This window comes from Oncorhynchus gorbuscha, linkage group LG26, assembly GCF_021184085.1.
Source record: "Oncorhynchus gorbuscha isolate QuinsamMale2020 ecotype Even-year linkage group LG26, OgorEven_v1.0, whole genome shotgun sequence".
In the NCBI taxonomy this organism is placed as follows: domain Eukaryota; kingdom Metazoa; phylum Chordata; class Actinopteri; order Salmoniformes; family Salmonidae; genus Oncorhynchus; species Oncorhynchus gorbuscha.
Window position 1 is genome coordinate 31,782,604 of NC_060198.1, and position 139,164 is coordinate 31,921,767.

General features: G+C 44.5%; 5 protein-coding genes, 1 long non-coding RNA gene and 1 pseudogene across 12 annotated transcripts in view; 2 read left to right on the top strand and 5 right to left on the bottom strand.

Moving 5' to 3' along the window:
• Positions 1 to 5,199: 5,199 nt before the first annotated feature.
• On the bottom strand, positions 5,200 to 27,318 carry kank2 (KN motif and ankyrin repeat domains 2). 4 transcript variants are annotated; one of them, XM_046330385.1, is made up of 13 exons: positions 27,057 to 27,317; positions 17,069 to 17,177; positions 11,151 to 11,220; positions 9,250 to 10,701; positions 8,728 to 8,940; positions 8,519 to 8,633; positions 7,666 to 8,424; positions 7,451 to 7,538; positions 6,959 to 7,178; positions 6,555 to 6,697; positions 5,971 to 6,171; positions 5,547 to 5,645; positions 5,200 to 5,438 (listed from the first exon to the last, which is right to left on the bottom strand). In XM_046330385.1, exons 3-13 carry the CDS (start codon positions 11,188 to 11,190, stop codon positions 5,382 to 5,384), a joined length of 3,387 nt encoding a protein of 1,128 aa, XP_046186341.1. In that variant the 5' UTR covers positions 11,191 to 11,220; positions 17,069 to 17,177; positions 27,057 to 27,317; the 3' UTR covers positions 5,200 to 5,381. The 4 variants fall into 4 exon arrangements, with proteins under 4 accessions (XP_046186341.1, XP_046186342.1, XP_046186343.1 ...); XM_046330386.1 differs by lacking the exon at positions 27,057 to 27,317 and adding an exon at positions 17,638 to 17,676; XM_046330387.1 differs by lacking the exon at positions 27,057 to 27,317 and adding an exon at positions 17,615 to 17,636.
• A 2,000-nt stretch (positions 27,319 to 29,318) lies between these two features.
• Positions 29,319 to 76,416, bottom strand: LOC124015300 (dedicator of cytokinesis protein 7-like). The gene is given in 48 exon segments (XM_046330455.1): positions 29,319 to 30,941; positions 31,848 to 32,027; positions 32,151 to 32,257; positions 32,381 to 32,524; positions 32,699 to 32,935; positions 33,100 to 33,189; positions 33,325 to 33,450; positions 35,240 to 35,386; positions 35,585 to 35,728; positions 35,822 to 36,014; positions 36,442 to 36,701; positions 37,076 to 37,228; positions 37,429 to 37,660; positions 37,825 to 37,906; positions 38,006 to 38,132; positions 38,730 to 38,912; positions 39,286 to 39,434; positions 39,887 to 40,056; positions 40,135 to 40,274; positions 40,418 to 40,462; positions 40,465 to 40,590; positions 40,884 to 40,997; positions 41,147 to 41,287; positions 41,528 to 41,623; positions 42,225 to 42,311; positions 42,931 to 43,032; positions 45,729 to 45,904; positions 46,128 to 46,292; positions 46,549 to 46,648; positions 46,650 to 46,781; positions 46,949 to 47,035; positions 47,144 to 47,245; positions 47,464 to 47,602; positions 51,065 to 51,135; positions 52,140 to 52,257; positions 56,337 to 56,499; positions 56,688 to 56,781; positions 57,884 to 58,014; positions 61,589 to 61,745; positions 62,052 to 62,132; positions 65,505 to 65,654; positions 65,862 to 65,928; positions 66,127 to 66,212; positions 71,136 to 71,475; positions 71,631 to 71,699; positions 72,044 to 72,219; positions 73,589 to 73,673; positions 76,242 to 76,416. Coding segments are annotated over 48 exon segments (6,357 nt in total). The 5' UTR covers positions 76,292 to 76,416; the 3' UTR covers positions 29,319 to 30,898.
• LOC124015301 lies at positions 44,223 to 44,569 on the bottom strand. The gene is made up of 2 exons (XR_006835130.1): positions 44,521 to 44,569; positions 44,223 to 44,462 (listed from the first exon to the last, which is right to left on the bottom strand). It is a non-coding gene; the product is annotated as an uncharacterized LOC124015301 (long non-coding RNA).
• On the top strand, positions 54,010 to 55,964 carry LOC124015298. The gene is made up of 4 exons (XM_046330454.1): positions 54,010 to 54,525; positions 55,168 to 55,317; positions 55,431 to 55,541; positions 55,651 to 55,964. The coding sequence occupies exons 1-4, from the start codon at positions 54,220 to 54,222 to the stop codon at positions 55,690 to 55,692; spliced, it is 609 nt and encodes a 202-aa protein (XP_046186410.1). The 5' UTR covers positions 54,010 to 54,219; the 3' UTR covers positions 55,693 to 55,964.
• Positions 76,417 to 90,447: 14,031 nt separating the features above from the next.
• On the top strand, positions 90,448 to 112,085 carry LOC124015312 (annotated as a pseudogene). The gene is made up of 7 exons (XR_006835131.1): positions 90,448 to 90,862; positions 97,817 to 98,033; positions 98,208 to 98,312; positions 100,922 to 101,083; positions 104,683 to 104,911; positions 105,571 to 105,609; positions 106,469 to 112,085. The product of XR_006835131.1 is annotated as an ELAV-like protein 3 (transcript).
• On the bottom strand, positions 111,967 to 121,001 carry LOC124015311 (glucosidase 2 subunit beta-like). The gene is given in 19 exon segments (XM_046330471.1): positions 111,967 to 112,524; positions 113,440 to 113,602; positions 113,858 to 113,957; positions 114,076 to 114,150; positions 114,277 to 114,366; positions 114,595 to 114,664; positions 114,869 to 114,959; positions 115,067 to 115,084; positions 115,086 to 115,218; positions 115,385 to 115,479; positions 118,350 to 118,428; positions 118,525 to 118,609; positions 119,085 to 119,214; positions 119,421 to 119,538; positions 119,672 to 119,729; positions 119,821 to 119,916; positions 120,045 to 120,161; positions 120,372 to 120,521; positions 120,924 to 121,001. Coding segments are annotated over 17 exon segments (1,602 nt in total). The 5' UTR covers positions 120,472 to 120,521; positions 120,924 to 121,001; the 3' UTR covers positions 111,967 to 112,524; positions 113,440 to 113,455.
• A 4,573-nt stretch (positions 121,002 to 125,574) lies between these two features.
• The window catches only part of LOC124016139 (cAMP-specific 3',5'-cyclic phosphodiesterase 4C-like), a 102,349-nt gene continuing 88,759 nt past the window's right edge, over positions 125,575 to 139,164 (bottom strand). For 2 of the 3 annotated variants that reach the window (XM_046331672.1, XM_046331673.1), the window contains exons 7-15: positions 132,528 to 132,621; positions 130,957 to 131,129; positions 128,914 to 129,012; positions 128,608 to 128,772; positions 128,318 to 128,417; positions 127,902 to 128,056; positions 127,633 to 127,755; positions 127,354 to 127,536; positions 125,575 to 127,143 (exon numbers count right to left, since the gene is read on the bottom strand). In XM_046331672.1, coding sequence (XP_046187628.1) covers positions 126,562 to 127,143; positions 127,354 to 127,536; positions 127,633 to 127,755; positions 127,902 to 128,056; positions 128,318 to 128,417; positions 128,608 to 128,772; positions 128,914 to 129,012; positions 130,957 to 131,129; positions 132,528 to 132,621 — 1,674 coding nt within the window. In that variant the 3' untranslated portion in view covers positions 125,575 to 126,561. Of the gene's footprint in view, positions 127,144 to 127,353; positions 127,537 to 127,632; positions 127,756 to 127,901; positions 128,057 to 128,317; positions 128,418 to 128,607; positions 128,773 to 128,913; positions 129,013 to 130,956; positions 131,130 to 132,527; positions 132,622 to 138,916 lie in introns of all 3 variants that reach the window. The other variant, XM_046331674.1, reaches the window with a different exon arrangement.

Here is a 139,164-nt window from a genome sequence, read left to right on the forward strand (position 1 = left end):
CCAGCAAAGCAACCCCACACCTCCTCCATGCTTCACGGTGGGAACCACACATTTAGAGATCATCTGTTCACCTAGTCTGCATCTCACAAAGACCAAAGGACAGATTTCCACCAGTCTAATGTCCATTATTCATGCTTCTCGGGAGCAAGCAAGTCTCTTCTTCATGTCCTTTAGTAGTGGTTTCTTTGCAGCACGTCTCCCCTGAACAGTTAATGTTGAGATGTGTCTGTTACTTGAACTCTGTGAAGCATTGTTTTGGGATGCAATTTCTGAGGCTGGTAATTGTAATGAACTTATTTTCTGCAGCAAAGGTAAATCTGGGTCTTCCTTTCCTGCGGCGGTCCTCGTGAGAGTCAGTTTCACCATAGCTCTTGATGGTATTTGCGACTGCACTTTCAGAAACTTTCAAAGTTCTTGAAATGTTCCACATTGACTGACCTTCATGTCTTAAAGTAATGATGGACTGTCATTTCTCTTTGCTTGCTTGAGCTGTTCTTTCCTTAATTTGGACTTGGTCTTTGACCAAATAGGGCTGTCTTCTGTATACCACCCCTACCTTGTCACAACACAACTAATTGACTCAAACACATTAAGAAGGAAAGACATTTCACAAATTCACTTTTAACAAGGCACACTTGTTAATTGAAATGCATTCCGGGTGACAACCACATGAAGCTGATTGAGAGAATGCCAAGAGTGTGCAAAGCTGTCATCAAGGCCAAGGGTGGCTACTTTGAAGAATCTCAAATGAATTTATTTTATTTTATTTGTTTAACACTTTTTTTGGTTACTACATGATTCCATATCTGTTATTTCATAGTTTTAATGTCTTCACCAGTATTCTACAATGTTGAAAGTATTAAAAATAAAGAAAAACCCTTGAATGAGTAGGTGTGTCCAAACTTTTGACTGGTAACGTGTATAGACCTATAAAACGAACACACAATTACAAAGGAATTGAATGTGAATTTCAACTTGTCTAGCAATGAGCTAATTTTTGGACGAGTTGGTGCTCTAACAAGAGGTGGGGTTCACATTGATAAGGGCATCTTTCTCTGTCTCTGCTTATCTCAAAGAAACATGCGTCAGGTTTATTACAGTGTTCTGGTTCCACCCTAGACGCTCAGTTAGCGTGGCACTGGCATTGCACGTATGTACTTCGATTCAGATCATATTTCCGGGATAGTATGCCCTACGACACCAGAGTCACTTTCATTGTTTGACGTCGATTGGCTTTTAAAGCATATATAGGCACATTCTGAACATTTTACCTTTTTGTAAGAAAGTCATGCTGATTGTCATTATCTTGTTCGTACTATGGGCCATACGTGGGGCATTCATTGGCCATACAATCTACATTTCATCAATGCTTTATAGTTTCACTTATTTATTTAACACTTTTGTATCACAATGAAGGTACATTTCGTAATTTCACATAACTCTTTAAAATCGACATATCAGTAGAGCAGCAAATCAATCAAACAATGGGGTCAACTGTGTCAAAATGTAAAACATGATTGATTCTTCTGAGGCAAAATCTATATTCTTCGGTGACATAGCTAAATCAAGAAGAACATGTCAACAACTTACAACTTTAGTTTACAATAGGCCTATGTGTCACATACAATAGGCATACAATTGGAAATCGCAATTGAACATTTGTAATGCACGAGGTAACGATTAATAGACCAGATTCAAGTGTTTATAATGTTGATGGGATTGGCAGCAGGCGATTTGATTTTTAAGGGTTTATAGGCAGTCTAAGCATTGCGTTGCGCAGCGGATTTTGGTTATTTGCCAAAGTGGAAGTCTGCTTTTTTTGATGGTTTTGTTTTTTTTTTTTTTGACGGAAATTGGGGAAACAATATTTTGGTCTCCAACACAAACACAGTTTACCAGCGTCCTCTGCTGGTCTGCTGCAGACATGACAGCTTGCGCAGCGGGCCCAAGAAATCTACGACTACACTAAATGCAACAGCGCGCTCTGTTGGTCAAATCATCCACAATTAGGCTACAGCTGGCTCGAGAAATGCTCTATTCAAACACCTTGCCAAACGTTAATTGCGTGCCAGGTCCTGTTCAATACCCACGGCAGACTAGGCTAATAGCCTACATGTATTATGATGATTATTAGTTTAACGGATTAGTCTAATAGCCTACGTAAGGGCAGAGGAACATTGTCTTGGCATTTATTATAATTACAGTATCATCCACGATGTATTGAAGATTTTAAAAAGGCCTTATTCCGATCAGAGATATTGGTCCAGTTTATACTGTTACTAGAAACACACACAGAGACGATTTACGATGAAAGCTCATTTATGATTTTCTTCCAAAAACCCATAAAAACAAATGGGGAAAAATACAAACTGAGCATTTTACAGAAGGCAAAAAACGAAAACAAATGTGCGAGTAGGTAAACCTATAGTTGTGAACAAGTAATACAAATAGAAATGGATAGAAAAAGAAAGTAAAACAAATATAAAACGTTATAAAATCCAATTGCTCAGGAAATCCTATATTAAAGGGGGGGGGTTAACGTAAAAATATCAATCCAAATTGAGACACCAATGAGCATACAAACGATTAAGAACACCTGCTCTTTGGATGACAGACTGACCAGGTGAATCCTGCTGAAAGCTATGATCCCTTACTGAGGTCACTTGTAAAACCACTTCAGTCAGTGTAGATGAAGGGGAGGACACAGGTTAAAGAAGGATTTTTAGGCCTTGAGACAATGGAGACATGGACTGTGTATGTGTGCCATTCAGAGGGTGAGGCAACTCCACATTAGGAAGGTGTCCCAAATGTTTGGTATACTCAGTGTATTTATGTATTTTGGACTTCAATCCATTTTTAAATTATAATTTTCTGCATCACTACTACTGTAGAATAATGTCAAATATTATTATCATTTTGGTATTCCTATATTACAATGCAAATTCTTCATTAGATCCCATAGTCCATTCTATCACTTTCTAGTTACCAACCAATCCAAAAGTGGGTGACCACTGAACAGGAATTTGAACCTTGCCTACCACCAGTACCCAAACACCCCACGTCACTCCTTCCCTCAGTAAAACCACTCACAAAACCTTTTATTCAAGAAAATAAACAATCTTTCATTTCAGAAATGTAGTACCTTTATTGGAGAGTTAGAGTAGCTACCATTTCTAGTTGCCTTCTCATGAACATTACAACTGTTATTGACCTCGACGATAATGCTGCTGCTGCTACCAAATGTTTTGTTGGGAATTATCTGTCTGGTCAACACATATTATTATCTTCACACTCAGACGGATCACCACAACATACAGTGTAACAAAAGAGTTTGTTATGAGGGGAAGATCTTTGGATAAAAATTCTGGGAAAAAAAAATGGTTAACTGTTACAAAACGACTAAAATGTGGTTGGAAGTTAGCCAGTAAGACCATCATTTAAAACAACAGTATCCCGATAAGGGTGCTGGAGGCCTCGTCACAGCTAGGTGTCTGACATCTAAAGTAGCAATGCTGTGTGTAAAGGTTGTCATCTGTTTAACAGTGTTGGAGATCCATACCGTTACCTATGTGACATTTGAATTGAATAAAAAGACACTATCAAAAATACTCTCGGGTAAATAAAGGTTGTGTAGGAATCTCCATCTATTGTGCTGAATTAAACTGGAGTCCTGTATCAGAATTGTTTTTTTTAGCACCAATCAGCTGACTGATTACAATCGATAAAGGACACTTCAGAGAGCTATGTGTATTTTAGAATGAAATGGGTGATTTTGTCATTTTAGAATGATATGGGTGAATTAGTCATTTCACAGTGATACGGGTGACTTTCGGGCATTTCATAAATGATTGTGAGGAGACAACATATTCCTACTCTGTCCTTGCAACTGGTCGATTATCAATGGTATATAGAATGACATGTCGTGCTCGTACAGTAATAAGTAACAAATGTAGACGAACAACAAAATAAGCTACAACAATGAACTACGGTAAAGTAATACAATCGTGCTTATGGAGCGGCAATAAAAGCACACAAAATGAATGTTAGTGGGACTATTGCTGAGTCGAGTCTGTGTGTTGAGCTGCTACAAGGGGAACGGCTTATTCTGTCATGTGAATATTATCCGAGATTGATTTCAACCAACACTGTAACCAAACAACAAAAAAACAGACTCTTGTGCGTAAAGAACTATATGTGAGTACAGCATCACGATGAATTCCTTTTTGTTTCAAGAAAAGATGCGTTAGGATCGTGTCAAGTGCTGAGTTTCATGCCGACGTGCACATACAGGACATACAGGACATACAGGACATACAGGACATACAGAACATACAGAGAGAACATACAGAGAGAACAGACAGAGAGAACAGACAGAGAGAACATACAGAGAGAACATACAGAGAGAACATACAGAGAGAACATACAGAGAGAACAGACAGAGAGAACAGACAGAGAGAACAGACAGAGAGAACATACAGAGAGAACAGACAGAGAGAACAGACAGAGAGAACATACAGAGAGAACAGACAGAGAGAACATACAGAGAGAACAGACAGAGAGAACAGACAGAGAGAACAGACAGAGAGAACAGACAGAGAGAGAACAGACAGAGAGAACAGACAGAGAGAACAGACAGAGAGAACATACAGAGAGAACAGACAGAGAGAACAGACAGAGAGAACAGACAGAGAGAACAGACAGAGAGAACAGACAGAGAGAACAGACAGAGAGAACAGACAGAGAGAACAGACAGAGAGAACAGACAGAGAGAACAGACAGAGAGAACAGACAGAGAGAACAGACAGAGAGAACAGACAGAGAGAACAACAGACAGAGAGAACAGACAGAGAGAACAGACAGAGAGAACAGACAGAGAGAACAGACAGAGAACAGACAGAGAGAACAGACAGAGAGAACAGACAGAGAGAACAGACAGAGAGAACAGACAGAGAGAACAGACAGAGAGAACAGACAGAGAGAACAGACAGAGAGAACAGACAGAGAGAACAGACAGAGAGAACAGACAGAGAGAACAGACAGAGAGAACAGACAGAGAGAACAGACAGAGAGAACAGACAGAGAGAACAGACAGAGAGAACAGACAGAGAGAACAGACAGAGAGAACAGACAGAGAGAACAGACAGAGAGAACAGACAGAGAGAACAGACAGAGAGAAGAGGAAAAAAGACCATTACAATCACACACACACACACACACACACACACACACACACACACACACACACACACACACACACACACACACACACACACACACACACACATATATATATACACAGATATCAACACTTGTGGTGGAATGGTTGAGGAGCTGGTTGAAGAGGTGCTGCTAAATTCTCCAAAAGGTATCTTACAGTGTGGTCACTTTGTTTCACCAGAGGGGGGAGAGGATCCCAAAAGAGGAGACTTTGGTGATACCTTGAGGGTAAAACAATATTTATAAATCACCACCTGATGCACCCACAAGTGTTGTGTGTTTGCTTTTGTTCAAATGTTAACGTACATTCTCTGTTTGACAACACTTACAGGGGAAGGAGGCTTGGCGAAGTTGAGGTGAGCGTAGAGAAGCACAGCGATGTCATTCTGACTGGCCTCCAGGGCTATGGACAGGGCTGAACTGCCATCCTAGTGGAGAGAGAGAGAGAGATAACCATAGGTTGGGTTGCCAAAGAGAGAGAGGGTGAGAAAGGCAAGAAAAAGTAGGTCAGGCTGAGGGAAGGATGAGAGACAGGGTTGGGAGCTGGTGCACACAGCTGCACCGCCGAGAGCAAAATAGAGAGACAGAGACAGAAGAGAAAGTTAAAAAACAAACAGTCAAAGACACTGTATTGACATGGGAGACAGACTCATAGATGCTGTTAGACAGAGAGTCGGGAAAACGGGGTGGGAAAACAACTCGTAAAATGCTATGTAAAATCCTAGAAGTTTGGGAGTAGGCTTGTTGACTCACGTTGTCAGTGAGGGTGACATCACAGCCTGGCACAGACAGCAGCTGACGCACGATGTCGACGTGGCCGTGCTCACAGGCACACATGAGCGCCGTGGAGCCGTCGTCGTCGCGGATGTTGACCTGTGCCCCGCAGGAGAGCAGCGCCCGTACCATGTCCCCTCGCCCGTGACTCACTGCCAGCATCAACGCCGTCTGACCCGCCTAACAACATACAACAGTTACCCGTTAGGAAGGCCACGAGTTTTACCAGTCTCCTGACCGTGTGACCTTCTGACCTGGAAAAACTCCAGGCAGTAGTTATAAGAGCTGGCATAACACCAACAGTCAGCTTTTCTTACACAAAATTACAAAACCATCAGAGGCAAGAAAAGACATGTCCTGGCCCAACATAACAAATTGAGAATTTTAATTCCATCAGAACATAGATACAATGTGGAGCTATCAGCAACATACATGCAAAGGAGCCATCTAACTGAAGTAGCTGAAATAGCCATTTTGTCAGGGGCTCGGGAGGAACGTCATTGGTCTGCTTGAGTTTGGCTGTGTGCAGGGAGGCCTGCTGTCCAGCAGGGGGCATAGTGTACCTGGCTGGCTTTGGCGTTCACGTCCCCTGTGCGCAGCAGCTGCAGGACAGTGTGAAGGTCACTGTCAGAGTGGAAGGCAGCCAGAGCTGTCAGCATGATGGCTGTGTACCCGGCCTTGTTCTGCTTGTCAGCGTTGCACAGGCCTGACAGGGAGAGAGCGACCAGGACACGTTTATGGGAATTAAATCCCTAAACCATTTCACTAACAGTCATGCAATGCAGTACATGAAGGTTATGCATACAGTCCATTGTATCTATGGCAGACCACAAGTCTGTGTTAGATATACACATTCATACAGTGCTGATCCATGTACTGTACGAACAAACCAAACACTTACTTGTCCACCACAAAAGTAGACCACTATTCTCTTGTCTGTAAACATACACATACCCCAGTCACTCACCAGTGTCCAGCAGCAGCTTGACCACAGGGAAGTTGGAGTGGGAGACGGTGTAGTGCAGGGCCGTGTTGCCGTTGCCGTCGGCCATATTGACCACAAACTTCAGCAGCTGTGGGGAGACGGAGGAGAAGGTATCCATATAGGCCCTGACCATGGCAGTGTCAGCTGCCTTGTGACAGGACACACGAAGCCACTCCTGGAGCACCGTGGTGTAGGCTGTCCTCTGGGGAGGGAAAACACAGAGAGCGGTCTCAGACTAACAACCAGACAGGACTGGTCAAAGTAACTCACACTGTTTATGATACACAGATGGATGTAGGCCTAACAGCTTTAGCTTAATGGGATAACCCAGTATTGTAAAGTGCAGGAGACCTGAGTTCAAATCCCGCTGGTTACATGAACACAATCTTGTAGAAAGTGACTATATGAAATGACAAGTCGCAGATGAAGTCATCTAAACTGGCATGGTGGGCAGAGTAAAAGAGAATTGCATACTGCTGCTTGCTGGCTGAAAGCATTTGGTTCACCCAGGGCTTTCTGCAGGGCATGGAGAGATGCCATCAGGCTCTCACTGAACTCCAGTCTGACAGAGATGAAAGAAAGCACAGCAAATTCAAACACATACATACACAATATTATACTGCACTTGAAATCATTGATGGAATGACACATCTACTGATTAGAGTTTTTAAATGGTTATGCTGGTTTACCTGGTTTCTTGATTGGCTGCTCCAGCAGCACTTGGGGCGTTTCCAGGTGCTGGTGTCGAGGCTGATGATTGGACTATCCTCTGCTGGGAGCTTTGTTCAGTAGCTGACGATTGGGTAGCCCAATGCTGAGGGGCGAGGTCAGTAGTTTGTGATTTGATGGCATCTAGCTGAACGGTGACATCAGTGGTATTTGATTGGGTGACACCCTGCTTTACCTCCGGGTTAGTGGCTTCTGGTTGGCATCTGGGTGGCTTGGGGGGTGCAGAACAGGTAGGTGCTGATTGGATGGTGCACTGCTCAGGTGTAGTGGGTTCAGTGCTAGTATTTATGGAGGTACACTCCTGAGGGATAGGGTCAGGGACCGATGATTGGACAATACTCCCCTGACGGCCACAGTCATTGGCTGGAGATGGGTAGGTAGTCTCAGTGGGGGTAGAGTCAGAGGCACATTGCTGCACGGCAGTGTTCAAGGTTGGTGATAAGGTGGATACATGCTGCAGTCCTGAGCGTATGGTTGCTGATTGGCTGGTGCTCCGCTCAGAGGCAGGTTGACAGGCTGGTGGTTGGACGGTGGTGGTTGGGAGCGGGGTGGCATGCTCTAGCCTTGTGGAGGAGACTGGGACTGCTGCTGCTTGCTGGTGCCGTCCCGCAGCAGACTCTGGTGCTTCTGGGAGTTTCTCTGTGGTCTCATGATATTCACTGGCATCACTCTCCTCTGAACTCTCACTGCTACTGTCGTCTGAGGAGGTGGACTCATACCTGCAGGACAGAACTGATCTATCACACACGTCAACTCACGATCTCTGTAGTGTAACATGAATACACTGTTAGATACTATCAATAACACACGTACCCTCCATTGACTCCAGTGAACTGCAGGTTCTTCTTGGTGGATGGAGAGCCAGGTTCTCCTTCTGCCTTATGTTTCATAATGGACCTCAGGGCGGTCTGGGGAGAGGCTGCTGCAGCTGGAGAGAAGGCCCAATGTTGCCACAACGTTATGTTACGTCAGGGACAGTTAGCGGGAGGGTTAAGGTAAGGAGTCGTACGGTCCATAGCTACCTGGCTTTGATGGGTCTTCTTGATAATGGACAGTGTTTATGGCAGTGTGCTGGGGTGTCTCTCCTTCCTTCAGATGCAGCAAAGCCATCTGATTACCAATGGTATCAATGGCGATGGCAGGATTAGTGACAGGCACAGAGGTGGACAGCTCACTTCTTAGGACCTCTCGAACCTGTTTGGAGGAGATGGCGATGGGCAGCTCAACAGCTGCATCTGGAGGAATGGAAAGGAAGAGGACAAAAGATGGAAGGGATCAACAATCAAAGAAAACACGTGGTTTTTCAACCCAACAACTCATTGTTATAGAAAACATTTGTACATTTTACAGGAGCATATAGAGGCAAATGCCTTGCTCAGGGGCACATCGACATCCTCTTTCACCTAGTTGGCTCAGGGATTTGAACCAGTGACCTTTAGGTTACTGCCCCAACGCTCTTAACCACAAGACTACCTGCCGCCCCATTTAAACCTACTTCATTTCATTTGATATCACTTGTAACTTATCACTGAAGTCAGACCTACCCTCTGGGCCCAGGGCCTGTGCATGTCCTCTGTGGGTTCCCTCCAGGACTGTACCACCTGGAGGGAGGGAGGGGGAGCTGCACCCCTCTGCTCGGAGCAACGTGCCCACCCCCACCACAGTGGCTGGTTGCTCCAGGGTGTACACCTGGATTCCCACAGTTCTCTGCGCCCGGTGATGGGGCTGCTGGGTAAAGCTGACTACTGTTTGCAGGCTGCGTCCCTGCTGCTCCTGCCAGCTCAGACTGGTGGCCCTGACCGAGTGGTTTGCCTGGGGGGCCAGAGCCTGCCTCTCCCTCTGAGCTGCCTGCACCTGCTGCTGGGTAGCCTGCAGCTCCTGCATCGTCCTCTTCAGCTGGCCCTCCAGCTGGCCCACCTGGCTCTTCAGGGCCTCTGTCTCCGGCAACAGCCCTAGGTCCTGCTCTTTCACCCCAATGCCCACATCCACCTGCTGGCTGCCCCTCGCCTCCTCTGGTCCCACCCCAATGGTACGCACTTCCCTCTGCCCAGCCGGCCGCACTCCACCCACGATCACCGTGTCCTCAATCTCACAGCCTGAGTCTGCCTGCGGCCTGGAGCCCTCAGGACTGGTTGGGGTGGTGGGGGACAGAGGCCCTGCTGCAACCCTGGTGGTGACTTCAGCCCCAGAGCTCACCTCCTCCTCTGGGATGTCGATGTAGAGCTCCCCTCGGGGCCGGCCCACTCTGCCAAAGCCAAGGGTGTGTCCCAGAAACTTCTGGCTCTTCAGCTGGACGCTTAGCTGCCTCTTCTCCTCCTGCAGCACAGAGATCTTCACCTGGAGCACAGGGATGGTCTTCACCTGCTCCTCCAGCTCCCGGATCTTCCTGAGAGCCACCGCCATCTGCTCTCTCACGTGCTGCAGGTGGGCCGGGGTGGGCGACACAGGCGTGGACATGCCGGAGCTCATGGGGGTGAAGGAGCCCGTTCCTCCTCCATGGGTGCGGTTGTAGCTGTGGGCGCTGCTCAGGGAGGTGGTGGATCCGGCCATGCTGTTGTGCATGCTACCCAGTGTGCTGGAGAACCTCCTGGGGGCCCCTTCTTTCTCTTCCTCCAACTTCCTGCGGGCGTCCAGCAGGGTCTTCTCCACCCGGGCCGTGCTGAAGCTGGGCCTCTGGGAGTGGGAGTGGGAGCTGTGTGGGTGGTAGCCTGGGGCGCAGTAGGAGAAGGATGATTGGCGACTGTCCTGGCTGGTGTTGGAGCACAGGGACTCTGTGGAGGTCCACCAGGAGCCTGTGTAGCCGTACCCCCGGGGGAGAGACCCGTAGCGGGGCCGGCGCTGACCGGGCACCTTCTTGATGGTGTTGCCCTTCTCAATGTCGTTGACATACTTGAGGAAGTCTAGGTCCAGACGGTAGCCGTAGGGGGTCTCCACCGAGTAGGGCGCCTCCTGCTCCTTCCCATGCAGAGAGGGGGGAGCGGACGGGGTAAGCTTCCCTGCAGGGAACAGGAAATAGAGTTAAAACAAGCGGAAATCTGCCATCTAATCTCAGACTCAGACTTCAGAAAAAAGCATTATCTCTCGGGGATACTGAGTGCTTGGGTATATACTCTAATAGTAGTTACACAAATTAGGTAGAAACAGTTTGATAAATAAAGTAGTTGGTTATAGCCAGACCTTGATTGGTTTAAGATATCTAAAGACCTTAGGTTGATCGAAGTTATTTTGGATGTTAAACACTTTAGGCCAAGGCCGATTAAGTTAAATCCTGGACTGAAAAGCATGCCCAATGGAGAAACACCATTGAAATGACTTTTTAGTCTTAATCTGTGTTTGGGAAACAGTCCCTACATGAGAAATAGATTATGCACTCACATGATAGTTTGTGTGAGAGGATTCAGTATTATGATGTTAAGAAATAGAAAGAGTAGAGTTAGGACCATACCTCCTGGGAAGCTGGGGTCCATGTGCAGCACCTGAGCCATGATGTCACACGTTTACCCACAAAACCTCACCTGGGGGGAGAGAAAGACACAGTCATACAAACCTATCAAACACTTCCACAATACAGTCAGAATAACTACTCCTAATGGAGCAACCCACTGTAAGGTATTTGACAATACACTGTACACAAAGGGGGTGGGGTGGGGGGAGGGATACCATAGATACACCAGCAGGGGAAAGGCCAGTGAAAAAAGGTGGAATCTTCAACCTTAAAGGGTTCATCGGTTGTCCCCATAGGGAAACCCGTTGAAGAACCATTTTTGGCTACAGGTAGAACCCTTTTCATTCCAGGCAGAACCCTTTCCACAGAGGGTTCTACATGGAACCCAAACGGGTTATACCTGGAACCAAAAAGGGTTCTCCTATGTAGATAGCCGAAGAACCCCTTTGGAACCCTTGTTTCTAAGAGTGTAGGGTCACAATGACAACCCTTAAAGTTGAAGAGTCTCTCTTTCTCACGAGGGCAGAGTAACATAAGCTGGGTTTGTATTGGTCAATATACTGCTTCTTTGTTGGGATGGCCTGAGAGTTTAATTGGTCATATTGTAGGATGGTCATATGGTGGGTTGGCTATATCTAACATCTTGTTATATGTCCCTAAGAATCTTTTGTGTAATATATTTAGCCTCAATTAGCCATTTCTCTGTTTTTCTGCCTGCTTACGTTCTTTCTGCTCGATAGTAGATCTTTCTGCTCGATAGTACATCTTTCTGCTCGATAGTACATCTTTCTGCTCGATAGTACATCTTTCTGCTCGATAGTACATCTTTCTGTTCGATAGCACATCTTTCTGTTCGATAGCACATCTTTCTGTTCGATAGCACATCTTTCTGCTCGATAGTACATCTTTCTGCTCAATAGCACATCTTTCTGCTCAATAGCACATCTTACTGCTCGATAGTGCATCTTTCTGCTCGATAGTACATCTTACTGCTCGATAGTACATCTTTCTGCTCGATAGTACATCTTTCTGCTCGATAGTACATCTTACTGCTCGATAGTACATCTTTCTGCTCAATAGCACATCTTTCTGCTCGATAGTACATCTTTCTGCTCGATAGTACATCTTACTGCTCGATAGTACATCTTTCTGCTCAATAGTACATCTTTCTGCTCAATAGTACATCTTTCTGCTCGATAGTACATCTTTCAGCTCGATAGTACATCTTTCTGCTTGATAGTACACAGTTTGTTTCTGGTTATAATATTCAGAGGAGGAGAAGAGTTAGAAGGGGAAAGTTTCCTGGCAGCTTATTCCAGGAGAGAGAGGTTGGAGGCTGCCAGTTACAGCCTTATTAGGAATCGTTTGTGAACACTAACAGAGGTTCTCGATTTAGGGTTTACAGACACTCTCGCCCTTTCTTTCTCTCCCACTCTTTTTCCATTTATTTTCCCCTTTCTGTTCCCTCTCTCTGTATCTCCCTCCATCTCTCCCTCCTCTTTCATTCTTTCTCTCCCCCTCTATTCGTCAGCTGACGATAAAGAGATTTCAGCTGACCACTGTCTCCCCTCATCCCCCTTCCCCCTCCTCTTGCTCCCATACACTCAACCCAAGATAGTACATTCACCACATTAAACACAATCAAAACAATGACCAAATGCACACTGGGATCGACACTGGGAAAACCAATGCATATTTCATGTTGTTGTGAACTTTCTTTCTATTCGCCTACTGGATGTCTTGCTATTGCTGTACTAACATTTCTGTTTGGACTGGATGTCTTGCTATTGGTGTACTAACATTTCTGTTTGGACTGGATGTCTTGCTATTGGTGTACTAACATTTCTGTTTGGACTGGATGTCTTGCTATTGGTGTACTAACATTTCTGTTTGGACTGGATGTCTTGCTATTGGTGTACTAACATTTCTGTTTGGACTGGATGTCTTGCTATTGGTGTACTAACATTTCTGTTTGGACTGGATGTCTTGCTATTGGTGTACTAACATTTCTGTTTGGACTGGATGTCTTGCTATTGGTGTACTAACATTTCTGTTTGGACTGGATGTCTTGCTATTGGTGTACTAACATTTCTGTTTGGACTGGATGTCTTGCTATTGGTGTACTAACATTTCTGTTTGGACTGGATGTCTTGCTATTGGTGTACTAACATTTCTGTTTGGACTGGATGTCTTGCTATTGCTGTACTAACATTTCTGTTTGGACTGGATGTCTTGCTATTGGTGTACTAACATTTCTGTTTGGACTGGATGTCTTGCTATTGGTGTACTAACATTTCTGTTTGGACTGGATGTCTTGCTATTGGTGTACTAACATTTCTGTTTGGACTGGATGTCTTGCTATTGGTGTACTAACATTTCTGTTTGGACTGGATGTCTTGCTATTGGTGTACTAACATTTCTGTTTGGACTGGATGTCTTGCTATTGGTGTACTAACATTTCTGTTTGGACTGGATGTCTTGTTATTGGTGTACTAACATTTCTGTTTGGACTGGATGTCTTGTTATTGGTGTACTAACATTTCTGTTTGGACTGGATGTCTTGCTATTGGTGTACTAACATTTCTGTTTGGACTGGATGTCTTGCTATTGGTGTACTAACATTTCTGTTTGGACTGGATGTCTTGCTATTGCTGTACTAACATTTCTGTTTGGACTGGATGTCTTGTTATTGGTGTACTAACATTTCTGTTTGGACTGGATGTCTTGCTATTGCTGTACTAACATTTCTGTTTGGACTGGATGTCTTGTTATTGCTGTACTAACATTTCTGTTTGGACTGGATGTCTTGCTATTGGTGTACTAACATTTCTGTTTGGAAGTTAATAGTGATGGCTGGGCTATTCTTCTGACACCCTTTGCAGTTTATGTTTGCTTGTGGCAAGAGGAAAGTGACATGCTGCCAGCGATGACATACTGCCCACAATGAGGGGTCTCTGATTCCGTGTGTCTCCCCGGCTGCTAAATATTAACTTTCTAGGTCATTCATTTGTGGGAACTGGGGATTCACTTTTTCAGCATTACATCTCTTGCATTAGCCACTGGAGCCTCACCAGCTGAATCTGTACAACAGACATCAAAAGTCTGGACTTGAATTGATTTTGTTCTCAGGGCATACTTAGTTCATGCCCAGTTTACTGTTCTGTTCCATCAGCAAGAAAGGAGTCTCTCTCTCTGCTCATTTCAATTTCTGTCTCTCCCCTCCCTCGTCCTCTCCCTCCCTCTAATCTCATGACTCTCGTCAGCGCCTGTTTATGCTCTTGCCCATTTCAGGGAAAGTAGGGCACTTGGAAACATTGACTAGATTGACTTGGTATTTTTGAAGCCTGAATTTCTCTGTATACTGTAGCTCTCCCTATCTCTGTCTTTCTCACACTGATATGGCAACACACACAGACATGCACGCCCACGCAAACACATACACGCACAGATACGCACACACCACGTTCCCACACGAACCCCCCCTCCCCCTCCCCACACACACAAACAAAGAAGGCAAACAATTTGATATGATCAAAAAAACGCTGATAAGATCAAATGTGACCTCCGCAAAATGATGGCAGGACATGTAGTGTTGGTATCAAAGTAGTTGCAACAAGGCCGGGCGCAGTGCATGCTGACACGGTCGCCAGGTGTACAGTCTTTCCTCCGACACATTGGTGCGCCTGGCTTCCGGGTTGAATGGGCATTGTATCAGGAAGCAGTGCGGCTAGGTAGGGTTGTGCTGGGCTGTGTTTCGGAAGACGCATGGCTCTCGACCTTCGCCTCGTCCGTACGGGAGTTGCAGCGATGAGACAAGACTGTAACTACCATGAAATCGGGGAGAAAAAAGGGGTGATTCTTTTTCTCCATTAAATAAAAATGTAAACGTTTTTTTTTAAATAATTAAAATAAAATAAAAAGTAGTTTCAACAAATCAAATGACTTCTGAGATGCATCGTTTAATGTGCATTTCCTGGTATGAGTACAGTATAAATGCTTATGTGAGCGTATCTGAAATATGGAATGTGAGTGTGTCAGATGTCTCTGTGTGTCTATGAGAAAGAACAGGAAGGTGGCGTGTGTGTGTCATTGAGAGAGTACAGGAAGGCGGAGGTCTGGTTGACAGGGGCACAGTTGATGAGATATAATTAGAGTGTTCAGTTCAGCTACACAGCGTGACAAACATCCAGGCCCTCAGCAATGACGACGGCCAAAACTCTCCTCTCCTCTCCACACCCTCCTTCTCTCTCTCATTCTCCTTCTCATACTAACTCTCAATTTAGTTTAATATTCCTTTATTTTCCTACTCACGTCAAGTGAACATGTACTCTGTTACGGGCCGCTTTCTTCCCTCTCCCCTCTCTCTCTTTGCCTGGTGCTCCAATTCCTCCCCTCCCCCAAACCTTCTGCATCTGCCTCTACAACAGTGCCTCGTTAGGTGTGTGTGTGTGTGTGTGTGTGTGTGTGTGTGTGTGTGTGTGTGTGTGTGTGTGTGTGTGTGTGTGTGTGTGTGTGTGTGTGTGTGTGTGTGTGTGTGTGTGTGTGTGTGTGTGTGTGTGTGTGTGTGTGTGTGTGTGTGTGTGTGTGTGTGTGAGCGTCCGTGCATGTGTTTGTACGTGCGTGTCCACCCGTAAGTGTGTGTCTGCCGTGTCTTTGTGCTCCACCATGTATGTGGGTGACCTTACTCCCTCTCTCTCTGGGCTGTAAACAGTGTTCCATTGAGATGACAGTGATTAGAGTCCAGTGTACCCCCCTGCTCCTCCTCAGCAGCACCAGCACAGCCAGCCAACCATTCTTCAGTGATACACTCCCAGTCCCAGACTTTAACCTCCTCCTCTCCTCCTCCTCCTCCAGCCATTCTCTACCCTCCTCCAGGAGGAATGAGTTGCCCCAGACTGATGCCCCGCTCCTCCCCACGTTCCAGACCAGCGGAAGTTAACATTGCCCGCCTCCAGGGTCCCCCACTCTGACTATTAAGATTAGAAATCAAGGGGAGAAAAACTCAGATCCTTCAAGCACAAAATAGGATGTGTCTCTGAGACCGCTGATGTTTCTGTTGGATGCCAGAGTGTGCCTGCGTGATTGCTGCTTTGCTACCTTTAATCATTGTGACTTGTTGCAACATTGATACACCGAAGCTGTTTCAGAATGTGCTAATATACCGCTACATTGTGATCACACAGAGTCCCTCAATAAAAGACACAGGTGTCCCTCACCTGTTTCAAAACATACATACCACATTTCTTACAACACATTACACAGATCTTTGTGATCAGAGGAGGGTGACCATCATGGTTAGTAGGTCAGATACAGTAGGTTTAGTTCTGGAAGAAAAAACTCAGGGCTAGTACTTCAGTCAGGTCCAGAATTATTGCCACCCTTGACAAAGATGAGCAAAAACATATATTTTTTTAACGGCTCAGTGTCGTTATCCTCGCAAGGTGAGGTATTGAAAGGTATTGGAAACCGGGGTGCCAAACATTTTGAACCCTATCTTTTAGAGAAAATTGCTTTACTTGCTAAACAAAATCTCTTTCTCTGAGCAATTATATTAGTATAATAATAAAAACAATATAATTTCCCAATTTATTTGAGCATACAACATGTCTCAGTATTTGTATTATTTATTTTATAGTCCGTTTTGCTAATCTTTATCAAGGGTTCCAATCATTTTGGACCTGACTGTATGTCCAACATTGTCTTTATTCAGTCTTACCTCATGTTTTATTGCCACAGGGATTAAGCTGTGCTTATAGCAAAGTAAGAAATGCCTTGAATCCCACAACCCAGAGAAAATCATGGAATTTTCCACCCACGTCTTAAATAACTGCCTTTTGTGTGATTGCTATTCTGCACAAGTTTGGGAATGGGAATGGTTTATGAATTAGGAAAAGAGGGATTTATTTTCTGCTCCATACCAGCTGCTCAGAGTGCTGCAGGGTTTGTCTCTCCTCCTTCCCAATCTCCTCACTCTGGCTTCTCTTCTCTCCTATTTTTCTTCCCTCCCCTCTTTCTCACGGTCAGCACCTGAGCACAGCATGGAGGAAAATAATGGAACGATATTAACATTTATATTAAGAAATCATAACATCCATTTCATAAACCTACTGAGATAGAGATCAGAAAACAGAAAAGCCCAGATCGACCCACAAAATAAACTTGGGATAAATGCAACCAAGTTCCAAATGAAGCACATCATTGAGGTATCCGGTGAATCTTTAACCAGCCATCAAATCTCAAAACGTCCATGACAACTCTAACAAGTCCATCGCAGCCTCTCCAGAGGGCTACAAACAGGCCTCTCATACAAAACAGGGATTACCCACTGTTTAGGCAGGTTACCAAGGACTGGTTACTGTAAGACTAAAAACACCCAGGTCTGCAGTAGAAAACAAACCCCAGAAACACATTCCACTGCCTCAGAGTGACAGCTCCTCACATGAAAAACATCCTTTCCATCTCACCACAAAATGCCCATAGAACTCACGAGTCGATGGACCTCATTTCAGAGCGACAGCAGACCTCCATGCAGCTAGTGCCTTGAGAAAACGTCTCATCCGTCTGAGTTTGAACCACAACAACACAGACTGCTGTATGGCCAATCAACCGAGGCTGGCTGGGAACCTCCCTGTCATGACATTGAGCAATGTTTTCATGCACTTCTTGACTCACACTCTTGAACCCGGTGCCATGTAACACACCCCTCTGGTTTCACAGGAACACCCAAATCAAATCATCAAATCCAATTTTATTGGTCATATACACATGGTTAGCAGATGTTAATGCAAGTGTAGCGAAATGCTTGTGCTTCTAGTTCCGACCGTGCAATAATATCTAACAATTTCACAACAACTTCCTTATACACACACACGAGTGTAAAGGAATGATTAAGAATATGTACATATAAATATATGGATGAGCGATGGCCGAACGGCATAGGCAAGATGCAGTAGATGGTATAGAGTACAGTATATACATATGAGATGAGTAATGTAGGGTATGTAAACATTATATAAAGTGGCATAGTTTAAGTGACTAGTGATACATTTATTACATCCAAATGTTAATTATAAAAGTGGCTAGAGATTGAGTCTGTATGTTGGCAGCAGCCACTCAATGTTAGTGATGGCTGTTTAACAGTCTGATTGCCTTGAGATAGAAGCTGTTTTTCAGCCTCTCGGTCCCAGCTTTGATGCACCTGTACTGGCCTCGCCTTCTAGAGGATAGCGGGGTGAACAGGCAGTGGCTCGGGTGGTTGTTGTCCTTGATGATCTTTTTGACCTTACTGTGACATCGGCTGGTGTAGGTGTCCTGGAGGGCAGGTAGTTTGCCCCCGGTGATGCAGACCTCACAACCCTCTGGAGAGTCTTACGGTTGTGGGTGGAGCAGTTGCCGTACCAGGCAGTGATACAGCCCGACAGGAGTGTTTGCGGTAACAAGCCAAATTTCTTCAGCCTCCTGAGGTTGAAGAGGCGCTATTGCACCTCTTTCACCACGCTTTCTGTGTGGATAGACCATTTCAGTTTGTCCGTGATGTGTACGCTGACGAACTTAAAACTTTCCACCCTCTCTACTACTGTCCCGTCGATGTGGATAGGGGGGTGCTCCCTCTGCTGTTTCCTGAAGTCCACGATCATCTCCTTTGTTTTGTTGACGTTGAGTGTGAGGTTATTTTCCTGACACCACACTCCGAGGGCCCTCACCTCCTCCCTGTAGGTCATCTCGTCGTTGTTGGTAATCAAGCCTACCACTGCAGTGCGGTCTGAAAACTTGATGATTGAATTGGAGGTGTGCATGGCCACGCAGTCATGGGTGAACATGGAGTAAAGGAGAGGGCTGAGAACACACCCTTGTGGGGCCCCAGTGTTGAGGATCAGCGGTGTGGAGATGTTGTTTCCTACCCTCACCACCTGGGGGCGGTCCGTCAGAAAGTCTGGACCTATTGGGGAGGTAAGCAAATTGGAGTGGGTCTAGGGTGTCAGGTAGGGTGGAGGTGATATGATCCTTGACTAGACTCTCAAAGCACTTGATGACCGAAGTGAGTGCTACGGGGCGATAGTCGTTTAGCTCAGTTACCTTAGCTTTCTTGGGAACAGAAACAATGGTGGCCCTCTTGAAGCATGTGGGAACAGCAGACTGGGATAAGGATTGATTGAATATGTCCGTAAACACACCAGCCAGCTGGTCTGCGCATGCTCTGAGGATGCGGCTGGGGATGCCGTCTGGGGCGGCCCAGATATTGTTACCCCAAGATGTTGCCAAGGCATCTCCACGACATCACCTATACTTACGCGTGATTTGCAAGGAATCCAGCCATCTGCAAATCCATGTGATTTCAGATTCGTCCTGTCACGAATACGTGCAAGTTCCAAGAGATAAGCTGCGTGATAATGGAGGTTATTTCCTTTTTCTCATACCTTGGCTTTCACTGCAACGCCTGGGACGTAACTAGTACATTTCATTGTGGAGTCGTGGCCAAATGACGTCAGACATTTCCATTTACAGAATGTCACATTATGACCTTTTATCTTACACAGTCCATTGTTGAATACTTTTGTCATGGGACAGAGGGAAGGAGAGAGTGAGAGAAACAGAGCCTCATAGAGGAACGACAGCCAAATCACAATGAGCCATTCATTCAGCCCCTAGTTCCACAGCTGGTTCTAATATAGAGCTAGGAGGGGCAAAGAGAGAGAGAGAGAGAGAGAGAGAGAGAGAGAGAGAGAGAGAGAGAGAGAGAGAGAGAGAGAGAGAGAGAGAGAGAGAGAGAGAGAGAGAGAGAGAGAGAGAGAGAGAGAGAGGCACGATCAACCCATATTTACATACATAAATAAAAGAGAGAGGGAGGGAGAAAGAGAGGCAGAGAGATGGCGAGAGAGACACATAGATAGATAGACATAGAGAGAGAGATAGGAGAGAGAGAGAGATAGGAGAGAGAGAGACACATAGATAGATAGACAGAGAGAGAGAGAGAGAGAGAGAGACATAGATAGATAGACATAGAGAGAGAGATAGGAGAGAGAGAGACACATAGATAGATAGACATAGAGAGAGAGATAGGAGAGAGAGAGACACATAGATAGATAGACAGAGAGATAGGAGAGAGAGAGACACATAGATAGATAGGCAGAGAGATAGGAGAGAGAGAGACACGTAGATAGATAGACAGAGAGAGATAGGAGAGAGAGAGACACATAGATAGATAGACAGAGAGAGAGAGAGAGAGAGAGAGAGACACATAGATAGATAGACAGAGAGAGAGAGAGAGAGAGAGAGACACATAGATAGATAGACAGAGAGATAGGAGAGAGAGAGACACATAGATAGATAGGCAGAGAGATAGGAGATAGAGAGACACGTAGATAGATAGACAGAGAGATGGTGAGAGAGACACATAGATAGATAGACAGAGAGAGAGATAGGAGAGAGAGAGACACATAGATAGATAGATAGATAGAGAGAGAGAGAGAGAGACACATAGATAGATAGACAGAGAGAGAGAGAGAGACACAGATAGATAGACATAGAGAGAGAGACACATAGATAGATAGGCAGAGAGATGGTGAGAGAGACACATAGATAGATAGACAGAGAGATAGGAGAGAGAGAGACACATAGATAGATAGAAAGAGAGAGAGAGGAGACACATAGATAGATAGACAGAGAGAGAGAGATAGGAGAGAGAGAGAGAGAGACTATTACAGCCAAGAAAGAAAATAAGCCTCAAAACAAACGTGATGTTGTCTGAGGCCCTGTTCTGGATCCAGACACTGTCAGAGAGTGGAAATACAAACAGGCCCAGTGATGACGAGCAACCAATGTCTGGGAGGTCTGTGTACATATCTTAGACTCCTACTCTTATCAGTCATCACAAATCAATACAAATGTGATTCTATCATACTAGAAGGCATCAGTAAATATCACTATAGAGTATAATAACGGTGTAATAACTAGTGTATACAGACTGTAAAATGTCATAACTAAACTAAAACTACATAGCCAGTATATACCAACATACACAGTATATACCAACATACACAGTATATACCAATGTGTATGTCGTGTCCAGTGTTATGAGGGAGGAGGTAGGCTCTGCAAACATTTGTACATTCTTGTTTTTGTGAAAGAGTCAAACAGTTCTGAAGAGATAGGTTAACACACACTCCCACGTCTGCACCCACCACCCTTTCATCACACAGCTGAACACACACACACACACACACACACACACACACACACACACACACACACACACACACACACACACACACACACACACACACACACACACACACACACACACACACACACACACACACACACACACACACACACACACACACACCAGGATCCTTTGAACCCATGGAACTCCCACAGCTCCACAAACACAGCTGAATCATTTCAGTCCATTGTTTCAGGTATGAGCTCTGAAGAAACAAAATGTGGAGGGCATACAGTAACTCCGTTCTCATCTCCCATCTAAACACGCCGGGAAATTGTAGTGTTGAGTATCAAACCCACCATGACAGTAGTAACCTTTCAACGGCAGCAGTGAGATGACGACATATACGCAGTACACCCACTCAAAAGGTATCACCGTGCACAGGCACTCAACACCACAACCCCTCAACACTCGACCCCGGACTGGAAGAGGGCACGTCGTGGGTCACCCTTTCTCACTGGTCATTATAAAGGACTACATGTCATTGATGTGCCATTAAAATAGCTTATTGTGGGATTGCCTGAGGTCTGATGAAGAAAGGGTTACAGGAAAAGGAGCTCCGTCGCTGTATTCCCCCAGGACCCAGAAACAACCCAGTCACTTCCTCCAAGCCCAGGAGAAAAAGTAACAAGGAGAGGGAAAATGAGATGGAGAGGGAGAAAGAATGAGGGAGTAAAGTAAAGAGAGAGCAGGAGAGTGGAGGTACAGTATGTGAGTGAAAGACGGAGAAAAGAACGAGGGGTGTGGGTGAACAAGAGGGGCGAGGCTGGAGTGGGGGAGAGAAAGAAAATAAGGAGGGAGAAGAGAATAACTTTTAAATGGAAACTTCTAGAATGAGAACACCAATGACTGTTCTAAGATTTCGAATCCACCAGTATGAGTCATTGAAACTCCCAGCAGCCACACCATAATGTTGTGTCCTCTGCTCTTGCCAAAACAGGGCAGACATCACAGGGATTCAGGAGGAATAAAGAGGAACTCTTGACCTAGGGTGAATTACGTTTGATAAGATCTTTCTTCATCATCTGAACTTGATAGGCCTGTAAGATTACTATCATATTTTGAACATTCCACTACTGGTTTAAGGATCAAAAGTGACTCACAATAGAAACCCAGCACACAAAGAGGCAGCACTCCTAGTTTCTAAATGAAGCTGAAGGTTATTTTGTCAGCACCCAGGCTACTCATGATTGACCTCAGTCCAATGTGTATAATACCATTTTTTTTTAACGAACAATATACATGGGAAAATTGGAACTATTATGAAAACTCTTTTTTTAAACCAACAAATACATACGTCATGCTGGTGTTACATTATTCGCTGGTGGAGAAACCTTCATTGCTCTTTCTGCATCTGCTGAGGACTGCTGTATGTGACTCTAACTCTCATCCTAACAGATGGCTTAATTTGGCCAACTGGTCATGCATTAATAACCAATGAATTGCTGGTCTCTACTCAGAAGTGGCAAAGATGGCAGCCATTTATCACCATGTGGTTACTTTACAAGTAAACCACTCTTTCTAGAGCAAATGCCGTGCCTCATTCACATGAAAAACAAGACTTTCACATGTGCATGAGGAGGACAGATGCTCTCATATGACCAGGGTATAACAAATTACTGTGGGCGATGTGCTTCTGAATAACTAATAGTGGGTTTGAACTAGGAACGGTGAAGACATATCACATTTTTTCAAATCACATTTTATTTCATCAAATGCTTGGTAAACAACAGGTGTTGACGAACAGTGAAACGCCTACTTACGGGCCTTTCCCAACAATGCCGAGAGAAAATAGAGAAATAGTAGAAAAGTAATAACACATAATAATCAAAGTGATAATAAATACACAATGAGTAACGATAACTTGGCCATAGTATACACACACGGAGTGTGAGTGAGTCATTGTGCTGGGGTACGAGGTAATTGAGCCAGTACATATAACTAGGAATAAAGTGACTAGGCAACAGGATAGATAATAAACAGTAGTAAAGTTTACTGCTGCAGCAGTAAAAAAAAAAAAAAAAAAAAGTAACTGCAAAAAGGGTCAATATTTTTTATCAATATTTTTTATTTTACCTTTATTTAACCAGGCAAGTCAGTTAAGAACATATTCTTATTTTCAATGACGGCCTGGGAACAGTGGGTTAACTGCCTGTTCAGGGGCAGAACAACAGATTTGTACCTTGTCAGCTTTGGGGTTTGAACTCGCAACCTTCCGGTTACTAGTCCAACGCTCTACCCACTAGGCTACGCTGCCGCCCCAGATAATCTGTGGACTTGTTGGGGAGGTATCTGAATTGGAGGGTGTCTGGGATGATGGTGTTGAAGTGAGCCACGACGAACCTTTCAAAGCATTTCATGGCTACAGATGTGAGTGTTACTGGGCGATAGTCATTTAGACAGGTTACCTTGCCATTCTTGGGCACAGGGACTATGTCGGGCTGCTTGAAACATGTAGGTATTACAGACTGGGTCAGGGAGAGGTTGAAAATGTCAGTGAAGCCTTAACCCAGCCAAGCTATGTAGCCTATGCCTTGTTACTGCAAGCAAATAGGACGACTGTTTTTAACATTAAGGAGGAGTAGGGTCTGGAGAGAAAAGACGGCACGCTGCAGAAATAGTCTGGCCCATACAGCCAGGGAGTGGCCTTACTGCTTGACCTGGCCTCAGCCCTGCCTGCCTGCTCACATTACGTCTGGAACAGGAGAAGAATAAACATCAGCATCACAGCTGCCATTGGTCATTGTGTTGACCCCTCCAAAAGGAAACTGCCTGGCTAAGGGTGGGGCCCAGGGACAGGAATTGCAACAGAAACAAAAGAAGAAAAACTGTATGCATTAGAGAGAGATGTGGGAGGAATGGGAGAGACAGCGAGTGAGAGACAGAGTGAGAGAAAGAGAGAGTGGGAAAATTCCTGTGCAGAACGGGAGGTAGAGGGATAAGGGTTGATGGAGGCCAGAGAGGCAGTGTTCTGGAAGGATTTGGGGAAGGTTCAGGGGAGATGGAGACGAAGACCAGAGCAGAGCTGTTAGTCCGGTCAGGCAGGGGAAAGCTGGTCAGACTCACAGCAGTTTTGGGGTTAAAACCTCAGGTCAGTGGAGCCAGTCAGTGGTGGTCACATGACGCACAGTGGGGCAACGGAAGGAAGTAGTCAAGCACTGAAGCACTGTTGATGTATATAAGTGACCCGTTCACCGGGATCCTCATTGATTGTTTCCAGACTGACTCAATGAGTGAAGTAAATGAGATAACAACAAGCAGGACTTGAACCACCCCTATAGACATGGCAGGTATACACAAACACACAACAAGGTATTAGTAGGTTGTTGCGAGTCAGCGAATAGAAAAATCTATCTTCCCTTTCAGAACGATTCATGTATTAAGAAGGATTACCTCCAGAGATTAGTCCAGCAGATAATGATTTCATGCATCCTTGGACTCTACATGCATGATGAAGGAATATGTTGACTAAAACGTTAAAGGATTTGTCTCTGGCTGTAGGTCTGGATAAATAAGTAGGGGTATTAACCCTCAACGGCCAAATCCACCAATCTGGCCCCATTCTAATATCAGAGCTATGTCATCATCCCCTGCTATAGCTAAACACATCTGCACCTCTCCACAGCAATGAGTGATTAGCAGTCATACAGTCATAAGCAAGGAACTATAGCCTACAGGCTCCACCAAAAAACATATTAATACTGATGGAGAATTTGGTGATAAGTTACTCTAATTTTAAAGTAAAAAATATTGATATGCTATCAATAAAAAGGTGCACAAACTGTGATCCTTTTTACCACCAAAACAAGAAACGTATGTTTGTGTGCAATTTGCATAAAACTATACAATGATGTCCAAATGTGTATTTGAGCTGTGGCCTATTATACACCGTCTATGGCAGTAGTGTAAGGCTCAAGTATAACATGCCTTTCTGTGCAGAAGTAGAAGGCTTTCTGCTCACTGAATCAGTAACAATTGTTCATTGACTGATGTGATAGGACTAGTTTCCAGACTCACCAAGAAGACATGAACTGTAAAATGGCAGAGTGAAATATACCTTGACGGGCTACACGCATTAACTCACAGAGCGTCTGTAATTATATTCCACTACCTGATTCAAGGTGATAAGCAACTCTAAATTAATTGCTCATGTGTGTAACCATGGTTTCAGCTGAACAGAGGGGTGTCAGCAAGGGGACAGTCTGGCCCGCTACGACCTGTCCGCAAATTCTAATAAATCCAGACAATCACAGACATGAAGCTTCATGCAGGTTAATGGCGTAATTCCATTAGTCTAGCTAAATCATTTAAAATGCCCAGCGTGTGGTCCACCGCTACAAATGGGCTTTATAACCTTGCATTCCTCCATTTGGAATTGCACTACAGCGCCCCTCGTTCCAAACGTTGTAATCGGGAATGTGGTCGGTGAGACAGGCTACGCATTCCATCCCCGCTGCTGCTGGCACGAGCATGGGATAACTCCAACTGGGCACCTTACATTCTAGGACACCTATGGATACCTGTGTCGGTCACCTATAAAGTAGGCCTAGTCTGTGTGAAAGCAGACTGCTATCAAGTGATCAATGATTGATCAAAAGGACCCCATACAATTATATGGGCCTATCTAGACTGTAGCATATTCCCACAAAATGACACTTGGGTTGTAACCATCTTCTCCAAAATTCAACAGTCTAATAATTACCAATAGATAAACCTTGAGAATCATTCGTAGACTATTAGGCCTACAGGCGTTAAATGTTCTTCCAGATACTGCTTCTTCTAGAGAGGAGGAAAACCCGATAGAATGAATTCAACTTGCTGTTGAAGCAGCCCTCTCTTAGGCCCTATAGCTTTTGAGGCAGACATCCGTTCACTGAACTGACCACCAGTCACGGACGGGCGGTTAAACCAGACCAAAGTTAAGGGCAGAGCGGCAATGAGAAAGTGATGAACATCTGGAAGTAGGCTAATGAAAAGTGGAAGAATGGAAGGGACCCACCCTCTCCCTGGAGTAACGGCAATCACGGGGTTTCCTTTAAATGAGGGATTAATCTTAAATTATTCAGGGATTCAACTTCAAAACTTCATTTGATTGAAGAAAGAACATGATCGAAAAACGATTTAGTAGAAGTTTCTAATTTTAAAAAGTTTAGCCAAAAGAGTGAGGCTGGCAAGTTTCCAAAATGTTCCAGAACGCAAATATTAACTAAAGATCTTCTCTCCAATTTGAACAATAACCCCAGTGAAAATGTGAGACCGCTCTCTCAGCTGTCAATAAAATTCAGCCAACATGACCTAAAGACAAAACGTCTCAGGGATAACACACGCGCCAGTACCAAATGCATCGTGTGCGCTCCCTCGAGGAGCGCGTTATCGCCAATGATACTCAGCCAAATAACCCACTATACACGAGAACAAAACCACTCATTAGGCCATTAACACTTATTGTAATATTTAGGGAAAAGTGCACGCCAATTCATTCAAACATAACGCAGTTAAATAGATAGAGAATGGGCAATAAGAGACCCGTTACTTCTAGAAGTAAGACACAAACCGGGGAACGGATAGGACAAAAGAAATCTTACGCAAGACACCATTTTGGACTTATTAATTGAGCAAATGTTAACATACAAGCTGCTGGGAATTAAGAATGTATGATCTTATCAAAAGGCTGTTGTCCTTACCTATCCTTATAAATCCGTTCAGACGTCTTGGGCCAGGAGCGCTCACTGACATGGAGACAAAAACACCGCAGCCAAGCGGTTCAGAACCCCCTCCCTCCGCTCTTAAAGGGCCAGGAGCGTCTTTAGACTCGACGAGTACCTTAATAAGCTAGAAACCCCATTACACTCCGACATCTCTGCATATTCATTCACAATTGTAAAATGTAAGAGTTGTAATAAGAGAGTCGTCGTATTAATGGCTCAGTGTGACTTATAGAAATATAGCCTAATGGAAGGGTGACCTAAAGTCCGTCAGCATTGCGTTCTTTCCATTCTTTTAAAAAACATGTATCGGTGACTGCGCATGGGGAATATGGTCCCCGTAACATGACGTCATACTTTAGTCTCCCCTGGAATCTACCCGTGTCTTACAGAAGACTAAATAGTCGATTGAGGGACGTAAATGTGGTTACTGTTGTAGAGAATGGATACACCACAGCTATATCACCGATTGATTTATGCCTAAAAAGGGTGGGTGTGTGTTTTTATTGTATATCGTGATATATACCAATAACGCACACTAAATCCATAGAGTGGGTGTTTACTTTGGCAGACAAACATTACGGCTACAATGCCAGGCACACCGACACAGGAAATTAATTGCACGATGAAAAATAACAGAAAGGGGCGCATACTCCGACATCAGGTTCAAATAGAGACCTGAGGGGTCCGCTCTGCATCACCTGGCCAGTAATTAGGGTTGGTTCATGTCTGCAGAGATGCGTCCTGAGAGCCAGATGACTATACCCGTTCAGTTGCTCCAGGATTACCCATCCATAGCCTATTCATAATCCACTCGAAATGGAACGTTACATCTCATTTAAAAAAAAATCAATAAAGCAATAATATGCCATATGTCGAAACACATAAAAATTAGATACCCATCTGCATTTCTAACACCATATACTACAGGCCTATAGCCCATCAATTAATAAACGAAGGTGTTTAATAATTGAGTTGTTTAAACACTTCCCCTGCTGGCTAAATCCAGTCCTGGGACTCATATTCCCAGGGTAGTAAAACCATGTGTCTAGAATGATTAACCCTCTCAAGGTTATATACAGTACAGTGCTTTCGGAAAGTATTCAGACCCCTTGACTTTTTTCACATCCTGTTACATTACAGCCTTATTCTAAAATGGATCAAATAAAATAATCTACACACAATACCCCATAATGACAAAGTGAAAACCGGTTTAGAAATGTTTGGAAATCCATTTAAAATTTAAAAAAACAAATACCCTATTTACATTAACATTCAGACCCTTTGCTATGAGCTCAGGTGCATCCTGTTTCCATTGATCATCCTTGAGATGATTCTACAACTTGATTGGAGTCCACCTGTGGTAAATGCAATTGATTGGACATGATTTGGAAAGGCACACACCTGTCTATATAAGGTCCCACATGTGACAGTGCATGTTAGTGCAAAACTGAGCAATCAGGGGAGAAGGGTTTGGTCAGGAAGGTGACCAAGAACCCGATGGTCACTCTGACAGAGCTCCAGAGTTCCTCTGTGGAGATGAGGGAACCTTCCAGAAGGAACCATCTCTGCAGCACTCCACTAATCAGGCCTGTGGTAGAGTGGCCAGACTGAATCCACTCCTCAGTAAAAAGGCACACTACAGCCCGCTTGGAGTTTGCCAAAAGGCACCTAAAGACTCTCAGACCATGAGAAAAAAAGATGCTCTGGTTTGATGAAACCAATATTTTACACTCTAGCCTGAATATCAAGCGCCACATCTGGAGGAAACCTGGCACCATCCCTACGGTGAAGCATGGTGGTGGCAGCATCATGCTATGGGGATGTTTTTCAGCGGCAGGGACTGGGAGACTAGTCAGGATCGAGGGAAAGATGAACGGAGCAAAATACAGAGACATCCTTGATGAAAACCTGCTTCAGCGCACTCAGGACCTCAGACTGGGGTAAGGCTTCACCTTCCAACAGGAGAACGCAAGGGTGGCTTCGGGACAAGTCTCAATGTCCTTGAGTGGCCCAGCCAGAGCCTGGATTTGAACCTCTTGAACATCTCTGAAGAGTCCTGATAATAGTTGTGTAGCAACGCTCCCCATCCAACCTGACAGAGCTTTGAGAGGATCTGCATAGATCTGCAATACAGGTGTGCCAAGCTTATACCGTCATATCCAAGACTCAAGGCTGTAATTGCTGCCAAAGGTGCTTCAACAAAGTACTGAGTAAAGGATCTGAATACTTATTTAAATCTCATATTTCCATGTTTTTTTTATTTGATAAATTTGCAAAAATTGATCAAAACCATTTTTTCTTTGTCAATATGAGGTATTGTGTGTAGGTTGAAAAGGGACAAAACAATTTGATTTTCTTTTAGAACAAGGCTGTAAACGTAACAAATGGTGGAAAAAGTCAAGGGGTCTGAATACTTTCCCAATACATTGTATATTAATCAGCACTGATAAAAGCAGACTGTTACGATTGAGAGAACATTTTAATAGAAAGCAGTACAAAAAAAAAAAAAAGTGAATAAATAAAAAAAGTAGTTATTTTCCTGACTGGTAAAAAAATGCAGTTTTAGACAAGCCTTGTGAAAATACAATAAACAGAGGAAATACAGTAGTTACAGACGTTGGTACGTAGGTGCGGCAGTGTGAATACAGTATAGTGCAATACAATAAAGGAGACGCAGTCCAATACAGTAGTTAAAAAGACCTACATTATATGTTTCCACCAACCACAGGGTTGAAGATTCATTCCAGAACATGTGGAGTGTTTGTCCACACACAGAGAGACAGAGAGACAGAACGACAGAACGACAGAGAAAATGTCACTGCCAGTCTAGCAGTGCTCACCATGTGAACATCAGTGATGCGACAGTGTTTTTGGTCAGTGCAGGAAAAAAACAACATTTCACAGTGTCACCAGAGGCCATTTGTAAGGCTCCCTTCTCTTCCCCAAAGCCATATCTCTCCAACCTACAATGTGTCCATTGTATGTTGATCTAGAGCAGGCGGGCCTCTAATGATCAAAATGTCATACTTCTTCATAATGAATTCCTGTCCTGATACAGGGTGTATGAAAGGGAGAAGTCAGTAGTGAAAGAATGTCAGTTATTTGGTATGAGGATCGTTGGTTACAGAACGACTCCCTGGGAACATTTAATGACTACGTCTGGCAGCAACTGGTCCCCCACCAAAAAAATAATCACACACAAATTCACTAAGGCCGCGAAACAGGCCTGCTAGACCACACAGTGTAACCACCCAGGCCCCGTCCACAGCAAACATGACACACACACACAAGCAAATGGAAAGAAGCCTATATCCTGTGCAGTCGGGGCAAGACACACACTCAAACACAAACTTCCAAGCGCACACATTCAAACGTGGCCCAAAACAAACACACAATTAGGGAAGCGCCCAGGAGCAGTTTTGGATCCTCCAGTTCAGGAAAAGCTACATTTAAACTGAGCGCAGATGAACAGAGAGGGAGAGGCATCATTCTGGCTCCTCCTCAATGCGGAGAGACTCCTCCTGAAAGCTGGTCTTTGTGAATGCCCAGGACAAAGAGAGATGGTCCAAACGACTATGTTTACAGTGCAGATAAACTTCCAGTATAAACAGAGGGAGCTTTTCCTATAGGAGTGTGAGAGACAGAGAGGGGGGGGGGGGGGTTGGAATAACAAGCTAGGGAGATGGAGGAGGATGGTGTGAGTGTTGAGGATAGACTGTTGGTGTGTGAAGGGGTGGGGGAGACAGACAGACCAGCTGAAATCAAGAGTATGTCTCAAGCTCTCGGTTTCCACTCCGTTGCCGACGTCTGCTGTGCTTTCAACAGTCCCCCCTGCGGAGACTGGACCTACTGAAGGAATTTCTGTGGAGACGTGAAAAGATCAAAAGACAGATTAAAATGCTGCTATCTGGATGAGGTTTTTTTGCAATGTGTGGATGAAGGAGCCTGTTAATTGCTGATTTGGTGTATGTGATTTTGTGTTCTGGCAGGTGTGGCTGTGCTGTATCTGGCTGTGATTAGAAATCATCCAGCCCTCATATAAGACACGCAGCTGGCTCCAAAAACACCCAGTCAGAAACCAAACAACAACGTGCCGGACGCTTTGCAAAACAGATCTGCTGAGATGATTGAAGGAGCAGCTGCATTGTGTGTGGATGAAGGGGTCCTACTAGTGGCACTCAGTGGGGCGTGATGCTTGTTTGTGTGACTACGCGTATGTAAAGTGTCGAGTTTCTACGGTGTTTTTCAAAGCAGAGGCTGGCAGTGGGGTGTTCAAATGGATTAGCTCACAGCGTGCGTGCTTGCATCTGTGTGTGTGTTAGACGGTGTCCGGTTACTATTGTGTAGGCTGTAGATGTCAGTGCTCTGTAGAGCTGGATGCACTCATGTTGTGTGTGTGTGTGTGTGCGCGCGGTGTGTCTCTGTATTATGAGTGTGTGTGTCCATGCATGTTCATAAGTGTGTGAATTCAGTTTCTTGTACATAGACATGGAATCACTGGTCACTTTAATAATGTTTACTTACTGTTTTACTTATCTTATATGTATATACTGTATTCTACTGTATTTTAGTCAATACCACTCAGACATTGCTCGTCCTAATATTGACATTTTCTTAATTCCATTCTTTGCTTTTTAGACTTGTGTGTATTGTTGTGAATTGTTAGATCCTACTGCACTGTTGGAGCTAGGAAAACAAGCATTTCGCTACACCCGCAATAACATCTGCTAAATATGTGCACGTGACCAATAAGATTTGATTTGTAACCTTTGTGTAGCAGACTGAAGCCCTGCAGCCGGCAGTGTCCTGTAGAGCTGGGGGATCTTGCGGGTGATGAGAGGTCCCAGAGACTCTTTCAGCTTATTGTAGTTCCTCTCCATTTCCTTGTGGTACTCTTTCTGGTCTGGACCAATCAGAGTCTTGTTCTTCCTCAGGGCATCCTCACACCTGCAGGAGAGGAAGGAACACACACACACAAGGAGTCAAAGTCTGTTCACTGGGTTATTGAACCATGTGTGTGTGTGTGTCAGACTGTCTAGTCCATGTACAGACTTTGTAAGGTGTCATCACCTCTTAGTGAAGTCTTTAAAGCAGAGGCGTAGTTTGTTGTGATGACGGTACAGCTTGGGGTCATCAGGAATGTCAGAGAGAAAGACCTGGGCCACCTCCAGAGGGCCCTGCACATGAGAGACAGAGATGGAGCGAAAGAGAGAGCGAGTGAGAGAGAGAGAGAGAGGGTTACATACACACTCCAACATGTCAAACACATAAAAAGGGATATTACACAACACACACAGTACCTGGTTGACAGTAGTGCCCACAGAGCCCTGCAGCACCATCTGTAGCATCTTGGCGTCGGCAGGCTCCTGGTGGGTAGCGAAGGCCAGCTCCTGGGTCTTCTTCTGCATGTCCTCTATAGCCACCTCCATGGGCACCAGGATGATCTGGAGAGAAGAGGGGACAGCGACATGATCATGTGCACTGCTTCACTGCTAGTGGATTAAGCTACTGTTATGTACTGTAAAGCTCTATGAGCACCTGGAAAAACACTGCTAAATATAAATCCCTTCACTGTTCACCATGTTTCACACTAGTCATACATGTACACAGTGACCCACCTCCTCTTTGTGGATGACGTTGACGCGTGTCTTGATGTAGGGGAAAGCGTGGGACGTGGTGAGGATGGACTTGCGTTTGTACTGCTCGTGCAGGTCCCCGTGGGCGCGCCCGTCCAAGGTGAAGGGGGTGCAGTACATGAAGGTGCGCAGGTTGTAGTTCTTGTCGAAGTAGGTGATCCTCTCCTTCAGCTCGTATGTGTCGAAGAAGGGCTCCACGTAGGTGATCTGGAGGTAGGCCTGACAGACATACAACACATATATTAGCACTGGAGGTAGGCCTGAGAGCCACGCAGATATACAACACATAGATCAGTACCACGGGGTCATTCCTCACGTCCCCATGTGAAAACCGCAACCCAAACCTTGAGTCGTTTCTCTTTCTGAGACTTTGGGCCTTATACCTTATTGGGGTCCAGCTTGTTCTTGTCCACATGGTTGGAGTCCTTGATAATCTCCACCACATCATCTCCAAACCGCTCAGCATAGAACTCCTGAACAAGACGTAGAGAGACATTCAAAAGACTGGTATCAGCTTATAATACATGATCCAGTGAGTTACAGAAATGATCACTGAGGTGTTTGGGTGTAGTATAAATGATTATTTTCTTGTCCTCCTCAGACCGTACCTCTAGTCTGTAGGAGATCTCAGCCAGCTTGGTGATAGAGGGCTCCTTGTACACAAACTCCTGCTCATCCAGGTCCCCAAAGCGACAGCCGTAGAAGCCCACCCGGAAGTAGGTCCCAAACATCCTCTACACACTATAGAGATGGGCATGAAAGACAGAGAGGGGGGAGGGGGAAGAATAGGAAAACAGAAAACAGAGATTACTTTCAGAGTCACTTAGTCTAAGTTGTCCTAAATTGACATGTTACAACCAGGGCTCCATATGCGACAACATATTTTGCTGTGCGACTTGAAGTTTTAATTTGGGGGTGCCTTCGTAAAGTATTCAGACCCCTTAAGTTTTACCACATTTTGTTACATTACAGCGTCATTCTATAATTGATGAAATAGATTCCCCCCTCAAATCTACATACAATACCCCATAATGAGACTTCTTGGGTATGACGTTACAAGATAGGCACACCTGTATTAGGGGAGTTTCTCCCATTCTTCTCTGCAGATCCTCCCAAGCTCTGTCAGTTTGGATGGGGAGCATCGCTGCACAGTTATTTTCATGTCTGTCCAGAGATGTTCAATTGGGTTCAAGTCCGGGCTCTGGCTGGGCCACTCAAGGACATTCAGAGACTCGTCCCGAAGCCACTCCTGTGTTGTCTTGGCTGTGTGCTTAGGGTCGTTGTCCTGTTGGAAAGTGAACCCTCACCCCATTCTGAGGTCCTGAGCGCTCTGGAGCAGGTTTTCGTCAAGGAGCTCTCTGTACTTTGCTCCGTTCATCATTGCCTCGATCCTGACTAGTCTCCCAATCCCAGCAGCTGAAAAACATCCCCACGGCGTGATGCTGCCACCACCATGATACACCGTAGGAATGGTGCCAGGTTTCCTCCAAACGTGATGCTTGGCATTCAGGCCAAAGAGTTCAATTTTGGCTTCATCAGACCAGAGAATCTTGTTTCTGATGGTCTGAGAGTCTTTAGGTGCCTTTCTACAAACTCCAAGCGGGCTGTCATGTGGCTTTTACTGAAGAGTGGCTTCCATCTGGCCAATCTTCAATAAAGTGGCATGTTGCAGAGATGGGAGAACTTTCCAGAAGGACAACCATCTCCACAGAGGAACTCTGGAGCTCTGTCAGAGTGACCATCGGGTTCTTGGTCACCTCCCTGACCAAAGACCTTCTCCCCCAATTGCTCAGTTTTGCCGGGTGGCCAGCTATAGGAAGAGTCTAGGTGGTTCCAAACTTCTTCCACTTAAGAATGATGGAGCCACTGTGTTCTTTTGGACCTTCAATGTTGCAGAACTTTTTTGGTACCCTTCCCCTGGGAACATCAGTGCTACCAAATAATTTTTTTAATTTAGAGCCCTAGTTAAAACATTGAAACCATATGCTACCACAGCAACCAGTAAATACACCCCAGAGAGTTGGAGCCAGTCAATCTTGTGCAACTGTTTTACACAACTATGTATTGGATAAGTGTGTGAAAGTGTGAATGCAATACTGTGGTTTGAAAAAGTGTTGGGGAGAGTTTTATTCCATTTCACTCACCAGTTAGGAAACATCATCCAGAAAAGACAGGAAAGGCAGGGAAACCACGGGGAAGAGAAATCAAATATTATTGTTTAAATGCATTTATAAACTGGGTGGTTTGAGCCCTGAATGCTATGACAAAACATGCATTTTTACTGCTTTAATTACATTGGTAACCAGATTATAATAGCAATAAGGCACCTCAGAGTTTGTGGAATATGGCCAATATACCACGGCTAAAGGGCTGTATCCAGGCACTCCGTGTTGCGTCGCGCATAAGAACAGCCGTTTGCCATGGTATATTGACCATATACCATACCCCAGCGTGCCTTATTGCTTAAATAAACTCAATATCCGTTAAGTTACACAAACAAACAGCATATTTAATTTACTTTACCTCCCATCCAGAACTCTGGTTGTAGATTTTGTTAAAGGCATCCTGCAACTTTCCATGGACAGTAGCCAGCTTCTTGAAGTCTCTGTTGGCCTCGTGGACCGGGAGTAGGATCTTATACACCTCGTTGATGGCCTCGTACATGGAAGCCTGCAGGGGAGATACAGTATGAAACTGTGAGAGGACAGTGAGAAGTCTACCTACAATTCATATATACATTACAAAAACCTGGCTTTCTCTATGTGAACATACAGCTCTGACTATTTACTAGGTGGCTCAAAGAGAGATTCAAACGTTATTTATCACGTATTTAAGGACATCTCAATGTAAAGAAGATCTGAGTAATACCATGTGGAAGGAGGTGGCAGCTTGCTCCAGCAGCCCCACCAGCCCCACCTCGCTGAAGTACTTCCCCGCACAGATACCCTCCTCCTCCGGGGACAGGATGTCATCAGACACCGCTGACTCCTCCAGAACATTAGATGAGATGTGCTACAGCAGGTAAGGGACATAACAGTCAGGAAAAGACTAAGGTTGTGAGGTATACTATAAATGGACAGGAAAACACAGGAAAACACTCCTGACCTGGAAGGTGACACAGCCAATGGGCAGGTAGCGGCAGTCCTCCAGCATGTTGAGGTACTCTGCCACCAGGGCGGCGCTGTGCACCAGGCAGTGGGCTGCCTCCGCGTGGTTCCCTCTCTCCGAGTGCTTCCCCGCCATGTTCTGCAGCCACGTCAGGCGCAGGTCAGGGGAATTCTGGTAGCCCTTGGCGATCCTGAGGGTGGGGGGGTGGGGGGGAAGACAGAAAATCAGGGCGGTAAATAGCTAATGCAATCTAAGCCGGGCCGGCAGGTAGCCTAGTGGTTAGAGCGTTGGGCCAGTAACCCGAAAGGTTGCTGGATCGAATCCCCGAGCTGACAAGGTAAAAATCTGTCGTTCTGCCCCGGAGCAAGACAGTTAACCCACTGTTCCCCGAGCGCTGAAGACGTGGATGTCAATTATGGCAGCCCCCCCCCCCCCGCACCTCTCTGATTCAGAGGGGTTGGGTTAAATGCAGAAGACACATTTCAGTTGAAGGCATTCAGTTGTACTGGCTTGGTATCCCCCTTTCCCCTTGGATGTCTCTTTACTGAGTTTGTGGATGTGAATGTGTTTGAGAGAAAGTGGTTGTGCCGATGAGACAGCTGTTGTATGTGTAATACCTGTACATGAGATCAATGAGCATCTCAGGGTCCTGCTGGTGCTCCTTCATCTTGACTGTGTCAGTCAGAATCATGTGCAGATTGAAGACCAGATCCTGGACCTGTTCTGGGAACGGGGAGTCCCGTAGCTCCAGGTCCTCCTCTGCGTAGGTCAGGATGGTTTTTAGGGAACGTCGGAGGTGCTCCTCGTTGAAGTTCTGAGATGTCCCCACCAGGGAGGACAGGGACATGGTGACCTGCATCTTCACCCGGGCAAAGTTCTACACCAGAGAGCAGATGCGTCAATACTCAAGACTACAGAAGGGATGTGACCAATACAGAATTCCACAACATGTCAGTTGATGGTGTTGAGACTGAACTGGAACCATCTTTACTTCTATTCTTATTGCATTGTTGACAGGTGAACCTGCAAGTAAGCATTTCACTATAACGTATACACCACCTGTATCCTGTGCACAGGACAAATATACGGGATTTGATTTGTATTATTGTGGGCAGATCTTAGCCTGAAAATCCAAACTGAATTCAATCTTCCTTTCACTTATTGTTTCATTTCATAACAGTTAAACGGAGTGTGAATGCAGTTTTGTCTTTCCGGGCTATGACACGCTTCTTCTGTATGAGTGAGACTCACGTTGCCGATCTCAAAGTTCTGCCTCATCAGCAGGTAGAGGGAGGCGGAGGCCTGACTCCGGACAGAGCCCACACTGCTGCTGCAGTGGCGGAGCAGACGCAGACACAGGTCAGCACACAGCTCTGTGTCCTCCTCAAACAGCATCTCTGGGAACTACACACACAGGACACACAACACTTAATCCACCCACACACACACACACACACACACACACACACACACACACACACACACACACACACACACCCACACACACACACACACACACACACACACACACACACACACACACACACACACACACACACACACTTTGTGTGTGTAACTAACATACGGGCGGCAAACACACACACCTTAAAGACCAGTCCCCTCTGTGTAGTGAAGCAGTGCTGCAGGAAGAGGGCACTCTGACTCCCTGCCATGCTGTGGAGGAGGACTCTCAACACCCCTCCCAAAACACTCTCCTTCAGCTCCGACGCCAGCACCGTCTTCACTATGATCTCCAGCGTGTCCAGGACGACCAGAGAGGCTTCAGTGGCCAGGTTTCCATCCACCACGGACTCCTGCTCCGTCTCCGCCTTAGTTCTGCAACGAAACAGGGTTTTACAATCCCTCAGACACACACAAATACGTACAAAAGACGCTATACCACGTGCCTACACAAATACTGAACACAGACCGTTGATGACAAGTTCTATCGAGTCATTGGTCTACCTCAGCATTAATCTGTGCATATGGCGGGGACCTACTTGTCGACTCGGTCTGTGTTCTGTCTCCAGTGAGTGACGTTCTTCCGCCATCTGACATTCTCATTGCCATATGGACTCCGCTCTGAACAAAAACAAAAACATAAGGACACTTGTAACAACCCCAAAGGGACATTGCATGTAGAAAAATCTCAAACTTTGAAGGCCCATCCGGTGCTGGTACCTCTGCAGCGACGGACCATCTCCTGTCGGGCTCCGATGGTTCCCAGTATGGCCTCCTCTAGACGGGCCTTCATGTCCTGAGACTTCTTAAACGTCAGGCTGTTGATACGCTCCAGAGCCTTCTTCCCCTGGGACAACCAATCAGAGATGGAACGGTCAGAACGGCTATAATAGGTATTCAGGTATTCCAACAGGGGTATGAGAGTCTGATCAGTGAGGGGGACAGAAGTGGTGGTCGAAGCGGGACACCAGGTGAAGGTCTGATCAGTGAGGGGGGACAGAAGCCTACCTTGTCGAAGCGGGCAGCAGGTCTGATCAGTGAGGGGGGACAGAAGTGGTGCCTACCTTGTACTCGAAGCGGGACACCGAGAGGTGCAGCAGGTCTGATCAGTGAGGGGGGACAGAAGTGGTGCCTACCTTGTACTCGAAGCGGGACACCGAGAGGTGCAGCGGTCTGATCAGTGAGGACACCGAGAGGTGCAGCAGGTCAGCAGGTCTGATCAGTGAGGGGGACAGAAGTGGTGCCTACCTTGTACTCGAAGCGGGACACCGAGAGGTGCAGCAGGTCTGATCAGTGAGGGGGGACAGACCTTGTAGTGGTGATCCTGCCTACCTTGTACTCGAGCGGGACACCGAGAGGTGCAGCAGGTCTGATCGAAGTGGTGCAGGACACCGAGAGGTGCAGCAGGTCTGATCAGTGAGGGGGGGACAGAAGTGGTGCCTACCTTGTACTCGAAGCAGGACACCGAGAGGTGCAGCAGGTCTAGCAGCCTGTTGATCTGCAGCACAGAGAGGTCCGACACCCAGCTCTCCAGCAGCGCAGCGTCTGCGTTCTTCAGGACCCACAGGAAAGACACTAGCAGAGTCCTACTGCACTCTGCCGACAGAGAGCTGCACTGACGACCAGCCTGGGAGGGAGATGAACACCCACATTAGGGCTAGGAGTTTTCCCTGATGTCACTTTGCAAACTAAGTGGATGAGAAAGAGTGTCAGAGGAGCTGATGAGCAGTGAGCCATCTACAGGTAGTGAGGGGTAGTTCAGTGTGGAGGCTGTCATTAGAAGGCATGCTGTACACCCTCTGGTGTTGTGGATTTGCCCCATGCTGGTACTGTACCTTAGTGTGAAAGTGTACTACAAAGGATCTCAATAACAGGGGAGGGAGTAAATAAGTCCAATCGTTACCAGGGTTACTGGAGTTACTAAAAATGCCTGAGATATGAAAGCCTGAGGCAGTAAGCTCCACACAGCAGAGGGGGGCTGATGGTTTCTCATTACTCACCACCGTGGGCATGGTGAAGTTGGGGGCTTTGGCATGCGGCAGCGGGGAGCCAGCGATCGCCATGGCGACAGACTGACTGATGGTTCCGTTGTCTGGGTCCCCATCGTCTTGCATAGCGGGGGCGTGGCGGCCCCGGGCGGGAGAAGTGTCTGACAAACACAGGAACAAAACATACTGCTGATTCTATCAACCTAAGCGAGAGTAACTAACTAGCATGCAATCTCCCACCTCCAATCAGGGTTTAAACACAATGCCACATGGTCAGAGAAGAGGAAGATGATGCTGGTTAATCTACAGTAGGGGTAGGCAACTAGATTAGGCCGCGGGACGATTTTTGTTGGAGCGGATGGTTGGGGGGGCCATAACATAAATATAATAATTTATACACTGCGAATTGACCACAACTAAGCCCAAAAAAAGATTGTATTTGAGAATAACAATATTTCATATATTGATTATATTGAGACATATCTCTTTTTTATTTGTGGGAATACTTGGGAACAGACTTCCTAAATTCATTCCTGGTGATTGGACAGTCTTTTTTTTTTTTTTACTACCCCCCAAAAACTTGCTGGATATTTTTGGCACGTTTCCTTCTCACCTGTGAAGTCATGGAGCTGGGGTAGGGTGTCCATGACGATGGGGATGAGGGGCAGGTAGAGCTGGGCGATGTGGGTTCGCACCTGGGGGTCCGTATAGCGAGGGTCCGCATCATGACTGCACATCAGAGAGTGGACTGCACTGATGGCCTTCTTATGCAGGAAAAACACCCTGGGGGAGACTGAATGAGTCAGTACATGCCGTATGCGTCTAATTGTGTGTGTGTGTGTGTGTGTGAAGCCTCCTCACCCCTCCCCATCAGGCTCCAGGATGAGGGATAGTTCAGTCAGCAGCAGGCCAGACAGGAAGTGTTGCTGTCTGAAGGGGACGGAGAGCTCAAACATACTGGCCACACCCTGGTCCTGGTGCATACTGGAGAACGCTGAACCCTGAGAGAGGGAGGGAGATGGATGGATGGTGAGAGGAGGGAGAGGGAGGACTTTCTAGCAAGAGTATTACTACAGATGTCCGCAGATGACAAAGTTGGCCCTTGGTCAAGATCACTGTGTTGCCTAGTAAGGGATGGAGCTACCTGGGAGGTGGTGGAGGAGGTGGAGGGGGGAGGGCGAGGCGGGGGGGGCTGAGGGTGGAGCATGGTAGGTTGAGGGTGACGTAGTGCTCATGGCTGCACACAATGCGGGTGAAGTCCATTCTCAGAGCAGTCAGAGAGCTGGGGTTCTGGGCTGTGTGGAACTTGTTGGCAATCTGGCACACACAGACACACACAGAGAGACATATGGTTCAGGTATGTGTAAGACAACGTATTCAGGGATGGGTTGCAGTAAAAGCAAATGATGTCATGTGTGTTTGTCATTTGTGATGACTGACAGTGGGTGTAAATACTGCCTTGTATTGTGGCAGAATAGTGACACTGTCTGTATTCATGTTCGTACGTGCCTGTTTGTAGTAGAACCAGACACTCACTGTCTGAGAGTGGGTGAGTGGGTGTCTGTGTTTATCGTTGGAGCAGATGACAGGACCTGTGTATGTGTGTGTACCTGTTTGTAGTAGGAGCGGATGAGGTTGAAGACAAAACCCCGGTCCATGAGAGACAGCAGGTCATTCAGGAAGAAGGCCAGACTGCTGTTCAACCTCTCCACAAGCTCCACATCCTGAGAGAGAGACAGGGAAGGAGGGAGAGAAAGTCTGTGATTAGAGAATATGGGAAGGGCTAAAAGGACAGAAGTTATACTTTGTATTCCCTAAAAAAGGGAAACGTGACTCCTACGTTCTAATGGCCCTTGGGTTGTGGCCACTGTACCTTGTGGTATCGCCCCGCTACATCAGCACTGATAGCCCCCACTAGAGCAGCGATGTCATCCACAAAGCGGTCTGGGAAGCGCTGGCGTCTGGGAAGGTCTATCCGGGAGCACAGGAACAGGTGGTGGGACATACTCTTCGTCTGGGAGAGGAGGAAAAGAGGGATCACTGATTGTATCTAATTCTTCAAATGAACACTGGCTATGTAAAACATCACATTCCTTCACGCTTTTCTGTGAATGACAAATTTGACCAACTGTTTCTTGATTTACGGAAATCCATAAACGGCCTGTGTGATGAGGACGAGTGAGTAAGATCAAGATCTCATGAACGATGCCATGCAAGACACAACAGTCATCATCCTCATCATTCAGATACGTACCATGAGCTGGAAGAAGAACCAGGCCTGTTGCAGTGCCGCCTCCCTCACTGTGCTGGTGCTCACCACCCACTGTAGTGCCAGCTCCTCATGGAGCAGCTGCACCCGTTAGTAAACAGAATCAGAGAGAAACACCCAGGCAGAGCGCAGTACACCACGGTTAGCAACACAGTGGCTAACGCAGGAAAAGCTAGCTGAAATACCCAGGTAAAAATGTGAACGTGTGAAAATACTGAGCTAACACCAGTACCATACAATCTCTCATAAAAAGGTAGGGTCTGTCTGTCTGCTAACACACACAGTGTTAACACTAATATTCTAGAACACTAACAGGTCTTATAATGTAGGCTTATTCTGGGAGATCCCAGATAACGAACTTTACTCATACCTGGCTTTGATGACTGTGTCAACATTCAAAAGCTGATGCATTAAACAACTACTTATCTCGCTCACACACACACACACACACACACACACACACACACACACACACACACACACACACACACACACACACACACACACACACACACACACACACACACACACACACACACACACACACACACACACACACACACACACAATATGAACTGATAAGCACCTGTGTGTGTGTGTTACACATTCTGACAAACACAGCATGGGTGAGGACGGACAAGGGTGTTAATATCGTGTTTTAGACAGTGTATGACAACGGTACCTTCTTGGCAATCTGTCTTGTTGGAGCTGAACAGAAGGTGGCGCTGTCCACAAAGGCAGACATGCGATTGCAGCCACGATCACTTGCCTGACAAGAGTAGCGGAGCGATGGAAACACAGTGATGAAGACAAAGAGCAGGAGTCAGCAAGGTGGAATAAAGATGAATGAAAAATACAAGAAATGTGATGGATGGCTAGAGGACTTCCTGGACTCAACGGACTAGCTTGGATATAACTGACGTTAGTGCCAATTGAGGTTCAGATGTCCCATGCGGTTGGTAGGATGAAATGTGATCCTAGTGAAAAGCATCGTTGTGAATTAACGAGGCTGAGTCGAGCTCAGCCAAGGAGGGCGAAAAGGAACAGACCAATGACAGACAGACAGCTGACAAAACGGACCGTAGACAAACACACAGCGCAGCAGCCACATAGGAGTGGAGGAGGGAAGGGCAGCGAGGAGGGTGTTTGTTGGGTACGGGGTGAACATGGGGTTTGTTCTGGTGGCCAAAGCGTTACAGCATGTTCAGATAGAAATGTATCGGGTAGAACAGACGCCATTGGCTCGTGTAGAATAGGGAACAATGTCTGCTCTAGTCATTGTATTTCTCTCTGCAACGTTCTGAACAATTCTCGTTACTGAATGAACCGGCACCCATGGAGGAGGGGTAGGTAGGTAGTTGAAGGTAGGGAAGGAGGGTTGTTGGCACCTGCTTGAGCTCACAGGTGAAGTTGGGGTTCCGGCGTAGCACAGCTCTGGAGCCCCCGGGGGCATAAGCAGAGTTTACCCAGGAGTGGGAGCGGTCTATCCCCTAGAACATCATATCACATCAGCCACCACACCGACACACAGGCAGCCACAGGCCATGGGGGAGAGAGGGAGGGACGGAAGGTTAGGGAGGGTGGGAAGGAGGGGTGGAGACTAGGGTCAAATGAGAAAGAGAGAGCGAGAGAGAGAGACGGGGGGGGGGGGGTAGCAAGGGATAGAACACAGAGGGCCAGACAGACATAGGCACATCACATGATTGCATAATTGACAACAGCGGTAGAATCAACCAACCATTGGCACAGACAGGCAGGAATCACAGGCATGCACATCAAGATACGACACTGGAGGGCCACTACAGGAGGACGAGGGGAGTCTGATTGTATGTTTATTCACAGGAAACACATCAGACAGACATTCCGCGTACATTTAAACAGCCTGAATGCCATTTAACCCCGATTTGAGTAAGTGTCTACGTTTAGACTGGAAGAGGCAGCAACACTATCATAAGCACACAGATAACATATTCAGGAGTTTGTCACGTAGTGCCTTGTCTTCCCCAACTAGAGAAGAAACGGAACAGGTTGTATTTAAAGTACCTAGACATGACAGGTTGTATTTACAGTACCTAGACAGGACAGAACAGGCTGTATTTACAGTACCTAGACAGGGCAGGTTGTATTTACAGTACCTAGACAGGACAGGTTGTATTTACAGTACCTAGACAGGACAGAACAGGTTGTATTTACAGTACCTAGACAGGACAGAACAGGTTGTATTTACAGTACCTAGACAGGACAGAACAGGTTGTATTTACAGTACCTAGACAGGACAGAACAGGTTGTATTTACAGTACCTAGACAGGACAGAACAGGTTGTATTTACAGTACCTAGACAGGACAGAACAGGTTGTATTTACAGTACCTAGACAGGACAGAACAGGTTGTATTTACAGTACCTAGACAGGACAGAACAGGTTGTATTTACAGTACCTAGACAGGACAGAACAGGTTGTATTTACAGTACCTAGACAGGACAGGTTAAATTTACAGTACCTAGACAGGACAGGTTAAATTTACAGTACCTAGACAGGACAGGCTGTATTTACAGTACCTAGACAGGGACAGGTTGTATTTACAGTACCTAGACAGGACAGAACAGGTTGTATTTACAGTACCTAGACAGGACAGGTTGTATTTACAGTACCTAGACAAGACAGAACAGGCTGTATTTACAGTACCTAGACAGGACAGGCTGTATTTACAGTACCTAGACAGGGCAGGTTGTGTTTACAGTACCTAGACAGGACAGGTTGTATTTACAGTACCTAGACAGGACAGGTTGTATTTACAGTACAGGACAGGCTGTATTTACAGTACCTAGACAGGACAGAACAGGCTGTATTTACAGTACCTAGACAGGACAGGTTGTATTTACAGTACCTAGACAAGACAGAACAGGCTGTATTTACAGTACCTAGACAGGACAGAACAGGAGTACCTAGACAGGACAGAACAGGCTGTATTTACAGTACCTAGACAGGACAGGCTGTATTTACAGTACCTAGACAGGACAGGTTGTATTTACAGTACCTAGACAGGACAGGAGTACCTAGACAGGACAGGAGTACCTAGACAGGACAGGTTGTATTTACAGTACCTAGACAGGACAGGTTGTATTTACAGTACCTAGACAGGACAGGTTGTATTTACAGTACCTAGACAGGACAGGTTGTATTTACAGTACCTAGACAGGACAGAACAGGTTGTATTTACAGTACCTAGACAGGACAGAACAGGAGTACCTAGACAGGACAGGTTGTATTTACAGTACCTAGACAGGACAGGTTGTATTTACAGTACCTAGACAGGACAGGTTGTATTTACAGTACCTAGACAGGACAGAACAGGTTGTATTTACAGTACCTAGACAGGACAGGTTGTATTTACAGTACCTAGACAGGACAGGTTGTATTTACAGTACCTAGACAGGACAGAGGATGTATTTACTGTACAGAACAGGTTGTATTTACAGTACCCAGACAGGACAGGTTGTATTTACAGTACCTAGACAGGACAGGTTGTATTTACAGTACCTAGACAGGACAGGTTGTATTTACAGTAAATACAACCAACAAACACCCAAGACAGAGGACAGAACAGGTTGTATTTACAGTACCTAGACAGGACAGGTTGTATTTACAGTACCTAGACAGGACAGGTTGTATTTACAGTACCTAGACAGGACAGGACAGAGGATGTATTTACTGTACAGAACAGGTTGTATTTACAGTACCTAGACAGGACAGGTTGTATTTACAGTACCTAGACAGGACAGGACAGAGGATGTATTTACTGTACAGAACAGGTTGTATTTACAGTACCTAGACAGGACAGGTTGTATTTACAGTAAATACAACCAACAAACACCCAAGACAGAGGACAGAACAGGTTGTATTTACAGTACCTAGACAGGACAGGTTGTATTTATAGTAAATACAACCAACAAACACCCAAGACAGAGGACAGAACAGGTTGTATTTACAGTACCTAGACAGGACAGGACAGGTTGTATTTATAGTAAATACAACCAACAAACACCCAAGACAGAGGACAGAACAGGTTGTATTTACAGTACCTAGACAGGAAAAAGGCAATGTCTAACATAGCTGTATTACCAGAGAGGAGCCAATGCGAGAACTCAAATCAATACCATTTGATTTGTATTGGAGGTAGAACTGACCTTGCTGCCGATGATCCTCTGCACCTCCTCGTCAGGTGACGTGGGGGTGCTGGCCAGGTCAGGGTTGGAGTTACTGATGCTCTTGGAGCGGGCCAAGTGCAGGGTGCTGGGGCGGGCCGTTGCCCTGGACAACGTGGCGTACTGGATAGGCAGCTCGTAGGCCGGGGTGGCACCCCCTGGTCAGGGAGAAGAGGAGGGCACTGATACCAAAAGACACACTTATGCTCGTTTTAGTACTTGAGTGAGAATTCTCCAACCACAAGGTTAAATGAATCACACCCAAGCACATCAGAGACATGGATAGATTAAAATACTCTTCCTTGAAAGCATTGGGACTACATCATTACAGCTGGTGTGGAGATACAGTGAATCTTCATTGTCTGCTGTTCCATTCCTCACCAGTAGGGGGCATGGCAGGTTCAGCAGTGGGCAGGTGGAAGCAGTAGTGGATGTAGGAGGCCAGAAGGTTGTTCCTGCCATGCTGGTCCTGGTTCCCCTCCAGGTTCTTATGGATCTGGTTGACCAGCAGGGACATGGCCTCGAACGCTGCACGGCCCAGGTTCACTGAGAGATGGGAATGGGGGAAAAAGAGGCAGAGATCACACATGGGTTTGCACTTTTGGGACTGTTCCATTTATTACATTGTACAAGGCAAGCTCAATCGAGCGTAGACATAGAATATTTGAAAAATGTATCCTAGACCTGGGAGAAATATTTGACCAGGAGTGTTTCTGCGCGAGAGATGAGGATCTTGAAAGGGCGATGAGGGATGAGTCAATCTAAGATGGCCGCCCTCTGTAAAGTCAGCCAAGCCACTCACCGATCTGTCCTGCGATGACGGGCGGGTGGACGATGAGCAGGATGAGTTTGGAGAGCAGCTGGTGGAGGAAGCGGACGCAGGTGTCGAGTAGCGCCCCCCCGCAGGCCGGTCATGCTGGCCTTCAGCTCACCCTCCACGTTGGACTCACTGATGATACAGTCCTTCAGACGAAACGGGAACGAGTACTCCTCCAGGACATAACACAGGGTGAAGAACTTATCCAGGTGGGGGTCCTAAGAGACAAAGTCACATGGGGGGGGGGGGGGGGGGTAATTCATTTAATTTACAATCCCATTGAATAGAGTATTAGAGAAAGTGAGGTAAAGAGAGAGAGAGAGAGAGAGAGAGAGAGGAGAGAAGTGAGAGAGGGAGAGAGAGAGAGCGAGAGAAAGAGAGTTACCTGAGTGTGAACTGAGGAGGCAGCTGTCACCTCCACATTGAACACCTGCTTGTGATTATCCACCCACTTCATGCCTGGAAGCTGCACCTGCAATACACACACACATTACCTACATCAAAACTCAGCCACACACAGACTAAGCATACAAACTTGTGAGTTCATGAGAACTGAGCATGCATGTGCTCGCACACTTACGTCAGGGGTGAGGACGGAGTAGCTGGGTGGTGGTTTCTCCACAGAGACGGGCAGACTGAAGGAACCGGTCCGTAGGCGGCCATGTTGCATCAGAGGAATCCACTGTGGACAGACAATTTAATGCACCTTGTTACATCACACATAAATAAAAGACACAGCACAGCCAATCACTGATGACACTTCTAGTGTTTCAAAGGCCTAAATATTAGTAGCTTGTAACTGAGGTATGTAATGGGTAGGGAGGCACCCTAACTTGGGTCCATAGGTTTCCCTGGTCAGGTAAGTGGAAAAACCTCTGGGTCCCTGTGAAGCGTACTCACGGTGTATCCCACAGGGGTCTCCAGGGGCGTGTTCTGTTTGGGCTGACAGCTGATGTGGTAGAAGGTGAACAGGAGGTGGTGGTTGTCTGTCAGATTGGCTGGAATCTTCATCTTCACCTCCTCATAGAACTCTGGAGACCTGAGGGGAGAGAGAGTGATAGGTGAGAGGGAAGGGGAGGAGGAGGGAAGGGGAGGAGGAGAGACAGCATGAGAGGATGAGTGTGGAAGAGAGAGTGATAGGTGAGAGGGAAGGGGAGGAGGAGGGAAGGGGAGGAGGAAAGAGACAGAATGAGAGGATGAGTGTGGAAGAGAGAGTGATAGGTGAGAGGGAAGGGGAGGAGGAGGGAAGGGGAGGAGGAAAGAGACAGAATGAGAGGATGAGTGTGGAAGAGAGAGATAGGTGAGAGAGTGAAGGGGAGGAGGAGGGAAGGGGAGGAGGAAAGAGACCGAATGAGAGGATGAGTGTGGAAGAGAGTGAAGGGGAGGAGGAGGGAAGGGGAGGAGGAAAGAGACAGAATGAGAGGATGAGTGTGGAAGAGAGAGTGATAGGTGAGAGGGAAGGGGAGGAGGAGGGAAGGGGAGGAGGAAAGAGACAGAATGAGAGGATGAGTGTGGAAGAGAGAGATAGGTGAGAGAGGAAGGGGAGGAGGAGGGAAGGGGAGGAGGAAAGAGACAGAATGAGAGGATGAGTGTGGAAGAGAGAGTGATAGGTGAGAGAGGGAAGGGGAGGAGGAGGGAAGGGGAGGAGGAAAGAGACAGAATGAGAGGATGAGTGTGGAAGAGAGAGTGATAGGTGAGAGAGGGAAGGGGAGGAGGAGGGAAGGGGAGGAGGAAAGAGACAGAATGAGAGGATGAGTGTGACAGAAGAGAGGATGAGTGTGGAAGAGGGAAGGGGAGGAGGAGGGAAGGGGAGGAGGAAAGAGACAGAATGAGAGGATGAGTGTGGAAGAGAGTGATAGGTGAGAGGGAAAGGGGAGGAGGAGGGAAGGGGAGGAGGAAAGAGACAGAATGAGGGAGGAGGAGTGGGAAGGGAAGGGGAGGGGGAAAGAGACAGAATGAGATGATGAAAGAGACAGAATGAGAGGATGAGTGTGGACAGAATGAGAGATGAGTGTAGAGTGATAGGTGAGAGGGAAGGGAGGAGGAGAGAGACAGAATGAGAGGAGTGTGGAAGAGAGGATAGGTGAGAGAGGGAAGGGGAGGAGGGAAGGGAGGAGGAAAGAGACAGAATGAGAGGATGAGTGTAGGTGAGAGGGAAGGGGAGGAGAGAGAGACAGAATGAGAGGATGAGTGTGGAAGAGAGAGTGAGAGAGGGAAGGGAAGGGGAGGAGGAGAGACAGAATGAGAGGATGAGTGTGGAAGAGAGAGTGATAGGTGAGAGAGGGAAGGGGAGGAGGAGGGAAGGGGAGGAGGAAAGAGACAGAATGAGAGGATGAGTGTGGAAGAGGAGTGAAGGGGAGGAGGAGGAGGAGAAAGACAGAATGAGAGGATGAGTGTGGAAGAGAGAGTGATAGGTGAGAGAGGGAAGGGGAGGAGGAGGGAAGGGGAGGAGGAAAGAGACAGAATGAGAGGATGAGTGTGGAAGAGAGGATAGGTGAGAGAGTGAAGGGGAGGAGGAGGGAAGGGGAGGAGGAGAATGAGAGATGAGTGTGGAAGAGAAGGGGAGGAGGAGGGAAGTGGAGGAGAAAGAGACAGAATGAGAGGATGAGTGTGGAAGAGAGAGGAAGGGGAGAGGAGGAGGGAAGGGGAGGAGGAAAGAGACAGAATGAGAAGATGAGTGTGGAAGAGAGAGTGATAGGTGAGAGAGGAGGGAAGGGGAGGAGGAAAGAGACAGGAGGAGGAGAGAGGAAAGAGACAGAATGAGAGGATGAGTGTGGAAGAGAGAGTGGAAGAGAGTGAGGGGAGAGGGAAGGGGTGAGGAAAGGACAGAATGAGAGGATGAGTGTGGAAGAGAGAGTGATAGGTGAGAGGGAGGGGAGGAGGAGGGAGGAGGAGGAAAGAGACAGAATGAGAGGATGAGTGTGGAAGAGAGAGGTGAGAGGTGAAGGGGAGGAGGGGAAGGGGAGGAGGAAAGAGACAGAATGAGAGGATGAGTGTGGAAGAGAGAGTGATAGGTGAGAGAGGGAAGGGGAGGAGGAGGGAAGGGGAGGAGGAAAGAGACAGAATGAGAGGATGAGTGTGGAAGAGAGAGTGATAGGTGAGAGAGGGAAGGGGAGGAGGAGAGACAGAATGAGAGGATGAGTGTAGAAGATAGAGTGATAGGTGAGAGAGGGAAGGGGAGGAGGAGGGAAGGGGAGGAGGAGAGACAGAATGAGAGGATGAGTGTGGAAGAGAGTGAAGGGGAGGAAGAGGGAAGGGGAGGAGGAAAGAGACAGAATGAGAAGATGAGTGTGGAAGAGAGAGTGATAGGTGAGAGAGGGAAGGGGAGGAGGAGGGAAGGGGAGGAGGAAAGAGACAGAATGAGAGGATGAGTGTGGAAGAGAGAGTGATAGGTGAGAGGGAAGGGGAGGAGGAGAAAGACAGAATGAGATGATGAGTGTGGAAGAGAGAGTGATAGGTGAGAGAGGGAAGACAGAATGGAGGAGGAAGGAGGGAAGGGGGAGGAGGAAAGAGACAGAATGAGAGGATGAGTGTGGAAGAGAGAGTGATAGGTGAGAGAGGGAAGGGGAGGAGGGAAGGGGGAGGAGGAAAGAGACAAAATGAGAGGATGAGTGTGGAGAGAGAGGAGGTGAGAGGGAAGGGAGGAGGGAGAGAGACAGAATGAGAGGGAGTGTGGAAGAGAGAGGATAGGTGAGAGGGAAGGAGAGGAGGAGAGAGACAGAATGAGAGGATGAGTGTGGAAGAGAGAGTGATAGGTGAGAGAGGGAAGGGGAGGAGGGGGAAGGGGAGGAGGAAAGAGACAGAATGAGAGGATGAGTGTGGAAGAGAGAGTGAGAGGGAAGGGGAGGAGGAGAAAGACAGAATGAGGTGAGTGTGGAGAGAGGAAGGGAGGAGGGAGGGGGGAAGGGAAGGGAGGAGGAAAGAGACAGAATGAGATGATGAGTGTGGAAGAGAGAGTGATAGGTGAGAGAGAAGGGGAAGGGGAGGGGGAGGGGATGAGAAAGAGACAGAATGAGAGGATGAGTGTGGAAGAGAGAGTGATAGGTGAGAGAGGGAAGGGGAGGAGGAGGGAAGGGGAGGAGGAAAGAGACAGAATGAGAGGATGAGTGTGGAAGAGAGAGTGATAGGTGAGAGGGAAGGGGAGGAGGAGAGAGACAGAATGAGAGGATGAGTGTGGAAGAGAGAGTGATAGGTGAGAGAGGAAGGGGAGGAGGAGGGAAGGGGAGGAGGAAAGAGACAGAATGAGAGGATGAGTGTGGAAGAGAGAGTGATAGGTGAGAGAGGGAAGGGGAGGAGGAGGGAAGGGGAGGAGAAAAGAGAGAATGAGAGGATGAGTGTGGAAGAGAGAGTGATAGGTGAGAGGGAAGGGGAGGAGGAAAGAGACAGAATGAGAGGATGAGTGTGGAAGAGAGAGTGATAGGTGAGAGAGGGAATGGGAGGAGGAGGGAAGAATGAGAGGATGAGTGTAACAGGAAAGGTGTGGAAGGGAACATGCTCTTACTTGTCATGGTAGATGACGGGTGAATAAGCCTCCGTGAAGAACTCAGCACAGCTGGATTTCCCAAAGATCACCTATTATGATGAGAGGAGACAGTGTTTATTGGATCTATGCCCTCGCACAAACCACCTTTGCCCTCAGAGCATTCGTGATACACAAGGGAAACTGTTGAGCGTGAAAAACCCAGCAGCGTTGCAGTTCTTGACACACTCAAACCGGTGCTTGGCACCTGCTAAGAAACTCCGTTCAAAGGCACTTAAATCGTTTGTCTTGTCCATTCACCCTCTGAATGGCACACATACACAATCCATGTCTCAACTGTCTATAAACCTAAAAATCCATATTCAACCTTTCTCCTCCCCTTCATCTACACTGTGAATTTCACAATTGACATCAATAAAGGGATCAAAGCTTTCATCTGGTCAGTCTGTCTAATGTTTTGTAACTCTGTATGTCCATTAAGGAATTTACCAGAATCCTTCTCAGAACTGCTATGTAAATAACATGTCACATTAAATTAAATGTAAGGTTCCTTAGCATTACAGTTGGAATTCTTCCAGATGAAGTCATTGATAATTAGCTGGTTTCTAAACATCATTAGTTGAATATGAGTTTTTCTTTTTGACATCTTATGGACTGGGAATATGTCCAATAGTTGTTTAGAATTCTCCACAGGGCTCCGTCAATGGATTAGGACATTGTTGCCAGGGTCCCAGATTAGATTAGGGTGTGTCCTAAAGGCTCCAATCAGATTAAGAATCCACTGCACTGAGACTGAACACCACAGCTTTTAGACAGGAAGTTCATTCTGCAGTAAAACCCTCCTTCAGTTTGTTAGAACCATCAAAAAGGTTAGCTGTTTCCAAAAAACAGGAACTAGGGTTACCTACCCCCAACTCAGTTAAACACACTAGACATTCTTGTAGAGTGACCTACTCTTGTGGGGCACATCATATTTCACAGCATCAGGCTTTTCTTTGTGAGGGGGACACCATTGTTCTGAGAGCACTGTGTTACAAATCTGTAGAGGTTTCCTGTTTTGTGATTGGCCTGCTTCACCAGTCCACCAATCACTCACCGGCATGGCCAGACTGGGATCCTCTCCTGCCATGAACTGCACCTTGACAGCAATGTTCCTGACTGAGCCCTGCCGACTGCTGAAGTTCAGGCTCTGGGGGTAGATATACAGCAGGTTCCTGGAAGTGGAGAGGAGGAGGACAAGATGAGGGAGAAGAAAGAAATGGCAGTGAATTTGAATTCCATTATACAACCCGGAAGGCATAGAGGGGTCATTACACTAGTTTCAGCTCAGCTAGCCTACACGCTGCGGATGCCTGCCAACATATCCTCCCTCCTAACTAACGCATGGACCACAGGGAACATGTATGGTCAAATCAATTCTATCTGGCACGTGACTACAAAACCAGAATATCTCGCCTAAATTAGAGGGTGGTATTAAGGTCAGATTTATAACAAATCAAAAAACAAATCTTAACAATTAGGCCTATAAAGTGAGAAGGATTGGGAGAGAGAAACCATGTGTTTTCGAGGAAGCATGTGTGACCGAGCAGGGTGTGAGTGACCTTCAACTCCTGTCCAAGTCAAACATGTGAGAGAACTTCAGAGCATACCTGTATATTCCAATCCAAAATGTAATTTACTTAGCAAGAACATTGTTCATTTATCTAGAATCCACACACTCACAAACAACACAGAGCAGTGTGACATATCGTCATGGTCTGATGGTCAGCCCAATATAATACTGTGCCCGGTTGCATAAAACATCTTGTGTTTCTCTTAAGGATTTACCTTAAGGAATAATGTTCCCGTACCTAAGATAATTGTTGAACGGCGTTGCAGAGCCCCTCAAACATTTCCCATAGGTAAGGGCATACATTTCCCATAGGTAAGGGCATACATTTCCCATAGGTAAGGGCATACATTTCCCATAGGTAAGGGCATACATTTCCCATAGGTAAGGGCATACATTTCCCATAGGTAAGGGCATACATTTCCCATAGGTAAGGGCATACATTTCCCATAGGTAAGGGCATACATTTCCCATAGGTAAGGGCATACATTTCCCATAGGTAAGGGCATACATTTCCCAAAGGTAATGGCATACATTTCCCATAGGTAAGGGCATACATTTCCCATATGTAAGGGCATACTTAAGGGTACTTAAGGATAGTTTGAAGGCATGTATGGCAGAAAAATTACCTGGTTACCATGGAGATGACCCGATTACTGACTGAATGTCTTGTCAAAGGGCATTTCTTTTGGAGATTGCAAAATAAAACTTATACATTCAAGACGGGAGAAACAAATTGATTCAGAAGATAACAAAACAAGTTTCTTTTCTTGACCTTTTTCTCAACTTGTTTCTACTCATTTCTAAAACGTCAAGCTAACCTACAGAGTAGGTAGCTAACTAGCCAGATGGCTTTGTAGCCATTGATTGTGCACCTTCCATTGTTTAGCTAAGTAACTAGCTAGCTGGTTGAGGTTTTCCTTCTGCAACCAGGGCAGAGGAAAACATTCACCTTCACAAATTCTGTTGACATTCAGATCCATACGGAAGGAAGCACTTAAGGGACCTCGTGGGCACCATTAATCTTCTCACTGCATTTAAGAGAGAAATTCACCTTAAAATGTTTTGTGCATCTGACTTAAAGTTAAACTTGAGATGTTTTATGCAACCAGGCCCTGGTCCATATCTACCAGGACAAACAGAGACTCAGTTGATGTTAATGTAGGTCATGTGTATTTGACACCTGGAGGCCTGACAGAGTTACTCCAGAGGATGGGATGAATGCCAAGGTCAGCCTGACTAAGGCCACAGAGCTGATCTCTGATTGGACCACGACTGAGCTAATGTTTCACAGTCATTTTGAACACCCAATATAAAAGAGTCGTATCATTACTGATATCCGATGTGAGACTAAAAAGATACCACAGACCTGGGGCACTTAGACATACAGCTGAGAAAAGGTACCTTTTTTAACGACAACTGAGGATCAACAACACCCGTAACAAAACTTTAAGGCAAACAGGCATAGGAAGGGGCACTGGGTGATTCTCACAGGATTTCGAGTCGATAGTCTCTCTGAAGAGACAAATAAATAATCTCCCTATATAGCCTCTGTCCTCAGGTCAGGATGAGGGCCACACTACTCTGCCTGCTGTGTATGGCCATGTGTTTAACAGGGATCCCAGCCAGCCCCGTCCGGAAGGCCCAGAAGAACAACCAGGCTGCCCCCATTGATGACATGAACGTGCTGATGTACGGCGTGCTGCAGTTCAGCGAGACCCTGCACCACATCTACGAGAGCACCGATGCCAAGTTCGCGCGGATCGAGAGGTCGCTGAGGAGACATGAGGAGAGGCTGGAGAGGCTGGGCCAGGAGGCAGGCCAGGCCGCAGAGAAGGACAGACAGATGAGACAGGTGCTAGGACAGATACAGGTGAGGAAACATACTCGTCCTGCTCTGACGAAGGTCTACTGTGAACGGAAACCTGCCAATTAAATTACTGAAATGTGCATAGCTCTAAGTGGGCAGAGGCTTTTTATTCCGTAGAATTTCAATCTTGCACCTTAGCTACTCTGTCAGGTGTACTTTAGATTTATCTATTTACTGGAGAAAACACACCCAGTCAGACACCTCAAACTAACTCTGACAGTGTCATCAATTGGTAGAGGGTTAAGCACTTAAAAGTATGATCAATTTGTCGATTTCACTCCAGAGCGACAGGTCAGACAGAGATAACCCTACTTTGCCAACAGTCTGAAATCCCAGTCAGTCAGATAAGCTCTATTCCTCTGGGCTCCAACAGGGAGAGAGAACAGCTGAACAGACACCATTGGCTATTTGGCTGAATGGGCCAATAACTGCCATGAACCTGAGCACTCAATTATCTGGCTAGATATTCAACATAAACACAGAGCCATGTACATGTTCGTTTTGTTTACTCAATATAGATCTTAATGTTCTGAGAACAGAGAATGGCATTGGCCAGCCAGTGTATGTTGAGGCCAAGGCAGTTTGAGCAGCTGGTCTGAGATCAGTGGGAGGGAGAGGATTTAAAGCCAGATGCTCTTTTCCAAGGGCCAGATGGCTGGGCTGCAGTCAGAGGCTGAGGAGGCCGAGGGCAAGGTGGCCCGGGTGGAGCAGGAGGAGGGGGATCTTAGGACCAAGGTGATCAACCTGGAGACATACCTTCAGAACTACCCCCCCAACAGCATACAGGAATTAAAGGTAAGGTACACTTCTCAATCACACACAGATTACGCCAAACAATCCAATGCCAACACACTCAATCTGTTCTATTCCATTCATAAATTCAGATGTGTGTGTGTGTGTGTTTTCAGGATAGAGCGTTAAAACACTCCAGAGTTCTGGAGGGCCTGCTAACATGGACACAGTTCCAAAAACAGAGCATTGAGAGTCAGAACCAACAGTTGACCAAGCTACAGAAACTGGTGGGTATAATAGCTGAACATAGTTTGAAAGATGCTAAATAGAATCTGCCCATGATTGATGTAGTGATGGACGCCGTGTTTGACGAAGTTTGCTTTGTTTTTATTTCAGAGTGAAGCCAGGAGACAGCCAGTCCTTAGTCACAACGCCTGATGGTTCCACTGAATCTTAACACCCGCTGCTGTAGCTAATACACTCCATGACTTTACCCGTCTACTCATTCAACCATAATTCACACAGAACAAACATTCCCACCCAATAAACTGAATTACAATAACATTATATATTTATACCACTGTATTATATTTCCGAATACAATTAATTGTGTTCAATACAAGCCCTTTTTTATTGTACTATTATTTGAATTCTAATTCATTCTTACTGCTGTCATATTGTATATTTTGTGTGCAAATAAAAATCTGCAAATATCATTTCTGATCTGTGGTGTTTATGCAGCACATGACATATAAAATCTATGTATGATCTATAACAGTGTGTGAGAGTCTACTGTAGGTGTGTAGATTGACCTGTAGGTGGTGTGAGGGGTGAAGACTGACCTGTAGGTGGTGTGAGGGGCGTAGACTGACCTGTAAGTGGTGTGAGGGGCGTAGACTGACCTGTAGGTGGTGTGAAGGGCATAGACTGACCTGTAGGTGGTGTGAGGGGCGTAGACTGACCTGTAGGTGGTGTGAGGGGCGTAGACTGACCTGTAGGTGGTGTGAGGGGCGTAGACTGACCTGTGGGTGGTGTGAGGGGTATAGACTGACCTGTAGGTGATTTAAGAGGTGTAGACTGACCTGTAGGTGGTGTGAGGGGTGTAGACATAGCGGGCAGGGAACTCCAGCACCTCCTTGGTGGGGCGCACCCTCAGGTCAGGGTAGGGCTTGACATGGAGCAGCTCAGGAGACAGGCAGTAGTGAGGAGAGTCTGGGGCTGGAGAGATGTCTATCTTCAACTGGGCTAGGAACAGAAGGAGCAGGAAGAGAGAAAAAACAAGGTTACACCTGTGAACATCAAATATATTCTCTATTCCTATAGGAATTTTGTGCAGGTAATTCCATATAAACATTTGTGTGTGTGTGCTGTGCATGTCAGCCAGAAACTTGTAGAGGTTTTCATCAATTAGCCTGTCCCCCTCCTATAGGTACCCGTGACAGGTCTCAGTCTGCGTAGGACAGAGGATGGTCTGCGCATGTCTGCCAGAAACTTGTAGAGGTCTTCATCACTCAGCCTGTCCCCCTCCTACAGATACAGAGATCATAGCATATCGGCACACAGACACATCTGAGACAGGTTACAGTGACTATAACAAGTATTCATATCCAATGGATTTCACATTTTATTGTTATAAAGTGGGATTCAAATAGACAAAACACTCTGCAATGTCAAAGTAGAAGATAAAATCGTATACAAATATACATTATGAAAAACATTTCTTGATTAAATCAGTTTTCACCCTGAGTCAACACATGTCAGAAACACCTTTGGCAGCAATTACAGCTGTGCGTCTTTTTGAGTAAGTCTAAGAGCTTTGCACATCTTGGTTGTGAAATATTTGCCCATTATTCTTTTCCAATTTCTTCAAGCTAATTGCGAGACAGCACTTTTTTCAAGTCTTGCATTACATTTTCTAGGAGATTTAAAGGGATAGTACAAGATTTTGGCAAGCAAGCCATTAAACTCGGTTTTAAAATCACAATTGGCCACATGGTGAAAACCCTGAGTGGTTTCCTTCCTCTCCAGCAACTCAGTTAGGAAGGATGCCTGTATCTTTGTCGTGACTGAGTGTTTTGATACACCATCCAAAGTGTAACTAACAACTGAATATTCCTCTTTGTGGTTGAATCTGTGCTTGAAATTCACTACGTGACTAAGGGACCTTACAGATAATAGTATGTGTGGGGTACAGAGATGAGGTTGTCATTCAAAAATCATGTTAACCCCTATTATTGCACACAGAGTGAGTCCATACTACTTATTATATGATCTGTTAAGCACATTTTTACTCCTGAAATTATTTAGGCTTGCCATAACAAAGGGGGTGAATACTTAGATAACCAAGTCATTTCAATTACTTGTCAACATTTATAACATTTTAATCCCAATTTGTAACGCAACAAAATGTTTTAAAAAATCCTGATGGGATGAATACTTATCATAGGCACTGTACACCTGGGTAGCACACACACACACACACACACACACACACACACACACACACACACACACACACACACACACACACACACACACACACACACACACACACACACACACACACACACACACACACACACACACACACACACACACACACACACACACACACAACATTCTGACTGACCTGTTTGAAGAAGTTGGTGACTGTGAGAGTGGCTGGACGGAAGGTGGCAAAGTTACACATGTCCTCTCCTACACTCATCCGCTCAAACCCTTTCTTCTTTCTCTCGTTCCATGTTCCATGGCCTTTCCGCTCTGACAAAAAGACAAGTCATCCGTTTCGAGATTAAATAAGAATTATTACATACTTATTATGAAATTGTGACACTTTTGTTATATCCACTATTCAACAAGAAGTGTCTGAGTGTGACTGATGTAAGGAATTCCAACATGTATTTCCAAGTGTTTATTAAGAGGGAACCTGTCAGTCCCTCCAAGATTCTACGATCGCATAATTCGATGCAAAATCAACCAATCAGCGCATATTATGCGAGAGCTCGCAATTTTGACCAATTCCACCAATGTTTGCGCATAAAAAGGGTCCAATCAAAAGAGGTTTCTTAATTTTTAACCAATTACTGCACAGTTACCGTGGAAAATGGCCCAATCCAACCACACGTCAACAAAGCCTCCCCCCTGGCCTGTCAGCGTATTCACGTGCAAAGATGATGGGTGATTGTTGATGGCTGACAGGCAGTACAATGTACAGAAAACAATCTCATTTGCCAACAGAAATAACAGCTAACAACCATACGAAACAATTCCCAAACATTTCTGGAAACTAGAGAAATTCGACAATCAACAGTCACTTGGAATCAGCAAAGCATATGAGAATGTGAGAACAGTTCCCACAGTAGCGGCAGATCACCATGACTGAAGTGGTAGCAGGGAAGACTGTGGCAAGCGCTGAAAGAATCAAGGTGAGTGGCGTTTTACTACGCTAACCTTGGCTTTAGTAGGGTGGTCGGCACTCTGCTCTCCCCAGTCTAACCTTGGCTTTAGTAGGGTGGTCGGCACTCTGCTCTCCCCAGTCTAACCTTGGCTTTAGTAGGGTGGTCGGCACTCTGCTCTCCCCAGTCTAACCTTGGCTTTAGTAGGGTGGTCGGCACTCTGCTCTCCCCAGTCTAACCTTGGCTTTAGTAGGGTGGTCGGCACTCTGCTCTCCCCAGTCTAACCTTGGCTTTAGTAGGGTGGTCGGCACTCTGCTCTCCCCAGTCTAACCTTGGCTTTAGTAGGGTGGTCGGCACTCTGCTCTCCCCAGTCTAACCTTGGCTTTAGTAGGGTGGTCTGCACTCTGCTCTCCCCAGTCTAACCTTGGCTTTAGTAGGGTGGTCGGCACTCTGCTCTCCCCAGTCTAACCTTGGCTTTAGTAGGGTGGTCGGCACTCTGCTCTCCCCAGTCTAACCTTGGCTTTAGTAGGGTGGTCGGCACTCTGCTCTCCCCAGTCTAACCTTGGCTTTAGTAGGGTGGTCGGCACTCTGCTCTCCCCAGTCTAACCTTGGCTTTAGTAGGGTGGTCGGCACTCTGCTCTCCCCAGTCTAACCATGGCTTTTAGTAGGGTGGTCGGCACTCTGCTCTCCCCAGTCTAACCTTGGCTCTAGTAGGGTGGTCCGCACTCTGCTCTCCCCAGTCTAACCTTGGCTTTAGTAGGGTGGTCGGCACTCTGCTCTCCCCAGTCTAACCTTGGCTCTAGTAGGGTGGTCCGCACTCTGCTCTCCCCAGTCTAACCTTGGCTCTAGTAGGGTGGTCGGCACTCTGCTCTCCCCAGTCTAACCTTGGCTTTAGTAGGGCGGTCGGCACTCTGCTCTCCCCAGTCTAACCTTGGCTTTAGTAGAGCGGTCGGCACTCTGCTCTCCCCAGTCTAACCTTGGCTTTAGTAGGGCGGTCGGCACTCTGCTCTCCCCAGTCTAACCTTGGCTTTAGTAGCATGGTCGGCACTCTGCTCTCCCCAGTCTAACCTTGGCTTTAGTAGCGTGGTAGGCACTCTGCTCTCCCCAGTCTAACCATGGCTTTTAGTAGGGTGGTCGGCACTCTGCTCTCCCCAGTCTAACCTTGGCTTTAGTAGGGTGGTCGGCACTCTGCTCTCCCCAGTAAAACCATGGCTTTAGTAGTGTGGTCGGCACTCTGCTCTCCCCAGTCTAACCATGGCTTTTAGTAGGGTGGTCGGCACTCTGCTCTCCCCAGTCTAACCTTGGCTTTAGTAGGGTGGTGGGCACTCTGCTCTCCCCAGTCTAACCTTGGCTTTAGTAGGGTGGTCGGCACTCTGCTCTCCCCAGTCTAACCTTGGCTTTTAGTAGGGTGGTCGGCACTCTGCTCTCCCCAGTCTAACCTTGGCTTTAGTAGGGTGGTCGGCACTCTGCTCTCCCCAGTCTAACCTTGGCTTTAGTAGGGTGGTCGGCACTCTGCTCTCCCCAGTCTAACCTTGGCTTTAGTAGGGTGGTCGGCACTCTGCTCTCCCCAGTCTAACCATGGCTTTAGTAGGGTGGTCGGCACTATGCTCTCCCCAGTCTATCCTTGGCTTTAGTAGGGTGTTCGGCACTCTGCTCTCCCCAGTCTAACCATGGCTTTAGTAGGGTGGTCGGCACTCTGCTCTCCCCAGTCTAACCATGGCTTTAGTAGGGTGGTCGGCACTCTGCTCTCCCCAGTCTAACCTTGGCTTTAGTAGGGTGGTCGGCACTCTGCTCTCCCCAGTCTAACCTTGGCTTTAGTAGGGTGGTCGGCACTCTGCTATCCCCAGTCTAACCATGGCTTTAGTAGGGTGGTCGGCACTCTGCTCTCCCCAGTCTATCCTTGGCTTTAGTAGGGTGTTCGGCACTCTGCTCTCCCCAGTCTAACCATGGCTTTAGTAGGGTGGTCGGCACTCTGCTCTCCCCAGTCTAACCATGGCTTTAGTAGGGTGGTCGGCACTCTGCTCTCCCCAGTCTAACCATGGCTTTAGTAGGGTGGTCGGCACTCTGCTCTCCCCAGTCTATCCTTGGCTTTAGTAGGGTGTTCGGCACTCTGCTCTCCCCAGTCTAACCATGGCTTTAGTAGGGTGTTCGGCACTCTGCTCTCCCCAGTCTAACCATGGCTTTAGTAGGGTGGTCGGCACTCTGCTCTCCCCAGTCTGTCTATAGAGAGCGCTGCTCAAAGCAATGAGTGCAATTTGTCAGCTTTGCCGTTTGAAACTCTCTGCAAAACTTAATAGGGATTTAGGAAAGCACCATCTTTCTGGATAAAAAAAAGGAATAATAATCAACCACAACTCTTATTTTTACGTGTTCTGTTCTTTTTCTCCCTTACGACCATTTTAGAAAAAAAAAAATCACAAGCTCAAGAATTTTGAAGACAAGTTAACAGCAAGAAATATCGATCCTCAAATTGAAAGTGATCGATCAGCTTTTAATCTTTAAAGAAAGAAATGTAAGTGAGAGGGAGAGAATGAGTAGGAATGGAAGGTGCGTCTCGTATTGATAGCAAGCCCCAAGCCTGATAGAGAGGAGAGGTGTGTGTGAGTGGATTATGACAGAGCTGTTTGCTCAGGAAAAATCAACAGAATTGAGCACTTTAGATGTTTAAATTGTTTGTCTTATGTATTCTACTTAAAATCGTCCTAAAACTGAGCACATATGACTTATTGCTTTATATGAAATGAATGTGAAAAGAAAACGCCTGAAAATGTATCGCAGAATTTCAGAAAAGCTGCCACAAAATCAAGCATCCCCCCCCCCCCCCACCCCGCAGAAATCACAAAAGAATGTCACAAAATCCTGGAGGGACTGATCTGTGTATGTGCTTGACATCCTAACTGTGATTAAACCAGGGGGCGTTTGGTAGAGGTCATAACTACCAGAGTCAGAGTCGGGGTCGGAGCGCTCCAGCCCCCCTACACTGCTGACGATGTTGACCAGGTGGATGGCCGTCCAGGCGAAGGGCATCCTGTACCTCCCCAGCCTGCTACACGACGTCTCCGCCTGCTGACGCAGCTTCTCCAGCTTCTCCTTGTGCTAAACAGAGAGAGACTGACTGACTGGTGGGGACTGTAAGACTGGATGGGAGCTTGCTCTATCAAGGGCCTTGAGAAAAGGCCTTTGCTATGTGATACTGTAATATTTATATAATGTTTCAGCGTTTGTTGGACATTGAGCTTCAGAATAGGGAATTGCAAATATTGCAGTTGTCTGACTAGACAGAATTGAGAAATGCTGATGGCTACCCAGCTGGACAGAGTCCCATGTGCATGACCCCATGCACGCATGTACACATGCAAAGAAAAGACCAATATAAGATAGACACTATGAACTTACTGTTACCTTTGATGAGTCAGACTCTTTCATGACCATGTAGGGTTCACAGGATTCCCCTATGTCTCCCTGCTGAAGGACTTTCTCCAGCTGAAACACACACACACACACACACACACACACACACACACACACACACACACACACACACACACACACACACACACACACACACACACACACACACACACACACACACACACACACGTGTGTAACAGTGAACATTGCTGACCTGACCATTATTTGCAAATGGTGCACACATGGTGCATGCACACACATTTCTAAAGCGATATATGAACTGCAAATATTGGATGCATCTTCAGAATAACTCACGTCACATTCACTAGTTAAAAGACAAATAGGTCGTTGCACTTCACTGTCACCCATGTGGCAAAGCTTACAGAACTTTATCTAAAGTAAATAAGTGATATAATGCAGCCATGATAAGGTATTGCAAAGCCACTTGGCATGAATCATTCCGGTGGCTGAAGGATATTCCACTGATTTGTCTGGGATGGTCTGCTCAAATACAGTTTACACAGCAAATTGGCCAGTGTTACCTTGTATTGATTTTTCTGTGTCACATAAGAGCCCCAGTGTTGGTGTTAATAACCAGTGTTCTAATGCTGGTAGATTTTTGGAATTGTTTGTGTCAATTGATTGATTTATTACTCTTATGCTACACTAATCTAATCTGTTAGATTTATTGCGCCCTTACTGAAATGATTGTTCCAGTTTAGATGGTTTAGGTCGTCTCACATCTGGGTCCTCCTGACCATGGCAGTCATTCTGAATGCAGGTTGTGGGTGAAAACATTTCAAAATGTTGGATATCTCCACTGGATTCAAGCTGGATTCCAATGGAAATTACACCACTTTGCAAGCCAGCATAATTTGACTTGCAAATAAAACTCAAAAGAATAAAAAGGAAAGTTTTACATCTTCCTAAGTCTGAGGGTGGTTTTAACCTTCCAGACTTGGGAATTGTATCAACTCACCACACAAGTCTTCTACTTGCGGCAGAGTTAAATGCACTAAAGAGGAACAATGGGTTCATATTGAAGATGCGCATGCTCATCCCATGAATCTTTCATGTGTCAATTTCCAAAAGGATAAAGCTGAGAACATTAAAGCAGCAATACAGAGATTTATTTTTTTGGGCAACCCGACCTAATTCACATAGATGTGTCATTCTCATTGAAAGCAAGTCTAAGAAGCAGTAGATCTGTTCTATGTGCACTATTTCTATGTTGACTGTTCTTAAGTTTTGTTTTTGCTCTTTTTACTTTCGGTTTTGTACAATAGCTTCAAACAGCTGAAAATACTATATTTTTGGTTATGGAAGAGATATTTCACAGCGGTTTAGATGGTACAATGATTCTCTACACTATACTTGTTTGTTTTACCACAAACTGAAATGAAGTGAATTTTAGAATTTTTGCAACCAGGAAACAACTTTATAGTTAAAAACACAAACAATATAGAAGAAAATGAAATCTATTCTACAAGAACCAATATCACTCTTTAAAAACACAATCCTATGGAACAATACTTGGAAAGCTTTTCAGAATTCACTGATAAATTGGTCCATATAGAAAACTGAAACCATCAATGACTTGGTAATAGGAAATAAATGTATTTCCATTACAGAATTAAAAAGCAATTTTGGTCTGACCAGTGTAGATATTTTCAAATACATGCAACTTAAAAGTTTATTATCACAAAGTCTCGATTTGAAATAATTTGGACATCAGAGCAATCTTTAGAGAATCCAATTTGAGTCAGAAACTGATATTAATATGATAGGTAAGATATACAAAACCTTGCAGAGAGCCTATCTAAAAATAACTGATATTGGCACAAGATGGAGGGAATTTTGGAACATAACTAAATTACAGTTCATGAAAATGTACGCTTAATCCAGTATAAACTAATGTATAGAATTTACTATACAAGAGACAAAATTCACAAATTCTACAGTACAACGGCAGAGTCATTTCTTAATTATACAACGGGTGGGCCTAATCCTGAATGCTGATTGGTTAAAACTGCCGTCACAGATTTAGTCAGTGGCGTCAAAATACCTTTATGCTCTGTTCCATCTGACTGTGCAATCCACTGTCTCATCAGCCCAGGCAGGAAAGTTATACACCTGATCTCCACTCTAAAAAGCATCTAGACATTATCTCACATTTATTTTAGACTAACATTTAGTTTTCAACAGGGAGATTTGTATAAACCAACATTTGCAACATTGTTTGAATATTTAAAATGAGATCTCCTGCTGTCCCATAATAATGAATGAGTCGAGACGAGACAGACAGGCAGTGTTTCTATGCGAGTCGAAATCATGAATCAGCTGGCATCATTTTTATGGATATTTACAACAACAAAAAAGGTCTATTGAAAAAAGGTCAAACGAAACACCGCTAATTTGCAGTCTTTCCAACTTCAGTTTGAAGTGATAGTGTTACTATAGCTGTGTTGTTGGCTTGCTCCTCTGAACAACAGTGTCCTGATGAGAGAGAGCACATGTTCTATGCCAGGCGAATTTGAGCATCATATGGACATTGTCATGGGATGTATCTACAATAAATGGTCACTAGAAAACAGCTTAAACAAATGCAGCTACTTTGTTGTTATTCTGGCTGCACTTTTTTGACATGACTACAAGTTAGCCGTAGTTGGCTAGCTAGAAAGCAAGCAAGCAAGGGATAAGAACGTTGCCAGCCAGTATGGCAATAGAACATTTATAACCAACGACTGGGTCACATCCAAAGATAGTGTTGTTGATGTTTGTGCGCGTCTGTACGCTATCGTTTGTATGTGTATGTTTAGTAAAAGAATATATATATATATATCGCACCAAAATAAATATTTGACTTGCAGGCCTCTGTATTATGGAAAAACTAAGGCCCTTAAAATAAGGCTTATAAAATATGTCTTGTCTTGTCTTAAAGAATATAATTTTAATGATAACATATTCACTTGGGATCTCACTTAGTGAAGGCTACAGGACTGAAAATGAATGAATGCAACAGCTATGTCACTGTCACTAACACATACAGTCATGGGTGGTAACTCTACAACTCACACGAAAGGTAAGGCACACTGTGAAATATGCAAATAAGGCTTTACACTAAGCAAAGTGTTAATTTCACACTTAAAAGTGTGGACCCATATTGACACTGGAAGATAGTTAAATGTAACTCTCTCAGTGTTTATTTAACAGTGGAGAATTTGCTGTGTAATTCAATTCACACCTAAAAAAATTGTGGAAGGTGGATAGACGATAAAAGACTTTGTATCATTAAAAAAAGTTCATATGGACTAGGGGTTTTCTCCTGAACATGTGACCAGACCAAGACACAGTCCTACAGAGAGTCAGTAGATTGTCATGTGACGTAGAGCCTCCGTGGACTCTCTGTATGTGCCCTCCCCCCGGTGGCCCTATGCCCAGTACCTTGATGACCAGGAAGATGTCTGCAGAGGGGTAGGTGATGGAGAAGATGGCTGAGCGGGCCAGGGTGGAGATGGCTGTCTGGGGTGTGTGGAGACGCAACAAACCCTTCATCTGATCTGAGTTCAGGTCAAAGTGGAAGTCCTCTGAGATCTGGGAGAGGGAGGGAGGGAGAAGAGGAAATGTATGTCAAGGGATATTAATTAAGTTTTGACTCAGATTTAAAGCACAAGACCTTTGAGGCATACTGAGAGCTAGAATAATGTAATCAGTCAAAGCATGAGCTCAGCATGACATAAGCATAATATGATAATTCAAAAATAAACACAGTCTAAACATTTCTAGAAAACTCATAGGTACCTTTTTCTTTTCCTTGACATCATAGAGAGCGAGAGTCCCAAATATTGGCTCAATTTCTATTTCAAATCTGTAGTGGGGGGTACATAAAGCACGTGTGTTTGGATGAGAAGGAAATACGATTGATAAATTAATAAAATTCCAAAATGTATTTACCATTGTGCTGACCTGAACTGTGACTCAGCACTTTACATGAGTGTGAAAAGGGTATAAGTGAAAGAGTGACCGACAAGGATCATTTTTAGGAACGATAAGGACAGACACTCACTTGAGGGACAGACACTTGACCATGATCCTCTGACCACAGTGTTCTTTGGGGACCTCTGGGACAGAACATCTCTCCACAGCCTCATCCTGTCAGACAACACACACGTAGCCGTGAGAACATCAACACGACGGCAGCATTTACACAGCCAGACGCCATGGCAACGTTGACACAGACACCACAGTAGTGTGTACACAGACACAACGAAAGAGGGAGAGAGCATGAGAAGGAGACAGAGACAAGTAGGGCTGGGCGGTAAATGGTATACCGGTATTGACACACTGACCGGGTTTGGGCGTTTACTTTACCTTCTATAACGGTATCTGAATGTTTTGTTCGTTAAATTTGATACGCCGCGTTCCACACAGACCTAGACCCTCCCCGGCACTCATGGAGCGCATTTGTTGTTCCTGTGCTCGGTCTGCATTGTCAACGCAACACATGCAAAAACATTTGTTTTTATTACTAAAATGAAAATGTTATTGATCACATACACATACTTAGCAGATGTTATTGCAGGCGTAGCGAAATGCTTACAATGACAATGTTGATGACAACGATGTGGTTTTTCTATTTGCTTCTTAATATACATGAACTAGTGTTCCAGAATTACACTGTTAGTTTGTGTTTCTTACATCTGCTAACAGCTCGTTTGTCTTTTCTAAGCAAGTTGGGCCTAAATTGTGTTAGTTGCTAAAGCTAATCACTGGTTAGCTGGCTAATTAAATGTAGTGAGTCAGAACAAACATAACTAGTTATACAGCCTGATAATACCAGTGATGGTGTAGACTGAAATCAGCATGTTGTTTGTGCAACAGTATCTTCTAAATCAAAGAGGAATAAGCGAAGCATGAATGTTTACTAAATGAAGTAGTTAAAATAAAGCATTCAACGTAGCCAACGATTATAGGGTCCCCTGGGAAACACTTATCAAAAATTTGGTTCCTACGCTCTCACAATAACTCCTCCCTGGCATTTTCATTCAAACAACACTGTATTCAAAGTGCCAACTATCATATTCTAACTACAGAATTAGAATAATATATATAATAATAATAATATAATAATCATTCTATTTCCATGATTCCAACAGTTCCAGAAGGCACTGCATCTCAGTGCAAGTGGCGTCACTACAGTCCCTGGTACGTCTGGGTTTGGCCCGGGGGGTAGGCCGTCATTGTAAATAAGAACATGTTCTTAACTGGCTTGGCAAGCTAAAAAAAAAAAAATATATATATATATATAAACATTATTATAATTTTTTAAAAGTTGCAATTGCAACATTTTGTAAAAAATAAGGCATAGATTGTCTGCCCATATCACGCAGCCCTACGTAGTATTGTGGAAATTATCTCAAATAAGCACAGAAATGGATGGAAATAAATGTTGGTTGAAGTTGAATAGAACAGTATAAAACAATCAGAATGGAGAAAGACTCATTGAAATCACTTAGAATGTACAGTGCATTTGGAAAGTATCCAGATCCCTTGACCTTTTCCACATTTTGTTACGTTACAGCCTTGTTCTAAAACGGATTCAATTCCTCATTAATCTACACACAATACCCCATAATGACAAAGCAAAATCAGATGGTTTAACTTTTTGTAAATGTATTAAAATTTTTTTTTAAATCACACTTACATAAGGTTGAAGTCAGAAGTTTACATACACTTAGGTTGAAGTTATTAAAACTTGTCTTTCAACCACAGCCACAAATTTCTTGTTAACAATCTATAGTATTGGCAAGTCGGTTAGGACATCTACTTTGTGCACGACGCAAGTCATTTTCCCAATAATTGTTTGCAGACAGATTATTTCACTTATAATTGACTGTATCACAATTCCAGTGGGTCAGAAGTTCACATACACTAAGTTGACCGTGCCTTTAAACAGTTTGGAAAATTCCAGAAAACTATGTCATGGCTTTGGAAGCTTCTGATAGGCTAATTGACATCATTTGAGTCAATTGGAGGTGCACCTGTGGATGTATTTCAAGGCCTACCTTCAAACTCAGTGCCTCTTTGCTTGACTTTATGGGAAAATCAAAAGCAATCAGACAAGACCTCAGGAAGAAAAGTCTGGTTCATCTTTGGGAGCCATTTCCAAACGCTTGAAGGTACCATGTTCATCTGTACAAACAATAGTACGCAAGTATAAACACCATGGGACCACACAGCCGGCATACAGCTCAGGAAGGAGATGCGTTCTGTCTCTTAGAGATGAACGTACTTTTGTGCAAAAAGTGCAAATCAATCCCAGAATAACAGCAAAGGACCTTGTGAAGATGCTGGAGGAAACCGGTACAAAAGTATCTATATCCACAGTAAAACGAGTCCTATATCGACATTACCTGAGCCTCAGAATTACCTCAGCAAGGAAGAAGCCACTGCTCCAAAATTGCCATAAATAAAGCCAGACTACAGTTTGCAACTGCACATGGGGACAAAGATCATACTTTTTGGAAAAATGTCCTCTGGTCTGATGAAACAAAAATAGAACTGTTTGGCCATAATGACCATTGTTATGTTTGGAGGAAAAAGGGGGAGGATTGCAAGCCGAAGAACACCATTCCAACCACGAAGCACGGGGGTGGCAGCATCATGTTGTGGGGGTGCTTTGCTGCAGGAGGGACTGGTGCACTTCACAAAATGGATGGCATCATGAGGGAGGAAAATTAGAGGGATATATTGAAGCAACATCACAAGACATCAGTCAGGAAGTTAAAGCTTGGTTGTAAATGGGTCTTCCAAATGGACAATGACCCCAAACATACTTTCAAAGTTGTGGAAAATGGCTTAAGGACAACAAAGTCAAGGTATTGGAGTGGCCATCACAAAGCCCTGACCTCAATCACATAGAACATTTGTGGGCAGAACTGAAAAAGCATGTACGAGCAAGGAGGCCTACAAACCTGACTCAGTTACACCAGCTCTGTCAGGAGGAATGGGCCAAAATTCACCCAACTTATTGTGGGAAGCTTGTGGAAGGTTACCCAAAACGTTTGACCCAAGTTAAACCATTTTTAAAGGCAATACACTCAATTAGTATTTGGTAGCATGTAAACTTCTGACCCACTGGGAATGTGAAGAAAGAAACAAAAGCTGAAATAAATCATTCTCTACTATTATTCTGACACTTCACATTCTTAAAATTAAGTGATGAACCTAACTGACCTGAAACAGGGGATTGTTCCTAGGACTAAATGTCAGAAATCTGAGGCTAAGGTGCATGTAAACTTCCGACTTCAACTGTATGTGTTCAGGTTCTTTACTCAGTACTATGTTGAAGCAACTTTACAGCCCGAGTCTTCTTTGGTATGACACTACAAGCTTGGCATACCTGTTTTTGTGGAGGGTCTCCATTCTTCTCTCCAGATCCGCTCTGTCGGGGTTGATAGGGAGTGTTGCTGCACAGCTATTTTCAGGGCTCTCCAGAGATGTTAGCTCGGGTTCAAGTACGGGCTCTGGGTAGGCCACTCAAGGACATTCAAAGACTTGTCCCAAAGCCACTCCTGCATTGTCTTGGCTGTGTGCTTAGGGTCGTTGTCCTGTTGGAAGGTGAACCTTCACCCCAGTCTGAGGTCCTGAGCAGGTTTTCATCAAGGATCCTTCTGTACTTCGCTCCATTCATCTTTCCCTCGTTCCTGACTAGTCTCCAAGTCCCTACCGCTGAAAAACATCCCCACATCATGACGCTGCCACCACCATGCTTCACTGTAGGGATGGTGCCAGGTTTCCTCCAGATGTGACACTAGGCATTCAGGCCAAAGAGTTCAATCTTGGCTAGAGAATCAGATCAGAGAATATTGTTTATCACGGTCTGAGAATCTTGTAGGTGCCTTTTGGCAAGCTCCAAGTGGCCTGTCATGTGCCTTTTACTGAGGAGTGGCTTCCGTCTGGCCACCCTACCATAAAGGCCTGATTGGTGAAGTGCTGCAGAGATGGTTGTCCTTCTGGAATATTCTGCGATCTCCACAGCTCTGTCAGAAGGACCATCAGATTCTTGGTCACCTCCGTGACCAAGGCCCTTCTCCCCCAATTGCTCAGTTTGGCCGGGCGGCCAGCTCTAGGAAAAGTCTTGGTGGTTCCAAACTTCTTCCATTTAAGAATGACGAAAGCCACTGTGTTCTTGGGGACCTAAAATGCTGCAGAAATTGTTTGGTACCCTTCCCCAGATCCGCACCTCGACAATCCTGTCTTGAAGCTCTAAGGACAATTCTTTCGACCTTATGGCTTGGCACTGTCAACTGTGGGACCTTATAGACAGATGTGTGCCTTTCCAAATCATGTCCAATCAATTGAATTTACCATATGGGGACTCCAAGTTGTAGAAACATCAAGGATGATCAATGGAAACAGGATGCACCGGAGCACAATTTGAAGTCTTGTAGCAAAGGGTGTTAATACTTATGTAAATAAGGTATTTAAAAAAAAAATGTAATACACTTTGTCATTATGGGTTATTGTGTGTAAATTGATGAGGAACATTTTTTAAATCCATTGTAGAATAAGGTTGTAACGTAACAAAATGTGTAAAAAGTGAAGGGGTCTGAATACTTTCCGAATGAACTGTATATGTTGCCACCCTAGGGGCACGCACTACTCAAAGCAAATGTAGAACCTTTATTACTCAAAAACATCAAATAACATTAAATACCCTAAAAACATATATTTTCAAATACCTTATTATATTTTGGTCATATCGCCCAGCCCTAGAGGCAAGATACGCAAACACATGGTCACGTGGCTGAGAAGGCTATTTCATTGATGTGCTTCAATGTCTATGGTGGAACTGCCTGATTTTTAGAAAAATTATCTACATGTAATTAACTTTGAAACATTTTTTAAAATATATAATTAAGTTGTGATGTATTTTCCGTAACTTTCTATGTTATAGCTATATCATTCTATACAAAGTCGGCTAGCCCTTTAGCAACACATGCTAACAGACAACGGAGCCGAACAGAAGAGAATAGTGTATGGATGATATGAATATTATTATTTGGGACAGACCTCGTCGGGAGGAGGGAAGAGCCCCAGCAGGTCAGAGTGGCGCCCCTGCAGGCGGGCCTCAGCGTTGCGGCGGTCCATGTCCTCTGCAGCTGTGCGCTCTAGCACCGAGGGCAGCAGGGCGTCCGGCGACGAGTTCTTCAGGTCAAAAATACTGGAGGCCCAGCTGCCCCGGGGCGTGTCATCCAGAGAGACTGACCGCCGCTTAGCATCGTCCTGGTCATCCTGGCGGTCAGTGGCCGCAGCCTCGTCCAGTTCAAAGGTCTGCTTAACCAGCCCCCGCTGCCTCTCCCTCTGGCGCTCAGAGTTGTGGGGGGTGTGGGTTGTACTGTAACGCTGATACCTACAGACAAGACAAAATACATTATCCTCATCTTTAAAATCACAGAGATAATGCACATCATGGGCACCATTGCAACCAAATCAATGGAAAATCAATGTGGATAAATGAATGGAAAAGAGGGTGGCATATGGGACACATGATAGAGGGACACTCACTTCCTCTGAATGATCAACCAGTCATCTGTGTAGACAGCCAAGGCATCTCTCACTCTTGGGTCAAATGTGCTGTGGAGAAGAAAAAAAAAACATGAATGATATAGTATGACATAAATATTACAATGGCATAGGAAAGGTACAGGGTGTTCTGCCTGTCCAGTAGCATGATAATGCAGTGTCAAGAAGTCCTAGTTATGTGAGTGAGCGTGTGTGTGTCAGTCTTACCCTCTAGATTCTTTTCTAGGCGGGGCACAAAGGAATTCAACACAACATCCAGGCCCCTGTCTTCAAAATTGCCATTTGAAACCCATTGAAGCCAAACTATTTTAGGCAGGTGGAAACAGAGCTAAGCAAGGGGACATAGTGCTAGGGGAAACACTGCTGTACATAATGTGTGTGTTAGTGTGACTCACTCCTCCTCGGGCAGAGGGGGCTCCAGTGTAGTACACTCTCTGTCCTGCAGGAGGAGCTCCAGGTCGTCTGGGGGGAACTCCATCAGCTGTCTGAGGGGGCAAGGCTCCGCCCCAGGGGCGTGGCTACTCACATAATCCTCATAGTCCACAGGCTCCACCACCTCTGTCAGCGGCACCTGACAACCAATCAATCAATAACACACAACAATCAATACCGGAGGTGCGTTCAGTACGCTTGAACGTTTGCGGAACAGTTTGCCCTGAACGAAACGTTTCCTTGAAGAGACGGAGATGGGTTTGCTCCGTTCGGTGGGTGAGCCTTGAACAGACCGAGATGGGTTTGCTCCGTTCGGTGGGTGAGCCTTGAATAGACCGAGATAGGTTTGCTCCGTTCGGTGGGTGAGCCTTGAACAGACCGAGATGGGTTTGCTCCGTTCGGTGGGTGAGCCTTGAATAGACCGAGATAGGTTTGCTCCGTTCGGTGGGTGAGCCTTGAACAGACCGAGATAGGTTTGCTCCGTTCGGTGGGTGAGCCTTGAACAGACCGAGATAGGTTTGCTCCGTTCGGTGGGTGAGCCTTGAACAGACCGAGATAGGTTTGCTCCGTTCGGTGGGTGAGCCTTGAACAGACCGAGATAGGTTTGCTCCGTTCGGTGGGTGAGCCTTGAACAGACCGAGATGGGTTTGCTCCGTTCGGTGGGTGAGCCTTGAACAGACCGAGATGGGTTTGCTCCGTTCGGTGGGTGAGCCTTGAACAGACCGAGATGGGTTTGCTCCGTTCGGTGGGTGAGCCTTGAACAGACCGAGATAGGTTTGCTCCGTTCGGTGGGTGAGCCTTGAACAGACCGAGATGGGTTTGCTCCGTTCGGTGGGTGAGCCTTGAACAGACCGAGATAGGTTTGCTCCGTTCGGTGGGTGAGCCTTGAACAGACCGAGATGGGTTTGCTCCGTTCGGTGGGTGAGCCTTGAACAGACCGAGATAGGTTTGCTCCGTTCGGTGGGTGAGCCTTGAACAGACCGAGATAGGTTTGCTCCGTTCGGTGGGTGAGCCTTGAGGCAACGAGTGACATATTTAAAAAAGGCCAGCGGTGCATTTTGAACCTCAACTGGTCGTTCAGTAGAGCACCGCTTCTGTTCAACGTAACAGTTTTCATGTCCTGAACGCAGCCCCGGGGAAGCATTATATTCATACACCTGAACATTCCACCAGGACCACAAGCCACACCGAGATGGTGAGCAAAGAAGAGAGGTGGATCATATGAGTGATTAAGCCTAAGTCGTCTAGTTGACACGCCCGTATACAATATACATAGACACTGGCTCCACTTCAGTAAGAGCACTGCGGCGCTGACCAAAAACAAGGTGATATACCTAAACACACACACACACACACACACACACACACACACACACACACACACACACACACACACACACACACACACACACACACACACACACACACACACACACACACACACACACACACACACACACACACACACACACACACACACACACACACACACACACACGGCTACTTACAGGTTGGTGTGCTCCTCGTTTCTTGGACAGCTGAGGGGAGCCGTACTCTCTGGATACCTGCTTCCTGACCTCTGCAGCCACCGTCCTGTCAGAGACGGACAGGAAACGGTAGAGTACAGTTACGCTCAAACAGGGGGGGGGGCGGCGGTTTTTCATTCACAGCTGTATCTTCAGGAAGCCAAATAGAAACAAGTCTAGACATAATAAATACCAGAATAGAAATCGTTCTGTCAGTGGATAAAGACGGTTAACTTGAGAACTGATTTGATGCCCAAACTTGCAAGCGCTAGCCTCGGATTCGTATGCAAATATGCTCCATAATCTAGACTCTCAGCTAAAATCTCTCCAGCGAGGTGCCAAAAATCTAATTGCCTCACCATGCACATGCAAATAAGCCAATTAACATAGGCTAAACAAAACCCTTGCTGCAGATAACCGAGTTAAACCTATTACATTTAGCTTATTGCTGCTTGAAACCATTATGAATATGTAGGCTACTCCCAGACGTAATGCTAGAAGTGTTTTATACATAACTATGTGCCTGCCTTAGATTTCATAATAGCTTTCCAGTTTTGACTTCTTATCAGATGTGAGCAGCCATGTATGCTATCCATTCTCTCCCCACGACCCAGTCCCCAGCAGCTGGTACTAGTAGCAGTGCTGAATGGCAGCAGCTGTTCTGAATGGGAGTCAAGCCGGATCTGTGGGAGAAGAGAGGAGCGGTGGCTGGGCCTAGTACAGAAACCAGGCAGAGAGCCATAACGCTCTCACTGCCCCTGGCCTGGGCCTTTATGGACCAATAGCAAATGGGAGGCTTAGAGAGGGGGGGACACAGTCAAACTAGGCCCCCAATCCTCTCAGAGACACAGCATGTAGCTGCTCTTCCACAAACTTATAACGGACTGGCCATCTCATACTCTCAGACTATATATCTCACACAGACATGCACAGATACACACATAACGCTTCCCGGAATTCCCTGGTCACGGTCGCTGTGGTCAAACTACGTCTTCATTCCACACATTAAATGCTACCGCTTCAAAAGAAGACCCTCAAATGTAATTTATCCCCATGACATACTACCCCCCCCCCCCCCCCACCCCACCTATCAGAAATAAATCTGATACCCCAAATCCCACAACCCTTTCAGGCGGGAACTCGACAACAATCATTCGACAGAGGCGTCAGTCACAACCATGTTTTGTGATAGTGTTATTCTGCCGTTAAAATGTACTACCTTCTCCAATCCCCACTTTAAACAGGATAAAGGAAACGCTGTCGCCTCCAAGGGGTTAATAGACGGAACACCCTGTCACACCCTTTCCTGCATCCTGAACCGATACAATGGACTGGCTCCCACTGGGGAAGAGAGAGAAAGGACTGGACGATAACAGAGTTGGGGAGAGAGGAGAAACTGTAGCAATGACTAGGCCTAAGCTGTTGAATTCAGCACTCTACTCGGTTTCTACTAAGTTAGGCTATAGCCTAGTAGTAGGTTCGCTGCTACAATTTCAACTAGTAGGCTGCCAGTCAACATTCAGAAGGAACAGCACCATTCACCGTTAGCTAGGCTAACTCAATATGATAATCATGTGAGAGTGAGAAATATGTGTACATACCATGGTGAGTATAATAAGTCTGGTTGGGCCAGTTGGAAAGTCCTAATAGGAGATACAAGGTATGGGCCTGTTGTGGTGTTGTTGACTGTTTCGCACTGGACTGCTGACATTCCAAGATGTCATTGAGATTTCCCTGTTGGTTTTGATGTGACATGTTCACCTGCATGTTGTGATGCTGATAGACATCTCTTATCAAATATCCAGTCTGCTCTCAGGAGCCTCCAAGGGCCACTCACCCGTAACATGAAGGAGGTTCTCAGCTGATTCTAGGAAGGCTTCGATGAACACAAGTATGAACTTAACTCCAGCAATGTTGGAACTGGGAAATGCATCACGAACTCTGTGGATAATAATAAAGATACGGTCCTCGGCTACTTTCCTTTCCCATAGGAAAGGGGAACTCCATCTCGCCTACTTCTGTTTTCATTGTGTAGCAGAACTCCATAAGAACTAGACGTTCCATCTACAGATCTGCCCCCAGGAAGGGTTCTACACAGTATGACTTGAACTAGGAGTGACAGCACAGAGGATCAAGCGGAGTTCACTTGCAGCGCACCAATATTAGTGTAACCCAACCCACGCCTTGTTATCCCACAGTTCGACGGGAAAGCGAATTCAACGGCTGGTATGACTTGATAACTACTAATTATAGTTTTATATACGTTTTACTTGGGTCTCCTCGAGATAATGTAAAATAAAGTAATTTAGGTAACTAGTAGCCAACATGTTTGATGGCTCGAGTGTCAGCCTACTAGCAAAAGGATAGCTGTGATCTGGTTCTGTGTGTGTGCAACAAAGTAACAATCGCAAGGTATGAAAAAATCGTTCTTTTTCTAAACAATGGCAGGGTGAATGATAAATGCACATTTCATTCGAAGCCCATATGCTGAACAATAGACTTCGTCTGTCTCAGTTCCTATTCAGTCTGCGCGGTTTACGATCAGCGATGCCCTCAAATCCCGCACTACCCGGTCTGTCCGTTATGTCACGCGAACTAGCTGCCCTACTGAGTACATACAAATTATGAGTCTCACCGATTAATTTTGTGAGCAAATGCCCTCCTCTCGTTGGTTGAAGATGCCATTTCGCGTCCCCATTTAATGTAGTCTTCGAACTATTCTCTCTCTCACACACACTCCTGCACTTCGATACGGTTGTTGTCCTGCTGGAGTTCGCTTCCTTGTATCACCACGCCACGGTGCCGATCCCAGTGGTCCTCCTAGTGGTTGGGAGCAGAAATACAAGGTTGTATGGGATCGTCCGCAGTGCATTCAAAATTCTCACCTGACCGGTTTCAGTAACGCTGTCTCACGCCCGCGAATGGCCCATATCCTCAACAGTTAGGGTTTCATTACAGTGTGAAAATTGAGGAAGTTTGCTGAACAGCGAGACCTACTTTAGTTCAACACGTATACCAAGTGAAAAACACAACGTCAAAAGCCCGTAGGTGTCAAATCAACTCAAATTTTATTGGTCACATACACCTGGTTAGCAGATGTTAATGCGAGTGTTTCCAGTTCCGACCGTGCAATAATATCCAACAAGTAATATAACCTAACAATTCCACAACAACTACCTTATACACACAAATGTAAAGGAATGAATACGAATATGTACATAAAAATATATAATAAGAGATGGCCGAACGGCATAGGCAAGATGCAGTAGATGGTATAGTGTACAGTATATACATATGAGATGAGTAATGTAGGGTATGTAAACATTATATAAAGTGGCTAGTGATAAGTTGATTGCATCAATTTTCCATTATTAAAGTGGCTGGAGATGAGTCAGTATGTTGGCAGCAGCCACTCAATGTTAGTGGTGGCTGTTTAACCGTCCGATTGCCTTGAGATAGAAGCTGTTTTTCAGTCTCTCGGTCCCCACTTTGATGCACCTGTACTGACCTCGCCTTCTGGATGATAGTGGGGTGAACAGGCAGTGGCTCGGGTGGTTGTTGTCCTTGATGATCTTTATGGCCTTCCCGTGACATCGGGTGGTGTAGGTGTCCTGGAGGGCAGGTAGTTTGCAACCGGTGTGTCATCTGTTGACAGTTTGGTAGTCCTAGCTACCTGTCAAAACAAAAGCAAAACACTACAATTAATGCATAAATTCATAAATCACACTGCATATATTACAGGCCTATAATACGGATATGGATCTGCAGTCGGCCATTTTTTTTATTACTATGCAACCATTGGTGAATTAAGAAATATGCAGTGATGCAAGTAGCCAGGTGCAACACAGCAGGCAGGTGGCACCTGAACAAGGTCAATATTTTTTAGGTCAAGGAGGTTGAAGAGGATGGTAGGCTATCAAGAAAAAAGGTTGGGTTGTGAAGTACTAGGCTAGTCGGCTAGGGATTAAATAGGTTTATAGCCTACTGTTCAACTGCTAGGCTTTTTTGAGCCAATAGACCTAGGCCTGTGTCAACCAGACAGATGACTGTGGTCTGATTACTATTTTCCTCACCCGGTCGGTCAACTAATCCAATTGATGAAAAAAAATAATCTGCCTTTTACCAGGAACGGGGGCCATTTCATTCGTCATTTGGTTAAGTAGATCTAATCCTGTTAATTCTGTCTGGCATGCGCATACAAGGTCAGTCTAAGAGGATGTGTACTGGCCCTATAATTCAGCGGTGCTACATTGTGGTGTGCTAATTTACACCTTTTAAAGCATTTGTCTACCTCAATCATGTTGTGTGCTTTAGAATACTCTTCACACTACACAAGGATAGTGTGTTCATATTTGGGATGAATATGTATTATGATCATATGCCCATCCCCTAAACGGTTAGTTCCTCTAGGTGTATCTCTACAGCAGCATCATATGTTTACCTCACATTCATATTAATAACACGCTCAAGTATTTAATGTTTACTCCATTATCCCCTCTTGGAGGGAATCTATGTAATATACTGTATCACATTTCCCACGTCAGCCAGGAGGCAAAATGATTGCCTCTCCCTTCAGCAAGGGTGCTTTACTAACGGTTGACCAGCAGAGGGAGATGTTCACCATGATTGTGGGGAAAAGGGTAGGGGCCCAAGCCTCTTCTCTAAGAAAGGCGGGTCTTCGGATTCATGATTCTTTCTGATTTCGTGGTTCATGGTGCTCAACAGAACTAGCTAGTACTGTAGTGACAGACTCTGATTGTACTGTTATGTTGCACTGTTTCTGATTTTCTTCGTGGCCTTTCAGTATATAGACAACAAACGTTGGTCTTAAGACCCAAAGGAGATGGCCTCCTTTCAAATGGAATCCAATTACTTACAATGAAGCAGATGAAAAGGAGGTACACCAAAGTTCAGGACACCATGTGTCCCCACGGGGTTGTCCCTGATGTCTTATAGCTGGTCCATCTTTCATCTCAAATTGAAATGAGCAGGTAACACTAAATGGGAAATGAATCAATGCATTATTGTATTTACATTTGACATTTGAGTGATTCAGCAGAAGCTCTTATCCAGAGCGACTTACAGTTAGTCCATTCATCTTCAGATAGCTAGGTGGGACAACCACACGTCACAGTCGTAGTAAGTACATGCTTCCTCAAAGAAGCTCTCAGCAAAGTCAGAGCTAGTAAGGTAAATATTGTTTTATGTAATAATAATAATAATTATTATTATTATTATTATATTATTGTTTTATGTATCTCTCTCTCTTTCTCCATCCTTCTCTCCTTCTCTTATCGACCCTTCTCCACAGGAACCACTTGTCAATTTACTGTAAAACCACTCCCTCCGCTCTGTCTGCCTTCATTCCCCACCCCCATCTTCTCCATCAGTAAAGTATAACCAAATAGAGCTGCCTGCTGCAACCCTACCCCCACCCCTCCTCACTCTCCCTCTTCCCCATGGTCCACCAATTCAGCACCAGGGAAAGCAGCCTGCCTGGCATGCTGCTGCAGGTACTCAGCTCCGGCTCTGCTCTGTCTGCAAGATGCCAGATGAATAATGGGGTGTATGGAGGTTTATGAAAAATGAGAGATAGAGAGTCAGAGAGAGCAAGAGAGAGGGTTGGGGCGAGGGGGCAGGGGGGGGGGTGGATAAATTAACCTTGTGTGACAGACAGAGGCTGGGGCTGTAGCAGAGGAAGGGATTTGTGTGTGCATGGAACCAGTCTCTCTCAGAGTAGAGCAGGGTAGCAGGCAGGCTCAGTGCTAACAGCAGGCAGGAGTCTGGGCCAGAGACCATGTTAATGAAGACAAATTCATCTCACTTTTTCTCTCTCCTCTATGTAGGTCCACTGCTTCCACTACAATGCCCACACTAGCCATTTCTCTACCATGGTTGTCCTGAGAATGAAGAATGAAGAGTGTTGCCTTACAAGGTGACACGTGTGCATTAGACATTGTGAGAGCCTAGGTATTGTATTTATAATGTATTTTATCAGGTGGTCAAGAGTCACTGAGCCAGACAATGTAGACCACTATGAGCTTCCATCATGACAACCAGACAATGTAGACCACTATGAGCTTCCATCATGACAACCAGACAATGTAGACCACTATGAGCTTCCATCATGACAACCAGACAATGTAGACCACTATGAGCTTCCATCATGACAATGTAGACCACTATGAGCTTCCATCATGACAACCAGACAATGTAGACCACTATGAGCTTCCGTCATGACAACCAGACAATGTAGACCACTATGAGCTTCCGTCATGACAACCAGACAATGTAGACCACTATGAGCTTCCGTCATGACAACCAGACAATGTAGACCACTATGAGCTTTCCATCATGACAACCAGACAATGTAGATCATCATTATCCTTTTCCCCATTGGTAAGTCAGAATACATGATTAATTGAACATTTAAATGGATATTATATAAAGCATCTTGCACACTACAATGCAGCCATCATTACCATCACGCATAGAGACACTATCCAGACGAATCTATAAATATCACACTGATGTCATATTTGGGAATTAAATGTCAGTATCCAATCAAATCAAAGTTTATTGGCGTGCACAGACTTGCAGGAGTTTTAGAAGGTGCAGTGAAATGTTTATGTTACTAGCTCCAACAGTGCAGTAGAATGTCTAGCAAATACTATACAAATACACAATAATCAACAATTGAATGAAGCACTTGTATGTTCGGCAGTGACATTGTGGTGCCCTTGCATTGTGTTTGTTCGTATAGCACTGATTAATACTGTCAGTCGACAGTACCTACGCCTGCTCTATTCTTCCCACCTCTCTAGCCTCCTCCTTTTCTCTCCTCCTTAGCCCTCCTCTGTTCATCGAAGGCTTTCAATTCCTAGACCGGCACTATTGTTCGAGTCGCTGCCCCTCCCCCACAGCCGAGAGAGCCCCCCCCACCCCTTCCATCCCTACTGCATTACCAAAGAACAAAAGAGAGCGTGTCAGACACCACCCACTGGATCTCTTTCACACAACAGCCCCCACCTCACTTCCAGATGGGCTTAGCTTTTTTTCCGGGGTTACTCGCACCCCCAAGAGTCCTTCAACATGGATGTCACTTCCCTTCCCCCCCCAGAATCCACTCCTCAGCTGCCCGTCATCCACCTGCTCGCCCACCACGCGCCCATTCCCAGAGCACGCCCCATCTCCACCCCCTCCCCTCTACCTCTCCCTATCGGCCTGGGGGGGGGGCCTGTCTTGCCCACTGTGGCCCGGCTCCAAGACATTACTTCAGCAGCCGTAAAAAGGCTTTTACCATATTAAGTGCTGAGGGAGAGAAAAGGAAGAACAAACCTCTAGTGTTTTTGCATATGAAAGCTCTCACAATTTAGCAAACCACATGTGGTGGGGGGGGAACAAACATGTGTAAATTACATGCTAAAAAGAGAGATGATTAGAGGTTTTAATCAATATACAGAGATTCTGTATGATTGGCTACATGTATGCAACTCAAGCAAGAAATAACAAATGCAAAGAAATTATACAAAATAAGACAGGCTCATACGTCTTTAACAAGTAATAAAGCATTACACCTGTTGACTATAAGTCAAGTGTTACCAAGGATGATATACTGGTATCCCCTTCACAAGCTGAACACTGACGATGAAGGAATTACCCGTCATGACAATAGCTATAATCAATAACGTTCAAGCTAATGTGCAGTAGTATCTCTTGCTGTCCTCTACTGATGGGCAGGCAGATGCTTATTTGATTGTGTGGCTCGAACGGCATCAACACGTTGCATCTTCAGGAGAGTGTTTTCTCTAACCTCTACCCCTGGACTGACCCCTGACCCTCCAGGGAGCTAGAGGAGAGGTGCAGCACTCGGCCTCATCTGCCACCCCCACCGGACAGCTGTTAGGACTTTAATGGAACTTGTTCTACCATTAAAAGGGTGGGGAAGCAGGAGGGGGTCAGATAATCACTGCTAAAAATCCTTTAAAATCTGGTTAATTACTGTAGAATACAGAAATCTATATCCCCCAGTTGCCAGTACACATCCCTTCACTTCAGTACTCCCACTCTGCAGATTTGGCTAATAGACAGAGAGTCATTTAACAAAGTAAATCATGATGCTCGCTGAATTATTTCAAAATGCAGTGCACTAGTACTCAGTATACACACAGAGGGTACAGGATATGTCGAACTACCTGGAGCCGAATGGATAGCCTTCAGTATATGTTGGATGGCGTTGCAGACGTGTGTTGGGAAATTGTGGTTGAGGCGTCACACTCGCCAACCTGAGCAGCAGCAGTAGAAGCTCCACTTTCTCCTGCCTTCATTACATGCATGGCTGCTTACATCGCTGTCACACTAACCAAGATTTATGTGGATATCCACAGTTCCATGCTCAATAATGCCTACCACAACTCAGCCCTGTTGAAGGGTGTTTCATGGTGAAGGACATGCAGATTGTGGTACAGTATAATACATGCAATGTGTTTACGATTCCCTCGACTGTACCCTCTATAGATTATTTTATCTGACCAGCAAGAAATGACCAAACCTCCATCCCCATTATCACCACCCCCTCCCAGTCCCTAAGGGTTCAAGCACCCAAATCAATGTAAAGAAAAGCGAAGAGGGCTGTGTTCCTCCCCCTACATCTGTCATAGAGAGAGAGGGAGGGGTTGTACTTGTGGGCTGTACAGGGGAACAATATCACACCATCTGTCACAAACCAACTGCTTCATCTCTGATGGGATAAATACACCTCCTAAAAACATCTACCTTCAGATGATTACAGAGCATTAGTTTACTGGGGGCAACGGCTCCCCCAATCCCCTACAGTATACCCAGCAGACACTCTGTCTGCTTCTGCCTAACCACACCCTGCCTCTAGTGAATCCATCTACCCAGCAAGCTGCACCTTACACACGCACATAATAGGCTTTTCCATCATCAAAAATCTAGCCATTCTGTGCAAAAGGAACTAATTTAATTTCACAATATTCAATCAGGGAATTGAAATGGTGCTCGACACAATAAGGAAATATATGGAGAGTGTTTCTAGGAGAGGGCACAGAATGGATGTGAAAGCTTGATGAAAAGGAGGGCACATTGTCCTCAGAGGTAATGTTGAAAATGTAAGATGCAATCTGTTCATAACTGAACAGGGCTCTTTCATATTGAAATGGTGCTGCTGCCTCTGATACGGGAGGATGGGCGGGGCTGGCGGATTCTTCTTGCTTCCTTAGCCGTCGCCTCTTTGTGACGTGCCCTTTCACTGTTCACACTGTCCAACTACGCCAAAGCCCTTCAGTATAGAGCACTAAATTAGCCTCCTAAACAATATTGGTACAAACATGTATGTCACTGGTGATTAGCCTATGATGGGCTAAAGGAGATCCTAGTAAACAACAATAGCATCAACAAATCACTGCACACTGCTTCTCAACCTAACAAGACAACAGACACCCCAGTAATTTCACTATGGGACTGGCCAGCAGAATGGGTCTTTATGAAGAGAACTCAGCTAAACCCCATATCCCCTATGGGCCATATGCCTCTCTCGCAGTAGCATGTAGCTAGAGCCGCAATCTCAGTCATTCATATTTAATTCCAGTGGAGGTTCTGGACAGACTAATGTGCTATTGATTTCAAGTCTCGTATTACTGGAGCTGAAATATTGGCGTGGGAGAGCGGATGCAGAGGGACTGGTGAGAGAGGGTGAGGAGAAGGAAAAAGGTGGAAGATGGAGAGGAGGAAGAGAATACCGTGGGGGTGCTGTTGAGGAGCACGGACATCGAGAATCGTATGTCTTCTCAGACTGACAGTGGTGTCTATTTTGGAGTTCTATTTCTCTCTCTCATTAAATAATATTTTAGACCAAAGACTTCCATTAGATACAGTGGAGGGAGAACATTGGAGACAGTGAAAACAAAAGCGTTTTCAAAGATTAGACTTTTTTTAAAGGCCTAATGCAGTTGTTTTTATATCAATATCAAATCATTTCTGGTTAACAATTAAGTACCTTACTGTAATAGATTTCCCTTAATATATAGATAGATACTATTTCTCAAGCACGTCTGGGAGTAGTTTGAGTGGGGAAGGGGGGAACTGAAAACTAGCTGTCATTGACAGAGAGGTTTGGAACTCTGTTATTTACCGCATGGTGATGTCACCATGGAAAGCCCAAACTCCCAGCATGCAAACCTGCTGATTAGAAGGTCCTGTGTAGGATTGTATTTTCAACCAGCAACTTTCAGGAAATAAAATTGACTTACTTTTTCACACTTTTAAAGTGTTTGTTTCATCAGCTGTTGTACAATATCATATAAAACAGAATTTTGAGTCAGAACTGTGACACAATATGAATAACAATGAGCTGAAGAAACACCCACACTCTTGCGTTATTGCATTTAGTTTAGCGTCTTAGTGATGGTGTTTGTATGTGACAGATAGACAGAGGAAAAGAGAGTGGGAAAGGGAGAAGAAAAGAGAGAGATTGTCTAAGAGCTGGGTGTATTTAAGGTTTTCTCCCTGGATACCAACGCAGACGGGTCGAGATGAAAGATTAATAACCATCTATATTTAACGAGGTTTAGAGTAAAACATGTTCCTTACCAGAAAGGGTGGTCGCACTCACACCCACCCACTCCCACCTCCTCTAACCACACACACATGCACACACTGGCACACACACACACAAATACACAATGCACTATGACGTTTTGAACATATAATGGGTTTGCACATTCACAATTAATGTAGACTGCATACACTCCCATGCATGACAAAATATAATGCACTTACATGTTACGCACCTATGGCCCACATTAACACATAAGAATACACTACATTAACACTCCGGTTTGAAATCAAACACACACACACACACACTCATCCAGAAGCTTGGAAAGCAGAATATAATCAATAAGTAAAGATGACAAGAGGCATCTAAGTTCAGAGTCTTCCTCCCACCAGCCAGTCTACTCTAATAATATCCCAGAGACAACACATTGAGACAGATAGAGGGATAAAACTAGCTAGAGAGAGATGAAGAAAGGGGAGAGAGAGAGAGAGCCCAAGAGAAATGCCAAATAATATATGCGGGTGTTGAATTAAGCCAATAGCCATTATCAACAAATGTCATTTCAAAGAGGGGCTGATTTAATTGTGGATCCATTCCTAAAAGCAGGAGCCCCCTCCGCCCTGTTACCATGAAACCCTGCATCGCCCAGAGCTCACCCCAGTACAGAGACCACTATTAACCTGAGGCTGTCTGCTCCATCACTACCCATCCCCCAAATACACACACACACAGGCATGCGCAAAACACCCACAGAACAGACTCATACATGCATCCATTAATATATACCACGGCGTCATAAGGCAACCAAGGGTTGATCATTGAATCAAACGGGAGAGAAATAACTTGTCAGCCATGAAACAAATAACCTTAATGCAATGTGACCTTCAAGGATGATGTAATGTAGTCGTCATGTAATGAAGCGGTAATGTGTATTGTGATATATTGTGATGTAATACTAGTACAGGAAGTGAGCACATTATGGACTTAATGCATAATTGTTTCAGACTTCTGGTTGTTCTGTCATTAATGTCATTGCCATTATCATGTGAAACCCGAACACATTCGCAGTCCAGATTCCATTATTCTGTTAAAACAAAGAACTGGAATGTTTCTCAGTTAGGAGAACACCGCTAAAAGCTATTGACATTTATCAACCACCAAAAAAAATCACCAGTTTATATAAAAATAAAAAAAACATTTGATATCTTCATGTAGGCATTTTGCACAGCACCTTTGTCACTTCTAATGGTTGTTATTTATGATAATTTTCTCATTTGCAACTAGCAACAGTTATCATTAATGTGTTGATGCACTGTAGTGCCTGTTCTTGCCATTCCATTTATGGCTGATAGGAGTGTGATGTGGATACCGAATTAGAATGGTAATTGTTTAATCACAAGTACATCTTTTCAATGAATCTTAACACAGGCTTTTCTAATCCTCATATCATTTGGGGCCCAGCACTTGAATGTGAATATTCTGTTGAGTGCTTCACTCATTGGACATACCTGACATGACAAGAGAAGTGTCGGACTGATTCCATTAATAGGAGTGCCATGAAATGATCCATCTAAAAAGTTCATAGCTGAACTAGCCTTCAGGTTTTCTTCTATGGAATTGATGCAGAAATAAAGTAGCAATCTCATTTTAGTATACACTGACTGCATAGTATTGTATCTCATACGAATGCAGAAAAACTACAGTATTCTATTTTCACCACCTAAGAGAGAAATGGATATATATCACATGAATATTGTATTTGAGAATCTGTGAAGTTTACATACATATTAATAATCTGCTCAAAATGTATGCATTTCTCCCAGTGCCACAAATATGCATTCTATACAGTTTGTGCAGACATCAAATCAGCACATTTAGACAGCTATATGGGTTAGAACAATAGAACGCCTGAGGGCTCCTTCAGAATCCCCACCCATGCAACAGGATTCCTAATCACCTCCACTGGCGAGAAGGGCCCCTAGAAATAAGAAAATAATCAGTAGAACAACAAAAGGTTTTCAGGCTAAAAGCAATGCTTGATCCTTTAATTCATAGAGATGTACAATAGGTGCTTGAGGTGCCCTCTCCTCCTACCCACAGGGAGGATTCAGCTGCAGCCTGCCCTGCTGCCAACCAGGGCCTTCTAATGAGGGACCGCAATTAAGCCTGTTTATTCACACTAAGTGTGAACTGCAAATGCCAGGGGCTGCAGTCAGTTAAAAGACCTGGGCGCCTTTGTGTCACAAGAGCCGCTTTTATTCAGCAAACAAAGCAGAAAACATAACACACAAGCACCTAATGACAAAATCTGTCTCTCTAGCAGACACTCACATACAGTACATAGGCTACACACACACTTTCACACACACACACACACACTTTCACACACACACACACACACACACACACACACACACACACACACACACACACACACACACACACACACACACACACACACACACACACACACACACACACACACACACACACACGCACAAACACACAAACACGTACAGTACATACTGAATAGAGTCAGTGCTTGACAGAACAGTGAACAGTGGGGGCGGGGTTAAGACAGACTGACAGCGGGGCCCATCTCTATCCTCTTATTAACGCTTAACGAGTGCTTTCCTCATGCAATATTCATCTCCGCTAATATCATCCAAGCTCTGAGCTGAGCTGGCTACTTATGTAAGGCAATTATGTAAAATATCAGACAAGGCCCACATTCACAATCTGACTGGTCTGGGGGAGAGAGCTGCAGGACAAGGACAGAGAGAGGAAGAGAGGTACAGGAAGAGAGAGAGAGAGAGAGAGGGTGGGATGGAGGGAGTGGAACAAACAGAGAGAGAGGGAGAGGCAAAGGAGCAGGAAGCTACGATACAATTATGTGGTGAATTAACATCTATTTCAACTCAGTGGAGCAGCTAAGATCAGCCTGGAGCTGCCAGCTTTACACTAGTTCTGTTGTGTTCAGGCCAGGACCTGTAACCCACAAATACTATGGCCTACAACTGGAAAGTAGTATTGCTGACAACACTGTTTACATTACATTTACATTCACTTCGGGTATCTAGGCTAAATGTATATAGGCATAGAAAACGTACATTACACATCTATAAGCACATCGTAAACATCGGGACATACTGTAGCGACATAAGCCATTATCACTCACACACACACACACACACACACACACACACACACACACACAGTCCCCTCTTTTATCGCCTACACACTCCATACTGTCTGCCTCTTATATAAGCATGTTCGTTTTATGTCTGCAAATGTGTGAATATTGAAACACACATAGTGATACAAATGGATAGATATCCTGATATGGGCCCCACTACTCTCCTCCACGTTCAAAAATAGCATCCACACACTAAATGCAAATGCCTGCTACCTGCACAGTCAATGCCAATAATCATCCCATCCCCCTCCTGCTTCCCCCATCGTTTCTTCAAGGCGGCGACATCTAAGGACACATGAAGGTCAGTCTGGGAGAGGAAGGCAGGAAAACACACCACTGTTGTGGGAGAGTCACATCTTGCAACACCATGCACACACACTCTAACATCATACGCAAACACTGAACACACAAGTAGCAATTTTACATATACAATCACACATCAAATCAAATTGTATTTGTCACATGCGCCAAATACAACAGGTGTAGAACTTACAGTGAAATGCTTACATTTACTTATGAGCCCCTAACCAACAATGCAGTTTTAAGAAAAATAAGTGTTAAGTAAAAAATAGATAAGTACAAAATTGAAAATATAAGTAACAAGTAATGAAACAGCAGCAGTAAAATAACGATAGCGAGACTATATACAGGGGGTACCGGTACAGATTCAATGTGCAGGGGCACCCGTTAGTCGAGGTAATTGAGGTAATATGTACATGTAGGTAGAGTTATTAAAGTGACTATGCATAGATAATAAACAGGGAGTAGCAGCAGGCAGGCATGGTAGGTTAAGTGACTATGCATAGATAATAAACAGGGAGTAGCAGCATAGTAAAAAGGGGGGGGGGGCAAAATAAATAATAGTCTAGGGTAGCCTTTGATTAGGTTCAGGAGTCTTCCAGGTGGCTTCCGGCTCGGGAAGTGGACCCCACTCCATTAAAGTCATAGTCTTACGTCCTGGCTTGGGGGTGAGGAGCAGCTCGGGACTAAGAAGCCTTTTGGACCTAGACTTGGCTCTCACAGTACCGCTTGCAGGCGTGTGGTAGCAGAGAGAACAGTCTATGACTAGTGGCTGGCAGTCTTTGACATTTTTAGAGCCTTCCTCTGGCTGATCTCAGTATATCTAATTACTGGCGGACCCTGGACTATAGCTCCAATGCTAATTAACCCTTCAACAACAACAACCCCTATGTATACACCCCCCCCAGACACACACACACAGCTCACCACACAAATGCAGTCACACACTGACAGCTCCCTCAGGGTCAAGGCCCTGGTGGCGATCTGTGCAGAAATAGGTCATTTGCTCCATCACACATGCAGATGGCAGTCCTGCAGACAAAGCTCCTTGCAGATGCTCTGGCTGCTGAGACCAAACAGTCTGTCTCAGTCAGCACTGCACTCACCACACACTCACTGCTGTGGAGGAAGGAGGGAGGGAAAGCTGGATGGATGGAGAGGACATGCACAGGAACTCCTCTGGTATGTGAAAAGGAACTGGATGTTTCAGAAACATGAGTAGGCCTATGACTGTCTAACACCCACACATCATGTCCTGACAGGTGCATCAAATGGCTCGGGGTTTTGTCTAATACAAAACATGCCTTTCTTCATTTTCATAACATAACAGTTCATGTTTAGGAAGTATATATTGGAATCATAAACACAGATCAAGGTTCAGCCAAATCCAAATTTTGGGACTGCTTTTTGCTTCCATCCGCGTTGCCGTGCTATCACTAGCCGCCTCTAGTCCCCATTCTCTGCCCCCTTTTCCGTCTAATATCATCTGACTAGATACTGCTCCTCACAATTAACAGGGAGGAAAACTCACAGCCAATAAATAGCTGGGTTGCATTCTAACCTTTGCACTGCTCTAGTCAGCTTTGGTGATTTCTGCCCATTGCAAATGTTACATAGTCCGTGTGTGGAAATTCTGTAACTTGGCACAGATTTGAAAGAAGTAGATCATGTCTTTAATGGTTTGCCATTTCTGGTGAAACTACACAGAGACAGGAACAATTGTTTATGCTGTGATTGGCTGCATTCAAAATGGAAAATACAATAGAACCCTCACACCCTGGTGATTACAATGACAACGTGACAGCTTTTTGTTCAGTCATAGGAACTGACACCGCCTGGCTTCAACAACAACAACTCCCTATTTTGTATTTGTCACGCCAACCCTCAGGTTGGCCCTATGGCATGCAGAAATAGGGAAATCATTGGATGCATTATAGAAACCAAACACTGTAGAGACTGCTGTGGAGGAAGGCAGGGAATGTGACAACAAAAGGAGGATGTTTCACACAGTACTATACTATCTAACAGTACCACTGCCATTTTCTATCTTCATTTTCAATAACAGTTCATGTTTGAAGTATAAATGGCTCAGGAAAACAATATTCGCATCTGACTCACTACTAGTCCCCATCCCTGCACATGACTGTAAGGGTAGAGGAAAACACAGGGATGAAGTCCCTCATTCAAAAGTCACTTTGGTGATTTCCTGCTTTGTTATTGTTACGCCCTGATTTGAAGTTTGCCATTTTTGTTTGTTTGTGCTGTGATTGGGCAAACTCCCTGTGCGAATGTACACACACAGTCCTTTTTCACAAGGACAAAAGCTAAAACACTGATTTTGTCAAAACAGCTTCAAGAGAGGAAAATTAGGGATGAAGAAAAGACATGAGAGAGAGTAGGGAAATAGAGAGATGAGAGAGAAAGCTACTGTCTTCTGCTGCACCCATCTGTTCTGATAGTGCAGGTGGAGCCTCTATTCACTCAGCTCTGCATGTGTGTGTGGAGAGGGAGGCAGGAAGAAAGCAGGGAGAAGGAGGGAGTGGGGGATGGAGGAAGGGGGAGTGAGATGGGAGGAGGGGGCAGTGAGATGGGAGGAGAAAGGGTGGGGGGCTCTGGTGATCTCTCCTGAAGGGGATAATGGGAGAGGAGCGCATTGCAATGGCTGCGGTGTAGTACCCTCCCTGCACAATTAGCCAATCAGGAGCGCGCTCTGCCAGCCAGAAGGACGCATAAAGAAGAACATTGCAGCAGAGGCACAGAAGGAGACTGCAAGAGGAGCTGGGAATATTACACACAGAACACAGCCGAACCACAACACCCTCCCCTGGACACACCCTGCTGGGGATCACTGCTTCTCTTTTTTCTGAACCGTCGCCCACGCCACTCGGAGAGAAAGCTCTCCCTCATCATCATCCTGAAGAAAACCCCTTTCTCCTCATTTTCACCCTACAGAGGACACCTACCAATCTCCAAGGGCTGAGATTCCCCTGGTGAACATTGTCTTTTTTCCTTTTTTCTTTTTTTTTCCCTTTTGGATTTGGACACGGCCTCTCCACAGTAAATACACAGGCCAGCTAATATAAAGACCACAGATCATAGTATTGACTCAACCTACGGCTTGAAGACCTGTGAAACGAAGAAGGACCTAGATCACTCTCATTGTATGTCAAGAATGGTTACTGTACGTATATGCCTCATTTTTCTCTTCTATTTGCAAGGATGGTGGATGTTGTAGCAGCAGCATGCATTGCATAGGCTACATTCTGGAGCGCAGACCCTTTGTTTTCCACTTGATTGTATTGTACACAAACATATATACATGAATGCATACAGCCCTATGTATATATACACATATTATATGATATATGATACAATGTGGTATCTTTGATAGGCTAGCTAGCTATAATACTGGTATAAACAAACACACATGTATTACACACAATATTTGTAAGCTATAGTGGCCTAAATAGGCTTATACTACTGCTCACGCGGTTATGGGATATTTTCTTGACAAGATTAACGATCGATGCTGGCAATTAGTAATGTCATGCTGAGGGATGCGCCACGGCTGCCTGCGCGAGGCTCCATCCCTGCCTGCATCTTCGACGCTGGAGAGCAAAATGCTTTATTCTGCCATTTTATAGAGGACGATATATTTGCTTATCATAGGCCCACTAGGCTATATCAAAATCAATGGCTGCATTATTTGTATACACATTTTTCGATAAGGGCGTAGGGGGCAGAGGGTGCTGAGGCCGCGTGCGGCTGCTGCTGCTGAGCGGCGTAGAGAGTGGTGGGGGGAGGAATGTCTTTCTCCGCCTGCCCTGCCTGGCACAGCACATGGATGCTTTCTGAGACAAAACATGATGCCTCGGAGGCTGAGGGCCCATCGAGCAAGGCAAAGAAAAAGGGTCGAGTCACTCAGTGAGGGGGGGGGGATTACGGATACATTGGTTTGGATTGAATCAGGCAAGTCAAAATTCCTAAGGGTTCTTGTTGCGATGCAACGGAGTAAATGGGATGGAAATTTCAGAGGCCGCGAAACGAGGGATGGCGACTAGAGTTTTCTTTTTACGAGCCCATTTTTACCCATCCATCATAACACTTTTTTTTTTTAAACTAGCGCCCATTTGAATCACGCCTGTTAAAGGGTTTATGTAGCCTTAGCAGCGTTAAATTAGCCTAGCTCATAGCCGACGGCCGAATTGGGCGTGCCTCTGCTGGACTCGAGCGCGTAATGATGGCACGCGCTGGCTATTGGTCTCAAAGCTTTCATCTCCAAACATCCTCTTGACTTAATGACGCTGCCTCCAATTTATTCCTGTCAGCAGGTGGAATGATTTACCGTTGTGTTGTTCTCATGGTTTAGTAAATCCGGCGTGCAAGGAGCAAGCTAAATATATCAAATGTGATTAAATAACTAATTTCTATGCTCTATATTTATGCTTTATATAAAATGCTATATATTTATCAGGTAGGCTTTGTGCCTATGTTCTATCGACTTAATTTACATATTTTAATGACAGGTGCAGGTAGAACCACATTTTCTCTTTTAAACAATAGGCTGCTACAATATCCAAAGGGATATAATAATTTGTTGCAACCAAAAACACAAATACGGCCATTTATAAATTATATGCATTATAGGCCAACATAAATTATCGAATGACCATTCCATGGGACTTGGTAGCCTACTGCGATGGTCGTGTAGGCCCAAAATAAAATCTAGTAGCCTACATAATATAGCACGAGCACGACCATGTTTATAAACTGAAGAGCAGACTTATTTTGCAAGTCCTAAATCTTTGAGATCATAATAATGCAATTATTTCAATCGATAGCCCACTTGATAATTACCTAGACCTATAGCCTCAGTATGTTTCAGCTGTCCTTATTGAATAGTAGCCCATTTCTATTTCATCAGTGTTTGCCCGTGGAGCTGGGCTAACAGGCAGGCCCAGAGCCCAGTCAGCGTCATGCACGTAGGCCTATAGCTCCTGTCCACATGTTCCGCAGTCCTCCGTGAGCATTGCCTGTACCGCAGTGCCAAGCAAATAAAACAGTTGAGTCAGATAACCTTCCCAGGGCGCTTCCGCGATTCAAGGACAAGGACAGTAGGCCACCAAGTGTAAACGAGCCTAAATAGAACTGACGCTATGAGTTTATAATATAAGATGTATCCTGTATTGACATGTATTGTCAAATGATTTCGTCTAGAAAATCAATCCAACAATGGAGTATGACTGGAAGGCAAAATCAGGTTTAGCCTAAATAGATTTGGATTTATTTTGAAATACTCTAGATTTACTTCAAGATAGGGAACTGAAATAGACTCGTAGGCCTACATAAGAATAAGAGACCTCAATTGCCATGTTGTCACGAAAGTCATGCATGGTATAACCAAGCCTACTACTGTCCCCGTAAATTGAAGTAATTGACAGCCATGGTCGTGGAAATAATACAGCAACAAAGAAAATATCTACTAAACTGAGCGAAGATCATTTTGTAGGCCGAATTTGATTTTTTCCCTCTTAATATGTCCTAAAAATATATGTTGTACATTATTATTGTTATTATTATTATTATTAGGCGTATGATTGACTTACTGGAGCGAAAGGATGTTGGAAATTGTGGCGTTCATTGTTCCCGGAGCGTCCTGCAGCCCCTGGCCATGACACAAAGCGCTACTGTTTACATTAATATTCATAGAGCTGCCATAGTCTCTGCGCGCGAGAAGAGGAGGAACGGGTGGCTCTTTTGTTTGGTTATTTCAATACCTTTATTCAGCAAAAAGGCGCTAGGGTTTGTGAATTCCTACAGAGCGCACATGTCTTGTTTTCACAAAATAAGGGAAAGGGGTAGACGATGTTGTGTAATATAAATGCGAACATTTTTAAATGCGTGAAAAGAATCGAATGAAACATTTTGAAATGTCACAGAAAAGGCTCGATGGCTTGGACAATGCATTCTGGCCTCAAACGGAATCGCCTGAAAGCCACTCCCTACTTCAGCACTCTGGATAGCGCCCCTGGTTTCGACGAAAGCTACACACACAAACACACTCACAGGGAATTTGCAACATGGCTTATGTCTGTGTCATAAAATGCATTGACAAACGGGGAAATTATTTTAAAACATCACATTTTTCCTAATATAACACTAAAAAAAAGAAAACGATATATATAGACCTATTAAAAATGAGTGTTAGTGCAGAGCATTAGTTACTGACTGTATGAAGGCTAAGGTTGTGAGTGTTGGGCTGTGACTTGTGTTGTCCTGTTGTTTTACAGCTGCCACCATGATCCCTTTAAGCTGCAGAGAGTGTGGCTAATGCCTTTTTTTAGGATAATCCTGTAATCTGTGTTATTTAGAAGGCCCATTTACAACCCCAGCCTAGAATCCACTTGCGATTCAGGCCTTCCAAAAGAATGATTGATGTATATTTTAAAAACCAGGATGAGAAAGAGAAAAAAAGCATTGAAAATCGAGGCCTTTCTCTTGAAGCTAAACCGTAGTTTAGTGAATCCCCTGTCTTTGGTGGTTCCATGAAATTAGATTTTTCAAATGTTTTTTTTCAAGTTACTCAAATGAGACTAATGCACTACCATTTTAGGCGGGTTGTATTGTGGTACAACGGTGTCTGCAATAGGGGTTTACTGATGAAAAGAGAAGCCAACAACTCCTAAATAACATGAAATATTCAGAACCTATTATTTTCTGATGGTGTTGTTGCCAACAGGAAATAACCTTTTGACAAGTCCCTTTTTAGAATGTAGAGAGCAGTCTTGACTCCAATGTATGGACCTGTGTTTGATTCCCATTAGTACACTTAGGAACAATGAGGCCTTAGCATGAGAATCTCAGTTCCATCTGAACGCAGTCTTCTGGCTGATACAACCACAGTGATTTCCGTAAAGGGTAATCACATCACATGCTTTGACCTTTATCGGGACATGACAAAAGCTGGCCCGAATACTGTATGTGGCAGACTGCTGCTTTTCCTCTTAGGACAGGTCTTCATCTTCCACTTGTAGGAAAGCAACAGCAGTCGTGTATATAGACAAGGAGAAAGACCATTTGAAGAAGACCACGCTGCCAGTATCTGTATTTATAATAATAATATATGCCATTTAGCAGACGCTTTTATCAAAAGCTGGACTTACAGTCATGTGTGCATACATTCTACTTATGGGTGGTCCCGGGATCGAACCCACTACCCTGGTATTACAAAGCGCCATGCTCTACCAACTGAGCTACAGAAGGACATTTGGGTCATGTAATGTTGCTGTGTTTTGTAATTGAGCATTGTCAAGGTGGTCTGTGTGCTGTGCTCACTCCACTCGTCAGGCAGAGAGAGAGAGAGGAGGTAGGGCTCTGGGCTCTTGTTTGCGTGCGAGTCTGGGTCCATGTGTAGGCGATGCTGATGATGCAGTCCATTAAATATTAAGGGAGATCTCTCAGGTCCCAGAAATAGAAAAAGAAAGGCACATCTAGTGCCGGGACAAGGAGAAGAAGAGCTGGCCCAACCAACAGCAGAAATCTGAAAGTGTTGGGGGTGGTGTGTTTAATGCGTTTGTGTATGGTTACTCTCTTTGTTGTCATTCATCATGATTAGCAACAGAATTCATTAACAAAATTAGCCTATCAGAGGTGGGCTGGTTGGGCCTTTATCTATGACCTGATGGGTAATTGCCTACATCCTTGCCATATCAGTACTTGGATATTGTTATTGATGTAGTTGATATTTTCCACTAATTTCTTTGTAAAGGCTAACATGTTCTGATGAAAATTACGACTTGTTCTATTTGTAGCATCCTAAAAGCACTCTATTCTGTTTTTGTCATCCTCCTGCTTTTTGGCATGGAGATGTCAGGGTGATGTTAGATGTTGCTTGTGTCAGCCAGTCTCTCCCTCTGTGTCTCTGTGGCCAGTCTGAGCCTGGGAATTATATAACTTTAGAACTTGTCACTGTGGATGCCTGGACTGCCACACTGAGGTCTATTTCAGTTGACAAGTCAAATTTGCTGGGATTTAGTGTCTTTCTGCAAAGGGCTGTAATATTTGGTCCGTTCTGTGGTAAATTCAGAAAATATTCATATTTCTATTCGTTTCGGACTTGTGTGTGTTACATCTATTTATCATACCCATGTGGACTATTTGTTCTTTCCCATTATGCATGAAGGATGATCTTTTAACTGGGTATTGTAGAACCTTCTGTCCATGTTCTGTTCCAGTGCAGTTCATAGATCAGCAGATCATACTGCTCTAGTCGAGACCAAAGAAGCCCATAACATGTGTACTGTATGATGGATGGCTAGTCTACTTTGCAGCAGCTCTCATGTGCTGCTTAGCTATGTGTGTTTGCAGTGTTTTATTTTTAGGCTGTCATAACTCACTCCCTTTCCCTTTCCCGCTTCCTCTCCCTCTGATGTTCTCTCCCTGTCAATGTCAATTTGACTTAAATATATTCTCTGCTTCCGCAAAGCCATCGAATATTAATACATGGAGAAAAACAATATCTGCCCAACAGAGATGGATTATTTCATTCACTCTGCCTCTATCTTTCTGTCCGCGCGCGCACACGCACGCACGCACGCACACACACACACACACACAACCAAAAGTCAGCCAGCCATTAGCGACAGTCTTGAAGCCGCTGTTACCTGGGCAACATGGTTCAAGGTACAGCTCAAGGCAGAAATCAGGTTAGCAGGAGGAGAGAGAGACAGAGAGAGAGCGAGACAGAGAGGGGCATGAGCACGGAGGGGGAAACAAGATGGGGGACACTAAGAGCTACAACAGGGCTTGGGGAATATCATCAAAGCAATGAATGCTTTTAGAGTAATATGTCCATAGCAGGGAAAAGGAACACTATTCTGTCTCCTCCATTAAGTTGAATGGATAAACATCAAAAGTAAACCCTGCCACGCAAAAGGGAAAATGATATAACCAAAACAACAGACAAACAGTAGTAAAGCTGCTGGTAATATTGTACCTTCCTCAAATAATTCTAGAAGCTTAGGCTACACTGTGAGACCTACTGGAGCTTTGGCGGTAGATGCCTTATAACACCCACCAGTCAGAGAGCTGCAGTCACCATGCCAGCCAGGCTCACAGATACCAGCTTGAATAATGGTACTTATTTAAACCACACTTCCCAGGTACACTATACCAGGAAATGGAACAGGAGCCAAAATATTTGTATCAGTTTGTGTTGAGCCCAGGAGGCCAGTAGTACAGGGAGGACATATTTGTACTAGCTTGTTTACACAGTATGTCAAAAGACAGTTATATTCGAGACAGAATGGTGAAAAGGAGGAGCGGATGAATGGAATAGATGGAGGAAGAGAGGGAGGGAAAGGAGAGATAGCGGGAAGTTTAGTTTTTGACCAGCACACACAGCTGTTCCATGAAGACAATCCCCTGTGGGTCAAATGAAGCAACATGGTGTACTCCAGAGCAACACACAATGACACCAACACACCTCTAGTGGGCACAAATACACACTCACTCACTCCATCCACTCGCACAAACAAGTTTGAGTCGGAGTCACAAAACACTCACTTACAAAAGAAGGTGAGCACACTAAAAGCCCAAATGTATTTTGGGGGTTGAAACGTTCCATGTGGCTACATGACAGCCTTCCGAGACGTTAGGCCTGAGCAGATTAGACAATGTCACTTTCTCTTTTGTCTGCCATGTCAACCTCCCCGTCCCAACGCCCACTGCCCCACCTGCCCCACCACCAATACCTAGGACCCTGTAATGATGTAATGCTGTTTGACCCTGTGGATGGACGGATGGAGGCTGGGGGATGGGAGGAGGAAACGGGGGAAAAAGGACTGTGACATCTGCAGGGCCAGAGGCAGCGAGAGAGAGAAAGAGCGGGGGAGGAGGGGGGGGGGTAGAGAGGGGTCTGTGTGTAGCCGACTGCTATCCCTGCCTCGCATCCTTCCACCCCCTCAGCTGATGTCTGACCTCTTCCATAGCTGACAATGACAGAGCGGACATTCATTCAATGAGCCTATATTAAAGGCCTACTAACAACAGCCCACCATTACTCTACTGTGGTGTTATTACTGCGGATGTATATTATTTGTACACAGGGTTCTATATTCTTCCTTTTCCTCAGCAGATAATCAGCACCATGGAAACCCAGGTGTCCAACGGTCCGAGCGGAACCAGCCTGCCTAACGGGCCAGTCATCAGCACCAACGGTGCCACAGACGACAGCAAGACCAACCTAATCGTCAACTACCTGCCTCAGAACATGACCCAGGAGGAATTCAAGAGCCTGTTCGGTAGCATTGGAGAGATCGAATCCTGCAAACTGGTCCGAGACAAGATTACAGGTATTCATGATGCTTCAGCAGGTACAGTTGATGAATAGACAGACAAACCAAATCTATTTCTAGTTGGAGGATAACAAATAATCACATACAGCATATGTACCTGTTGGTACAGTTATTTTGGTGCAAAAGCAGTTTCTAAAGGACCATTATCGATATCTGTTTTCAACGATTTAGGCCAGAGTTTGGGCTATGGGTTCGTAAACTATGTGGATCCCAATGACGCAGACAAGGCCATCAACACTCTCAACGGTCTCAAACTGCAGACCAAAACAATTAAGGTAAGAGCACCTGTCCTTCCTGCTTTTCAACCTGCGCCACTCTCCATCTTCACTGCTTCAATACGCTGCGGAAGACCAGGAGAAAGGCAGGGAGCAACTCAAAGAAAGGGAGGTGGCGAGAGAGGCAGAGAGGCAGAGAGAGGCAGAGAGAGGCAGAGAGAGGCAGAGAGAGGCAGACGTGACAAGAGGGGAAGGAGGAAAAAACAGGAGGGGTCGCAGGAACAAAGGAAGTGAGCAGAACAAGAAATGAGAGAGGGAGAGTGGAGAGAGGGAGAGTAGAGTGGAGGTCAGAAAGCAAGGGGCTAGCAGCATGCAGAGGTGATTGTGATGGAAATGTAATCAGGGAGTCTCACTGTGGGGCACGGGGGTCAGTTCAGGCTCCCCATCTGCCTCCAATCTGGCCTAATTAGGGGCTTCTTTGTCCCCAAAATGGATGGGGGTGGGAGGGGAGGAGGTGAGGGGGCAGATTAAACACTACTCCATCCGTCCCTCCGGCCCCCTCCTCCCACCTGATCAAAGTAGATCATAGATTGGGATAAAGCGCAGGCTTAGTTCAAATCAGACTTCTGAAAGACGGGCAGAGAGAGTCAACAGCATCAGGAGCTGGGTTGGGCTGTTGGAGTTATACAGACAGGTGGCAATCATATTGTTAATCATTATTTCAGTTATGTTACTGCAAAAATACACATATATTGTATTTAGGGGGCAATAATAACATTATTACTACTGTTAGTAATATGATATCAAAATAATTGGGCCGATATAAATGCCAGAAAATGTATACATTTTGTGGTTGTTATTGCTATTGTTGTTAATGTTGTTATTACAATTGTTAAAATATATAAATATATTTATATTATCAGGAGGGCTATTTTGAAAATCAATGAATATTATACAGCCATAAAACAATGACCAAGTAAATGTCATATTTCCACCAAAGCATTGTGAGATGGCGGGAGGGGGCAGGAGGAGTAAAGGGTAGGGAGTAGCTTGGGGAGCAGAATGCCAATGGCAGGATTAGAGGCCATATGGGCTGTAGGCACCATCTGTACTGTGGGAGAGAAAGGGAGAGGGTTAATTATAGGGAAGCCTCCGCTACCCCTCTCCCATTCTCTAGCACCCCCAATCACTGCATCACACACCCTGTCCACGCGCACTCTACCCAATACTGAAGTCCTGCACACTCACTGCACCATTTACAATGAGGAAAACTTTACTCTCTACACTCAATGGGTCAAATACATCCATTGGCTATGTGTTATGCGAGGCATGATAATACTCGATATTGTCTGGACATGTCAATCTAAATGTTGGACATGTCAATCTAAATGTTCACTGTCACTAGAAATGTCCCATATTTATATCTAAAATACATTCATTCAAGTTATACTGTACTTGTATATGCGAGTATGTGTTTATATAATAAGGAGTGAATGTTTTTGTGAGTTGATAGTCGGGGATGCTGTCTTGTGATCTATTTATATTGTTTGCTGGTTGCCAGTGGAGCTGTTCTCCCTCGAGGCTGGAAACAAAGGAAAGAGGCAGGACATGGAGGGGAGATCAGCTTATCTCTGGCAACACTCGCTCCCTCTCCCTCCATCCGAAACAAACAGGCAGACCACTCACAACCATGCACTGACTCTCACTATCTATCATACTCTCTCACTGGCTTTCATACACGCCAACGCATGAATATGTAGACATTTTCATAATCAATCTAAGTCACACTATAGTCTCACCATAGAATACTAATGTTAACTTTGCACAATGGTGGACACAATCAGTCACAAAGCGTTCCAAAAAACAGTCACACACATTGACAAAAAAGACGAGTGAAATGAATATTCATGCACGGCTACAAGGCCAGCAGCATACCACCCTGCATCCCATGCTGAAGCCCCTGGTCTAAAAGAAATATCCCATTCCCCAAGGCGGTGACTTAAAGTGCTGTCTTTTGATGGGATGTTAAACGGGTGTCCTGACTCTCTGTGGTCACTAAAAGATCCCATGGCACTTATTGTGAGTCTGTTAACCCTGGTAATCTGGCCCTCATAATGTCACCTAATCATCCCCAGTTTAAAATTGGATCATTCATCTATTCCCTAGGTTGTTGCTGTCCACCAACTTACCTGGGTAAATAAAAAAATGACTATATGGTTTTATGTGACGATAGGGAAACCTTTGATTTGATATCAGTATTAAAATGTGTTTCTTTGTCTTTGGATGGGATGTTCAGCATCTATCCGTGATGCCAACCTCTCTGTGGTCACTGACCCAGAAAAAGATCCCATGGCACTTATTGGTGGACCAGGTTACAGGTGTTAACCCTGGTAACCCACCATTAGCCTATTCTAATGTCCCTGAATCATCCCCAGACCTACCTTAAAATTAACGATGACCTATTCACTCTAGTTTAACCTATTGACCCCATAAGGTTGTCTTGCTGTAAATGAGAATGTGACCTCTCAGTCTAACTTACCTGGGTAAATAAAAAAATGACTATATGGTTTTATGTGCAATAACGATATGGGAAACCCCTGCCTGCTCTTTGATTTGATATCAGTAACTTAAAATGTGTTAACTCTTTGATGTGCTGTACCCTATCTACTCTAACATACCCCTGCCCCAGTTCAGCATCTATCCGTGATGCCAACCTGTATACCCCGGTCTCTAGTCTAAAGACCCATGACCCTAAAGGACATGACCTAGCTAAGCTGTTCTACCCCTGACCTACCGGACTCATCATCACCTCCCGCATCCTGGTGGACCTAGGTTACAGGTACAGCCTTAACTCACTTCTGGCACAACTGACCCCTAACTACCCCTGACCTACCATAACCTATTCTAACCCTGACTTACCCTGACCTACTCTAACATACCCAGACCTACCTTAACTCTACTCTAACGTACCCCTGACCTACCCTAACTCTAGTCTAACCTACCCTGACCTACCATAACTCTAGTCTAATGTACCCCTGATTTACCCTAACTCTAATCTAACATACCCCTGACCTACCATAACTCTAGTCTAATACCCCTGACCTACCATAACTCTAATCTACCCTAACTCTAGTCTAACCCCTGACCTACCCTAACTCTACTCTAACGTATCCCTGACCTACCCTAACTCTAATCTAACGTACCCCTGACCTACCCTAACTACTGACCTACTCCCTAACTCTCCCTAACTCTAATCTAACCTACCCTAACCTAACTCTACCTACCCCATACCCCCTGACCTACCCTAACTCTAGTCTAACGTACCCCTGACCTACCCTAACTCTACTCTAACATACCCCTGACCTACCCTAACTCTACTCTAACATACCCCTGACCTACCCTAACTCTAGTCTAACATACCCCTGACCTACCCTAACTCTACTCTAACATACCCTGACCTACCATAACTCTACTCTAACATACCCCTGACCTACCCTAACTCTACTCTAACATACCCCTGACCTACCCTAACTCTAGTCTAAATACCCACTTACCCTGACCTACTCTAACAAACTCCCTGACCTACCCTAACTCTAGTCTAACATACCCCTGACCTACCTAACCTAGTCCTAACTGACCTACTCTAACTCTACTCTAACATACCCCTGACCTACCCTAACTCTAACGTACCCCTGACCTACCCTAACTCTAGTCTAACGTACCCTGACCTACCCTAACTCTAGTCTAACGTACCCCTGACCTACCCTAACTCTAGTCTAACGTACCCCTGACCTACCCTAACTCTAGTCTAACGTACCTACCCTAACTCCCTGACCTACCCTAACTCTACTCTAACGTACCCCTGACCTACCCTAACTCTACTCTAACATACCTAACCTGACCTACCCTAACTCTACCTACCCTAACTCTAGTCTACCCCTGACCTACCCTAACTCTACTCTAACGTACCCCTGACCTACCATAACTCTACTCTAACATACCCCTGACCTACCCTAACTCTACACTCTAACTAGTCTAACATACCCTGACCTACCCTAACTCTAGTCTAATACCCCTGTCCTACCATAACCTGACCTACCCTAACTCTACTCTAACATACCCCTGACCTACCCTAACTCTACTCTAACATACCCTGACCTACCCTAACTCTAGTCTAACATACCCCTGACCTACCCAACCCTAACTCTAGTCTAACTACCCCTGACCTACCCTAACTCTAGTCTAACATACCCCTGACCTACCTAACTCTACTCTAACATACCCCTGACCTACCCTAACTCTACTACCCTAACCCTAACTCTGACCTACCCTAACTCTACTCTAATTTACCCCTGACCTACCCTAACTCTACTCTAACATACCCCTGACCTACCCTAACTCTACTCTCTAACATACCCCTGACCTACCCTAACTCTACTCTCTAACATACCCCTGACCTGTCCCCTAACTCTACTCTAACATACCCCTGACCTACCCTAACTCTACTCTAACATACCCTGACCTACCCTACCCTAACTCCTAACATACCCTGACCTACCTAACTCTAGTCTAACGTACCCCTGACCTACCCTAACTCTACTCTAACGTACCCCTGACCTACCCTAACTCTACTCTAACATACCCCTGACCCTACCCTAACTCCTAACATACCCCTGACCTACCACTAACTCTAGTCTAACATACCCCTGACCTACCCTAACTCTAACTCTAGTCTAACATACCCCTGACCTACCTAACTCTACTCTAACATACCTACCCTGACCTACTAACTAACTCTAACTCTCTAACATACCCCTGACCTACCTAACTCTACTCTAACGTACCCCTGACCTACCTAACTCTACTCTAACATACCCCTGACCTACCCTAACTCTACTCTAACATACCCCTGACCTACCCTAACTCTACTCTAACATACCCCTGACCTACCTAACTCTACTCTAACATACCCCTGACCTACCCTAACTCTACTCTAACGTACCCCTGACCTACCCTAACTCTAACTCTAACTCTAGTCTAACATACCCCTGACCTACCCTAACTCTAGTCTCTAACATACCCCTGACCTACCTAACCTACCCTAACTCTACCTCTAACGTACCCCTGACCTACTCCCTAACTCTATCGACCCTAACTCTACTCCCTGACCTACCCTAACTCTAGTCTAACATACCCCTGACCTACCCTAACTCTACTCTAACGTACCCCTGACCTACCCTACCCTAACTCTACTCAAACGTACCCCTGACCTACCCTAACTCTAGTCTAACGTATCCCTGACCTACCCTAACTCTACTCTAATGTACCCCTGACCTACTCTAACTCTAACTCTAGTCTAACATACCCCTGACCTACCCTAACTCTACTCTAACATACCCCTGACCTACCCTAACTCTACTCTAACATACCCCTGACCTACTCTAACTCTAACTCTAGTCTAACATACCCCTGACCTACCCTAACTCTACTCTAACATACCCCTGACCTACCCTAACTCTAGCTAACATACACCTGACCTACCCTAACTCTAGTCTAACATACCCCTGACCTACCCTAACTCTACTCTAACATACCCGACCTACCATAACTCTACTCTAACATACCCATGACCTACCCTAACTCTAGTCTGAACCCTGACCCCCTAACTCTAGTCTAACATACCCCTGACCTACCCTAACTCTAGTCTAACATACCCCTGTCCTACCATAACCTACCCATAACTCTACTCTAACATACCCCTGACCTACCCTAACTCTAGTCTAACATACCCCTGTCCTACCATAACTCTACTCTAACATACCCATCCCCTAACTCTACTCTAACTATACCCTGATCTACCCTAACTCTACATAACCCCTGACCTACCATAACTCTACTCTAACATACCCCTGCCTACTCTAACCTACATAACTCACTAACATACCCCTACTCTAACTCTACCTGACCTACCATAACTCTACTCTAACATACACCTGACCTACCATAACTCTACTCTAACGTACCCATGACCTACCATAACTCACTCTAACATACCCCTGACCTACCCTAACTCTAGCCTAATGTACACCTGACCTACCCTGACTCTACTCTAACATACGCCTGACCTACCCTAACTCTAGTCTAACGTACCCCTGACCTACCCTAACATACCCCTGACCTACCCTAACTCTAGTCTAATGTACCCCTGACCTACCCTAACTCTAGTCTAATGTACCCCTGACCTACCCTAATTCTACTCTAACATACCCCTGAACTACCATCGACCTATCCTTACCTACTCTAACTTACCTCCCCCTAACCAACTGTAACCCTACTCTAACCTTTCCCATCTCATTGGACCAAGTCAGAGTCATGACTCACCCCTCCTCACCCCTCAGGTGCTAACATTAGCTTGCTTTCTGACCCCGGAGCAGGTATATCGCGAGGAGTGGGCTTCATCCGGTTTGACAAGCGGAACGAGGCGGAAGAGGCCATCAAGGGCCTGAATGGCCAGAAGCCCCTGGGCGCAGCCGAACCCATCACGGTGAAGTTCGCCAACAACCCCAGCCAGAAGACGGGCCAGGCCCTGCTCACCCAGCTGTACCAGACAGCTGCACGCCGCTACACTGGCCCTCTGCACCACCAGACTCAGCGCTTCAGGTACTGCCCCCACCACCACCAAATCCCCGCTCTGACCTGTCTGTCATCTGACCCGACACACCTGCCCTGCTGGAACGAGCACTACGGCGCTCGCTCATCCTATCTTCCTCTCTTTCTCTCCCTCTTTTTTCTTGACTTTCTTTTAAACTGCAGCCTCATCCCTCCATTTGGAAAGGGACCAGATCCAAATAACAGCACAAAACCAATGTAAGAGACCCCCAATGTATCAAAGCACAAATCAAATGAAAACCAAGCAAAGTGCTCCAAACCAGTCAAACAACATAGTATCTACTAAACAAGATGACAAAATTACATTTAAATGAATCAGATAATGCAGATCTCCAACACACACACACACACACACACACACACACACACACACACACACACACACACACACACACACACACACACACACACACACACACACACACACACAGATTTGCATAGTGCGTTGTTGTGGTTCGCCAAAGCCAGGACTTGAGCTCTGTGATGGGTTGCTGTTGGGATAGACAGACGGCTCCTCTACAGTACAGTGAAGGGCGCCCTCTGGAGGCCAGCTGGCAGAGGAGCAGGAGCAGCATGTTAAAAGGCCTTCCTCCTCTCAGACCTCACCACTAACGTCTCCACCCCCTTCATTTCTCCCTCTTGCGTTGCAGACTCGACAATTTACTAAACGCCAGCTACGGAGTCAAGAGGTAAATGCCAAAGGTGTACTTTGTAAAATCCAAAAAGATACAACAAAAAAACAAACATCCATGCCTAAGAACAAACCTCAAACAAAGTGACTGGAATACCACCTGCTGCCTTCACCTTGAAATGACAGATTATGAAAATATTCCCTAATTCCCTATTCACACTGCCCATTAAACTGAGAAGTTATGTAACAACCAGTCCAGACAGTAGAACACATAAATATGCTAAGCAGTGTCTAGGGTTGTCTAACAGCAGGGTATTCTGGCATGGCTTTGTTTATAATCTTTTGGTTTGATTACGTAATGGAACTGATGTGTGTGTGTTTCTTTATGAACTAACATTATCAGTTTGGGTTTGGCTTTATTGTCCCCTTTATTCCGCCAGCATGGACATACCAGATTGAGTTTGCGTCTTCTTCTGTTTGCTCCAATTTTCCTATGATTTGATTCAAATTTGCTTTCATCCCTCTCTAGGTTTCTGTGTTTTGTTCAATATTGTGATTTCCGTTAAACATTGTGATTTCTGTGTCTAATCTTCGCAGAGGCTTTGGTCAGCAGAGACTATGACTAAAATATGCAGAGCGTGGGTGTTTGTGTGTCATAGAAGCAGTGTGCTGTTTTGTGTGGAAGCAGGTAGTCTGGAACCACTGTGGTACCCTGCCCACACATATATTTATCTATCTACTCACTGCAGAAAAAGTGGGGATGGAGATCGATTGGGTCACATGACAGACTCCATGCCCCTCCGACTACCAAGCCTTCAGCACATATCATAGCTAGAAACATGGCCAGTATATAGAGATGATTGCTGTGTGGAACTTCAGAATGACACCCAATGTAGTTCTCCCTCTCTTCTTCCTAGGTTCTCCCCCATCACCATCGACAGCATGACCAGCCTGGCGGGAGTCAACCTGACCGGGCCCACCGGAGCCGGCTGGTGCATCTTCGTCTACAACCTGTCGCCCGAGGCTGACGAAAGCGTCCTGTGGCAGCTGTTTGGGCCCTTCGGCGCCGTCACAAACGTCAAGGTCATCCGTGACTTCACCACCAACAAATGTAAGGGCTTCGGCTTCGTCACCATGACCAACTACGACGAGGCAGCCATGGCCATCGCTAGTCTCAACGGCTACCGCTTGGGAGACCGCGTGCTGCAGGTCTCCTTCAAGACCAGCAAGCAACACAAGGCCTGAGAGAGAGAGAGAGCTGTTAGCTGACGCCAGCTCCTTCAGCCAGCAGGGAGTGCCACTGAGCTCCCTGTTACTATCACTCTACATGGGCCTGGACTGAGTCTCTCTCTCTGATGCACACTCACCCATACACAGCCCTATACACATACATACACACACTATCAGACATGCACACACTATTAGACATATTTACACATTCAAACATACACAAAGTCAGAGTTTCAAACAAATACACTCGTAGAGTTTTTCTTTTCTCTTTACACAACATGCTAGTCCTTCCCTACGTTTGCCTGGATTGAATTAGTGGGGGTGCGTTGTGTAGTTGGTCTCTGGGGTTGGGAGTTAAGATGCTCGATGAGGGAGACAGTCTAACGAATGTGACAGAGAATGTGTGCTGAGTGCTTTGATTGAATTCAGGCAAATAATGACAAAAACTGCTGAAACAAAATGATCAAAAATCTAAAATGAACTACAAATATGTGCAATTTAAACCCCAACTCTTACCCCACGAACTATCCCATTATCTTGCTGGAGAGAGTGTAGTCACTTTTTTTTACACTTGGGCATTTTGAATCAGTGATTTTTTTTAGATCAAAGAAAATTAATTAAAAACAGTGTTCTCTTATATACATATATTAAAATATAACTATATATTCAATATTTAAGGTGGTTATAATAGCCGAGTATGTAAGCATTTTCTAGAAACTTTGACTACTGTTTCCTGGCTCAACATTAGGTAGGTTGTGACTAGCTTTAGGGCAGTTTCTTAACCCTAATAAGGACAGATCCCATACGATTTAGGTTATCAGACTGAACAGATACTGGTCACAAAGACAAGCAGCCTGAAGGCCACCAGAATTACACCCTCACTACACAACACAACACAGTCACACATCAGCCCTGTTAGGGGGGAAACAACACATCATTGACATCTATTCTTTTCACTCTGGTTCTTCTATCCAGAGTAGAATGGATGGATTCCACCACAAGCAGAGCTGTCTGTGTGAACAACGTAGAACATTGTCCCAGCTAGTGTTCCCATGGAGACAGTGTTCATGTACAATTCTCTGAGAGACTAGGGACCATGAGTTTAGAGCAGTCATTTCACCAAATCACAGAGCCACTTTACCAAAACACCCAACCAGATATAACACCCCTCCAAGGGAATGAGAAGGTTTTTACAATTCAGTGGAAATGATTGGCCTGGCTACGTAGGCTCAACATCACCATTATGCACAGATCAGATCGAGAGGACGGTAGTTTTGACTTAGGTTGAGATTCCGTCATGACTGAGCAGTGATATCTCCTCACTGAGTCCTAGAGGGTGATACAGCTTATTGCCTATTCCTCAGTTTACTAAACACTCAGTTTCCTTCAGACCCCGTATATGACACTTTATAGAAGCTGCTGAGAATCTGTTTCTATTCACTCTCATTATAACCTTGCCTGCCCTGTCAAAATAGAAGAAATCAAGCCTGCAGGAAACCAACAGTGACACGTTTGTTTATCTCACATTGGAAACTCAATTTTTTTTGTTGTTGTTGTTTTGCAACATCTGATCGGCACTATCACCTAGCTGGAATTTAAAAAATATCAACAAACCCATAGAAATAATTTATGACACCCTTGATGAAAATAGAACAACAAAATAGTCTTGGCAACTGTCTGTTAGAAACATCTGACAAGACATTTCATGGGGAGAGATAGGATTACAATATAAAGACATCTGCATATAATAGATGAAATAAGGTAAAGTGTGTTCAAGACATTTTTGCTTTTCTAAATAACGCTGTGTTAGCCAAAGAGGACAACCATCTCTTTGAAAGGATTACTTTAGAGACAAATCTATTTTTATACATACAAAATGAACAAGACCTTGTGCTGAATTTTTACAGATTCTTAAAACTCTGAAAAACTGGGACACCGCATGGCTGTATTTTAAGCCCTTTGATCTTTGAGAGAGGGATGAGCGCGTGCATGCGGTGTATAGGTGGGGGTCGAGGAAGGGGCGATGAAGAAAAGTTCTCACACAACCTTACTTTTTCAACCACAACCTATAAACAAACTATTGAAATAGCAAACAAAAAGAACATAAACAAAGACATCGGAATAGAACAAATAAACATCAACACAAACCAATTCACTGATTAGGAATCAAACATTAGAGACACATCTGCATTACTAATACCGCCATCTTTGAGTGTAAACTAGACAAACACATATCACTTTCTCTGAAGTTGCGTACATTCAGTGTTGCTGAATGATTGTACAGTGAAGTGTTATCGCTTTCACAGGAGACACTTAAATCAGGCTGCAGTAAAGACAGTCAGTCAGGCCCAATGATTTGTCCTCACAGACACCTTGGGCTGGTTCGAAACAGAAAGGCTTGAAGTAGATTCTCAATAAAGCGTCCTTTCAATGCAAAGATGATTAGGTTTATTTGAATGAAGATTTCGCCAAAGAATTTGGAATATGAGTGTCAATAAGAAATCATTCAGTCTATACTATTACTAACGGCTCCCCTGATAATTCTTCTATATACCATTATCATTTATTGTATGAAGATCCCTTATCATTTTAAATCCCCATAGCGCTTGCAGAAATATCTGTTGTTCATATCAAATTATATCAGAATGGACTAATATCTTTTGGTTAACATATCTGTTGAGTAGATATAATTTAGCCCATTTGCACAGGTGCTTACCACAAACCTACAACAATGTAAACAAATAATTCACCTTTCAGCAAAAACCACAACAGTTCCACACAAGTGTCTCTTGAACCTCAATACTGTAATACTCACACCATCCGCTCACAACAGGAATCCAATTAATCAGAGTATGACAGCACTGTTTCAGTTGAACCCTCAGCCTCTGTCGAACTCTGACCATTCCATTTCTTACTGTGCCCCAGTAGTATATTGGTGGTGTGCCAACCAAAACAAACATGAAATGTCATACATTAATACCCTGTCATAATCTAACTCCACACCTCCCTTCCCCATTCAATTAGTTGTGCCCATACTCAAGAGAAAGTAGCACAGTAGGACTGATACAGCATCACTTTAAGAGACCAGATGTGAATCTTGGGAACAGAACAGCAAATAGGCCACGTTGTTGAGCTGCAGTTGAAGTAGTCCGTCCCACTGGTGATATGGGGTAGAGTTCCAGCCCAGTTTCCACACACCCTAGACCAACAACAGGCCCTAGGCCACACCCTAGACCAACAACAGGCCCTAGGTCACACCCTAGACCAACAACAGGCCCTAGGCCACACCCTAGACCAACAACAGGCCCTAGGCCACACCCTAGACCAACAACAGGCCCTAGGCCACACCCTAGACCAACAACAGGCCCTAGGCCACACCCTAGACCAACAACAGGCACTAGGCCACACCCTAGACCAACAACAGGCCCTAGGTCACTCCCTAGACTAGAGCAACAACAAACTGTCCCATCTTACACAGCCAATACAGAGACCCTCTTCTCTTCCCACACCTATGTATGGTAGAGAGCCAAGGACAATGGCAGGAGACAAATGTACTGCACCGTTTGAGCAACAATAAATAATCATCTAAAAAGACAAAAAAACTTTCCTATGGAACAGTAAGTGCAATGTGTTTTGTTTTTATATTGACTGAGAACAAAAAGATATATATATTTTTTAAAAGAAAAATAAATTAAACATCACACTGAAATGGTTTGTGGGGAAAAGGCGGAAGGATCAAATGTAAAGAAATCTAAGTGTTAATGCACTGATTCATTAAAGAGAATCAAACAAGCACCGATGGAGAGCTCTGGAAATGTCCACAATCCCAGCCCCGGATTAGTGCTCTGAACATGCAAGCTAAAACTGCATATTATTAGTGGGTGAATAAAAAGAGCAATTTAATTGAAAAGACCTTGAAAGGGATACTGTCTAATATATCATCAGTTTTAGCCCACGTCGATCTTAGAATATAATTTGTCCTGTAATTTTCTTTTACATATCAAGACTCACATGTTAACTTAGCGTATGTGTTGTTGACGTTACCATATAGGACACATGGGTCCAACATTTTATTTGGTTGCTTTGATTGGGTATTTTTTCTTTCTTCATTCCATTATTTAATTAGTTGCAGTTCTTAGTGTATGCAGATTTTAGACTTAGTTAGAAATTTATTTCAATCAAAACGTGTTCAATTGTGTTTGTAAAAGTCTGTGGTAGCTTTTGTTGCAACATAATTTAAACAGAAAAAAATTCAAGATAGCGCCAACAAACTTGTATTATTTGGGCGACTTAAGCTTGTAGTTTTAACTTATTGTTAACTTAAACTATTTATTATTATTGCCTCGTATAAAGTATGTTTTGTGTATATTTATGGTTTATTTCATTATATTTGCAAGTTTAAAAGATTTTAAGTTTGCCAAAATTGTGGTTACATTTTCTTTCTTAAAAAGGGAACAAATAGATTTTAAAAAACAGCTTTAGAAGTACAATTTGGAAATGTTCTCCATAGTCAAAGAATGCACTGCTATATTTAACTAATTGAAGTGTATAAACATACATGCTGTGTGCTAGATGTTATGCCTTTACTGCCTGTGTTCTGTTTGTCTTGTTAAATGAAAACCTTTTGATTATTTAATCTAATCACAGTCTTGTTTTTCCAGCCACTGAGAACCCTGGAGTGTGTCAGTCAAGACATGGGCTGGGCCTGGGGTGTGGCCTATTGTATGCTCCAGGGCAGAGCCTGGACCTTAGGCAGTGCCTGAGGCTCCATGTGCACTCAGCATGCTTTCACTCCTACTGCTGATGAACAGAACTACTGTAGTTATTAGAAGGACCATAGTACCAAACTCCAACATGACATCTCATGTACAGTAGTTCCAACAGCAGCCCGGAAGAAAGCATCGTTGGGGGGGTTACTCCTATAGGAAAGGGGTCAGTGGTTCTTCTGTTTCTCGACCAACTGTATTTTGCGTCTATTTATTTAGAAGAGGGGACACAAGAGTAACTTAGTGACGTTCTTACAACATTTTCCTGGAATGGTAGAACAAATCAAAGGAGAAAATGATCAAAACAGATCTACTGGCATCAATGTATCAATGTCAGTAGGAAGATATCAAAATCTCATACTTCCAAACATGACCAAATGAACAATGACAAAATGTAACAAAGAAAATAAACCTTTCAGTTTAGTTTAGGATATTTATTACTGGGATTTCAGCTGAAGACGCTTGAAGACTTTTTCATGGAATTGTTTAATTATTTGTACTTTACATGCCAGAAAAAATAAAAAGGTTACAAATCTGAGTGACCCATGTTGTTTTTACAAGATGACATTGAGCGTTGTCATTTCCAGAGGGTAACAATCCAAAACCATTGATGCGCATAAGACACTGCCCAGCATCGTCATAATGCACATCATTGGCATAATCATCTACTGTAGTATTAGAGCCAACAGAGCATAGTTAACATTATACTGACTATCCTGCTTAGATACAGTACAACGTTTGTTGATTGGCAAAGTAGAACACAGGAGAAAATGATTCAGCATATTCAAATTCTACTTCCTTTTTTTGGTTAATGGAATGACTATTTTTTTATCTAATTGAAACATTAAACCTAGACAAACAAGTTAAAGCAACAGACAAGTAGGAGTAAAGAACTAGCAACCATTTTGAATCTTCATCTTCTAGTGTGTGAAGCCAGAGTGCAGCAGCTGGTTGTTGCAGAGCAGAACAGGGTGAGGCTAGCATGTAGTCCATAAAGAGAGAGAAATTACTGTTATTTTCAAGCAGACGTGACAAGAAATCCTCTCAGAAACAAAATGGTTTTGACCGCTTGGAAATGTCGCAGTGCCTTACTTCTCATAAAATGTTTGCTTTTGCCATTGTGAAATTACCAACTTAATCATTTTTATGTAAAAATGATCAAATACATGTGCAAGGATGTCCTACCAAGTCAAGACTGGCTCCTTGCACAATGCATGTCTTCCTTTGTCCCGTTAACATCTTTGTCTCGGTGTCTTCTCATTTTCCTGCTTGCGCCTCCTTGCTTTGTGTACAGTAGCTAGCACTTCATTTATTTTACATTTTTTAAACGCAACCTTTAACTAGGCCAGTCAGTTAAGAATCAATTCCTATTAACAATGACGGCCTACACTTACTTGCACTGTTTTAAATTAAGCTACTCGACCAAAGTTAAGCTACGCAACCAGATGAGGGAAGTAAGCATTATCTAGATTGGCTCATCCAACTAGGTGGACTTGAATGCCATTTATGTCAGATCTATTTGAAGATCAATGCAGCAAAATGTTGACTAAACACCTAAACACTTCTCCACTTAAAACACATACAACTATATGTGCTGGAGCCAACAGTTGATACAATGTTTCTAAGTTCGCTAGTGAGAGCCAAGCTCAAGACAGACATGCAGAGTAGTGATGATTGAAAGACAACTTGAAGTTTAAAAAATGTATGTATTAAAACTATTATGAATGTCATTTTTCCCCCCAGTGTTTGCTGTCCATAATTGTAAGGTACATGACTAAACAATTACCGTGCCAGGCCTATGTACAGTATTTATAAAAAGTTGATATCCACATGTAATTATAAAGTGCTCCACTGCTCTATAGGTCCAATGGGCCTGGCTTGTAGCTAGCTACCTGTTGGTGGAGAGCACTACAGCTCTGTGTGTCCGTGCAGTACTTCGTCCAGGCTGGCTGGCTCCTGGCACACGGCGGGGGTGGTGAACTCCATGAGGTACTCACAGCGACTGGGCTCTGATGTGGACGTCACCACCGTCTCCTTCCCACACGTCAGCTTCACCTGACCCACAGAGGGACAACATTAACCCTTCACTATATTCACAGGATATGTTGTGGGTTCAGCAGTACCTCAGGAGTAGGGACCTGTGCACTTAGTGTGAATTATCATGCCAATTCCCCACACAGCACCCCCGCCCAGAACCGCATGAAACGTGATTTGACTTAATACTCTTCATATGCTCTCAGCATATTAGACTGTCATAAAGGTGCAGCATTGGGCTAGGAGGGAAGTGGACTGGAGAAGATGGAGACTTACTGTGGTGGACCTGTTGGGGCCCTGCCAGCACCCCTGCCCATGGTCATACTTCATCACGGAGTATAAATTGTCTTCAGGACCAGCCCATTGTCCCCACAAGCTACAACGAGGACAGAGATAGAGACAATGACCACTAATAATCTTAACGGTTTTAGAAGGACCACAGTCACTTGAACAGTTAAATGCTCCGGTAAAATGAAGTGAAGAGGTTCTCTTACCCAAGGTTGGTCTCCGAACCCCCAAACTTAGGTTTCTGGGAGACCCTATTGAATGGACACAGCCTGTAGATGTACCTGACGAAAAAGAAGCGGGGCAGAGTCTTCGATTTCATCTTTGGTAGACTCAAAATGTGTCACATTTCTCTCACGAAGGCATAGACAGTCTATTGGTATTTACAAAGATAGATGAAGTATACGTACTCGCTTGTGGATAATTCATAGCACTGGCTATAGAGGTAAGCAAATTCTGCACTTGGCCCAAAGTCAAAACCAATCTCCTTCTCAAGGTTCCTGCAGATCCAAATACATTCAGGATCACAGATTAATGATTGACTTGCAGTCACAGGGTACATTCATTTGTGTTTTCAAACCTAATAATACAACCTGTACTTGTATGCCTGTGTGGTGTTTGCATGTTGAGTATCATCATGAGTCGTTTTTGTGTTGCAAGGACTAACATACAGTTGTTGCCAAAGCCAGCAGAGATTAAGCATTGTGGTTGCCTGGTTGCAATCTCACTTAATTTGATCGTCCACTTCCCGGAGAGCCCTTTCAGCTTCATCAAAATCATCCCTGGCTTTCTGGGCAGCTGAGGAACAAAGACAACAAAGCACAACCTCAAAAGGACAGACCAATGAGAAATACAATTCCACAGCACGGAAAAATCACAATTCAGACATTTACGCTTAATATCATCTGAACCCCCTACTTTGTATATTCAGACAAACACAAATTGTGTCCCTCTTTAAGACTAAGGGACTAAGCCCAGATTGTAAAAGAGATGACTATTCACCATCAATAAGGCTCTGGGTCTCTGTGTCGTACGGTGGCATGGACACCTCATCGTCTTCTCTTTTCTCTGGGGTCTGCACGGTGGGAGGGACCTGATAATCAAACACACGTTACGTTACTGGGACATCTGACCACCCAAGCCCTCCAATACTAGCCTAGCTCAGGCCCTTCCCCTCCCAATGTGAGGATTTCCAACTACCTTCTCTTCCTCCTCCTCCGTGATCATCTTCCTCGTCGTCCTCCACATCCTCCTCCTCTCCAGCGTAATCCTCGGGGTAGTGGTCAGAGTCATGGTCAGAGACAAAGTCCCTGGACTCCTCCTCCTGGGGGGTCTCCACTGGGGCAGGGGGGGTCCGACTGGCCCTGAGACACCTACACGGTCACATCAACCAAATCACACACTTATATAGCCCTTTAAAGCAAATTTGTCAAAGTGCTCGACAGTAACCCAATCTGAGGCTCCAGGACACAGACCATTCTACTAGGATACGGAAATGACTGGAACATAAGTGTTCATGTGGTGCTGACCTCTGACAGGTACTTGTCTTTGATACCACTCCACACAGTTTCAAATGTAGACGTGTCCACTTTGTCTGCTCCTCCCAGCAATCCCTGCAGGAATGGATTAGGAAATCAGAAAAATTGGTAAGACGTCCATCTTGAAATAATATATATATTTTAATCTTAATAAGACATCTTACTGCACTGGCAGATCATGTGCTCATTTTAACCTACAAAGGCTGGATACAAGTCAGAATATCTTGATACAAGACAAATGACCTTGATGTATTTTCTGGGCAACTCAAAACAAGTAAATGCAAATGCTTTGGGTAAGCAAGATCATTTTGACTTCATTAATATGTCAACCTCTAAAATAAAAAGTAGTAACTGAACCTCACAGCAAAACAATATAAAGAAAGCAATCAAATGTAATTTTTGCCTAGACTTTGCTGCAAATGACACTCGAATCCTGAGAAAAAAACAATACATTAATATTGCAGTTAGCCATAACAGCCTTTAAAATATGCTTGTGACCACACATCTACAGTTGAAGTCAGAATTTTACATACACTTAGGTTGGAGTCACACGTTTTTAAAACGCTCCAGAAATCTCTTGTTAAACTATAGTTTCGGCAAGTCGGTTAAAACATTGTGCATGACAAGTAATTTTCCTAACAATTGTTTACAGACAGATTATTTCACTATCACAATTCCAGTGGGTCAGAAGTTTACATACACTAAATTGACTGTGCAGCTTGGAAAACTCGAAAAATTGATGTCATGGCTTTAGAAGCTTACGATAGGCTAATTGACATCATTTGAGTCAATTGGAGGTGTACCTGTGGATGTATTTCAAGGCCTACCTTCAAACTCAGTACCTCTTTGCTTGACATCATGTGAAAATCAAAACCTCAGAAAAAAAACCTCAGTAAAAATAAAAAATTAAAAAAAATTGTAGACCTCCACAAGTTTGGTTCATCCTTGGGAGCAATTTCCAAACGCCTTAAGGTAACACGTTTATCTGTACAAACACCATGGGACCACGCAGGAAGGAGATGCGTTCTGTCTCCTAGAGATGAACGCATTTTGGTGCAAAGAGTGCAAATCAATCCCAGAACAACAGCAAAGGACCGTGTGAAGATGCTGGAGGAAACTCGTACAAAATTATCTGTATCCACAGTAAATCGAGTAGTATATCGACATAACCTGAAAGGCCGCTCAGCAAGGAAGAAGCCACTGCTCCAAAACCGCCATAAAAAAGCCAGACGACGGTTGGCAACTGCACATGGGGACAATGTCCTCTGGTCTGACGAAACAAGAATAGAACTGTTTGGCCATAATGACCATCATTATGTTTATAAGAAAAAAGGGGGAGGCTTGCAAGCTGAAGAACACCATCCCAACCGTGAAGCACGGGGGTGGCAGCATCATGTTGTGGGGGTGCTTTGCTGCAGGAGGGACTGGTGCACTTCACAAAATAGATACTATCATGAGGTAGGAAAATGTAAACTTGTAAACTTCTGACCCACTGGGAATGTGATGAAAAAATATATAAGCTGAAATAAACAATTCTCTACTAATTATTCTGACATTTCACATTCTTAAAATAGTGGTGATCCTAACTGACCTAAGACATGTAATTTTTACTGGGATTAAATGTCAGGATTTGTGAAAAACTGAGTTTAAATGTATTTGGCTAAGGTGCATGTAAACTTTGACTTCAACTGTAAATATTGCACTTGGGAAACAATCTTAAAGTAGAAATAGAATGAAACAAACAGGCCTTCTACAGTATTTTTGCTCTATTATAGTGGCCACTATAGTAGACATTGATCAAGTGCACAAGGCTACATGTGTGCAAATAATGTTCACTGGGTAAAAAAAAATGAAACCCCCCCCTCACTCACACGTGTTACTGTCAAGTTCAATACAACAAAAGCAATATCTTTGGGCTACACTGCACATTATTACATTGTACACTTTATGCCTGTGGACATCTGTTCTACAATGTGCCAACACAGCATGATACCCTTTGTTGGCATAATTGATCTCTTTCAGGCAGAGAGTATACCTGGCATACCACTTTCTTCCACTGTATTGAAAAAGTGTGCAGTGTTCCTTTCACCTCTGTAGTGACATCCAGCTTAAGCCAGGTCCAGCTCCACTTAACTGTTTAACAAGCAACTCCTCATTTTCACCTAATTCTCTCATTCTGAAAATTAACCATTTCACACAGATTGCCATGGTCCAGTAAGCAACTAACGCGTTGTAACTTGAGGAACGGCAAGGAGTAGTATAACATTACCAGTTAATACTATAGCAAATTGGTTAGGTTACTAACATTAGCTAGCTAACATTAGCTGTTGGACTTTATTAGCCAGCTAATTTTCACACCATAAACTCAATTATTTGATCAGTTAAGTTGGCTAACGTAGCTCAATACTTCTTTGGCTAGCTAACGGATCATTTGATCCAGCTAGCAAGATCCTTAACGCAAACACTTGTTCCACCACACTTTCTCCCTCACCTCAAACTTTCCAAATGCCAGTTGGTTTTCAGTTACAGCTCATGAAGTACGCTTCATCTTCTCACCCCCGTCTCCGTGGTCAGGCTTCTCTCCTACCTCTTCAATATCGTTCAGGGGATGTGCTGCTGTAAGTTAACTGGCCAACTGCCTTTCCATTCGCTTTCCAGAGCGAGCGCTGATGCTGTAACTAGCAAGTGGTCTTCTCTCTTCAGTAGAGTGCTGCATTTTGTTATGTGAACAATTGGCTGAACCTTGGATACAGACAGTATTTCTCCAAACGCGAATCACTCGTTCGCATACAGCCAGTAGTCATCCAAAGCCAACCAGCCCAGTCCAAACTTCTCATTGGAACTACACGATTTCGCCAAAATGAGACTGGTAAATTACAGGGATGCAAACTAGTGTGATAGAAATGATTCTCGTGACTTGCGGAGGAAGATGACAGACATCTTACCTGAGTCTCCGTTTCTGACAGAGAGCCATCGGAGTCTGGATCCAGCTCTAGATGGGACTGCAGCTCAGCCACAGAAACACTGGGAATAACAAAAACACCCATATTAGTCACTCACTGAATCACACTGAAATATCTCTGAATATCTCCAACACTGACAGTTCCACACTACACTCACTAGCCGTCTGCATCATCATCCAACTCCAGAAAAGCCTCAGCCATTCTAGTTTTGTCCTTCTCCATACGGATGAGTTCTTTTTGTTCTGAAACAGACAAAATCAAATACAACTTAGAAAGAGAAATCTTCAACAGGGCTTTGGTAATTGACTTCCAAATTATTAAGTTAACTACATCAAAGATATTGAAAAATATATCTGACTGGAGTCGATTTGCACTGGGCATTTCACAAGGGGCGGCAGGGTAGCCTAGTGGTTAGAGCGTTGGACTAGTAACCAAAAGGTTGCAAGTTCGAATCCCCGAGCTGACAAGGTACAAATCTGTCGTTCTGCCCCTGAACAGGCAGTTAGTTAACCCACTGTTCCTAGGCAGTCATTGAAAATAAGAATTTGTTCTTAACTGACTTGCCAAGTAAAATAAAAAGGTTAAAAAATATATATCTTGGTTTTACCAAACAGCACAAAAACACATTTTTTTGTGAAGAAAACAAATACATTGAGAGAATTGTGCATAGGTTAAAAGCAGAGATAATGGTTTCTTGTGTAAGACTAGTGTACTTACCCTCCCAAGCCTTCAGGTGGCGCTCTTTAGCCTCTTTCTCTGGATCCTCCGCTGTTTCTTTCACAGTCCTCAGAGCCTCCACCTTGTCCTCCAGACCCTTCTTACTACCTTGCAGCTCAGTCAACTTGCCCTGCACAAACACATGGATAGAAGTATTTACAAAAAAAACATTTGAAACAGTTTTATCATTTCATGAACACATTCAAAAGGCAAGAATTTATACCAATCCCTCTACATAAGAAATAGTCTCTGTATAGGCCCAACCCATTTCTGCTGCCTAATCAACCCCAAATACATCTACTACCCTTTTCACACCCTTTGGCTGATTAGTCTCACCTGTTTGTCCTCCTGTCCCCTTTTAGCTTCATGTATCAGTTGTTGTTTAAGCAGAAAGCCTTCCTTGGTGATCTCAGCCATTATCTGCAGACTCTCCCTCTCCTTGCGTCCCATCTCCCTAGGGGGTCACACAGACAACACAATCAGTCTTCACACACATACTGGAGGAATCGTTCGCCAACACAAAGGCCAATGTTAGTGGTGTAGTCCATATTAAGTGTTCGCAGAATGCTGTACGCTTTACTGCTCACCTGCAGGTGTTTTGACAAGTGGCACCACTGTTGTACTCGTCTGTCGTGTCACAGCAGTCTGAGGAGAGAACACACTTCATCAGCACAACAACAACATTGAGAGAACGGGACAACTGATCCATGGAAAGATACTGTGACGATATTCTTACCACAGATGCCGTCGTTGATCCGGGAGGAAGGGATGAAGGCGGGTCTGAAGCCAGCGTTGGTGCAGTGGAAGCTGCCGTTGGGGCAGGCAGCAGTACCTGTAGAAAAAAAATGCAAAGACATTCATTATAGTCAAGACCTTAGTGATAACTGTGCACAGAAGTGTGTAGTGTCTTGATAGTGGGTTCAGTCTGGCTTTATTGATGAGAAGTGAGCGATACTGCACCTGGTTCATCCGAGCCATCCCTGCAGTCGCAGTAGTCATCGTTGACCCGGTCAAAGGGGATGGTGCTGGAGCCATCCAAACAGGTAAAGGGCTTGTTCTCCTCATAGAACTGTCTCTCTGTCAGGATCGTGGGGACAGGTAAGGGTTGGGTACATAAGAGCAAATCTGAGAGCCAATGCACACCTGCCAGGTTAAAATCCATGCTCACAATGGGATTCTGAAAGCTAAAAATAACAGACTGCAATAGACTAGGCCTACCTCACTGGCTGTGATGAGAACCATAACGTTGTTTGTCTGAATTCGGGTTAGAATCAGATGCCAACTCACTTGATAGTGGTACTCCGCGTGGACGCTGGATCTCCACCGCTGCGCCAGTGCCCATCGCCAAAGCCAAGCTCATCAACAACAGTAGAAGCGCACAAGACATGATGCAGTATCAAACGGGCCCAGCTACACTTTCAAGAATTCGCGGCGCTACTGCAAACACAACTCAAGGCATTAGACAATGTACTTGAACCCAATACAGCTAGTCCTCAGACACACCATCATTCACAAAATTGAAACAGTCGGCCCCATATGAAACCTCTGATACAATGCGTTAGAACGACATTTTCAGAATCATTAAGTCACATTTCAATACACGTAAAGATAGGTAACGTTAACTTCACCTAAGTAACGTTATTAAGTTAGCTGATGAACTAACGTTACAGTAATAGCAGCTAGCTATCACCGGTCTTGATTTAACGCGGTAAAAACTTCCTATTGAACAATATTTATGAATGCTGTATATGCAATAAAGTACCATGTTCACAATAAAATGCTAAAAACACTTATACAATCGTTATTTTCGAAGTAAAACTATGACTAATCATCCATTACCTCTCTTCCGCAATACTTCAGGAAACGTCTCGTGCGCTCATGCACTATAATGTTTTCCTCTGATTGGACTAGCTCTCGAATCCGACCTGTGATTGGAGAATACTCGTGGCGTGGTGCATGATGGGTAATGAGTTGGAAGCAGCCATGTCAGAGAGGGTGGAGAACCTCTTTTGGCTGTGTTATGTGGATTTGAGGTTGCCGACGTGTCTCTGTCAAAATGCTTAATGGTATAAAGTACACCTCTTTTTCAGTTTGAGCCTAAAATGACATACCCAAATCTAACTGCCTGTAGCTCAAGACCTGAAGCAATGATATGTATGTTCTTGACACCATTTGAAAGGAAACACTTGAAGTTTGTGGAAATGTGAAATGAATGTAGGAGATTATAACACATTAGCTCTGGTAAAAGATAATACAATTTTTTGTACAATCTTCTTTGAAATGCAAGAGAAAGGTCATAATGTATTATTCCAGACCAGGTGCCATTTAGATGTTGGCCACTAGATGGAAGCGGTGTATGTGCAAAGCTTTAGACTGATTCAATGAACCATTGCATATCTGTTCAAAATGTTGTATCAAGACTGACAAAATGTGCCTAATTGGTTTATTAATACATTTTCAAGTTCATAATTGTGCACTCTCCTCAAACAATAACAGGGTCTTCTTTAATGGCTGTAAACTGGACAGTGCAGTTAGATTAACAAGAATTTAAGCTTTCTGCCCATATCAGATATGTCTATGTCCTGGGATTTTTTCATTTTCTCACGATCTCATGCTAATCGCATTAGCCTATGTTAGATCAACCATCCCGCATGGGGGGGGTTAGACGGACACCGATCCCGTAGAGGTTAAGTAAAAATACATTTAAGTACTACTTAAGTAGTTTTTGGCGGATTCTGTACTTGACTTTACATTTTTGACAACTTTTATTTCACTACATTCTTAAAAAGAATAATGTACTTTTTACTCCATACATTTTCCCTGACACCCAAAAGTACTCGTTACATTTTGAATGCTTAGTAGAACAGGAAAATGGTCCAATATATGCATTTATCAAGAAAGGATCCCTCTGATCTGGCGGACTCACTAAACATACATATACATATTCATTTATAAATTATGTCTGAGTATTGGAGATAGCACCTGGCTGTCCGTAAATATTAAAAAAACAAGAAAATAGTACCGTCTGGTTTGCTTAATATAAGGAATTTGAAATTATGTATACTTTAACTTTTGATACTTAAGTATATTTAAAACCATATACTACCATAGTACTTTTTTACTGGGTGACTTTCACTTTTACTTGAGTCATTTTCTATTAAGGTATCTTAAGGTATCGCAAACCAAACAATTAGACAGCGTAGCCTGAAACTGTCAGGCTGAAATGAGTCCATCAATTCCTGCGATGGGGTTTATCATATGTATTGAGAATCCTCATGGTGTGCAATGGAAGTAAGTCTCTGTAGCCCATTCTTACTAATCGTTTAGATAGTCTTTGAGAAACATGTAGGCCTACTCATACATGGATTCTCTCAAAATAAAAAGATGGTGTGGAAGCATAGTATTCACATTCACTTTATAAACCACAATAAACCAGACTATTGAAGACCTTGACCTTTTAGTCTACTCCTTTTTTTATCATCTCTGATAACATTATTAAGCACACACAGTAGCCACAGTATTTCTCTTTGCTTATATTATTTAAAAAATCTTCCTTTATTTGTAATTTTAACACACTTTACAGTACCGAACAGTGAAATAAAATAAAAATATACTGATATATAATTGTATTATATAGCTGTTTGCTTATTAAATGCATTTTATTCACAAAATAACTCCTCAGTTCTCTCAGAAGAAAACCTTTCATAAAAATAATATAATAAAAAATAACTTAGACACATTTTACACATTACAGCAATATAATTTACAAATATTACAATCATTTCATGGTGTTTTTTCCATTTATATAATTTTCCTAACTTGTGAACAAGTAACACATGGATTAAAGCCCAGATAATTGTTCTCAGAGGGAGTCTAATATGACAAAAGTGACCAAGAAGTGGAGGTGCTCATTTCAAAATGGCTACACAATGTCTCTCTCAGAACCCTCTTGTTTTTTTACCTCTCGCTTCACCCATACACATCTGTCAATTACTCACAATCACTCCTACATGGCATATTGATAATGAATAGTTTTCATTGATTATGACTTGAGCAATATGGAATAGCACAATAGAAAAAAACTAAGGCTTGAAACCAGGTCCAACGGAACCAGTGAGAGACATAACTAACAAATCCTCAAAGAAAAACACATACTGTACCCACATACAGTAAGATAAAGTTTGGGTACAAGACATTTTAATTTTTCTGATGATTAATCTAATCCTAATTCATCCACTCTATCTAATTAATCTAATAATGAAATGTACACACTTCTCTGTGTGAGAAAAATGATAGCACAAAAGAGAAAGACAGGGGAAAGATGAGGACAGAAAAAGAGAAGGAAAGCGTGATGGTGTGGCCAGTAGTGTTTTACCGATTTAGTTATTTTCTTATAACTAAACGTGGTTAATTATCAATGATAATGACCTGAATAAATTTGTAATTTTACAATCCAACATTACAAAATATACAAAACAAGCTGTGATAATGCTAATAGTTATTATCAATATGTCATTATAGTTGCGTTTCTAGACCATCCACCAGAATGATACAAAAATAAAAACTGTACACAAACTGTTCAAAGAAAACACTTGTGGTATTTTCCATGGTTTTCTTTTCAATATTTAAAAAGAATGTCAGTAATTCATCAACAGAATAATTTCTTAATAAGAAATGATCGCTACAGTATTGTGTTAAAATGGCAATCAAATATTTATTTGTTTTTATAGCTCATGACAAAACAAAAAGCCAGATAAACAAAGCCATATATCTTCAAAGACAGGGAGAAGCTTCCTGGGAATCTCCTACTCCAGGTACTGAGACAGTAACGTTGGATTCCCATATTCCAACAATTAAAGGCCTGTGCGGTGACACCGCAATGCTGCTCCAGCCAATCACAGAGCTGGACTGGATGGATCTCAGGCCTCTGTTCCATCAGGCACAGGCTGAGCTACGTTACCGACCAGCAGAAACCAGCTATACTTATGTTGTTGTTTTTTACCCTGTGAACAACTCCAAGTCAAACTGAGACCTATTCAAGCTGTGTGCTGATCAATCCTGTGACCATGACCTCATACAGCTAGGATGGTGATTCTAGTGAGTGATGACACACAACACATAACAAGAGAAAGGTCTCTCTCTCTCTCTCTCTCTGTCTGTCTGTCTGTCTGTCTGTCTGTCTGTCTGTCTGTCTGTCTGTCTGTCTGTCTGTCTGTCTGTCTGTCTGTCTGTCTGTCTGTCTGTCTGTCTGTCTGTCTGTCTGTCTGTCTGTCTGTCTGTCTGTCTGTCTGTCTGTCTGTCTGTCCGTCCGTCCGTCCGTCCGTCCGTCCGTCCGTCCGTCCGTCCGTCCGTCCGTCCGTCCGTCCGTCCGTCCGTCCGTCCGTCCGTCCGTCCGTCCGTCCGTCCGTCCGTCCGTCCGTCCGTCCGTCCGTCCGTCTCTTTCTCAACATAACATCAGACATTTACTCAGCCCAAGACAGACGTTATTTTCAACCAGAAAAAGTATTGTGAGAAAATATACTTACTCGACATCCGGTCTGCAACAGCAATATGTTTACCACTCATTTGACCTGCATTCCCTGGAGCTAAATGACACAACACATTCTTAATATTGGCCATAAAATGTTCCTGTCCATATGCTGATGCTGGGTACATTGTGTATAGACACACAGACACTCACAGATAGAGGCATACAGACATGGTATAAATATACTAGGATATTTTGAATTTATCTTATAAATCTACATAGAGGCAGGTATGTATCCTGCATTTGACATTAAGGCAGAAAAGCTTAAAACGTAACAAGAATGGCTGTGTGTGACTGTCTGAACAGCCTCCTTTCTGGCCAAGCTTCTTCTTTCGATTCCCTCCAATCCTGAAATCACCCTGACAAAATCCTCTCAGTCTTCCCCTTCAAAGCATCTCTCTCCTCATCAGTTTCCAATCTGTTGCTTTGGTGACAACTGATGCAGTAAGTGAGAAGAGACTGGTGAATAAATACAGTGTGACTGGGTAAGTGATGGAATGTGAATTTGTGCTGCTGATGATATTATCCTAATCCTTCAAACATATTTAGCAAAAAACAAGAATAAATAGAAAACAGGCAGAACAAATACTCTAAAGTATCTCATGGCTTATCCTCAGAAAGTAAAAAAGACAAATAATTTTTGTATGTAAAAACTGGAGAGTCCACAAGCAGCAGGTGTGATGGTGTGGTGATAGTGACTTCTCCTTATCTACGAGTTCTGAAACGTCTCATCAACTTGAAAAGCAACAAAGGAAGACTTACAGCTGAAAACCTGTCACCACAGAAACAGACTGAGCATGTGACACACGCACACACACACACTCACACACACGCACGCACACTCACACACGCACATGCGTGCACGCACACATGCACACACGCACGCACACACACGCACACTCACACACGCACATGCGTACACGCACACACGCACACGCACACGCACACGCACACGCACACGCACACACACACACACACACACACACACACACACACACACACACACACACACACACACACACACACACACACACACACACACACACACTAAATCATGAACAGTTACAATAGATCTTTGAACAAGAGACAGTCAAAAATGAAGACAAAAGCAGACACTCCTGTCCCACGATGCATTGCTTCACGACAGCCTCCTGTTTCAGGAGCTGGTGTTTCCAGAAAGGCACACAGCCATCTTGCACCGGTAGCGCTTCTTCATAAAGGGAAAATGGGAAAATGGAGGCGGGACCCTCAGGTCCCCTCATCACAGAGTCTTCCTTTCTTTATTAAACGTAATCCTCTCTTCTTTTCTCGCGCCTCTCCTCCTCTATAGATAGATATCTGTAGTCTTCTTTCCGACAGAAATGGAAAATAAGTCACTCAGAAAAAAACAGAGTTCTTGTTGAATTCTAACAAACATGAACTAGTAATACTGACTGACGCTAGTTAATACTCCATATAGAGATGGCTTTTTCCAAAGAGATTCGTTACCAACCAGAGTCAAACACACACACAAACACACACATTCTCGTGTGTAGACTTCAGAGTTTTTTTTTCTCCATGAATCAAAGTGTGTGAGTGAGGTGTGTTTGTGTGTGGAGGTGAGTTTGTGCATGTTTATGTGTGTGTGGTTTTCAGTTCCAGTGCTACACTGTCTTCAATGGCCCATTATTAATGCTTCTCTATGTTCCTCTTTGTCCTCATAGCAGTTCCTCAGCATCAGCTGGAAGAAACACCTCCAGCTCCAACTCCAAATCTACAGTTGCTGTGTAAATAGCTTTTCTTTAAGCAATATTATTTGTGTTCCCTTTTTGAAAAATAGATTTAAAGGTCTATTGTCTAAGGTCTATGTAGTCTTATTTGATCTTGGGTTTTGGACATTGGAAATAAAGGGTGGACAACAGGGGCGTGGTGTGTGCATGTGGGGTGTGGCCAGGGAGAGAGGAGCGGAACTCATGTGTCATCAGCTGGTGAGGAGGAGTCTTCCTCCTCGCAGTCCTCCACGGGGCTTGTGTCAGAGTGTATCTCCACCCCTGACTGAGCTTTCTGGAGAACTCCCCTCTTCTCCTCCTCCTCCTCCTCCTCCTCCTCCTCTACCTCCTCCTCCATCCCTACTTCCCCTTCCTCCTCGATGATGTCTCCTTCACTTTCATCATTTAACACGTCCTCTCCTTCCTCCTCTTCTTTCTTGTCTTCCTCCTCTCCCTGACTGCAGTCCAGCACCATGTGATTGGGGGTGGTTTTCCCCTCCCCCTCCTCCTCCTCCTCCTCATCCTCCTCCTCTTCTTCCTCCTCCTGTCCTCCCTCGGTGTCGTCATCCAAGGTGAGCTTGAACTGGAACTTGTCGATGCAGGCGTTGAGCCTCTTGTCTGGGCCGAGGGGGATTGGGGGTGGGGAGATGGGGCTCTGGGGGATGGTGCTCTGGTACCAGTCCCTGTTGTCCTCCAGAGTGTCAAGGATGTCCTGGGCGTCAGGGTGCACCAGGTCCCCCCACGTCTCCCACAGAGGGTGCACGATGTAGTCGATGAAGCCCACCTACAGCACACAACACCAGGAGAATCAAACACACTAACAAACATCACACTAATAACAAGCACATTACACGGCTAAGGAATTTGTGTAAGCAACATGAGATGACATTTATAAACATCAATCATACTATTATGAAAGCATATATAAGCATTAAGCTTTTATAATTACTTTGAAAGTGATCCCAAAATGTGAGTTATGTGTATGTGTCCTAACCTGACTCTTCTCCACAGAAGCAGTGTGTTTGTCACACATGGGGCTGATCTCCATGCCCCTCTCCCTCTCCTTGTCCCCCTGTCTAAAGAACTCCTCCATGATGCGCTCAGTCCACTCTCTGTACACGACCAGGGGCTTGGTGGGGTTACTTAGGTCCGCACAGTGCACCATGTTCCTCAGCACCTGCAGACACACACATAAGGTCAGGTATCACCAGTGCACGGTAGGCGTTGTGAATCTTCTCCAGCTTATGTTTAGAGGTCAGCGGGGAAAGCTCACCTGGATGCGGTCAGTGTAGTGGTCGAGCAGGAGCACTCCTGAACTGGTCACCTTCTTCGTCTCCACCATGGTCTTCAGATCAGCCAGCAAACTCATGTGCTTGGACATATCCGTCGCCAACACCTTGAGAGGTCAATTAAAGGACGAGGTCAAACAAAAACAAACAAAAAAATAGAAAATAACATTTAAATAACTCTTATAAGCCCCGCCCCTTACTGAGCCAGCGGAGCAGCCCATTAGTGGGTGAGTGTGAGGGGCAGGAGCCTCACCATATCGATAACGAGCTTGCGCAGGCTCTGTCTCTGCCTCTTGCTGAGGTTCTGGAAGATGTCACAGTTGTCCTCGTGGAGCAGCTTGAAGCCCACGGCCAGGTGGTGGTTCTCCAGGACTGACTCATCGTTGTACATCAGAGCCAGCTCCGAGTCTGGGGGAAGAGGACAGACAGAACACACCGGGTCAGTACTGAACACATACGAGGTCAGAGGACCTGTAGACACACCCCACTAGTAGTAACCTTTTCACATTACAGTGCTGACTCTGACATTTTCTTTTTACGTTATCAGCTGTGCTACACTGACTGGTGAGTTGAGCTCAACTGAGATGTGGTTCAGGGAGCTTTATTCAGTTATAATGCAGTGTACTGTACAGCGTCCTGTCTCCTCCTCTCTCCATTGCAAGGACTCACTGGTGTTGATGAGGAACTGGTTGGACACGCCAGGATGATCCACATCATGGATGGCAGCAGCGAATAACGCAGCCAGGATCTCCAGATCAGTGAACACAGCCTGACAGAGAGAGAGAGAGAGAGAGAGAGAGAGAGAGAGAGAGAGAGAGAGATAGAACACAGTGTAACCAATCACGTTTTAGAACAGCCTACAGGACATGAATGTGCGATGGCAGTTAGAGTGCAGCTGTGTGCTTCACGTTAGCTGTTGTTAGACGTAGCCTCAGTGTGGGGTGAAATGTGGTTCTTACGTCCAGAGCCGGTGTGGACAGCAGGACGTGGGTGGACTGTGTGACGTCAGCGGCGTGGAGGCTGTTGTGGTAGGCCACGTTGGCATGGTAGTGGTCCTCCAGGGTCATAACGTAGGTCACGAAGGTGTCGACAGGGATTCGAAACGTCTTCAACAGATCCCTCTCCTACAGGGAAGGAAAACACAGTGGCACGCAAACACTCAGGATCCTATACACGTACAGTATATGAACAGCAAAGTCTACATTAAGTCTACATGACCACTCTTACCGAAAACCTAATGGATAAAACCACTGCTTTTCACCCACCTGGAAGATGGCGAACATGATGCAGCTGAGAGGCCTATTATTGGAGAACTCAGCCAGACGAAAGATATTAAGGCCCCACTTATTCAAGTCATCCAGCTCCTGGTCAACAGACATCAGAATCAGAAACAGAATCACCTTTCTTTGCCAAGTAAATGTACACATACCCAGAATTAGACTTGACATATGACCCCATTTAATCCCTTCAGAGACCAATAAAGATCAATAAATCAAACCAACTCATTTTTGTCCACTAATGGAGATAGATGTTTTTGGGCCATATCTCTGAGGCCATACCTGCCACTGTGTTAAGTCCTGTTGTACCTTTGAGAGGACATTCTGGTGTATTCAATGATATCATGTGGGGGGTGTGACTTTGTACTTTCTCATCCTGTTTTTTAAAAAGAAGTACTTTTTGTAAATGGGTAATCATCATTTTTGTGAGTTTGATATTCAAATTGTTTCCAGTAAGTAAATACAGTACATGACCAAAAGTATGTGGACACCTGCTCTTGTCGAACGTCTCATTCCAAAATCATGTGCATTAATATGGAGTTGGTCCCTCCTTTGCTGCTATAACAGCTTCCACTCTTCTGGGGGAAGGCTTTTCACTAGCTGTTGGAACATTGCTGTGGGGACTTGCTTCCATTCAGCCACAAGAGCATTATTGAGGTCGGGCACTGATGTTGGGCGATTACACCTGGCTCGCAGTCGGAGTTCTAATTCATCCCAAAGGTGTTCAATGGGGTTGAGGCCATGGCTCTGTGCAGGCCGGTCAAGTTCTTCCATAGCGATATCAACAAATGATTTCTGTATGGACCTCGCTTTGTGCACGGAGGCATTGTCATGCTGAAACAGGAAAGGGCCTTCCCCAAACCTTTGTTGGAAGCACAGAATCATTGAAAGCACAGAATCGTCTTGAATGTCATTGTATGCTGTAGTGTTTAGATTTCCTTTCACTGGAACTAAGGGGCCTAGCCTGAACCAAGAAAAACAGCTCCAGACCATCATTCCTCCTCCACCAAACGTTATAGTTGGCACTATGCATTGGGGCAGTTAGCGTTCTCCTGACAGCCATCAAACCTAGATTTGTCCATCAGACAACGAAGAGTAAATCTCGCCAATGGTGGCGCGCTTTACACCATTCCAGCCGACGCTTGGCATTGTGCATGGTGATCTTAGGCTTGTGTGCATCCGCTCAGCCATGGAAACCCATTTCATTAAGCTCCAGACTAACAGTTATTGTGCTGACGTTGCTTCCAGAGGAAGTTTGGAACTCAGTAGTGTGTTGCAACCGAGGACAGACCATTTTTTACACGCTACGTGCTTCAGTACTCAGCAGTCTCGTTCTTTGAGCTTGTGTGGCCTACCACTTTGTGGTTGAGCGTTTCCATTTCACAATAACAGCACTTACAGTTAACCAGGGCAGCTCTAGCAGGGCAGAAATTTGACAAACTGACTTGTTGGAAAGGTGGCATCCTATGACGGTGCCACGTTGAAAGTCACTGAGCTCTTCAGTAAGGCCATTCTACTGACAATGTTTGTCTATGGAGATTACATGGCTGTGTGCTCGATTTTATACACCTGTCAGCAACGGGTGTGGCTGAAATAGCCAAATCCACTAATTTGAAGAAGTGTCCACATATTTTTGTATATATAGTGTACCTGTGGAATAGTTTGGTGAGTTTTCAGAGCAGTGTAATATATGTTTTCTTACATTAAACAAGAGCTAAATAAGAGATTGTGTATAAATATCCTGTATTTTTCACTTACTGTACACATATTTACTGTAATGTAAAAATGTACAAATGTAATATTCACCTCATCATAACATCCACTACAGTGCATATACAATAAAATAAAATAATAAAATAAATGTTGTAAAATGTTTATTTCACTCCTAAAAAAGTCATAATTCATAAAGCTTTTTTTCGCTGGGTCTCAGCAGGATATGCCATTTTAAATCATCTTCGAAGTGACTGAGTGTTCATGTGTGACTATGTGTAAGGGTCCACAGATCCCAGATCCAGTATAGGTATACCGTACCCTGGCCAGTGCATCCTCCTGTTCCGTCTTGACTCCGAAGCGTGGCATGGTGGTGTTGATGGACAGGCTGGAGCTGTGCGTCAGCTTCTTCACACCACTGATATGACACATGGGCTTGTCCCGGTCCCGCTCCCGCAGGGTCGGAGACGGGATCTCTACCTCATTCTGCTTATCTGGAGGAGACACGGAGGTCAGAGGTTAATTAGAATACTTTCGAATGCTTGATTTATAAGCATGCATTTATAACTTATTATTATAAAGGCTATAGTGTGCTACATCTCTATAGTATGCATCATTAGAGGGCTCACTTGTAAAGAGACCCCGGTCTAAATGACTGCCTGCACTGTAAACCCCAAGGCCTTTTTAACTCAAATACTTTGAGTAAGTGGAACTCAAAGTCATTATTACATCAAATGTTTATGTGGTACTGATTCAAAACGAAATCACATTAACTCAATTTTCTAAGGTTATGACAACAAATTAACTTTTTCCCCCAAGCATGCTCTACTGCAGGTTGATTTTTGGGAATTGTATTTAATATCTGTGTTTTTGCATGTACATTGAGTGATTGATTCATCTTAGGTAAAACACAGTTAAATAACATACATTTTTCTAAACTAATCCAATAAATTAATTTGATTTTTTTCACCCGTCACAGAAATGGTTGTTCCAATTGAAATGGCTGAGGTAGTCTCCTCCCACTGTTCCTAACCCTGGCAGTCATGATGAATGCAGGTTGTGAGTGAATACACAGTTCTACTGTTGGATAGCCTAACTCTGGCTGGATTCCAATAGGAATTACACATCACTTTGCAAGCCAGCCTAAAGTGACTTGCAGAAGTCTGGTATATTTCCCAGGTTTTCCAGAAATCTGTGTTGGAAGATTGCTGGAAATCCTTCAACCTAGATTGTTTTGAAATCATGAGTTTCAGTGGCCTGAAACCATGAGTTGCAGGCCACTGTATTAGAGTACATCTAGGCCTCAAAATAAGGCCTTATGAGATATGTAATGTTTAATTATAATGATAATATTCAACTAGGAATTCACTTGGGGAAGGCCATAGGACATCTGTGTTTCTGTTCCGAACAAATACAGTCATGTGTGACGATTCCACAATTCACTCAAAAAGGCAAGGCGCAAGGGGAAATTATATTGGAGGCGTGGCTTAAAGTGGGCGTTACTCTGATACAACTCAAATCAGGACCCCCCTGCAAGCTCACAGTAACTCTATCAGTTTGATGAATAACTACTAAATCACTTTAAGTAACTGTACTCAGATATATTAATTTCAACGCGTTTCCTCAAACGTTTCGAGTAATGACAGCACATTGGGGTTAACAGTGTGGATAAAGGTTAAATATGAAATAAATGCCTTATACTGGGTCAGTATTAACTCAAATATAACCCTCTTTCTAAATGTCAGCCGTATAGTGCACTACTTTTGACCAGAGCCACATCCATAGGGCTCTGGTCAGTTTCCTAGTGGATAGAGGACTGAGGTGTATAAGGGATAGAGGACAGACAGAGACCCAGTCAGGAATGCAGGTGAAAGGGGAGGTGTGTGACTCACCCAGGAAGGTAGTGGAGATGTATTCAGACACCTGGTTCCCTGAACGACTCATCTCGGACAGGTGAGATAGCTCCCGGTTCAACATCCTCTTAAACTGGGGGAGCAAAAGGAGAGAGAGATGGAGAGAGGAAGAAAGAGGTGGAGAGAGGCAGAGCATTATATTATTACCAAGAACAGGAGAAGACAGAAGTTAGAGGTATTGCTTGAATAGTGTCGCTGACATACTGTTCAAACTGGATTTCATACCATGCCAAAAATAGCACATCGTACTCCATAAGAAAGGAAATCTGTACAAATCCCTTTTTAGCAAAATATATCTAACACGTTGTTTTGAAAAACAAAACAATGGGCAGCAGGTAGCCTGGTGGTTAGAGCAAAGATATTTATAACTAACCCAAGATAGTTCATCTGTGTCATTTTCAAAGGGAGCAGATGAAGCATAGTGTGCAGAACAAGCAAGGAGGTTGGCAGAGCCAAGCATGAGCTAACAACATCCCATCGGCCCGTTCTAGCATGTGCTTGTGCAATAACTCAATTCGCCATGGCATTCATTGTAAACATCATTTCAAAAAAAACTTTGTCAAAGGATCATGTCTACAAACGTAGTGCCCTCTGTTCGAAACACATGGTAGTTTTGGGAACAGAAAACTGTAGTGAGATCAGGCTTTGGTGAGATTGGACTTCGATAAGAAAATCTGCATAATATCGGCCCAGTTCCAACTCGTGCCATACTCTCCCATACTGCCGGCCGCCGAGCTTCCTCTCCTCACCATATATTGGTGGGGAGTGGAAATTCCAACCAGAGGCTTCAGATTTATACATCTGGTGAAACATCGGTCTCTATCTGTGGTTAGAGCATTGGGACAGTAACCAGAAGCTATCTAGTTTGTATCCCCGAGCCGACAAGTTAAGAAATCGATCGTTGTACCCTTGAGCAAGGCACTTAACCCTAAATGCTTCCTGGGTGTCTCAGGGGAGTTGGGATATACAAAAACACACATTTCCAATTCACACATGCTCTTTCAAGTTTTTTTCCCAATCACTGTGGCACATTGTTTCAGGTATAAGTTGTTTATTTTCAAAACGCTAAGTACAACCCTCTAACCTGATAACACTTGTAATGCCCCCTATCTTGTGTTCAGAACCTTTCATTGTGCATTCATTGGAGTTGAACACATCTTTCACCCTTGAGTCACTCATGCAAAATCTGTTTTTCCGTGAAATACCATGAGAACATTTAGTTTAGTCATCAATACATCAGGCTCACCATTAAGTCATTTTAACTACCATTTTTAACTAACTAACTAACTAACTAAGATACTTTCTTTTTGAAGTGCTTTTTGAATTGCTGAAGAAAAATAATAGTAATTGTATTGTTAACAAATCATATCAAAAGTACAGTGAATATTGCATTTTGAAAAGCAGATACTCAGATTGAATACGCTTCCAATTTGAAGGAGTGATTTGGTGCAGTGAACAAGTGACTGTGAATTTGTTTGTTGTACTACTCAGTCAATTGAAAATGTACTTAGAGGTTAGATTTTTGTGCTTAGACTGCTGAAAATGTACCACATACTTGTGAAAATTGCACCAACGTGATTGACAAAAACTGTAATACGCACTTGAGTATGTGTGAAACAGAACAAATTATTATTGTTAATATGAACCACTATACCTCATTCAGGATACAGGTCATACCACTAAACAAAGACTAATACTGTACATCGGCTCTAAACTCAATCAAAAATGTCAACAATGTAGCAAATTATGAATTGTGTTTGATCCTGATGTATCACACATCTACTGTAAAATAGTGAAATAGAATTCCTAAAGAACACACGGCTTTACTACACAACATTCATACGGTACGATATGACCTTGTCAACAGGCAACCACTGCAGGAGCCTGACAAAGCAACAGCATGTTGGAGCAATGGTGGAAGAGCTGCCCTTTTTATACATCATGTTCTGTGTCTTTTGGTGATGATGTCACACAACCTGCCTGGAATGCAGGTGAGAAAAAGACACAACGCATGAATAGGACACATATGTTCCATATGGCTAAACAGAAAATGTAATGTTGCATAGACTTCCTGTCGCGATATCTCAACCAAACATGAGCGGATCTTGAAGACTGGTAGTGGAATGTGTTTGGTTACTAACAGAGGCAGTCACGTGCAAGCAGGCGCAGTGCGATTCGGACAAGTCCCCTCAGTCTGTGTCCCACTGACTGATCCTTCACACATAATAATCTCCATGGCAACCATAGAGGTTGCCCTAGCAACTGCCTCCTCACAGTCAGTCCTGCAGCATGATGGGAGCGAGGGAGGGAGGCGGCTGCTGCTTGGGTGACAATCTCAGAGACTAGGCAGGTGTCTCTGACCTTTCTCAAGGTCAATCCTCTCCTCTACATTCCTTTCCTCTCCTCTCATCTGCTCTTCTGTCCTCTCCCTTGTTCTCTCCTCTCCCTTGTTCTCCTCTCTTCTTCCCTCCACTCTTCTCTGCTTCTCCTTATTTCTCTACTCCTCTTCTCTGCTCTACTCCCCTTTCCTCTCTATTTCCTTCTCTCTCTTACTTTCCTTCTCTCTCTTACTACCTTCCCTCCCACTCTCTCAACCTTCCCTCTCACTCTCTCAACCTTCCCTCTACTCACTCCATCATTCCTTCCTACTTCTATTTTAATTACTCTCTCTATCTCATCCCTTATTCCAGTCCAACCAGGTATTAGTGACAGTTCGACACGACTGTTAGAACAGTTAGAACAGTCAGGTGTTAGAACAGTCAGGTCTCTTTCCCTCCGTCAGAAGCCACTACAACAGTCAGATAGATAGATAGATAGATAGATAGATAGATAGATAGATAGATAGATAGATAGATAGATAGATAGATAGATAGATAGATAGATAGATAGATAGATAGATAGATCATGATAATGCACCAGGTAGGTACTGTAGACTAGTTAGCCAGTCAAGCCCAGTGACACAGTTATGCTGCAGGATCAATCTCTCTCCATCTCTCTCTCCATCTCTTTACTATATTGAGTCATAATCTGCCAACCAACACAACCCCAGTGCCAGGACACACAGACAGACACCACACCACGCTACCGTGCTTCCTCATATGGCCCCCTGACTGATGGAACACAAGATGCCGGGATGAAGCTGTGAGAGACGCAAAGGGGCTTCATCAACCCTCTGATAACTGACTAACATATGGACACCCAGGGAAATGTGACATGTATTGTAACAGGCAGGCTCTACCTGCACTTCCTGTTTTTCACATTACAATAGCAGCTTACAGTAATGCTCTTTGATGACAGCATGCTGAATCAGCTTTCACAACCAACAATCCATTCAATTTCACTTTGTTTATCAAAGTACTGTATATATATATTTTTGCTAATGGTAATGGTAAGGCTGTTGTTGGACTCTATCTTGTATCAAAACAAGAGTTGTCATATTGCAGCAGATTGCTAAAAACACTGTATGCTTAGAGATGGGGGGAGTGGATACAGCTAGCACATTTGGTTCCTGACTGGTAGTAAGTACTTTTTTTGTTTTTTACTTTCTGAGAACAGAAGTGAAAATGTTGCCTGTTCTGGGAATGTAAATGTTTAGGTTGCAAGGAGGTTCTGAGAAGGTTTTACTATGGTTCCCTGAAAGTTTTCCTGGGCGTTTTCATTCATCTTCTGAGAACAGAAATGATAGGTTATTTGAAGGTAATTGAATAACGTTCTGAGAACATGTTTCACTAAGACTTTTAATTACACTGCTTAGTTTTGAGTGTTTTTAACTGTTTAGAAACCGTTCAAAATTGCACACACATTTATTTTGTTATTGTGGCACGGTGTCTGTGAAATTCTAGCCTATGATCTTACACTATGTATACAAAAGTATGTGGACACCCCTTCAAATGAGTGAATTCGGCTATTTCAGCCACATCCGTTGCTGACAGGTATATAAAATCGAGCACACAGCCATGCAATCTCCAAAGACAAACATTGACAGTAGAATGGCCTTGCTGAAGAGCTCAGTGACTTTCTATGTGACACCAGAGCTACCCTGGTCAACTACAAGTGCTGTTAAAGTGAAAATGTTGTAAAAGTGAAAATGTTGTAAAAGTGAAAATGCCTAAGAGCAACAACGGCTCAGCTGCAAAATGGTAGGCGACACAAGCTCACAGAACGGGGACTGCCAAGTGTTAAGCGCGTAACTCGTAAATATCATTGGACTCTGGAGCAATGGAAACACGTTCTCTGGAGTGATGGATCACGCTTCATCATCTGGTAGTCCAACGGATTAATCTGCTTTTGGCGGATGCCAGGAGAACGTTACCTGCCCAAATGCAAGGTGCCAACTGTAAAGTTTGGTGGAGGAGGAATAATGGTCTGGGGCTGTTTTTCATGGTTGGGTCTAGGCCCCTTAGTTCCAGTGAAGGGAAATCTTAACGCTACAGCATACAATGACATTCTAGACAATTCTGTGTTTCCAACTTTGTGCAAACTATTTGGGGAAGGCCCTTTCCTGTTTCAGCATGACAATGCCCCCGTGGACAAAGCGAGGTCCATACAGAAATGGTTTGTTGAGATCGACGTGGAACAACTTGACTGGCCTGCACAGAGCCATGACTTCAACCCAATCGAACACCTTTGGGATTAATTGGAACGCCAACTACGAGCCAGGCCTGCCCGGCCTCACTAATGTTCTTGTGGCTGAATGGAAGCATGTCCTCACAGCAATGTTCCAACATCTAGTGGAAAGCCTTCCAGTAAGAGTGGAGGCTGTTATAGCAGCACAGAGGGGACCAACTCCATATTAATGCCCATTATTTTGGAATGAGATGTTCAACGAGCAGGTGTCCACATACTTTTGTTCATGTAGTGTATGTTCTTTATCCATTGAATAAGTCTACTGTGCCACCAGGATACTCTATTTTAGTCTATTCAAATAGACCCCATTTCAAAGGAAACAAGCACTCATTAGGATCAGGTGTGGCCAATTACTGGGCGCGGCCAACACACCTGAACACACTTAACAAGAGAGAGGATAGAGAGAGTTTTGTTGACGCTTTGAACGGAATGTATGTATTTTAAATAACATTTGCAGAACATTCTTTGAACGTTACTGATGTTTTCTTGTGTTTTTTATGTTAAGTTTTCTTAATGTTTTGAGAACATGAATTTAAATTTAGCCACGAGGAAACCTGTAGAAAACGTTATGCTGAAGTACAGAAATTCCCACGTTGTTTCTTAACGTACTCTGAACTATTTGAGAATATTCCCCATGTTAAACCAGTTGGAGAACGTTCCTACAACGTTACCAACATTTTTATTCAATCTAACCATGTTTGAACTTTTAGGACATTTTTGTGCTGAGAATGTTCCAAAGCCAAGCAACTGTTCTGCAACATTCCCACAAAGTTGTGGGTAGGTTGTATGCAAAATAACCATAAGACAACCACACTCTCATCAAGCTCTAAGAAACATCCGGTTCTGAGAACGTTAAGTACTAGCTGGGTAAGATGTTGCTGTATGTATATCAGTAAATCACAGACAAGACAATGGTTCACGAGGGCTGAACCTGTGTGTGTGTGTGTGTGTGTGTGTGTGTGTGTGTGTGTGTGTGTGTGTGTGTGTGTGTGTGTGTGTGTGTGTGTGTGTGTGTGTGTGTGTGTGTGTGTGTGTGTGTGTGTGTGTGTGTGTGTGTGTGTGTGTGTGTGTGTGTGTGTGTGTGTGTGTGTGTCGAGGATGGAGATGGACATCTTGTGATAAAGCAGGCTACCTGCTGTAACAATAGGACAATAAAGATTTTCTTAATAGGAATTTCCGTACGATTTTAAGGGAATATTGTCTTTGGTTTGAATGGAGGAAATGAGTCCCTAAGGTGAACAGATTTGAGTTTCTATCTTCAGGTTGAAGTGTACTGCAGCTGAGGTTTAGTGCGCCCAGCACCACAGGCAGCATGACGACACATTACAGGGGGAGTTCAGGGTTAATAAACTCTGAAAACTCAATGCCTTTTCCCCTTCAGTGCCCACATGCATATATAATGCATAGAATCTGAAAACAGATTTGCTGAGGGAAAATATAAACACACAGTCTCTCAACATACATCCTGTTATGCCTGTCATCTTTAGGTCATCTCCTCCCTGTCCCAACTGGTCCCTGCAATCCGCACAGCTAAAACACACACAACTGACATGGTTCTCTTTTCAACATGAAACTTCAACGGCTTAACAAAATCACACCTACTAAGTAGAATGGACAGATAACAGCCTAAATAATGCACAGAACAGCAAGGGTGGAAAAACAGTTAATCAAAACAGCTATACAAGATGGCTGCCTGTCTGTCTGGCCTGGTTCCCTTCCCCTCCCAGCCCTACTAGCCCTACCTGGTCCCACCATCCGATGAGCCAGGGTCTCGAGCAGGTCTCACAGAACAGGTCTACTAGAGGTGTCCTGCGCTCCGCTGCCATCCCAGACCCTTCCAGAACCCCTCCGGCAGCCGCACCTAGGTCCAGCTCCAGGTCTGGCCCTCCTCCCCTCCCCTGCAGCTGGCTGTAGCTGGTGGAAGAGCGGGGCAGCCGGTAGCCGCCTGGCACGGGCGAGGGGCAAGGGGACGGCGAGGCGGGGTCAATGG

Excerpts from the sequence above, each read along its gene's own strand:
- kank2 (XM_046330388.1), bottom strand. The coding sequence starts at position 11,190 with ATGGCTCAGGTGCTGCACATGGACCCCAGCTTCCCAGGAG. Across the intron at positions 8,941-9,249 it reads ACAGGCCCTGGGCCCAGAGG|ATGCAGCTGTTGAGCTGCCC; the intron begins GTAGGTCTGACT and ends CCATTCCTCCAG. Across the intron at positions 7,179-7,450 it reads CTTTCAGCCAGCAAGCAGCA|AGGACAGCCTACACCACGGT; the intron begins GTATGCAATTCT and ends TTCCCTCCCCAG.
- LOC124015298 (XM_046330454.1), top strand. The coding sequence starts at position 54,220 with ATGAGGGCCACACTACTCTGCCTGCTGTGTATGGCCATGTGTTTAACA. Across the intron at positions 54,526-55,167 it reads AGGTGCTAGGACAGATACAG|GGCCAGATGGCTGGGCTGCA; the intron begins GTGAGGAAACAT and ends CTCTTTTCCAAG. Across the intron at positions 55,542-55,650 it reads TGACCAAGCTACAGAAACTG|AGTGAAGCCAGGAGACAGCC; the intron begins GTGGGTATAATA and ends TTTTTATTTCAG.